We start from the raw sequence: 120217 nt of genomic DNA on the forward strand, positions 1-120217 counted from the left end.
TGGGGGCGAGGTGGATGATACCCCGGTTCTAAGGAATCTGAGAGTAGGAAACAGTTCTTTCTCTCAGTCCTTTTAGGCTGACAGGATAAAAAGCCAGGGTAACTGCTTTCATGAAGGCATGGAGAGAACAGAAGCCAGTTCTGTGTAGGGCGTTGGGGAGGGAATCAGGCGGGCAGCACAACTCTCTGCAACTCAGATGGCAGAGATGAACTCCACGCCCACAGTCTGGAGGATAACTTAGAGCAGAGAGGATGTGCAGCTCCAGTCTTGGTACTTTGGAGCAGAGTCTGGTGTCGATAATCTGTTCCATTTGGGGCATTGGTGAAGACAGTGGGGGTTTGGCGCCCTCACCTCCGGTTCAATGGCTTCAACTCAGCCACCCTCGGTGCAGATGGAGGTCTTGGTGGGTCTTTGGAATCTCTATAAAAGGGCAAAGGAAGACACACTGGGACAGCTGACACTCCCAAAGACACTTGCCTCCCCTCTAGTTTCCCAAGTCCCCCAGTGAGAGGCAGCTAAGACTGATGTCATGTTGAGGGATGACCTCCACCTTTCCAGGAACCTCGAGGTTTGGGGAGCACAAGTCATAAGTGAGGCACATGTATCCCAAGATAAATACCAGTATCAGGGTCACACCTTGTGGTGCCTCCCTGAAGGCTGCCACGTGGGATCACTAAGCCTCAGGCTCCTGTAGTCTTCAAAGTGGGCTCAGGCACCAGGAGCGATTTGTTTTGCACACTGAACAGGTCATTATCAAACCTCTCCTCACACGTGATGTGATGTCAGATTTCATTTTGGTTCCTAGACGGCTCTGGCTCTTGAGTTGGAGTCAAAGAGAAGAGAAGCCAGAACCTTCTGTCTTTAAGAGTAAAATCAGACCGGGAGCCTGCTGGGGCACTTACACCCTCTGGTGGACAAGACAGAAATGGCGTTGAGGTGGAGAAAATGGAGTTAATGAACAATGGCTTCCTTTCCTATTCTAGCCATGACAAAAGGTGAGCTGCTGGGAGAGGTCAGCATTGCTTTGGGAAGTGTTCATCTGCAAGTGTAACCATGGGCTTGAGTCTTGAGCCTTCTTTTCAGTAAACAGCCCTACACTTACCTCATTCTCTAAGAAACTTGGGCCGCTGGGTGGGTGAGTTGGGTGAATGAATGGTTGAAACCATGGATAGGTGGTGGGTGGGTGAGTGGATGGACAAATCCATGAATGGGTGGGTGGGTGAGTGGATGGATGAACAGACAGACACATACTTGGGTGGATGGGTAGATGAATGGCTACATAGAGCACAGATCTATCTGCTATGGGGAAAATCCCCAAATCCTTTCATGCTCCTAACTGGGGCCCATCCTAATGATGGTTTTGCCTCAGACCCCACTCTGAGTCCTGGAAGGCCCAGGGAAGCTGCATTTGAGGTTACATATAAAATTGTGTGTGTGTGTGTGTGTGTGTGTGTGTGTGTGTGTGTGTGTGTATGTGTTTCAAGACAGGGTTTCTCTGTATCTTTGGAGCCTGTCCTGGACTAGCTCTGTAGACCAGGCTGGCCTCGAACTCACAGAGATCCACCTGCCTCTGCCTCCCGAGTGCTGGGATTACAGGCGTGCGCCACCATCGCCCGGCCTCCCTTCCCTCCTCTTTAGGACATGGTACACAGACTCAAATGCAGGCAAACAGTTAAATACCTAAAATAAAGAAATCTAAAAGAAGATATTTTAAAAATCCAGTTTCAAAATGTGGGGAAGTCAGCTAAGCAATGGCTCAGGGACAGGGCCCAGGGAGGCAGGCAGGCTGTCCAGCCTAGCAAGAGAATAAGGAGGGTCTGTGTGTGCTAGGGAGGGAGCAGACAGGCTCCTGGAAAGCCAGGCATGTACCCAGTGGAGACAGTGGAGATACTGGAGACATTGCTCAGGGGAAAGCGGGGGATCATAGAGGCAGCTCCACTACTGACCAACTTCAAGGGGAAGAAAATAATCAAAGGTGCTCAATTCTGTGTCCTGGGGAAGCTGAGATATGCTCCTCAGCCTAGCTTTCCAGAGTGCCAGAGACCCAGGTGATTGCACTGTTGTCTCTGATGGAAGTAATTTGTGTTTCAGTGACAGGACTCATGGGTGCAGTGTGGCTGCAGGTCGGAAGGTCCTGTGCACAGTGCCAGCTGTGTTTTAATGCAGCAAACAGTTTTTGGATTAACTACACACTACTGCATGGACACAGTGTGTTAGTTACTTTAGTGGCTATGACCAAATTACTGAAGGGACTTAAGGGAGAAAAGGCTTATTTTGGCATATAGTCCGGGGATATAGCCCACCATGACAGAGAAGCATCCGGGTTAAGTTGGCAGGGGAGCAGCATGTGGGAGTGGGCCAGTCTGATGTGGCAGAGTTCCTCAGATCTTCATATCCAGGGAGCAGAGGTTGGTGGAGCTGCACTGACTTCTGTTAGCTAGGCCTAGGAAGGAGTACAGCAACCTCTTAGAACAGCGCCACCAACTGGGAACCAAGTGTTAGAACACATGAGCCTGTGAAGGACATTTCCCATTCAAACCATAAAGCAGACTGGGATTAACAAAACATACTTGTCATTTATCTGGAACCCTCCACTTAGTTCAGGACAGACCCATAAAGGGAGGGTAGATGAGGGGACTGAAAAACTGCTCTTCCAGAAGACCTGAGTTCAATTCCTCACCCCCTTGTCAGGTATCTCTCAGCTACCTGTAACTCCAGTCCAAGGGGGACCTGACATCTCTGGCCACCACAAGCACATGACTAATACGTACATACCATACCCACACAGAGACATACATACATACAAGTAATTGTAAACAGATTTTTCTTTGGGCTGCCAACTCACAAAAAACGACATGGAGACTTGTTATTAATTATGAAAGCTCTGCCTTAGTTTAGGCTTGTTCCTAACTAGTTCTTATAACTTAAATTAACCCATATCTTTTAATCCATGTTCTTTTATGTGGCTCAGTTACCTTTACTCTGTACTCCCATCCTGCTTCCTCCCCGTCTGGCTGGTGACTCTGCCTTCTTCCTCTTTGAGTCCTCTCTGTCCCCAGAAGTCCCTCCTAGCCTCTTCCTGACTGGCCATTGGCCATTCAGCTCTTTATTAAGCCAATCACAGTGACACATCTTCACACAGTGTAAAGGAATATTCCGAAACAAGTAATTAGAAATAATAAGCCGGGTGGTGGTGGTGGCCCATGACCTTAATCCCAGCACTTGGGAGGTAGAGGCAGGTAGATCTCTGTGAGTTCGAGGCCAGACTGGTCTACAGAGCAAGTTCCAGGACAGCCAGGGTTACACAGAGAAACCCTGTCTCAAAAAGAGAGAGAGAGAGAGAGAGAGAGAGAGAAGAAAAAATGAGAGAAAGGACAAAAAGTGACTAGAGGAGAGAATGAAAATACAAATCTGTATTAGTTTTTTCATTGCTTTGACAGAATACCTGACAGAAGCCACTCGTGGGTTTACTTTGTCCCACAGTTTGGGGGTACACTCCATCACAGTGGGCAAGGCAAGGTAGCAAGATCAGCTCTGCGGTGGCAGCTGAGTGTGTGGCAGCCGGTCACAGTACATCCACAGTCAGGAAGCAGGGATGAATGCTGCCACTCAGCTTGCTTTTTCCTCAAGACAGGATCTCCAGCCCAAGCTGACCTCAAACTTTCTGTGTGGCTGAACCTGAACTCTTTTAAAAGAACATTTCAGAGACTTCATGATTTTATTGGTTTTTTGTTTGTTTGTTTGTTTTTGTTTTTGTTTTTGTTTTCTTGGAGCTGAGGATCGAACCCAGGGCCTTGCGCTTGCTAGGCAAGCATTCTATCACTGAGCTAAATCCCCAACCCCGACTTCATGATTTTAAAAAAGACTTATTTTAATTATTTTAAATTATGCATGTGTGCATATGAGTGCAGGTGCTGTAGAGATTAAAAGCAGCAAATCCCCCTGGATTTGGGGTTACAGGCTGTTGTGAGCAGCACAATGTGGCTGCTAGAAACTCAGGTCCTCTGGAAGAACAGTCCATGCTGAGCCATCTCACTAAGTCCTGACTTTGAACTTCTGATCCTTCTCTTCCATGACCACTGGTGCCTTTTATTCCTAGCGAAGTTACCAGAATGCTTGCCACGCCCAGGCACAGAACAGGTGTGGTTGTTATGGTATTGCCACCAAGCTGCCCAGGAAGTAGCACTGCCCCGAGCTTCTCACACAGGCAGTGCAGACTTGTTCATTTAAACAGAATCATGAACGAAGCAAGACTGGCGATTGCGGAATGAAAGTGACCACGGTGAGGATTGATACCAGACGACAGACGCATGGAGGAGGGACCCCGCACTCATTCCATACAGAATGCAGACTCGCTTCTACCCTGCACACACCTCAAACTCTTCATCCGCAAAGCATCCACCCCACAGCATACGCCGCATCGACCCCGCACTCACCCCCACTCCATTATTCACCCGGCACAGACCACAAACTCAGCATCCACTCGCACAGAGGGCAGACCTCTCATCAAGCCTATACAAACTGTAGACCTAACATCCAGCCCACACACTTCTCAGACCCCCAGCATCCTCCTGTTGCTGCTCGCCGCCATCTTCCTTAACCTGGCTTCCAACACCGACTCCGTAGAGGCGGGCAGGAGTCGGGTGGGGTGAGGTGAGGTGAGAACAGGATTAGTAGTCCCGCGGCCACGCCCAGAACTACGAGTCCCAGAGGGCCGAGCGCGCAGAAGGGGGCGTGGCCACAGGGCCTGCGCGTCTCCTGACCTCCCACGAGCTAGATCGTCCGTCCTCTGTTAGCTTTCGGGAGTGCTAGTCTCCATCCTGGAATTCCTGACATCCATGGAGTGTTCACTGTGCGCCAAGCACCGGCCCTCAAGACTAGCAGCTGAGGGGGCGTCATCCTTACTTTTCAGAGGAGCAAACTGAGGCCCGAAGTCAGGAGCCCTGCTAAGTAATTGGTTGAAAGGGTTTTAGGTCACAAGGTGTTCTGTCCCCAGATGTGGTCTCTCAAATACCCTGATTTAAGCCAGAGTACAGCTCGCCGTACAGTGGGAGAACTGGGAGACACTATCTTAACCAAGTGCGGCTTGAACTTAAGTGTCACCAAAAGTGGCTCCAGCTGTCCCATGTCTCCTGATAGGATGCGGCGCAGATCAGAAGGAGTGTTCTTGCCAAAAAAAAGTAGTATCTCAGCTGTAACAAAAGAGTCACACAGGAGGGCAGTGGTGCCGCATGCCTTTAATCCCAGCCCTCGGGAGGCAGAGGCTGGCGGATCTCTGTGAGTTCGAGGCCAGCTTGGTCTCCAAAGCGAGTTCCAGGAAAGGCACAAAGCTACACAGAGAAACCCTTTCTCGAAAAAACAGAAACAAAAACCAAAAAAACAAAGTCACACAAGAGCCTGCCAGGAGCAACATGGTAGAGAAAGTTTGGTGGTATCTCAGTAACCACCATTCCAGCCCGTCAAACCTGAGGAGCAGAAAGATGGCACCAGAGCCTAAATCTGGAAGGAATTTAACAACTTTATAGGGCCAAATCCGGTGGGTACATACACAGAAAGATTGCCAAAGCTGCTGGTTTAATGTGCAGAAACAATGGCACAGACTCATTTGAACAGAAGAGTTCAAGGGGGCTGGGGAGATGGCTCGGTGGACACTTGCTGCTCCAGCATGAGGACCTGAATCCTGAGCCCCCTCACCACATAAAGAGCAGGCACAGAGGAGCGCTGGGGGATAGGAGTGGGCACAAATGAAGCAATCCTTGGCACGCACTCACTAGCCAAAATGGCAAGCTCCAGCTTCACTGAGAAAGTCTATCTCAAAAAAGCAAAGTGGAAGGGGCTGGAGAGATTGTAAGCCCCTTGAGCCACACAGGAGTGGCCAGGCTCCTCTCCCAGGACCTCTTAACTGCCAGCTTCCACCCACAGAACACTCTAACTGCCCTAACTGCAGAGACTGCCCCCACCCTACTGCGTAAAAAGCCCAGTCTCTGGATATGAAATCTCACCAATCTCCACCCTGGAAAGCTCCACCCTGAAGAGTTCCACCCCCTTCCCAAGAAACTCTAAATAAGCCCTGTATCCTGTTCAGTTTGCTGCTGTTTCTCACCTGAGCAGAGGCAGCCATCCTCCTGGGTTTTTCTCTCACAATAAATCTCATGTGAGGTTTGTTGTGTGGTGTGATTTTGTGGCATTCTTTGGCTCCCAGCTGCAAAGATACCTTTCCATCCAAGCTGTAATGTTTACCGAGATGGCTTTGTGATTAAGAGTACTTGTTATTCTTGCAAAGGTCCAGGGCTTGATTCCCAGCATCCACATGTTGGCTCACAATAGTCCATAGCTCCAATTACAGGGTATTTACATTGTTTTTAAACCTCCACTGGTAACCAGGCACACATGAGGCACACAGTGATACATTTACCAAAATACTCATAAAATACATCTAAAAAATTTTTTTTCAAGACAAACAGGTCTGTCTCTCTGTATGTCCCTGGTTGTCCTGGAACTTGCTCTGTAGGCCAGACTAGCCTTGAAATTCACAGAGATCTACCTGCCTCTGCCTCCCAAGTGCTGAGACTAAAGGCATGTGCTACCACCACCCAGGTCAAAATATAATTTTCAGAAACATTTGTGTGAAAAAGCAAATTCATCTAAAAAGCAGTCTTTAAGCAATTAGTTTGGATCTAAGTGACAAATAGCCCTAAAACCACCACCACCACCACAACAAAGGAAACAGGGTCCCAGAGCCTCCAGAAAGGGACAGCACTGTCAGCAGCTTGACCTCTCCCCAGAGAGGTTCACTCCATATCTGATCTCCAGAACTGTGAGAAGTGAACATCTGCTGTGGGATAATGTCTGCTCTGGCATCACCAGTTACTTCAAAGAGGATGATGGGCATCAAAGAAACTCCATATGGAGTTTGTTTTCTTTTTTTAATATTAATTTAGTATTTTTTATTATGTATAGTGTTCTGCCTGCATGTATGCCTGCAGGCCAGAAGAGGGCACCAGATCTCATTACAGATGGCTGTGAGCCACCATGTGGTTGCTGGGAATTGAACTCACGACCTCTGGAAGAGCAGCCAATGTTCTTAACCTCTGAGTCATCTCTCCAGTCCAGAGTTTGTTTTCTTTATGTCAAAGCTAGCCATGTGGGCAAAGAAAGTGCCCTTCCCTTGACTGCTGACGTATGTGTCCAAGCAGGACACAAAAGAAAGTGACTGCAGAACTTTGCCAAGACAAGGTGGGATAGTCCTTCAAAAATCCTGCTTCACAGACAAGTCTTTCAGATATGCTAGGCCTGTAGGCCCAAAATGGATGTTCCAGTGTTGCAGAGGAACTTTGGGTGACTGACCAGGGAGCCCGATGTCCATGTCATTAGGTAGCATTATATCTTTCTGGAGTCTTTGATGGAATTAAAGACTAGATAGTTACAGTTTTCTTTAGTTATAATAAAAGATAAAATAGCTACAAAACTTTAGACTCACCAAGATAAGATAGATAATTATTTTCTCTAATTTTGTCAAATGCAAATGGAGTGGATATTGTTACTATAATTCTTACTTGATAATTGTCTTTGTTTTACTATATTAAGGTTCAAACCTTCATTTTTTAAAAATATTCCCATTTATTATGTATACAGTATTCTGCCTTCATGCTAGGAAAGGGCACCAGATCTCATTATAGATGGTGTGAGCCATCGTGTGGATGCTAGGAATTGAACTCAGGACCTCTGGAAGAGCAGCCAGTGCTCTTAACCTCTGAGCCATCTCTCCAGCCCTCAAATCTTCATTTTTAATTAAACAAAAAGGGGGGAAAGCTGTGGAATAATGCTTCTGTACACTGCAAAGATTTGTCACTTGAATTTGTTCAATAAAATGCTGATTGGCCAGTAGCCAGGCAGGAAGTATAGGCAGGGCAAACAAGCTAAGAATGCTGGGAAGAGGAAGGGCAGAGTCAGGAGTTGCCAGCCAGACGCAGAGGAAGCAAGACGAGAATGCCAGACTGAGAAAAGGTGCTAATCCATGTGCCTAAACATAGATAAGAATTCTGGGTTAATTTAAGTGTAAGAGCTAGTCAGTGATAAGCCTGAGCTAATGGCCAAGCAGTTATAATACAAGCTTCCATGTGGAAATTTGGGAAATGGCTGCTGGGTATTTGGGAGTTGTTGGTGGGACAGAAACTTCGGCCTACAAACATCTAAGCCACTGAGTGCTCAGGGGCTTGGATGGCCACCGTAGGAAAGTGAGACGGGGTCACCCTCTGCTGAGGGGTGCAGATAGCAGGTGCCAGCTGCTCCTCAGGTGTCCCCTTGGCGGGGGGAGCTGGCAGTGAAGAGGGAGAATTTGAGCAGCATCTGGATATAAAAGTTCAAATGGGCTGGGCAGTGGTGGCGCACGCCTGTAATCCCAGCACTCGGGAGGCAGAGGCAGGTGAATCTCTGTGAGTTTGAGGCCAGCCTGGTCTACAAAGTGAGTCCAGGACAGGCTCCAAAGCTACAGAGAAACCCTGTCTCAAAAAACAAAACAACAACAACAAAAAAGTTCAAATGACCTTACATGAACCCCCATGTGGCTGTGTCTCACATAATTTCCCCTGGTGTTTAAGGGCATCATTTGTTGCTGCTGCAGTGATAAAAATTAAAAATGCCCTGCCCTGTGCATCACTGTACCAGCAGTACTAGGCACCTTGGCCCAGCTCTCTTGGTGCAGAGTTCAGTGCTGAGAGACATTCTGTCCCTGCTCTGCAGAGAATGGGGGCATGGGGGTGAAGGAAGGGTCTACAAGAGATGCAGGAGTTCCCTTCAGGGCCTCATGGGCTGAATTAAGATTTAGGCACTCTATCCTCAGCATAGTATCAAGTCGTTGAAAATTTGATTCGGGTTTAAAGAGCTAAACCCAGTCTGACTTAGCAAGCTTGGCTGTGTCAGCGCCTTTGCCCTGTGGATTCCTAAGGCAAGGAAGGGTTCAAATGGTTTTGGTCACCATAGCAATGGCTGTGGGGACACAAACAATTATGATAATGAAGCTACACATTTGAGCACTGGGGGATAGAGAGGGAACCGGTTCTGGGTGAGCTTTGCTGGAAAGCATCCTGCCCACACAAAGGGTCTGATGTGTGAAAAGGGTCCTGTCATGAATATGAACGAAACCCAGGGACCACAGAGCCAGGATGCTGGTGTCATAGCAACCCCGGGTCTAAAGGGCTTCTCTTCTGTATTTTCAACAGGCCCCCAAGCAGCGTGAGGCAGGGGTAGGGAGGTCAGAGGCCATGTGAAGAGAGCCCTGTCAGCCTCTTCTTTAATTCTGGTAAGTCCTGGCCCCAACATAACCAGGCATTCTGAAGATGAGGAAATCACTCAGAAGGATGGTGCTGGCTGCTGGCACGCTGATGCCAGGCACCAGTGGCATCTGGGTAGAGGGCTCCACCTAGCTCCTTCCTCCCTGTGAGCACTGCATCTCGGATGGTGAGGTATCCCGGCAGTAGGGAGCCAAGGAATACCACTAAGTCACCACCGTAAGCGCAGCGGCTTACAGTCCCGCTCCAGGGAAAGGTTTCCCCAATGTAACAACCCTCTTCCAGCAGGGGAGGGTTTCCCCAGTGAAGATGTCACAGCTCTGCTCAGGTCGGGTGAAGTGTGACAACTCTGCTCTGCTAGGGGAAGGTTTCCCCTGTGGAAATGTTAAAGTTCTGCTTCACTCAGCTCCGGCTCCGCAGAAAGCTGTAACAGCTGGGCTTCACGCAAGCGGAAGTGGGCGGGGTGGGGGCGGGAGGAGCTTTCCAGTGTGGTTTAGGATTGGTGGACTTTTTGTGCTCCGGGGGCTCAGGGATTGGTGGCATTCCATGCTCAGGGATGGGGGTGGGGGGCGCAGAGGCATTGGTATGATTTCAATCCCTGTCCCCAAATCAGGGTCGGAGTATTTTTTTCTTGGCCCTTTTCACTCCACTCCTACCTGGCTTAAAAAGCATGTTTCCATTGACTAAAGTGGGAAAACCATGAGCTCGAAGCTAACTTGAGTTACACAGGGAGACCCCGTCTCCAAAAAAGAAAGGAAGGAAAGGGAAGGGAGGAAGGGAAGGAGAGAGAAAGGGAAGGTAAGGAGAGGAAAGCAAAGTGCCCTAATGGAGACGGCTCTCAAAGCCTGAGCGTCGCCAACAGGCTTTCCGGAGAAAGCCGAAAGTTGCCGAGCGCTCACGGAGATAGACGAAGAACTGCGGGAAGGGTCAAGACGCGCGTCCCGAGAGCCCGAGCTCAGGACAGTCGCCAGGCGGAACCGCTCAGGGAGGGCGGAAGTGGGGGGCGGGACGGTGTCGTGTGGCGGAAGAGGCCCGAGGATTTCCGAAGCGAGCGGAAGCGGCGCTGCCGGGGTCGGGACTAGCCGGAGGCATGGCCGGGGCGTCCTCGGAGCCCGAGGCGGAGGCTGAGGCGCTGGCCGCGGCGCGCGAGCGGAGCCGCCTCTTCCTGAGCGGCCTGGAGCTGGTGCAGCAGGGCGCCGAGGCGCGCGTCTTCCGCGGCCGCTTCCAGGGCCGCGCGGCCGTGGTGAAGCACCGCTTCCCCAAGAGCTACCGGCACCCGGCGCTGGAGGCGCGGCTCGGCCGGCGGAGGACGGTGCAGGAGGCGCGCGCGCTGCTCCGCTGCCGCCGCGCGGGTGAGACGGACGGGACGGGACGGGGCCCCGAGGCCGGGGAGACCGGACGGGACGGGGCCCCGAGGCCGGGGAGACCGGACGGGACGGGGCCCCGAGGCCGGGGAGACCGGACGGGACGGGACCGGGCTCCGAGGTCCGGGACCGAGGACCAGACGTCAGTGTTTAAGGACTCACGGCGTCGCACGGGACACCGTTCCGTTCCGTTTGTTGTTTGGCAGCTGTCTTTGCTCAGCGCCCAGAGCCTCACTTTCCCTATTTCTGCCGTGTTCGCTTGCCGTAGTCCTCTCTCCATTTCGTAGTTTTAAGCACCGGGTGTCCTGACAGGCGCGTGTCTGGAGCCAGGCTCGCCGGATTCAGATTTTACCCGTGCTGCCTCCCGCGTGGCCCTTTAGTGAGTTGTCTTGCCTTAATTTCCTCGTCTGTAATGGGAAATCATAGTCGAGGTCGCATCTCAGGGATGTTATGACTATTAGAGAAGGCCTAGATGTTACGCTTGTATGTTGACATGGCATTCAGTAAACGTCAGACTTCATTAAATCGTTTCTTTATTGTTTGTTTTGGTTTTTTTTTTTTCCGAGACAGGTTCTCTTTGTAGCCCTGGCTGTCCTGGACCTCACTGCGTAGCCTAGGCTCAAGCTCAAAAGAGATCTGCCTGCCTCTGCTTCCCAAGTGCTGGGATGAAAGGCGTGAGCCACCACGTCTGGCTGTTTCTTTTTTCTTTAAAACACCATTTGCTCCCCCACGGAAAAGGCTTTGTCCTCTAGAGAGACTGAGGCACAAAGAGGGGAAATTTCAAAGTTCCACAGCCAATCAAGTGTCTCAGCTTTGTAGCTCAGAACTGTGGGTCTCTCACTTTTACACTTGTGCGATTTTCTCCGTAGTGGTTGTGCCCGTGTGGAGAGACCCCCAAGCAAGACCACCACAGAGCCAATATCTGATGCAAGTACAAAGGGGGTTATTAAAACAAGCAAGCCCGGGCTTGGTCCATGTCCATCACACTGGCTAGCCAGGTGAAGGAGGATAACCCTGAGCTCTTGAAGGGTTTTTAAAGGGAAAAACTGCAAGCTAGGGGGTACAAGCCTTTGCATTTCAGGGCATACTTCAGGAACATTTAGTCAAGAGAAGAACTACAGAAGACAAAATACAGTTGGAGACTCTCCCTGTACTATTGGAGACTTTGGTGGATTAAGCCTTTGTTTTAGCTATTTCTTGTCCAGCAGCCTACCCACCCTGAGGCAGGGGGGTGGGTGGGTTGCCCTGACCGGAGTCTTAGCTGGGCATCTGAGCTTGGTTCAGCTTCTATCTTAGTACTGCTAGAAATGAAGTTTTCTTTAAAATGGCGTTTGTCTTGCTCTCTCATTTGATAGGTGCCAGGAGACTGGGGAAGCTCCGCAGTGAAAAGCCAGTACTTTTCTGCCCTAGCAGAGACAATGGAGTTATAAAGTAGTGTTCATATTTTCCGTCTCACCTTCTTTTATAAGTTTTATCAGATGCAGATGGTGGCTACCATCATTGACAGGTCTCCAGTTTCTAGGAAAGAGTCCTGAACGAGGTTGACATTCAGGAGAGACTCCTGGAGTTATTGGAGCTTTTATTACCACATCACAGTAGTGGAAACTGAGACAGAGAAGCTAATGGAACCTTAATTTCACAACTAATGAAGAGGGAGCTGGGATTTGAACCCACCGTTCTGGAAAAAAGATGAGTCTGTAAGATGACATGCTACTTAGCCTCCTGCTTGTCAGGAAGAAGCTGTCAGACTGGAGGATGCTGCCCTTCTGGCTTCTTGATTCATTTGGTTTTTTGTAGCAATGAATTCTGGTCCTAAGGTGGCTTGAGAAAGGAAGGAGCAAGCTTTGACACTTGCAGACATACATACCCTGGGCTGCTCTCAGGTCATAGTCCTGCAGGGTTTGAGCAGGGCAAGCTTCTGGTTAAGATAGCATTTCCACAGCATTCCTACACCTGTTCCAGAGTAAGCAGATTTAGATGGAAAAACTGCCCCACCCCCTGCAGGTAACTCTGCCTTCCTAAAGAAGGCACTCACTGACCACGTGTGTGTTCGTTACAGGGATAGCTGCTCCGGTTGTCTTTTTCGTGGACTATGCTTCTAACTGCTTATATATGGAAGAAATTGAAGACTCGGTGACTGTTCGCGATTATATTCAGTCCACTATGGAGACTGAGAAAGACCCCCAGTGCCTCATGGGCTTGGCCAGGAGAATCGGGCAGGTTCTGGCTCGAATGCACGATGAAGACCTCATTCACGGGGACCTCACCACCTCCAACATGCTCCTGAAACGGCCTCTGGAGCAGCTGCACATTGTGCTCATCGACTTCGGCCTGAGTTTCGTTTCGGGACTGCCGGAAGATAAAGGCGTCGACCTCTATGTCCTAGAGAAGGCCTTCCTCAGCACCCACCCCCACACCGAGGCTGTGTTTGAAGCCTTTCTGAAGAGCTACGGTGCTTCCTCCAAGAAGTCCAGTCCAGTGCTGAAGAAGTTAGATGAGGTGCGCCTGAGAGGGAGAAAGCGGTCCATGGTCGGGTAGCCGTGAAGACTGTCTCACGGGGAGAACGCTGTGGACGAGGCTGGACCGCAGGCTGTGGGGTTAAGTGGCCTGTGATAGTGCTGTGCCACCGTCACAGAACTGGGTGAGTAGCCCAGGCTGGCCATGAATTCATGGCAACCTTCCTGCCTCAGCTTGCTGGGATTGGAGATTATAAACCACCATACCTGGTTTTCCACTGATTCTGTAAGAAATGAAACATCATCTATGACTATATTTTTATGTCTTTCATATTTATTTTGTGTGTGCGTGTGTGTGTGTGTGTGTGTGTGTGTGTGTGTGTGTGTGTGTGTGTAGGTCCGAGAATGACTTTTGGGAGTCAGGTCTCTGGTTCTACAATGTGGATTCTGGGGATTGAATCCAGCTAATCAGACTTGGCTCCAAAATCCTGTCCGCATTGAGCCGTCTCACTGACTCCCTAAACAATTTTTGTATCAGTGGGCCGATGGGGATGGGATGGGGTGGTGGCAGCTCCTGGAGTATATATCCTCTTGTCTGCCAGAGCAGTCAGTGCTCTTAACTGCTGAGCCATCTCTCCAGCCTCCTAAAGAAATATATATTTTTAAAAAATATTTCTTGTTACATGTGTGTATGTGTCCATGGGTATATGTGTACACCGAAGAGGGTGCCCGAACCACTGGAGCCCGGGTTACTATCTGGTGTGAGCTGTCCGATGTGGGTGCTGAGACACACACTCTGAATCACAGAGTCCTCTATCCAGCCTGTCTATAAACATTTTAGCCAATACCAATGTCCCTGTTTTCCTCAATGGGAAATTAAAGGATTACACAGTTGAGGTCTACAAAAATGTAGCTCGTGGGTTTTTTTTTTCCCCCAGAGTATCATGAAGTTGGAAAACCAACAAAAGAACATCTTCATGGACGACAGTTTATTGAGAGTGGGGGCGAGGTGGATGACACCCCGGTTCTAAGGAATCTGAGAGTAGGAAACAGTTCTTGCTCTCAGCCCTTTTAGGTTGACAGGATAAAAAGCCAGGATAGCTAGGCGGTAGTGGCACACGCCTGTAATCCCAGGCAGAGGCAAGCGGATCTCTGTGAGTTCGAGGCCAGCCTGGTCTCCAAAGTGAGTTCCAGGAAAGGCGCAAAGCTACACAGAGAAACCCTGTCTCAAAAAACCATAAAATAAATAAATAAATAAATAAAGCCAGAATAACTGCTTTCATGAAGGCATGGAGAGAACAGGAGCCAGTTCTGTGTGGGGCGTTGGTAGTTGGTACTCTCACAAGGTGAGCAGCTGCTTGGAGACGGGCTGGGGAGGCCGACACTGCTTAGGACAGTGCTCATCTGAGTCCGAGTGCCCTTCAGAAGCCAGCTTCTCCTGTGTCCCGACTAGGAGACTGCTTACACCCATATCATTTTCTCTTGTGTTTGAGACAGGGTTTCTCTGTATGTAACAGCTCTGGCTGTCCTGGAACTCACTCTGTAGACCAGGCTCACCTTGAACTCACAGAAATCTGCCTGCCTCTGCCTCCCAAATGCTAGGATTAAAGGTGTGAGCTCATTTTCTTAAGAAACTGTCCTCCCTTCCTATTCTACACTGTGCAGGGGCAGCTCCTGCAGCCCTGGAGAAGTGCTACCAAGACAAACAAACAAAAACCACATCACGACACTCCTGGCTTTGTGATGTCTGAAATACCTACACTGAACATGTCCTTAGTGCAAATGGCACACACAATTACAACACAGCTGAGATGGATGATGGGGTGGCCAGATGGGATGACTCAGTGACAGATGGAAAGATGGATGATGAGAACAGACGTGTGGTGTAATATTTTGTGACCTAACAACTAAAGCTTGCCTGAAGATCAGAGTGCAGAACTTAGCCACTAGTTAGCCATAGTGGCCAAGTGTGGCACACACTTTTAATTGTAGCACTTGGGAGGCAGAGGCAGATGGATCTATAGAGAAACCCTGTCTCAAACAAACAAAAAATCAGTCTTAATAACAGCCAGGCAGTGGTGGCACACACCTTTGATCCCAGCACTCAGGAGATAGAGACAGGAAGTGGGAGGAGACAGGAGCTCAGGGCCCCTTTCAGCCCAGGATTTCGTAGAGGTAAGAACTAGTGGCTGGCTGCTCTGCTTTTCTTTATTTTTCAGCATTTACCCTGGTATCTGGCTTCGGGTTTTTATTAACAAGATTCGTGCTATAGACATACCCTTACTTTGAAGAAATCCTCAAGTTCTACCCCAGTAATGCTTCTGCTTTGAGCCTGTTCTGAACTCTGGTAGGCGTGGAGGGGTATGTTTGTACATTAAAATACGGTGCTGGGTTGATGTCTCGGCCATAAACAGCAAGTACTGCTCTTGCAGAGAACCTTAGTTCCCAGCTCCCACATTGAGTAGCTCACGACCTCCTGTGTCCCCCAACTCCAGCGGATCTTTTGGGGGGTGGTGTTGTTCAAGATGGTTTTTCTGTGTAGCCCTGGTTGTCCTGAAACTCACTGTAGACCAGGCTGGCCTCAAACTTGCAGAGATCTGTCTGTCTCTGCCTTCTGAGTGCTAGGATTAAAGGTGTGCACCACCACTGCCTGGCTTAAAATATTAAAAAAAAAAAAAAAAAAAAAAAAAAGAAGAAGAAGAAAAAAAAATGCCTCGAAAAAACAAAACAGTGGGGAAGGCAGCTAAGCAAAGATACAGGAACAGGCACCCAAGAAGGCAGGCTGGCCAGCCTGGCAGGAGAATAAGGAGTCTGTGTGTGCTGGGGAGGGAGCAGACAGGCTCCTGGAAAATCAGACACACCCAGCTACCAGCCCTCAGTACTGGCTGCCTTGCTATGTGGAGACCTTACTCAGGAAAGCAGAAGGTAGGGAATTCCACTGGGGGGCAACTCTGCTACTGATCAACTCCAAGAGAAAGAAAAGAAAATAAAAAGGTGCTGGATTCTGTGTAGCATGAATCTTAAAAGGACTTATTAATAAGATCAAAACTGAGGCCAGTTATTGGGGTGAATGCTGGATGATCAGAGAAGCAGAACAAGCCATAGCCACCTCACCTTGCCAGTTTCTCAGCTGATCCTGTTTCCTCAGACTGGAAGCCTCTGAGTCCTCACCCAAATGAATCTCAGCTGAACTGTGCTGCTCGAAGCCTAAAAGCTTAACCAGCCAAATGCTTCTAGTTTCTGGTCCTCACACTTTATATGCCTTTCTGCTTTCTGCACCCACTCCCTGGGATTAAAGGCGTGTGTCACCATGCCTGGCTGTTTCCAATGTGGCCTTGAACTCACAGAGATCCAGAGGGATTTCTGCCTCTGGAATGCTAGGATTAAAGAGGTGAGTGCCACCATTTTCTAGCCTCTGTATCTAGTGGCTGTTCTGTTCTTTGGCCCCAGACAAGTTTACTAGGGTGCACAATATTTTTGGGAACACAATACCACCACAATTCTGTCTCTTAAGCAAGCTGAGATACTCCTCAGAGTCAGCCTAGCTTTCCAAAATGCCAGAGATCCAGGTGCAGGTCATTTCTTATTCAAACCATAACCCATATTAACAAAATGTACTTGTTTGTCTGGAACTCATGCTTATGTATTTAGTCGTCTCAAGAGGAGAGAGGGGCAAAAGCTATGAATACTTCTCTTGTTAACAGCTTTAACTGTCTAGCAAGCAGGTTAAAGTAGGAACTAGGGTTCATTTTAGCTCAGAGGTAGAGAGGATGCAGTTCATGGTGGGAAGGCACAGTAGTGAGCTCTAGGCTGTAGTTAGAGTTTTCCTGCCTGGCCCAGTCAGGACAAATCTCTCTTACCCGCCAGTCCCATAGTCGCTCAGACCCAACCAAGAAAGCACACAGAAACTTATATTGCTTACAAACTGTATGGCCATGGCAGGCTGCTTGTTATCTACCTTTTCTATCTTAAATTAACCCATTTCTGTTAGTCTATACTTTGCCACATGGCTTGTGGCTTACCAGTGTCTTTATATGTTGCTTTTCATGGCGTCGGCTGGCAGTGTCTCTCTCCAGCCTTCTACTTCCCAGAATTCTCTTCTCTCTTTTCCCACCTATACTTCCTGCCTGGCCACTGGCCAATCAGAACTTTATTTACACAGAGCGATATCCACAGCACTAGGCTTTTGTAGATGGAAGCAGAAAGATGGAGTGGCATTCAGCTTGCTTTCTCCTTCACATATAATTGGGATGGTACCACCAACATTTGGGTGGGTCTTCTAACCTTCCTAGAAATGTCCTCACACTCAGGGGTGTGTCTCCTGGTGATTCCAAATCTAGTCAAGTTGGCAGTGAACGTTGACGATCAGGAACAAAGAACAAGGGAGAGATGGACAAACAGCCATGTGATCACAGACAGCATGTAGTAGGAAAAGGCAGACCGGAGAAGAGCCAGGGACGACTGACCAGGACTGGGAGAGGGGAGGAGAGTGGAAGAAAGTGATCTGTCCAGGGCTGAATCAAGGAAAACAGCCACAGTGCTCCCCTAGTCCAGCAAGAGCAAAGAGGCCGGCCGTTGTCTCCACACAGTCAAGTCCCATCTGGCACTGGAGGAAGGGAAGTGTCCAAATAAAAACGTGCTGAAGGGCCAGTGAGATGGCTTCAGCAGATAAAGAGGCTGCCGCCAAGCCTGATGACCCGAGTCACCAGGACAGCCAGCCTGGCTGTTACACAGAGAAACTCTGTCTCAAAAGAAAAACAAACAAATAAAAAACCCACCTCAGTTCTGTTTCCATCCCCTCTGGGAATTCACCCTCCCAAGAGAAGTGCCCATAATGCCTCAAATTTCCAATCCACAGGAGCTATAAGGTGATAAATGCCTCATTGTTTTGTTTTCTTTTCTTTTTATTTTTTTGGGTCAGTGTCTTGCTCTGTAGCCCAGGGTGGTCTCAAACTTGTCCCAGTCCTCCTGCCTCAGCCTCCCCAGAGTACTAGAGTTATAGATGTGAACTACCATGTCTGGTTTTGTTTTAGTTATTCTTTCTGAAACTCACTATGCAGGACATCAAACGTACAGAGATTTGCCTGCCTCAGCCTCCTGAGTGCTAGGATTAAAAGTGTGTACCAGATATCCAGTTATCATTACTATTAATTTTTTTGTCTTGTTTTTCAAGACAGGATTTCTCTATATAGTCTTGGCTATCCTGGAACTCACTCTGTAGACCAGGATGGCCTGAAACTCGAAGATATCCGTCTGCCTCTGCCTCCCCAGTGCTAGGATTAAAGGTGTGTGTGTCACCACCACCCAGCTATTACTATGAACTTTTAATTTGACCAAGTTGCCCAAGCTAGCCTTGAACTCACTCTCCTTCTGCCTGGTCTCTGAGTAGCTGACATCACAGATGTGCACCACCACTCCATCCTTGATGCATAATTTTAAACCATTAGTTACTCAGATCATTTGTTGTATAGCAATAGATAATTTACAGGAGCTAGACACCATCTTTTTAAATTAAGTGCATTGCAAGTAAGACAGTTGTCAGGGTAATGTGGAAGCAGATGATGAGGAGGGGCTTCAGATGGAATAGGAGAAGCCTCCTGTTGGTGACACTGAACTGAGAATGGAAAGGCAGCAAGGGACCAATGGCATGCTTACAATCTCAGTAAATAGTACACACCTCATTTCCTAACCAAAAGCCTCCAGGAACTATTTTGAATAGAAACTTATAGATAATAGCATCTTTTTTTTTTTTTTTTTTTGGTTTTTCGAAACAGGGTTTCTCTGTGTAGCTTTGCACCTATCCTGGAACTCACTGTGTAGACCAGGCTGGCCTCGAACTCACGGAGATCCTCCTGCCTCTGCCTCCCGAGTGCTGGGATTAAAGGTGTGCGCCACCACCACCCAGCGATAATAGCATCTTTTTACACTTGTAGTTTTAATACATCATAATGGCCTTAAAAAGATGAGCCAAAAGAAAGCAGTATAACTTACTAATTTTATTTCAATAGATAAACAGGCACGATTACACTAGACAACAGGCTGAAGCTGCCACCCGCAGGCGGCATCCTCTAGCCCTACCCGCTGGAGCTGCAGCTACAGCCCCACCAGTCCTGCACCAGTCACTAGCAGGAGTGGCCGTGCCCAGGGTTTCAGGTACTTTTCTTAATAAAGTCTCTGAGAAGAAGCAGCGGAAGGGAGGAAGCATTTGTTCCGCCCACAACATGAGAAGGGCTATGGTCCATCATGCTGGAGCAGGCTTGGCAGCATGAGCATCATGTCCATCATAGTCCACAAGCAGAGAGCAGGTAGAAAGGGCAGCCAGTTTATAAAACCTCAAGGCCCAGCCGGTGGGCACACACCTTTAATCCCAGCACTGGGGAGGCAGAGGCAGCCGGATCTCTGTGAGTTCCAGGCCAGCCTGGTCTACAGAGTGTGTTCCAGGACAGCTGTCATACCCTACTTCCTTCAGCAAAGCTCCACCTTACAGACTGCCCAGCCTTCTGACGGAAATGTCACCACTTGGAGCATATGATCATGATTATTGTTCTTTCAGACACAACGGGTAGTAAGCACTATTTGGTGAGATGTTCCCTTGACTTACGAGAGTTGTATTTCTGGAAAACTTTATGATATTAAAACTCTACAACTGGGGGCTGGAGAGATGGCTCAGGGGTTAAGAGCACTGGCTGCTCTTCTAGAGGACCTGGATTCAATTCCCAACACCCACATGGCAGCTCATGACTGTCCGTAATTCCAACTCCAGGAGACTCAACAACCTCATACAGATATACATGCAGGCAGAACACCAATGCACATAAAATAAAAATAGATAAATCATTAAAAAAAAACAACAACTCTACAACTGGAAGTAGTGGGACACATTTGGGAAGTGTAGGCAGGAGAATCAGGAGTTCAAAGTCATCCTCAGCTACATACAGAGTTCAAGGCTAATCTGGGTTACATGTGACCTTGTCTCTAGGAGGTAGGGCGAAAGGACCCAAGCTATGCAAAACATAGTGTGTACTTCTATGCAAAGTAGTCTTAGTTCCTAGGTCCTGTCCCTGTTAATACACTTCTCAACTCCAAGACTGTCCAGCCACATGGCATACATGTAATCCTGCTCTGTGGGCTGACCTAGATCTGGACGGTATAATTCCAGCATCCCCACCATCCCTACTGTAACAGTAATAGTATTTCCTCAACAGAATTGCAAAATGCCAGCTGTGACCCAGGACTGCAGCCCCAGCTACTCAGGAAGCTGAGACAGGACATTGCAACTTCAGGCCCACCTTGAGTTCAAGGAGTAAGTAACTTGATGAGAACCTGTCTCAAAATAAAATGTAAAATGAAGACTGAGGGCACAGCTCAGTGATATATCACTGGCCAAGCACATATATGACCCTGGGTTCACTCCCCACTACTCCACGCCCAAATTTTGAAGCACCTCCAGGGAACTTCTTGGCCTTCACAGGGAAGCACTGATTGAGAGGCACAAGATCCCAGAAGCCAAACTCTTTTGTTTTGTTTTGTTTCTCTGTGTAGCCTTGGCTATCCTGGAACTCATTCTGTAGACCAGGCTGGCCTCAAACTCAGAGAGCTGCCTGCCTGCTGCGCCTTCCCAGTGCTGGGATAAAAGGGGGTGCGTTGCCACAGCCCATCTAAGCCAAACTCTTAAAGGGACATGAAGGAGCCTAGAGCAGCCTACCACCCCGGAGAAGGAGAGAAAGATGGAGATGAGGTCTGAGTGCTTGGAGGGCCTGTGCCAGCTTGTCCCCAAAGAACACTACTGAGTTGAGCCACCTCTGGATTGTAAGTGGAGGAGCAGCATGGTCTTCCCAGTGCAGGGCAGGTCATATCGTGCATAAACAGGAGAAAGGAGACCAAGGCATGACAGAGGCAAGGTTCCTTTACTGTGACTCAAGCCTGGGGAAACCAGAGGTGTCCAGTCACCTTCCTGACAAAGGAACTGCGGGCTTGATTGATTTTCTGGAGGGAGCAGGTTAAAGTTTGGCAATTGTCCATTCATTGTTCATGTTCTCTTAGGGCTGGAATGTGACTCCACTAATAGACTACTTGCCTAGCATGCATGAAACTCTGGACTTGAGCTCCAGAACTACATAGACAGGGCACAATAGCATATGCCTGTGATCCCAGCATTGGAGAGGAAGAGGCAAGAGGATCAGAAGTTCAAGGCCAACCTGAGCTACGTGAGACCCTGTCTCAAGGATAAAGAAAGAGAGATGTTCTTGTCCACAAACATCTTGGCTTGGTGCTGTGGGCTGAGTTCTCAGGAAGTGCTCTGTTGCTCTCCTAACTGTCAACTCAGCTATGGTTGAGTCCGGGCCTTCAACAAGACTGAAGGACTAGGGGTGTTTGATTTGTCAAGGGTGAAACAAAAGGAACACATACTGGCTCAGTGGACATTAGGTCAAATCTGCTCTGGATTGTTGTCTTGGATAAACATTTCCCAACTGAAGTGTAATACTAATTAGTCTTATCAATAAAAACCAGGAGTCAAATATTGGAGGAATAACCTGAAAGATCAGGGAAGCAAACGAGCAGCCACTAGTGACTTCTTACCTCTCCAGGTCCTCAGACTGAAATGGGCTGAGATCCTGTCTCCACCTGCCTTATATTCCTGTCTTCACCCCCTGAGTTCTGGGATTAAAGGTGTGAGTCACCATCACCTGGCCTCTATGGTTAACTAGTGGCTAGCTGTACCCTCTGATCTTCAGGCAAGCTTTATTTGTCAGAACACAAACAAAATATCACACAACATTCAACCTATCAACTGAGTAGAGAGTCTGGCCCAAAGGTTGAGATAGTTAAGGGGACAGATATGGTTTGAAGATGGAGTTTTTTCAGAGTTTTGTTCCATCTCAGATGCCCATCAGGTCCTGCAGCTCTAGTGAAGAGTCACCACTGTAGCAAAAGTGGCCTTTGAGTGTCTGCAAAAGTAACAGGCAACTGTTACCATAAGACACACATCAGCAGTGTCATCTGCAAGGAAGCTACTGGGAGGCTTATAATTGCTCACTTTCTGAACTCCCAAATGTGGTATTGTGTTCCCCAAAATATTGTGCACCCTAATAAATTTATCTGGGGTCAGAGGACAGACAGCCACTAGATACAGAGCCAAAAATGGTGGCTAGGAAATGGGTCAGAGCAAGCCATAGCAGAAGCTGGGTGGTGGTGGCGGCGGCGGCGCACGCCTTTAATCCCAGCACTTGGGAGGCAGAGCTAGGCCGATCTCTGTGTGTTCAAGGATGCAGCCAGCATGGAGACACACGCCTTTAATCCCAGGGAGTGACGGTAGAAAGAGAAAGATATATAAGGCATGAAGACCAGAAACTAGAAGCATTTGGCTGGTTAAGCTTTTAGCTTTAGAGCAGCACAGTTCAGCTGAGAGCCATTGGGATGAGGACACAGAAGTTTGCAGTGTGAGGAAACAAGACCAGCTGAGAAACTAGCGAGGCGAGGAAACTGTGGCTTGTTCTGCTTCTCTGATCTTCCAGCATTCACCCCAATAACTGGCCTCAGGTTTGATATCATTAATAAGACCTGTTAAGATTCCTGCTACACCCAAATTAATGTCATTTAGGTCAACTAACAAGTGTTTTTTGCCTTGAGAGCTTGTGTGCTTCCTTGGCTGATCTGGGGGCTTCAAAGGGCATTATATGGAACAAGGTTCCCCCTTGGTAACAGTCCCTTGCCTTTGCTTGTTGTTTGCACGGCCAGCTTGAGTCCCACTAATTTCAGCTTGGCTTGGTGTTGGGGATCCTGCTTTGTAAATGGCCCATGACGCTGCCCTGTGTTTTGTCAAAGCTGTTGAAAGCATCTTTCAACAGTCAGCAGTTAAGGAAGTTGAGCCTGTTTGCCTTTTGTTCCCTTGCAGCAAGCCCTAAGTGTCTCAGTCTGGCCTCCCTGCAGGATCTGCAGTTCAAAACATCACTTGGCTGACCGGCACTGCACTCTGAGATTTTCACACATTCATGCATTTGTTCGTTCATGTATTCATTCATTCATTCATTCAAGGCATAAGGATCAACCGATTCCAGTGATTGGTCGCTGTGTAACAAGCACCCCCAAGCTATCATGACTTAACGTGTTTGTTGTTTCCCTCTGGTAAATGGTTTTCTAAGCAACTCTGCTGGTCTCACTAGAGTGCCTCATGCTGCTGTATTCACCTGCTGAAGACAGGTTGGCTGAGGGCTGCCTACAGCCGGGAGAAACGACTTCTCTCTATGTCTTCTGTGCTCTGGGACTCTTCTGATAATCATGCAGCACCCTGCAAAAGAAGGTATGGGCCAAGCCTCCCTGTGCCCAGCCTCACACCCTGCCACTTTGTTAGTCAGGACAGTCATGAGGGTAGCCCTGGCTCGGGGGCATGGAGAAACAGGCTGCTTCCTGGTCACATTGAACAGTGGAATTTCCAGTCTTGCAGTGTCCCACCTGGCTTTGGACCAGACCTCCCGGGACAGAGCCCAGCAAACTGACAAACACAAAAGGTCCGCCAATGCTATTAGAAACATCAGCTAGGGCTGGAGAGATGGCTCAGTGGTTAAGAGCACTCACCGACTGCTCTTCCAAAGGTCCCGAGTTCAATTCCCAGCAACCACATGGTGGCTCACAACCATCTGTAATGAGATCTGGTGCCCTCTTCTGGCATGCAGCCAGAACAGTGTATACATAATAAATCTAGGAAAAAAAGAAAAAGAAACTTCAACTAGGGAGACACAGATAACAGGGATGTTTAAGCTGAGCATTTGAACATGGTGGCATGGGACAGTCCCAAAATTACCATGAGGAATAACTGCTTGTGAGCTGAAGCATCAAGATTGCCCTGTGGGGAGGCAGGGGGTGGGGCATCAGTACTGTCAAGACATCAGCACTGCAGAGCCATGGAGTGGAAGCTGCCCTGGCGTCAGGGCCTCTGTCTTCCACTCATGTACAGGCCATGCTACACTGGCCACCTGAGTCAGTTTCTTCCCCTGTCAAAGGCCTCAAAGGCCCCTATCTTGCCCTCCATACTGTGAGAACTTGAGGGTGATGAAAACTGAACAGGAAAAAGGGGGAGTCCTTCTTGGCAGCACCAACATAGTCGGGCACTTAGAAAGCAGATGTTCAGGTGTGGTGGCATATTCCTACAATACCAGCTCAGGAGGGGACATTGAGTTCATGGTCAAGGCCAGCCTGGGATACATAGTGAGACATGTATCAAAACAAACAGACAAAAAACCAAAACCAACCCAGCAAGTAAACAAAAACTCCATAACCAAGGTGATTGTGATGCTGTATGCCCATCATCCAGCACTTGCAGCACAGAAGGACTTCTGTAAATATGTACAGAGACTCTAAAACGAGTTTCAGGCTAGCCAAGACTACAAAGTAAGACCCTGTGTAAAAACAAAAACAAAACAATCAGACAAACAAAAACCAAGCTGAAGCCCCGAATTACCCAGCCAGGAGCTGTCTCCCTTGTGGCAACAGGACTGTGTGGATGTGGTAAGGCTGGTCCAGGACTGGAGTGACTTGTTGACAGGGATGCAAATCCTGGAGGGTTGGGACACTATGAATATACCTTGAGACTTTCCCTCCCCGCTCCCCTCCCCTCCCCACTCCTCTGCCCTCTTCCCCCCCCCCCCCCCCCCCCGCCCCTCTGCCCTCTTCCCCCCTCCCCTCCCCACTCCTCTGCCCTCTTCCCCCCTCCCCTCCCCGCCCCTCTGCCCTCTTCCCCCTCCCCTCCCCGCCCCTCTGCCCTCTTCCCTCTCCCCTCCTGCCCCTCTGCCCTCTTCCCCCTCCCCCCCCCGCCCCTCTGCCCTCTTCCCCCCTCCCCTCCCCGCCCCTCTGCCCTCTCCCCCCTCCCCTCCTGCCCCTCTGCCCTCTTCCCCCTCCCCTCCCCGCCCCTCTGCCCTCTTCCCCCTCCCCTCCCCGCTCCCCTCCCCTCCCCGCCCCTCTGCCCTCTTCCCCCCCCCCTCCCCGCTCCCCTCCCCGCTCCCCTCCCCTCCCCGCCCCTCTGCCCTCTTCCCCCTCCCCGCCCCTCTGCCCTCTTCCCCCTGCCCTCCCCTCCCCGCCCCTCTGCCCTCTTCCCCCCTCCCACCCCTCTGCCCTCTTCCCCCCCTCCCCGCCCCTCTGCCCTCTTCCCCCTGCCCTCCCCGCCCCTCTTCCCCCTCCCCTCCCCGCCCCTTTCTTTCCCTCCTGTCTGCCGGCACATTCTCTCCGGATCTCCTCTCCTCCTCCATCGGTCTCCTCTAGTGCCATCTTTCTCCACTTTCTCTCCCTGCCTCCTTTTCTGTTCCTCTCGGTTCTGCTCCGTCCCTCTCTTCCGGCCTCCTCTCGTACCCTCCCCTCCTGGCTTCATCCTCAGCCCTGGCTCTCACTTCCCTGAATCTCCTCTTTCCTCCCACGTTTCCTCACCATCTTCCTATCCTCAGTCTCCTGGCTCCTTTCTCTTCACGTGCCTACTCTGTCACCTCTCGTTCCTTCCCTCCCCTTTGCCTTCTCCCTTGCTTACCGTCACTCTCGCTAATTCCTTTTCACCACTCTTTACCCCTTCTCTTCCTCTTTTCTCAGTTCATCTGTCCCATGCTGCTCCTCGCCTCTTCCACCACCTGCCATCTGCTCCTTCCCTCCTCTCCCTCAGGGCTGCCCACCTCTCCAGCCTCTCACCTCCTTTTTCTTCCCCCTCCTAGTCTTCGCCTGTGGCCATCACCCCCCTACCTGGCCCTCCTATCCCCTTGGACATGCCCCCATCCCAAGGTCCCGCATCCACGCAGCCCAACCTGTGTAGGCCCCGCCCCAACCCACAGACCACGCCCCACCACAGCTCCGCCCCTGCAGGCCCCCGCTCTCACCGCGCCCCCACAAGGTCCCGCCCTCGTCCTGGCCCCGCCCCCGGTCTGGTCCCCGCCCTTGGGGTCACAGGGTCGACCGACCGACGCACGGCAGACGTAGCGGCACCACCAGTCACGTGGTCACGTGACGCGCTCCAACATGGCGGCGCCGTGGGGCCGGGGCGTCTCTTCCTGACAGGGCGGCGCGCACGGACGCGGCCGGTGCCGTCCCGGACGCCTGACCCCTCAGCCTCGCTCTCCTGCTCGCTCGCGCCGCCGGCTCGCGGGGCTGCCGCCCCCGCCGGCCGGGGCCATGCAGGAAAGCCAGACCAAGAGCATGTTCGTGTCCCGGGCCCTGGAGAAGATCCTAGCTGACAAGGAGGTGAAGCGGCCCCAGCACTCCCAGCTGCGTAGGGCCTGCCAGGTGGCGCTCGGTGAGTGAGCCGCCCCGGCCTGGCCCGCGCCGGCCTCCCCGCGCCGGCCGTTACCCCCCGGGTCCCCGGGCCTCCTGGCCTCTGCTTCCCCCAACCCGAATCCCATTCTCCCGGCTCCTTCCGCATCCTGCCCCCGGGGGAGCTGCTGCTGAGGTGGCCGAGACTGGCCCAAGGTCACCCAGCTACTTGGTGACAGCCGGAGCTGGTTCTCCAGCCTCCTTGCCTAGGGCCTTGCCACGACTTCTTGTCCCGTTTCCTGGTTCCTCCCCTCAACCATCTCTGGTCTTTAGAAGCCTTTGCTCTTTAAGTTTTTCCTTTACCTGAACGGTTCTGGTTGGGATTCTCCCACGTGAGCGAGCAGAGCAGGTGACAGAGCTGCCTAGTTGCTGAGGAACCCCGGAGGCTTGGTTTGAAAATGTCCCACTGGAGAACACTTGGGCTCTGAGAGCTCTTCACCTCGAAGGCATGTAGCGTGATCTGTGTTCCAGGCATTGGACAGTGTGCAAGACATCTACTCAAATTTTAGGGCGGGTCCCAAAAATAAAGGTTCTGCCCAGCAAAGATACTTGTCTGATTTGTTCAATACGGTATCCTGTGCACCCATGACAGTGCTTGGCATACAGTAGTTACTCGGTAAATATTTGCTTGTTGAATGGATCCATGGGTTATGGAAAGAGGGACGTCTCTAGCTTCTAACTAGGTAAAAGCTTGGTAGTTGACACCAACATCAGTCTCCTAGCTTTTAGGTACTTATCAAGTGCCAGTGTCCCAGGCACTGAGGACATGGCCATGAAGGAGAAATGGAGTCCTTGCTTACTCCTGTAGATCTTATATGCTGGTAGAGCAGACCAAACAATACTAATAAATACTGTTGTGAGGATAAAAGAGTAAAAAGTGATGCAGAGGATCTGAGGTCGGCTTTAGGTCGGATAGTTAGGAAAGTAGTCCTTCCTGAGAACATGACGTTAGAGCCCAGTTCTGAAAGGCAAGATGTGTCTACTATGTGGAGTTTCAAGAGGAAAAGGTTGTGTGTGTGTGTGTGTGTGTGAAGCACCAGAACATTTGACCAAATCTGTCAAATCTGTCTTCCTCCTAATTCACCACCCTAATGCCTATGCAATTCCATGTTGGGATCCTTTTTTTTTTTGAGACCGGGTTTCTCCGTGTAACAGCCTTTGCTGTCCTGAAACTCACTTTGTAGCCCAGGCTAGTCTCCAACTCACAGATATCCGCCTGCTTCTGCCTCCTGAGTGCTGGGATTAAAGGTATACACGGTCACCACCTGGTCCCCTGTTGGGATCTTTTTAAAGGGACGGTTTTCCTAACAAATTGAATAAGTAGAAAGGCAGCTTTTCTGTTACAGTCACATTTCTCCATTTGGTACAAGGAGAGAGTTTACTTGAGACCTCAGAATGGACTTATGAGCTTTGCACTTCCCTGTGGAAGGTCCAGGCCTTGTGTAGGAAGCATTTGAGAGCCCTGTAGGGCCATAAAGTATTGTTGGTAGGAGGTGCCGGCTGCCTGTGTAATCCAGAAGCAGCTAATCTTATGAAATTCGGGGTCTGTGGAAGGAATTTACTGAGGCCTAAAGTTTTAAAGCTTTTCTATTTTGAAAACCAGGGCTGAGAGTTGGGTTTTGTTTTATCAGGAATGTAGGGTAAGCATTAGAAAAGCAGCTTGAGTTAGGCATGAGCTGCAGGTCGAAACTGCCTGGACTCCATTCTTGCCATAGTTTTAATTATTATTCAAAAATTTTAACCATCAAATATCACATTGCTAGGGACCTACTGATAAAATTATCCGGTGACTATATCACTGATAGATTATTAGATATTCTTGGATCGTGGTTTTTTTTAGAAGTTTAGAGTTTTGCAACTCAGTTCGTAGAAATGCACATTTGAATTATTATACAACTGTGTGTCCATGTGTGGGCATGCATACATGCCTGTACACTACATACACACATGTATGTAAGAAATGGCCTCAACAGGAAGTAACTTGAAGGTTATGTGAAATTGGAGGGATAGCTCATTGTTACCAGGGATTAGGGAGCTCACACAGGCCTGGTTTAAGGGGAGCATCATTTAAGAGAATAGCCGTGTATATAGTTAGTGAAAAGACTTGCTTTTATTTCTGAACTCTGTAAAAACATCACAGAGTACGTGGTGTTCCTTCACTCTGTATCTCCAGGCCTTGTCTTGGGTCTAAGTAATCCCATTTAAGAAGAAAAATATGTTCAGCATGAGTGTGAGGACCAGCTCCCCAGAACACACGTACAGACAAGCCAGAAAAGTGTGGTGGCTGCCTATAGCACAAGCACTTGGGAGGCAGAGCTAGAGGGTGCTTGGGGCAAGCTGGTTAGCTAGCTAGCTGAACTGGAAAGCTCTGGTTCAGTGGGAGACACTGCCTGGTTCAGTGGAGAGTGATCAAGAAAGACATCCAACCTCAGCTTTGGGCCTCCTAGCACACAGGTGTAGACACACATGTACACATGAGTACACATGTGACTATGCATACCATGAATGTGTACCACATATATGCACAAAAAAAGGGGAAGAAATAAGGAAAAAAGGCTGAAGCGAGGAAGTGGGTAAAACGTATAATGTGTTTTATTTATTATTTATTTTTTAAAGCAGGATTTTTTTCTCTTGCTTTGTTTTTTTTCTAATGATTTATTTTTACCTTATATGCATTGATGTTTTGTTTATTTATATATCTGTGTGAGGGTGTTGGATCCCTTAGAACTGGAGTTAAAGAACAGACAGTTGCCGGCGGTGGTGGCACACACCTTTAATCCCAGCACTTGGGAGGCAGAGCCCAGTGGATCTCTGTGAGTTCAAGGCCAGCCTGGGCTACAGAGTGAGATCCAGAAAAGGTGCAGATCTACACAGAGAAACCCTGTCTCAAAAAAACAAAAACAAAAAACAAAAAAAAAAAGTTGTGAGCCACCATGTAGACTTATCTCTCTAAATATCAGTGCATAGATAGATGGTGGTGTCCTTCTAACTTTATCAGGAGAAAGAGTATTCTTCACCCAAGGACATTGTTGCTATCGCCCCTTCAATGAAGCCTGGATTTGCATTAATCTCCATTTTCAACCCTCGGTTAGGGAATTTGATTCCATACTTAAAACCTTCCTTTTATAATTGTCTTACTTAAGGCCCATCTTTCTCAATGGCGTCTCTTTATATTGTATGGAGTTTGGAAACTTGACCAAAAAAAATAAAAAATCTTAAGTGTTTTTAAATTAAATATGGAAAGATTTGTCTACAGTTTAACTAGATCATCCTAATGATCCTCTCTTCTCTGTCTCTCTCTCTCTCTGTGTGTGTGTGTGTGTGTGTGTGTGTGTGTGTGTGTGTGTGTGTGTGTGTGTGTGTATGAGATAGGGTATTTAATAATTTAATATGCAGAAAGTACTATGAAAGGGTCAAAGTGTTCTGTAATTGCTGTCATGCTCAGTCATCAATCTAAGAACAAACATATATCTCTTTTTCATATAAAACTGACTCTTTAGTTACATGTCTTTGAAAACAGTTTTATACTCTGGTAACATTTCAGTGAAGAAGAAATTGTTTTCTGTAGCTTAACTCTAAGATCTGTTTGAAAGCTATGGTCAAAAGTTTTTTTTTTTTTCCCCCGTTTTTTGAGACAGAGTTTCTCTGTGTAGCTCTGGCTGTCCTGGAACATGCTCTTTAGACCAGTCTGGCCTCACAGAGATCTGCCTACCTCTGCCTCCTGAGTGCTGGGATTAAAGATTTTCACCATCACTGTCCAGCAAACGATCGTTTCTTTCTGCAGCATTTTACTCTTTGTTGTGCTGGGAGGTGGTTTCATAGGAACACTGAGCTAGCTTTTTCTGATTCTTGATGCCTGCGTCAGCAACACTGAGTTCTGTCCTACAGATTCTGGAGTGGTGACTGTCTTGGGTACCCATGCAGTAGGAAACAAAGGAGAGTAGTTTGCCCACAATTGTAAAGTGGGTAGGCAAAGGAGGCTGCAACTCCCCTTTATCTCCTGTGGAGGATGAAGTCCAGTCTCAGGCATGCTGCTCTCTCTGCTTGATAGCAGAGTTTAGAGTCTTGTGGGTCATGGTGGCCACTGAGCTATTTGAGTGGCACACTGCCGGTGAAAGGAGGTGTGGGTGGGAGGTAGGGACATTGTAAGCACAAGCAGGGCTTTCTCCAGGTTTAGCTGTACTGGGAGAGGATGAAGAGGTGGCTCATGGGTGGGGTTTGCTGGTTTGTTGGTTGAGCTTGTTTAAATGTTATTCAGAAGAGAGACAGTTACAAGATGTATTTATAGGCCCTAGTTGTGCATGAGTAGTCAGCATTTAGGCCTAAAGAGGTTGTTCAGTTCAGAGTGTTTGTCTAGCATGTGTGAAGTCCTATTCACAGCACAAAAATCCCTCAAACAAAAATGTCTTGTCCACTGTTAGGAAGAACCTTAAGTGTGATATTTGAAAAATGTTAAAAACTTTTGCTTAAAACAACTGCTGCTTGCCCAGTATGGCACATACCTGTAGTCCTGGCATTCTGGAAGCTGAGGCAGGAAGATCATGAGTTGGAAGCCATCTGCTATCTGTTGAGATTCTGTCTCAAAAATGACACATTCGATTAGGCATTGGGATGTACATATGTAATTCCAAAACTCAAGAGCCAGACAAGAGGTTGCTGTAGTTTGGGGCCAACTTGATTTACAGAGTAAGTTCTGCACCAGCCAAGGTTCTATGGCAAAACTTTTATCTCAAAATCCAAAAATAGAGTAATTAATTGAAATACTGTCCAGAACAAAGCCTTCAATTTTAGTAAATTCTGGTGTTTGTATTAGGAATTTTGTTTGCAAGCAATACACTTAATAAAAACTGAACTGGAAGCTGGGAGGTGGTGGTGCATGCCTTTAATCCTGGTACTTGGGTGCTAGAGGAAGGCAGATCTCTGAGTTTGAGGCCAGCCTGTCTAGAGAGAGTTCCAGGACATCCAGGGCTACACAGAGAAACCTTGTCTTGAAAAAACAAAAACCAAAACAAACCAAAACCTGAACAGGCAAGACTCATGACCTTTGCAGATTTCTCTTTAAAACAAACAGCGCTTGAGAGATGGCTCAGGGGTTAAGAGAACTGGCTGCTCCTCCAGAGGTCCTGAGTTCAATTCCCAGCAACCACATGGTAGCTCATAACCATCTATAATGAGATCCAGTTCCCTCTTCTGGCATGAAGACAGAACACTGAATACATAATAAATAAATATTTAAAACAAACAAGCAAAAACAAAAAACAGATAAAAAAAAAAACCAAGCTAGGCAGTGCATGCCCTTAATCCTTGTACTCAGGAGACAGGCAGACTGTGGCCAGTCTAGTCTACAGAGTAAGTTCCAGGATAGCCAGGGCTACAAAGAGAAATCCTGTCTTGAAAAACAAACTAAACTAAAAAATGGGTTGGGGATTTAGCTCAGTGGTAGAGCACTTGAGGCCTTGGGTTCAATCCTCAAAATAAATAAATAAATAAATAAAAATAAAAAGCAAGATTAAAAAACAAAACACTAGGGACTGGATTGATGGCTCATTGGTTAAGACCACAGACTGTAAGAGGACCTGGGTTTGACCCCCAACACCTACATGGTGGCTCACAGCCATTTGTAACTCCAGTCCCAGGGGATCTGACATGCCCTCTGGCTTCTCAGCACCTTGTATGCACAGACATGCAGGCAAAACACCCATACATACAAAATAATAAAATAACTTAAAAATACAAATCTCCATTTTTAAAAATAGATTTGTTTTGTTTTTAGTGTGTTTGCATGTGCATGTGTATAAGTACCCATGAAAGTTAGAAGAGGGTACCAGCTAGATACCCTGGAAGAGGAGTTACAAGTGCCTGTCATGGGTGCTGGGAACCAGCCTCAGGTCCTCTGCAGAGGCAGAACATGCTCTTAACTACTGAGCCATCTCTCCAGCTTCCTGCTCCAGTTTCCTGCAGATTCCTCTTTGTCGAAAAGTTTTGTAGTGTTTCCAGGAGGGAGCTCACCTTACAACAGCAGCAGCTCAACATTGTGTTGTGTTGATAATTAACATGTATATCATGATTGGTGAGAAAGGCTGACCCTTTGCCTATAGTCCTATGGCCCTGAGTTAATCTAGCTTCTTGGTGCCTTGTTTCTGAGATGATGAGAAGACCTACTGACCCGGCTTAAGTGAGCTAGCACCACTAGTGCCATGAGCAGGGGCACAGACTGGAATGGGTGATGACCTATTGCTTCTCAAGCCTGTGTGGCCTAGGAAGAGGACCTGGTGCTTACTTCTGCCTCTGAGTTGGGCTGTGGAGCTCAGGACTCTGGCTGGCTGAGCAGATGAATCCAGATTCATATTGTGTACCTGTAAATCTTGGGAGGGTAAAAGCAGCGCAGGGGCAAATAGCAAGCCTGTCCTTACAGAGAAGAGCAGGCCTGTGAAACTGTGCTTCATCCCAGGAGGTGAGTCTTGAACATCACGGCGGCCCTCTGCAGGCACAAGGGACCCACCAGGAGACTGCTTGGCTTTCTTTCCAGTGAGATTATCTTAGAAAATAGTTTTATATTTGCTGATTCACTCTTAGACTCTTCCTGCCAGGCTAGTTTTGGTTACTGTGGCATTCCAGGTTTTATGGTTAGTGGGGAGAACAGGCTTTCTGTGGTGGGATGCAAGGCTTTCCCTCAGTGCTAGGGAGCCGTCTGTGCATATCTGTTGCTGGTTTTTTGTTTGTTTGTTTGTTTTTGTCTGTTATCCAGACCAGTCTGACTCTCCTTCAGAGGGATGTCTTAGGTGTCACAGCTGGGATCCATGATGCCAGAGGAGCAAAATAAACAAGGACTGTGTTCTGATGCAGCCAAAGTCACACTCTCTGGGCCATGCCAGCAAGAAGCCTGCCCTTTGAGAGCACTGGACACTGACTTGATTGGCGCTCTGAAGGAGGAGTGAGATCTGAGTGATGAATGCAGACACAAGGTGGGGTGGAGGTGTTCACTAGAGGGGCCCGCTTAAGCACAGGCTTTGTGACAGAGTGATGTGTGGCTGAGCCATACTTGGGAGTGAGGTAGGAGAGGCTGGTCAGAGCCCCATGGGTAGTCAGAAGCAGTGGGTGACACAGAAGAGTTTGAAACAGGGGGAAGGTGCTGCCACAGTCAGGCTTGTGTTCTGAAAAGGTCTCTGGCCACTGTGTTCACATCTTACAGGGAGGCAAAAGGGATTGCTTGGGATCAAGGAAGGGGCAGTTAGCCTCATGCTGGTGAGGGGTGGATGCTGGACAGCTAGGCGACTGGATAGTTGGCCTGCCTGAAAATAGAGCCCAGGGAGCCTGGTGATGAGTTGGGCAAGAGCGTAAGAACTGGAGTTGTTCAGCCAGCTCCAGATTGCTGACTCAGTGGTCTGAACTGTCAGATGGGAAGAGGGAAGGCCGTATGGTGAGGGATGGAGGTCTCCTCTGAGTTGGAGCCCAGATCTGCCTTTGGACTTTCATTAGGCAGTTTTTCATTGCTGTGGCAAATATCTTAGAGGAATAATTTAAAGGAGGAAAGATTTGGGTCATGGTTTCAGAGGTATCCAACTATTTGTGGCTAGTTTCATTGTTTTGGGTTTGAGATGAGGCTGAGCAGCGGGGTGGAAGGATGTGCTGGGTCAGAGCTGGCCACCTTGTGGCCAGGAAGGTTATAACAACAAGCACCAGGAACAAGCCGACCTTCAGAGGCACATCCCTAAGTGATCTACTCCCTCCAACCAGGTCCGCCTTTGATAGCTCACTCAGCATGAACTCACCAGTGAATTAACCTATTGATGCAGTTAGCACCCTCATGAGCTAATCACCTCTCAATGATTGACTCCACCATCTAGGAACCACATCTTTAAAACTTGGCCCTTTGCAGGACATTCTATATATCAAGCATCATCCTGTTAGACACATGAAATAGGAAGCAACTGCATAGATAAGCTTGAAATTCCTAAGAGGCTTGATCTAGAGACTGGACTCTGTGGGTGGGGCCTGGCGTGAGGACCTCCAGCTCTTCCTCCCTGGGCAGAAGAGGTGGAGTGTACAGAGGGAGCTAGAGCAGAGACAGGTGAGAAGCACAGGGCAGATGCAGAGAAAAATTCTGGGAGCATGGACTTGGTAAGTCAGGTGCTGAGGGAGGCCAGTCAGATGGGGACTGGAAGCGTGCTTGTCAGGTTGGAGACATGTGGTCACCGATGGCCTCTTGAGTTGTTTGCAGGGAGTGCTGCAGGTGAAATCCACACTGGCCTGGTCAGAAGTGAGAGTGGGAGGTGAGGAGACAAACAGGGAGTGCAGGCTGTGTTTGGGTTGCTTTCAGGGGGAGGGGCGTGTGGCCCATGGAAGGTTTTTCTTTTCTTTGATTTTGAAGCAGTCTTGCTGTTGTAGTGGTGGTTGGCCTGGTACTTGTGACAGTCTTCCTCGGCCTCCTGAATGCTGGCATTATAGGCTTGTTGGCATGCACACCTTTAGTTTTCTTTCTTTAAGGTATAGGACACTTGGAATTTTCTAAATGTTATTGAAAAGGATCCACTGAGGGAGAGGTTAAATAATACAGGAAAGGAAAAGGACGATTTACACAGAGTGCCTGCTTCTGTCTGCTGTACATTCTCGTGGGCATTGCAGATGGGCTTGCCGTAGGGTTCCTGCTCTGCTGGGGAAGCAGGTGTAAAGGACACATAGTGTGTCAAGGAAGATAAGAAGAGGAAAGCAGAGTGACATGTAAAGGGCTAGGGAGATGCAGAGCAGGGTGGTACCAGGTGGCAGTTGTTAATGATGCTCAAAGACCTCTTTAGAGTGGTGACATGTGAGCCTGGGACTGAAGGGAGCCATGGAATATAGTTGGGGGTGGAGGATGGCATCCTGGGTTATGGATGGGGAGACCAAGGGTTGACTGGGGTTAGATCATAAAGGCTTGGCAGCCATAAGGATTCTGAGCTTCCCTCATGCTGTGGGAGAGAGCTGAGCAAATGAGAGCCATTGGCTGCACTCTGTGTGAGCCACTTCCCACATGGCTTACCTCTTTGCTGCAGCAAGCAGCTTCTGGAAGGAAGAGTTCATTTCCGTTCACAGTTTGATGGACCGTGCATTGATTGTTTCAGGAGCTTGAGGCTCTGATCACATGTCTGCATTTAGGGAACAGTGAGCAGTGGCTGCTGATACTCAACTTTCTCTCTCTCTCTCTTCTCCACCCAGGACTCCAGTCTGTAGAAAGGTGCTGCCCACAGTTAAGTGGGTCCTCCTACCTCAGCCAGCCTAATATAGGCAGTCTCTCACAAGCATGCCCAGAGGCTTGTCTGCTAGGTGATTCTAGATCCCATCAAGTTGACAGTATTAACTGTCACACAGTCTAGGACAGTGCCTAGGGTTGCTGTGTGGAGAAGAGCTATGGAGTGGGAGAGAGCAAAGGGAAAAATCTGAAGTGGAAAGGCAGTTAAGTGTGGTGGTGACAGGAGCCTTATGGTGAGAAATGATCAGAGTACCTAGTGCTGAGAACATGAAGTCCCCAAGCAAGTAGGTGGGCATGGGTTCCCCCCACCTCCCCTTCCCCCCCCACAAGGGGATCAGAGGGTGGACACAGGCAGGTCCCTTTGTAGGCTTGCTAACAGGAAGTTGAGGGAGTCTCCTTGTGATACCTTCTGACTTCTCTGTGAAGGAGAGGCTGCTACACCAGCTGTGAGGAAGGATGTTATGATGCCAGTGGGAAAGACTGAGAACCAAGTGTGGTACACATGGTGCAGAAACAGGATGGGAGGAGCACACCGTTGAGTACTCAACAGTGTGCTCCTCCGGCTCTCTGTGAGGCTGGGGTGGCAACATCGTAGACCTGCTGTTCTTGGATGTCTGCTTAGGTGGAGACAGGTCACTGGAGTACGGGGTTGTGTTAGAAATTGGGCCCAGAGGTCAGAAGGCCTGGCTGCTGGGTGTCTCTCTTTCTGACAGCAGTCCTGCTGAAGGGCTCTGCCTGGAAAATGCAGGAAGAGGAGGAGGGCCGAAGTCAGTCATGGGAAGGGCTGGTAGGACAGGAGCTGCACATGACCCAGTTCCATACAGGGTCAAGATTCAAGGGTGACCAGCCATTGTAGGTGGATTTGGGATGGGGGAGCAAGAGGTTGAAAGACACTTGAAGGGGGACAGGGCTGATAAGATAGCAGAGATATGTGGCTATCCTGTTAGAAGAGATGCTCTGGGGTCTGAGGGCATTGGCCTATGATGGCCTTATTGGGCAGGGTTGGATGTGAGGGTTGTGATGTCATTGTAGGGAAGGAGAGGGTGAGCTACTGCCAGGTTTCTGGCAAATGGGGGTGTTGTTTCTGTAGGTAATGGCAGCACCAGAGAGGATCTCTGGGGAAATCTGTGACTTTCTAGCTACAGCTGCCCTAGCCCAGGCCTCTCTTCCAGTCTTTGCAACCTGCTCATTTATTGCTGCTAGCTGCTACTTTGGCAGGAGTGCAGTGCTATTAGCACATGAAGTAGTGCAGTGCAAGGGTGAGTCCCACCAGCTGCTCCTCTCCCCGTCATCCTCCCTGTCCTCCTCTTAAGTGGGTGGGGTGTGTGTCCCCTGGATTAGGTGGCCTGCTAAGAGGTCCTCACTGAGAGGACTGTGGGCTTCACATGTGTCAAACTGGCTGATGAGTGGACCTTGTTCTGCCACCCTGGGTTGCAGAGTAAACAGCACTGTTGCTAGTGCCAGGTCAGTGTGGCCAGCCGCTGTCCTGAGTCTTCTCTTCTTTCAGGGCACTGGAGATTGTGAATCCCACTGGCTTTTGGTTTAAGATAAGAGCTAAAGAAGTGACACTGGCCACCTGCTGTGTGCCTGCTCTGTCCCTGTCACATTATGGCAAGATTTCTTTCTTGGGGTTGTTCATATGTCCTCTTATAGTCTTTGGGGTCTGGGGCTGCTTCTCGTCATTTGAAGTTTTTAAGTAGGAAGTCAAGCTTCAGGAGGTTTGATGACCCACCAGGTACCACTCAGCTGACAGGTGTCCATGCCTGGCTTGGAACCTGGCTGTGTTTGAATCTCACACTAACAGGCTGTCAGTCAGGTTCTACCCCACACTTGCCCTGGTTCCTTATTCTCCCTCTTTTTGGTGAGAAAAGAGTTATGTTCTCTAAATCTACCCAGAGCTCATCTCAGCCAGAACCATGGTATGGTATATCCAAGGCCTATCTCAGTCGGAACCATGGTATATCCAGGGCCCACTTCTCAACTGGAACCATGGAATATCCAAGGCCTGTCACAGTCAGAACCATGGAATATCCAGGGCCCACCTCTCAACTGGAACCATGGAATATCCAGGGCCAATCTCTCAGCTGAAACCATAGTACATCCAGGGCCCGTCAGTCATCAGGAACCATGGTATATCCAGGGCCCATCAATCATTTGGAACCATGGTATATCCAGGGCCCATCTCTCTGCCAGAACTATGATACATCTGGGGTCCATCAATCAACTGGAACTATGGACACTAGAGCTGCTTCTTGGACATGTCCAGCCTGTGACAAAGGCTCTGGTGGCCTATTTGCTGATGCTTCTCTACCTAGATGATTTGCAAATGGGCCGAGCTCACTAACTGGCCTGTGTGATTAGCTCTTGGCTAATCTTAGCTTCTGTCCTGCCTTCCTCTTTACACTCATGGTCAGTGTAAGCTGCCCCACGGTAAGCAGGCCCAGGAACTTCCTACTTCTAGGAAGGTATTGTACTGTCTGTGCCGTGCTGTGCCTTTGTGCCCAGTAGACAGGATTTCAGAGTGGTTTTTGTTTTTGTTTTTGTTTCCAACAGAAGTAGTTTACGAAGTGCAACAATCCTTAATTTTTTCCCCCCGAGACAAGGTTTCTCTGTGTGGCTTTGCGCCTTTCCTGGAACTTGCTCTGTAGACCAGGCTGGCCTCGAACTCACAGAGATCCACCTGCCTCTGCCTCCCGAGTGCTAGGATTACAGGCATTCGCTACCACCACCCAGCTCCTAATTCTTAATACTTAAGGGTAAATTAAAAGTCTGTGATTGTGGGATTTGCATCTGAGATTTGCTTTTTGTTGTTGTTGTTGTTGTTTTGTTTTTGAGTCAGGGTTTTTGTACCTAGCCCTGGCTGTCCTGGAAGTCTCTGTGTAGACTAGGCTGGCTACAGATTCACAGAGATCCACTTACTTCTGCCTCCTGAATGCTGAGTTAAAGGTGTGCACTACCATGTCCAGCCATCTCAGATTTCTTGAACTCTCTGGTAGCAGTAGCTCATGGGAGAGGCCTCCTGTTTCCCCATGCTGATGCTGCGGACTGTGTGCCAGTGGTGCTTGCTCTGTAGGGAAGGCCATAGGCTTCCCTAGCACTCTAGGCAAACCAGAGTGTACTTTTACCTTGGTCTTGATGAGAAACGTGATTGGGAGATTCCATAGCTGGCTTGTAAGCCAGCTCCCAATTGGAAGAGCTGCCAGATTGGGAAAAGTACCTGTGTTTTTCCTTTGTGGTTTGTGTTAGTGAAAACAAAAACTACATTTATGTTTTGTTTATAGTGTGGAGATTAATTCTCTGTGCATGCTTTGAGAGCTAGGGACACATGAGCTTATGAACACAGGCTCTCTAGACTCATTTCCTGGATTTACCCCGCTCTACCTGGAAAGTTCTCTGGCTCTTGTTTCCTGATCTTTATAGAATCTGACCTTGGGTTCTGGCTTGCTTCACTTGTTGCTCATCAGCTAAGCCACATTGAACTTGAGCAGAGCCTGCTCTAATGCTGGCTGCATGTTTTTAAAAAATTGTTATTTATTCTTTGTGTCTTTCACATCATGCATCTTCATCCCATTTATTTCCTCATCCCTTCATATCTTCCCTCTGCCCTTGGAACCTCCCCCTAAAATAATATAAAATAAAATTTAATAGAAAAAAAAGGAAGAAGAAAAAAAGGAAAAATCAATCTCATCATGGAAGCTGTAGTGTGACACAGTGAGTCACACAGTAAACCCTTCTTCTGTCCATGTATCTTTACTTGCACATGTTTATTGCAGAGTCCTTGGTCTGGGTCGAGGTCTGGTTTCTGCTACACTGTTGATGCTGGGCCCTCACTGGAACTCCTCTTGATTATCCTGTTATTGCCCTGTGTTGTGGAGATCCTGCATCTTTGGGTCTGCAGGACCTGTCCCTTCCATGCTCCAGCAAATCACAGGGCTCATAACTTATAACTCTGGTTTTGGCCTGGGTAATTGCACAGTTGGTCAGCCCTCCAGCTCTCCCTTGTCCCCACCATCAGGGTGAGCTCTCCTGCATTGCCCTGGCTAATTCACAGTGGGGGCCAATTGTCCCACTTTTAAGTCCTCAGGGTTGGTTCTCCCACACCTACACCTTCAGGGCCAGCTCTACTGTATTGCCCAGGCTTGGTGTAGGAGTGCTGCAGCTGATGACACCTCTCTCCATCTTACGACCTCAGGGCCAACTCTCCCACCTGCCTCAGGCATTGATGGGCAGGGGGTAGGAGAGGGCTTCTCTCCCCTGCTCATGGCTGCCTGTGTTCTTTAAAGCTATCTTTCCCACCTACAGGTGTTTGTCTGCAGCCAGTGAAGTACTGTTTTTGAGCTTTCCCTATTCCTTGAAAGAGAAATTGTAAACAAGTAACCTCATGGCCAGAGCAAGCCAGCTTGTGCCACCACTGCCCAGATAGACTCCTCAAGTTCTTAATGTGGAGAAATTCTCTCTTCTCAGGATGTCTGAGTTTCCTCATTGAAATCATTCGTTCTCATTGGAGGGAGTTTGCTCAGGAATGAGTGGTATTCAGGACTGTGGGGAAAACATGCTAGTTCCTGCCAGTAGCACTCAACAGGCTGAGGCAGGAGGATCTTGAGTTCCCAGTTAACCTTGGCTTCATAGAAAGACCTTATCACAAACCACAACACAGCGCTGCAGGAGGTGGGAGTGCTGCTGTCATCTAGTGGGTAGAGGTATGCACAGGATGGCTCCAGAGTGTCACTGGTCCCCACCCACAGGGTCCTTCGGGTGTTAAGTGAACTCATGCCTAGTACAGTAACTCCCGTGGGCTGCAGTTGCTGCTGTGATAGGTCCTTGCTTCACTTTATAGCATGTTTGAGTGTTCTGTAGTCTCATAAATACTCTTTCCAATGGTTTCTGGATGTCTATAGCAAACCTTTCTTTTCTGTAAGTGTTGCATGCTCCTAATGTTCCTTTTCTTCTTCCACCAGATGAAATTAAAGCAGAAATAGAAAAGCAGAGGTAAGCAGCAGTGCTCCCTCCTTTTGGGAGTACAGCAAGTGGCGGCCATGGGAACCCTTTCCTTGCATGTTTACTATTATATTTAAAGGGGCAGCACACACTCTGCTAGCACAGTGCTCACATGGTGGAACCCCTGGTCTGGGCAGGTGACTGGCCCAGTGCTTGTGTACTTGGAGGGATGGTGAAGGAAGGTCAAGTTGATGCCTTTAACCTTCTCTTGAGAAGGAGATATAGAAGCCTTGTTCTGCGTGCTGAGGGGCAGCTTGCCCTGGTGCCTGCTCCTTATCTTGATGGTGGGAGCCAGCCAGTCAGAGTTTAGAAACATGGCCCTGGCGGAGGCAGCAGAGTTGATCCATGATGCCAGTGAGTCCATTTGTAATTCAGAGCTCTTGCTTTCTGCACATGACGTTCTGGGGGTTTCTTTCTCAAGTTACATGTAGTCAGCTTGTAGCCACATCACTCTGGATAGAGCTTGTGGCACTTTTAGCCAAGCGCTTACAAGCAGAATGGGAGAATAGAGTGAGGTGGAGAGAAGTGAGCTTTTTACCTTTCTTTCTTTTTTTCATTTTTCCTCTCCGCCCTTTCCTGCTTTTCCAGGCTTGGCGCTGCGGCTCCGCCAAAGGCAAACTTCATTGAAGCCGACAAGTATTTCCTTCCATTTGAGCTGGCCTGCCAGTCCAAGTCCCCCCGGGTGGTCAGCACATCCCTGGATTGCTTGCAGGTACCACATGTAAACTTGGTGCGAGGGGCCCTTCAGAGCCACAGACTCTCCCTTACCCACAGCCACACTGCTCTGGCACTGAGAATGCCCTTGGAGGTAGTGGCGCAAGAGTGTTTGAATCTTCCTTTGTGAAGATCTCATGTTGGTGGGAAGGGGTGGATCTGTGTCGTTCACTAGAATACACATTTCCTCAGAAGTATGTTATTTTGTAGGTTGATTGTGTTTGATATACAGTGCCCCCAGCCTCATTATTGATGGCATTAACATGTACTCTCAGGTGTAGAAACAGATACAGCCACACCTGATTATTTGTGGTAGTTCTGATCTACAGTCTCTATGAGCATGAACTACCCAGACCTAAGAAATGAAGGCTTGGGTTCTCCAGGTCTCCAGTTTGGGCCCCCTGATGAGTATATAACTTCATTTTCTGTGTGTTTCTACTTAAAGACACCTCTTAATATGTATCGTTGGCTCATTAACATTGACTTCACAGCCAGCAGCATTAGTAACACGCTTGAACCAAGTTTACTTAACACCTGCAGTTGTGAGGCAGCCCCAGCTTCCATGCTCTTAACTCTATCTAGGAAGCACTTTCTCACACACTAGGGGGCATTTTAAAGAGCATAAAGGACAAAACTGTGAAAGCTGTTCAGTAAAAGCATCACAGAAAAGACGCTTGAATACTGAGAAAAACCTGAAAGAAAGCACTGTGTCAATCAGCCGGGCGGTGGTGGCGCACGCCTGTAATCCCAGCACTCGGGAGGCAGAGGCAGGTGGTGAGTTCCAGGACAGCCTCCAAAGCTACAGAGAAACCCTGTCTCGAAAAACCAAAAAAAGAAAAAAGAAAGAAAGCTGTGTCACCTTGTTCCAACTCAGCTGGATTTGGGGTTTTCACTGTTGTGGGCATTTCTCCAAGTAACCACAGAAGTGCCACAGTTCTGATTTGGGGCTTTCAAATACTTTGAGTGAGGAGTGAGTCAGTGAGTCAGTGAGCGAGTGAGGAGTAAGTGAGTGAGTGAGGAGTGAGTGAGGAGTGAGTGAGTGAGGAGTGAGTGAGGAGTGAGGGAGTATATTTTAAACCAGCAGTCTGAAAATGATGAGGACTGAGCAGTTAGAGTTTCAGTGATGTCCTCCTAGATGACCTCTAACTGCTGAGGACACAGGAATGCAGAAGTGGGAAGCCTGACAATGTCATACTTAGTTCCCAAGCCATACTTTGGATGTTTATTTTTCTCTAGATAGCTCCAAGTTTCTGACCACCTCTTAAAGCTTAGAGGGAAGTTCTATCCATGAAGAAGTCTTGACTGTATTGAGTTGAACTGTGAACGGATTCTGTTAGGATTGCTTAGAGAGTGTCTTAAGAGGTCTGTGAAGGGGCTGGAGAGATGGCTCAGAGGTTAAGAGCACTGACTGCTCATCCAGGGGTCTTGAGTTCAATTCCCAGCAACCACATGGTGGCTCACAACCATCTGTAATGAGATCTGGTGCCCTCTTCTGGCCTGCAGTCATACATGCTTTATAAATTATATATATATATATATATATTTTTTTTTTTTTTTTTTTTTTTTTTTTTTGGTGTGTGTGTGTGTGAAGCTGAGGATTGAACCCAGGGCCTTCGCTTGCTAGGCAAGCGCTCTACCACTGAGCTGAATCCCCAACCCCAATAAATAAATCTTTTTTTTTTTCAACATTTTATATGCCTTATTGAAAGGTGATGGTACAACAGGTAAATACAGTGATAACTGTAGCGAACACGCACAGAAACGCATGCAGAGAACTACTGTACAAGTGATGTGCAGAAACCCCTACTGGGAAATCCATTGCTCAGTAACTGACCATTTCTAAATCCCCAACCCCAATAAATAAAAAAAAAAAAAAAAAAAAAAAAAAAAGAGGTCTGTGAAGCCTCCTCCCACAGATCCACATTTCTTGAGGAAGGATGTTGTCATTGATTGGTTCTGTCTGCCAAGGCAAAGAGCTGCAGAGTGGCAGGGCATACCACATTTTTGGCATCCTCAGTCTAATATTTACTCCATTAATCTCTTTTCTTTAATATGTATACACTTTAGAATTGATGACAGGTTTTTTTCTTCTTTTTCACAAAAGCAGTTCTTCCAAATGAAAAACCATTTCTTTCATTCCAGATCATTCTGTACAGATTGTCCTATGTGCAGCATCTAATGAGCCAAGAACTCTTCAATGGCAGACGCAGTCCTGCTTCTCTCCTAAAATAGCTGATGGCTGTGAATGTTTTCCCAGGAAATCTGACATGTTTAATTTTAGTTGTTTCCTCCCCATGACAAGATGTGGTTGGGAGCTGGTCCTGAGGCTAACACATTGGTGTCCTGAGAATGATAACTCACACCCTTCACTGGGCTATCACCCGCCCACCCACCCCTGTGTACCTCGTTTCCATCACCTTGACTAAGTTTTATAAGAACCCTCAGAGGTGTTTGTTTTAATTTTTGTTTAGAGTCAAGAAATCTGAGGCTTAGGTAATAAAGTGGCCGGCCCTGCTCAGGGTTGCCTGTCCTATAAGTAATGGGCTTGTTGGGTATTTAGGACTTCCTAATCCCACACTTAAGATCTTATATGAAAGCTAACTCTGGTCTGTTATCTGCTTTTGTGAATAGTTTTGTTGGAACACAGTTGTCTCAGCTTGGGGCTGTGGTAACTGAGTCCTACAGAACACCAGGCCCTCTCTCATAGCTCTGGAGGTGCGCTGTCTAATTTCAAGGTCCTAGCTGATTTGGTAAGGACTCTGGCTCAACTTGTAGACTGCCATGTTCTCGCTGTACCCTAGTGTGTTAGAGTACCAGCTAGCCTTTGTGGCCTTAAGTCTGTTTAGCTCCCAAAGGCCCAACCTCCTAATGGTCACTGGGTCTGGGACTTTATGGATCTGGGGACAGAACTTGTAGTTATAGCAACAGAGAGATATGTGTTTATTTGTTTATCTGAGGCTGTCTTCCCATCATTGTAGCTTCGGTGAGTAGTTGCAGTAGAGACCACCTGACTTGTATGCTCTTCTGAGTACCTGGTTTTCTGTGGAGAGATGGCTGACCTCCTTTTTTTTTTTTTTCCTCAGGACAGGGTTTCTCTGTGTAGCCTTGGCTGTCCTGGAACTCGCTCTGTAGACCAGGCTGGCCTCAAACTCAGAGATCCTCCTGGTTCTGCCTCCTTGGTGCTGGGACTAAAGTGCACCGCCATTCCTGGCAGCCTTGGTCTTAACTCTTATCCTGTGACCTGGCCTTTTCAGGGACGGCATTAGTGTCTTCCTGGAACTCTGTATGCTTGATATTAAACACCTTGACATTTGTTTCACTCCAGTTCACTGGGAGTCTTGAGGCTTAAGGTGTGTGGTTCTCCTTTTGAATGGAATTCGTTGGCGTTTAATAGGTACACTGGAGTCTCTGTGTTTAATGTACAAGGCCTAAAGTGCGCTACCCTTTTTATGACTTCAGGAAGTGGATGAGCTCCCTGGGAGACTGAATGGAAAAGGAGCTCACCCTCTGCTGCCTTGCTAAGCCTGCCTGACTGGAATTTCCTGGCAGTTGAGAAAACTCTTGTCCTGGAAACCGAAGGCCAGAATCTAGGGGTGAAGTCTGGTTTCGAGAGAAATGAAGCAGCTGAAATCACCTACACTGTGCCTTGTCATTCGAGGCAATGGGGACGAAGATGCTTTAGGGTTTGCTTTGTGATGAGCACAGTTGGCACCGAGGCTCCTCCCTGATGGAGAAGCCTGGAGACTTCCCTGCTGCAGCTTCTGTGGCACTAGGAGGCCTGCGCTCCTTTCCTTTAGCACTTGGTGGCCCACACTGCCACAGGGCAGGGTCTGTCTTGCCTAAGCTAATGTTTTTCTGGTTATATATTCATTTTTTGGGGGCTATATTTCAGTATATCTTAGCTTAAAATTAAAATTATGTATACTGTTACTAAACTTTGTTCATTATAAACATTTTTTTTTTTTTGGTTTTTCAAGACAGGGTTTCTCTGTGTAGTTTTGCGCCAAATTTCCTGAAACTCGCTTTGTAGCCCAGGCTGGCCTCGAACTCACAGAGATCCCCCTGGCTCTGCCTCCCGAGTGCTGGGATTAAAGGTGTGCACCACCACCACCCAGCCAAAAATAGAATTTTTAAGAGGTCAAGATAAAAATTAAACACAAGTCATGTGTAGAGGCAGAGAAAGGTGGAATTGTGTGAGGCAGAGGCCAGGAAGGACTACACAGTGAGACCCTTTCTGTTACAATGGGGACAGAGAGATGTCTTGGTAGTTAAGAGCTGCCTGCTCTGCCAGAGGACCCAGGTTCAATTCCCAGCACCCACATGGCAGCTCACAACTGTCTGTAGCTCCAGTTCCAGGGGATCCGATGCCCTCTTCTGGCCTCCACAGGTACCAGGCATGTACATGATGCACAGACATACATGTAGGCAAAGCATCCATACACATAAAAAATAACAATAAAATACTTTTCTTTTTTCAAGACAGGATTTCACTGTCCTGAAACTTGCTCTGTAGACCAGACTGGCCTGGAACTGACCCAGTTGCTGGGATTAAAGTCATGTGCCACCACCACCATCTAGCCAATAAATAATTTTTAAAAATTAATGCTAGTGATTTGACTCAGCTGGTAGAATGCTTGTCTACTTGCATGATATCCTGGATTTAGTCTCCAGCACAGCATAGAAGGCATGGTGATGCACACCTGTAATCCCAGCATTCAGGAGATAGAGGCCGGAGGATAGGGAGGATCAGGAGGATCAGGAGAATCGGGAGTATTGGGAGGATTGGAAGTTCAAGTTCTAGTATATATAAGTCTGTCTCAAAAGAAAAAAAAAGTTAAAAAAAATAGAATGGCATTTTCTTTAACTCCTAATGAGACCTACAGGAAATGATTGGCCTGGGTTGTCAGTTTATGTCACAGATGTTGTGTTTTATCTCTTTTTGTTGGTTGGTTTTGTGTGTGTTCATGGTAGGGCGTGCATATGTATTGGATATATGTATATGCATAGGCAGGAGATGATCCTCAGGTTGCTCTTTGGGAGCTATCTACTTGGATTTTGAGACAGGGTCTCTCACAGGCAGCTGGGGCTCAGTAGTAAGGTGAGGCTGGCCAGCCTCAGGGACCTGCCTGTCCCCACCTCCTGGCACTGGAATTACAAAGGCGTGTCAACCACTATACCTGGATTTTGCTGGGGATCAAACTCAGGTCTTCATGTAAGCATGGCAAGCACTTAATGACTGAGCTATCCCCGCCCTTAATTAAAGTTAACTATTTAATATTATTATTTTTCAGACAGGGTCTCATCTTTTCCTTCGTATGGAACTTGTTACATAGGCCAGAGATCTGAATGCCTCTGTCTTCCAGGTGCTGGGATTCAAAGCGTGCGACCATCACACCTGGCCCTATTTTGGGTTTTGACAGCCTAGCTGATCTTGCCAGCACCAAATTCATAATCTTTCTGCCTCAACTTCCCAGATGCTGGGATTATAAGCCTGTGTAACCATGTTTAACTGGAAGCCCGTTTTCTCTTTTTTGGTGCTCGGGATGGAACCCAGTCATGATTCTGAAGCAGCAAGCTGCTTTCTGGTCCCAGAGAATCTCTTTTCCAACATTGTTATTTTGGGAGTTGTAACTCATCCACTCATATCATAGTGCTCATGACAGAACTTGAATCCTAATGTCAAGAGGGAGAAGCAGTGTCAGAACTTGGCCTTTGTTTAGCCAAAGTTAGCCCCACCCTCTCAGGAGCCTGACCAGCAGCAGCAGGTCCAGGTCAGGGTGAATTCTGGCTTGTCCTCCACTCCACCTGCTTCCTTCTGGGTCTCAGAATTGGGCTTGAACATCGAGGGGGCAGGCAGTCTATTCCTTCTGTCATACCATTGTGTCCTGTGTTTCTGCTTTACGCCTCTCTCTCTTTTGAGGCAGGGTTTCTCTGTGTACCCTTGGCTGTCCTGGAACTCACTCTGTAGCCCAGGCTGGCCTCAGACTCACAGAGCTCCGCCTGCCTCTGCCTCCCGAGTGCTGGGGTTAAAGGTGTGCGCCACCACCGCCCGGCCTAAGCCACTCTTAATCTTTTTATGCTTACTAAATAAAGGTGCTTTGTAGCTAGTGGTGGAGAAAGTCACTCAGAAATGTTGCAAGCTTCTGCAGGCTTCCACCGTCCTAGTACTCTGGTGGTTGCTCTGTGGGTGACCTCAGGAGCACTTGTCTACCTGTGTAGGCAAAGGCAGGAAGCACAACTTCAAACAGAACAACAGCTCCCTGAAAGTACAGTGTGCCTTAGAAGTCTGGACCTTATGTCGGGCTGACCTTTAGAGTAACCTGGACAGTTAGAAAAAACAAAAAAACAGATTCTGAGCTTCTGCCCTGTAACTTCCAGTTCAGTAGGTCTGAGTTGAGGTCCAGGAGACTGCATTTTATGGGCTCCTCTGGATGATTCTGAATTTCAGCCAGGTATAGAGCTCACCCTGACCTTTGTCTCATGGATCTCTCTCTGTGCCAAGGTCCAGGTCAAGTATAAGGTGGCATAGGCAGGTAGCCTCTGAAAGGCAGCTCATCCACTGGGAGATGGGTAAAGTTGTCCTCAGAACAGCTGTACTTGCCTGGCTCCTGGGAGCAACTGCTGCCATAGAAGCCAGCAGTTCAAGGCCATCATCCCTCCTGTCTTATTTAGCCAGGCAGAAACCTGTAACCTTGGCTTTTTCTTTGTGCAGAAACTCATCGCATATGGGCACATCACTGGCAACGCCCCTGACAGTGGAGCTCCCGGGAAGCGGCTGATCGACAGGATTGTTGAAACCATTTGCAATTGTTTTCAGGGCCCTCAGACGGATGAAGGGGTTCAGCTACAAATAATTAAGGTGTTTCTGTTTGCATGGTCTGGGTTTGGGGATGTGGGCTTTTCATTTACCGAATGTTGGCTGGGTGATACTGGGCTGGAACGGAGGAGTGGAAGGGTTACTTAGAGCTCTGTTAGCATCATGATTCATGAGCATGCAACAGGCCCAGAGGAGTGGGACCAGGTGGGTCCCTGTAGACAGTCCCAACAGTGCTATAATCTCCTATGAACTCATTGCTTAAGATTCGCTGGGGATTCAGGGTTCCAGCCAACCCTTTGCTCTGCAGGTCTGCATTGGTACTCTAACGCCAGAACCCGCTCCTGTCTCTCGTCTCCCCAGCTCTTCCCTGTTCCATGTTTAATGTCAGGAAGGGCTTGACATGAGCTGCTACCACTAGTGTGTCAGGAAGTGGGAGGGATGGATGAAGGCATCCTTGCAGATCTTAGGTCCCAGTGTCTCAGCTGGGTGGGAAACTGGAAGCCGTCAGTGTATTGGTACTCAGGATTCCTGTGGGTGAAATCAGGGGGTTCTGTTTTGTGAGGGAAGGGTCTAGTTTTCATTTTAGTGTTTATCAACCAATATTAATATTCAGAATATTCAGGGTTTGTTTTTTGTGGGTTTTTGTTTGTTGGTTGGTTTGGTTTTTGGTTTTTTCAAGACAGGATTTCCCTGTGTAGCTTTGGATCCTGTCCTGGAACTCACTCTGTAGACCAGACTGGCCTTGAACCCACAGAGATCCACCTGGCTCTGACTCCCTAGTGCTGGGATTAAAGGCGTGCGCCGCCGCCGCCGCTGCCGCCACCGCCACCGCCACCGCCACCCAGCCTTGTTGTTGTTGTTGTTTTAATTTTAGTTTTTCAAGACAGGGTTTCTCTGTGTAGCCCTGGCCATCCTGGAACTCACTCTGTAGACCAGGCTGTCCTCAAACTCAGAGATCCATCTGCCTCTACCTCCTAAATACTAGATTTAAAGGCCACCAAGAGAGTTCCAGGAAAGGCGCAAAGCTACACAGAGAAACCCTGTCTCGAAAAACCAAAAAAAAAAAAAAAAAAAAAAAAAAGGCTGGGGGGAGGGGCTGGAGAGATGGCTCAGCAGTTAAGAGCACTGACTGCTCTTCCAAAGGTCCTGAGTTCAATTGCCTGCAACCACATGGTGCCTCACAACCATCTGTAATGAGATCTGGTGCCCTCTTCTGGCCTGCAGCCATATTTGCAGGCAGAACATTGTGTATATAATAAATAAATAAATTTAAAAAAAATTTTAACTAGCCACTAGAATACCTACTTCAACACAGTTTAATTACTTCAAATGATGTGAATTTAGGGAATTAGCAATTGCTTTTTAAATCCCAAATAATAGGAATCTGGGTACTAATTATCCACATGATTTTGCAGGACCATCTGAGAATTTAAAAAAGTCAGGCTGTGTGTGTTAGTGCACATATGTGATCTTAGCACCTGGGAGACAGAGGTAGGAGGATTGCCAAAAGTTTGAGGCCAGCCTGTATATAACAAGTTTCAAGACACCTTATCTATTCTAGAAAAGTTTGGCCAGGGGGACATGGGCATTCTGGAAGGTGACCATTTCTGCCCTATCTCAGGCTCTTCTGACTGCAGTGACTTCCCCACACATTGAAATCCACGAAGGCACTATCCTGCAGACAGTGAGGACATGCTACAATATCTACCTGGCCAGCAAAAACCTCATCAATCAAACCACCGCCAAGGCCACGCTTACCCAGATGCTGAATGTCATCTTTACCCGCATGGAAAATCAAGTGGTGAGTGACAGCTGGGCTGGCCACATGTTCTGCTGATATCAGCTCATGCGTGTACAGGGCCACTGACACTTGAAAGTTTATCCTTCCCTGAGACTTCCTATTTTAAAGCCAGAGGGCGACTTGAACATGGGTTTTCAGGTGTGGTCACCACATTCTAAGTGTGCTGTAGTCTGACTTCCTTTTAAACTTTTACTGGGCTGAGAATAGAGCGTAGTTGAAGAGCCCTTCCCTAGTATACACACGGCCCTAGGTTTAACCCCAGCACCCAGGAAAACAGCCCAAAAGTTTTATTAGCTGGTTGAAAATTTTTAAAGCAATAGTCTGCTGTAATTTTTGTTTCTTACTAAAATGCTAGAACCATTTAGATGGACTCCTTCTTTATTGTGTTTTAGTTACAGGAGGCCAGAGAATTGGAAAAACCAATCCAGTCTAAACCTCAGTCCCCTGTGATCCAGGCCACAGCAGGATCTCCTAAATTCAGCCGATTGAAGCAGAGCCAGGCCCAGAGCAAACCAACGACTCCTGAAAAAACAGAATTGCCCAATGGTGATCATGCCAGGAGCGGCCTAGGGAAATTGAGCTCAGAAAATGGAGAGGCTCACCAAGAAAGAGGCTCATCATTCTCTAGTTCAGCCGAGACTTCCAGGGGTGAGTGGGCACTTTCTGGGCTTGTGGGACACACTGGGAAGTGTGGGAAAGCCCTGGGAGCAGCTTGTCTATTCTGGGCCTTTTTTTGGCCTCCCCTTCCCCTTATTACATGGGCATGGCCAGTGAGGTCTGATGGAAGTCCTGGAATTTGTGTGCACTTGTGTATGAGCATGGATATGCATGTGTCACAGGACACCTAGAGCACTTAGACAACAACTTGTGGGAGTCAGTTCTCTCCTGAGGGTAGAACTCATGAAGTCAGGCTTTTGTTTGTTTGTTTTGGTTTTTTTTTGTTTGTTTGTTTTTGTTTTTTTTTTTTTTTTCTTTCTCAAGACAGGATTTCTCTGTGTAGTTTTGGTACCTTTCCTGGAACTCACTTTGTACACCAGACTGGCTTCCAACTCACAGAGATCCTCCTGCCTCTGCCTCCTGAGTGCTGAGATTAAAGGTGTGTGCCACCACTGCCCAGCTTTGTTTCCACTTTTAAACAAAATAATATGCCAGACTTGGTTATAATCAGACAATAAATGATTTATTAAGCATTAAAATGGTGATGACTTAGGAATAACTGCACCTCCTCTTGAGCCAATGGTCTGAACCAGATCCAAAAGTCTTTAGCTTTCAAGACCTTGTCTTTCTGGGTGGTTCTAATGCTTCTCACATTCTTTGCTCTACACCGCGTATCTGCCCTCTCTTTTCAGCTGATGTCATCTCTGCTTCAGGTCCAGGACTGATGATGCTACCACCCAGCTTAGTTTTTTAAGTTATAAAGAAAAGAGTTTTATTTTGACTAACAGTCCTGGGCCAAGGTCAGGGAGGGAAGTGTGGTTATCTGGTGATGGCCTTGTAGCTGTCTGTCATGGTGATAAAGAGCATGGTGTGTCGTCGTCCTTCCTTTTGTTAGCTTGACTCTCCTGTTCATGAATCAGGCTGCCCTGTACAAGTCAGTGCTGTGCAGATGGTGAACTGTATTGTTTGGCAGTGATGATGGTGGGGGTAGCTCTGCATGTTTGTACAGATGTGTTTTCCCTGCATTTCGTTGGTTCTGTGGGTGTGGAGCCTATGGATATAGAGCCAACTGTTGTGTTGGCACAGGGACAGTTATAGGTCCAGCCTGTACCCTTGCCAGTCTACAGTGAGAGGAATAATAGGAAGACTCAGAAAATCCTGCTGCTATTTCAGTGGAAAATCTGCAGTGAGGAAAGGGAGGTCCATGTTGATGTGGACATTTTACTGTTCTTTTTGGAAATGAAAAATAGTGAAGACTGTAGCTAATTTGAAGTACTTTCTATTTGGTTAGTTGGAAATTTTCATTTTGGATTTAGTCTCTGGGGCCAGATAGGTGACAGGAGTGAGCAGTCCTCCTTAGGAGGTGCATGGATGACTTCTCCCAGCACACTCACTCAGTGTTTATGGTGAGGGATGGAGGCTTGGGAGCTTGAGGGACTCATATCCCCACACTGGGAAGTGGGCCAACCACACCATCTCCAGAGCCTTCACTTTAGGTGCCTATTGAATCTACTTTCATGTAAAACAGTTCTCTCTGGTCTTTTTAAAAGAGCTGCTTTCTTTTTCTTCTCTTTCTCTTACCACTCTCTCCCCCCTGCCTCCTCTTCCTCCTTTCTTGGATAGAGTATTACTTTTTAGCTCTGTCTTCTCTGGCACCTATTATGTAGACCAGGCTGGCCTGGAACCCCCAGAGATCCATCTGCTACAGGAAAGCACTTGAGGGGTAGAAGCAGATGGACTGCCTTCAGTGACAGTTTTACTGTTCTTTGTTTTGAGATAGAGTCAGTCAGTCTCTCTCTTCCTCCTGAGACTGGGTCTCACTATGTAGCCCTAACTGTTCTGGAACTTGATATATGAACCAGTCTGGCCTCGCACTCACAGGGGTCAACCTACCTCTGCCTACTGAATACTGGGATTGAGTCACCATGCTTGGCCTGGATTTAGTTGGTTTTCTTTGTTGTTGTTTTGGTCTGGGTTTTTTGTTTCTTTGTCTTTGTTTTTTCAAGACAGAATTTCTCTATAACACTGCTGGCTGTCCTAGAACTCACTCTGTAGCCCAGGCTGGCCTGGAACTCACAGAGATCCACCTGCCTCTGCCTCCCTAGTGCTGGCATTAAAGGCATGCACCATCACCACCTTTGGCTTCAGGGTTTTTTGTTTTTTTCTTTTCTTTCTTTTTTTTTTTTTTTTTTTTTTTTTTTTGTTTTGTTTGTTTTTTGAGACAGGATTTCTCTGTGTAAGAGCCCTGGCTGTCCTGGCACTCAATTTGTAGACCAGGCTGGCCTCAAACTCACTGATATCTACTTGCTTCTGCCTCCCAAGTGCTGGGATTAAAGGTGTGTACTACCACCACCTAACCTGGGTTGAGGTTTTTAATAGAAGCCAGATATGCTACTTGCTGAGCAGTCATTCAGTTAACCATCATTAGCAGATGATTCAAAGCCTTATGAGCAGTCACAGTTAAACAACACACACCTGCAAGCCTGCTTATGTCAGTCATCACTCTATGGCCTCTGGTCACACTGAGCCACCTGAGCCTCTAATAACATGACTCCATGTCTCTGGGGGGTTGAATGTGAACAGGGTACTGTGAAGCAGACAGCACAGACTAGAAATGATCAGCATAATTTTATGAAGTCCTTGCATCAGTGTGTTGGAACTAAACATGTTTTTTTTTTTGTTGTTGTTGTTGTTTTTTTGAGCTGAGGATCAAACCCAGGGCCTTGGGCTTGTTAGGGAAGCGCTCTACCACTGAGCTAAATGCCTAGAGAGACTAAACAGGATCTTAGAAATACCTAGTTATGGGCTGGAGTGGAGCTCCATGGTAGAGCATTTGTTCAATATGTGAGGTCCTGGTTCAATCCTCAGTACCAGAAAGGGGAAAAGCCAGATCTGAAATATCTAGCCTTAATGTTTACAGATCATGGTGTAGATGATTATATGGCTGGTAAGTGAGCAATTTGTATTTTAATAGTTACACACTTACTTCAATATGTATTGCTACTGTATAATTAGCACCTTTTACATTGATATTTGTGGGATTCATTGTTTAAGGTAAATTGAATGTCGTTGCATATGTGATGATATAAGTGGAGCATCAATGGGACAAAGGTCATGAAGGATGCTGTAAAAACTCAAAACAGAAGTGTTGGGGATTCAGCTCAGTGGTAGAGTGTTTGCCTAGCAAGTACAAGGCCCTGGGTTCGATCCTCAGCTCCAGGAAAAAAAGCAAAACAAAACAAAACTCAAACAGAGATTTGAGGAACTATAATCCAGTTTAAATCATAGTTTTGAGGTAAAGAAATGAATTTAGAAGATTTTGGTTTTAGCTGGGTCACTTCTCGGTTTCCATTCAGGTTCTTTTTTGCTCTCCATGAAAAGGATATGATGTCAGTCAGTAATCTCACTCAGGTGGATTTGGTTATGGGTGTTCAGTGACAGTTGAAAGTGAAAATACTTAGCACTGTTCCTCAGAACCTCCAAGACCAAGCCCAGATCTGGCAGAAGTGACGGCGAACTGAGAGTCCTCACTGAGGCAAGCACTCTCCCACTCTTTGGTGTTGCTCATTCAAGATGATTGGTGGCTTTTGCTCAGGGCAGTGTTTTCTGACCTCTGATGTCACTTCCACATATCTAGTTGGACTTGTTCACTCCGTAAGCTCTTCTCTGGGACTGATTTTCTAAAAAATAAGCAATTAATAGTTAGAGATGTTGGGCCTTTTGCCACTTGGCAGAATAATTTCATCTGAAATGTAGTCAGTCCTCAAGTATCAGGTTAGAAAGCTCATGCTGAATTCTAGGCAGGCTTGACTCAGGGAGCCTAACATGGCACTCGCCAGAGCTCCATGGTCAGGAGCTTGGTGCAGGCACAGAGAAACCCATCCTTAGTTATGCCAGGATGCAGAGCAGCTCTTGCTCAAGGTTTGGGATGGGGTGGCCTGGGCTGAGCAGCTGGTCTTAGGAGGGAGAAGGGTCAGGACAGGGGTTCAGTGCTCCCGAGAGTGAAACTTGAAATCCTAGCAGATCCTTCCCTTGACTGCTGCATCTGAGGGGTCCTCTCTGCTTGCAGATTTGGTGGTGGAGGGAACACATTTGCACCTTTGCCCTCTAGAGTGGGACTCTAGAAGGCATTGCCATAATCTCCTTCTCCTTCCTTCCTTTCTCCTGGAAACACCCTGTGTGTGTTCGTGTTTGGGGTGTATACAGACACTGATGATGGAGCCCAGGAAGTGGTGAAGGACATCTTAGAGGATGTGGTCACATCTGTTGTGAAAGGTGAGTGGACAGCCCTGCCTTTCCTCATGCTTCCTCCTTCGTGGAGCCCCTCAGGAAGCATCTGGTTAAGGGTTCTCCTCAGTGAACTCAGGGAGCTCTTGGAAACTTGAGTTGCTGCTGCCTCCCAGCCTGCACTTGGCACACAGCTATGATCTGGTCACAGTAATTGGTTTTGTTCTGTCTAGGTTGAGGTGAGGGACCGTGGTCTACAGTGGAGGAGTATTAGATGCTCTACCTGGAGACAGAGGGGTCCACTCCATGTGTCTTCTGCATCAGAGCTGCTAAGATATCAAGGCAGATGTTTATGTGTGCAATCCACACAGCAGTGGGTGTTAAGGAAGTGGTGCTCATTAGGAGCCTCTAGTCCCACCTCTCATGGTGTGCTCAGTGCTGGTCAGCTTATGTGCTAGCCTTGATGCTGTTTCCTTTGTCTTTGCCCCAAACTCAGTCAGTGGCTGCATGTTGAACACTGTTCCACTGCTCTTAATTGGATAAGAAATTTTTAAAAAATAGTAGCAGGTTGCAATTGTCATTTTTTAAATGAAAGACATAGTAGAACACAAATGATTATGTAGTTGATTATGTGAGGCATGGAAATGTTCATTCTTTTTAATAAAATGTTGAGAGTTGTTTATATGTATGTGTCCACACTGGGACATGGTTTACATTCATTGCTATAGGAGTGTTGTGGCCCATGCCTATCCTCCACACTTAGGAGACTGAGGCAGGAGAACCCATAGTGAGTTCCAGGCTGGACATTGAATCCAGGGCCTGGATTCAATTACACATGCCACAGTGCCACTGAGTTACATCTCATTCTGATGTCATAGTTGGAAAGCCACATCTCTGAGCCTTCATTTTGTTAACTAGAGTGCAGCCAAGCTCTTCCAGAGAGCCCAGCACTTATTTAGCTCTGTAGCAAGGCCTTTAAAGAGCAGCAGTAGCCCATGCCATCTGTCATACAGTCCCTGTTTGCCCATCACACCTCAGCCTATCATGTAGCAACATTGGGTCAATAACATGTGAAGTAAATATATGTTTTATAAAACTGTGGCTGGCCATTGAGATCCTTTAGCAGGGAAAGGTGTATCGCCACCAAGCCTGAGGACTTAGGTGCAGTCCCTGAGACCCACATAGTGGAAGGAGAGGCTGACTCTCACAGTTGTCCTCTGCTACCCCCCCCACAATAAATAAGTAAAATTTTAAAATATTTTCTGTTTAGAAAAACATTTTGAAGCCACGTATAATGGTACACGCCTTTAATCCCAGCACTCAGGAGGCAGAGGCAGGTGGAGCTCTGATTTTGAGGCCAGCCTGGTCTACAGAGTGAGTTCCAGGACAGCTAGGGTTGTTATACAGAGAAACCCTGTCTCAAAAAACAAAAACAAGGGTTGGGGATTTAGCTCAGTGGTAGAGCGCTTGCCTAGCAAGCCCAAGGTCCTGGGTTCGATCCTCAGCTCAAAAAAAAAAAAAAAACAAAAACAAAAAAACATATTTTAAAGACTGATTATTAAGTTCTTCAATGTCCCATGCATATAAGAAGAGATATGTAACAGATTCCTCTCATATTCGTTGTTTTGCTTGGTATCAGATATGTTTTCTTTAGTTGAATGATGAAATTTGTGTAATTTCTGTTTTTTACATGATTTCCAGGAAGCTCAAATCTGTTTTTCCTTGTGACTAAGTTTTTTTGGTTTTTGGTCTTAATTCTTGTGTCACTAACCCTAACCCTTTAAGTAAAATCTTTGTTTTCATGTTTTGCTACTTCTAGTCTTTTTCAGAAGTGGAGGGGTGGGCAGGGCTATTGCATCCACAGCTTTGCAGGGGTTGTGAGTGAACCCCTTCAGGGAGTTATGCACTACTGTGGTCCTGACAGTGAGCTTGTAGATAAGAGTCAGGCAGGAAACTTAAGCACCGCTGTGTTGTGGGGGGCTAGGGGAAGAAGGGGCATGTGGTACTGAGTCTGTGAGGCATGTCTGGTTCAGGCAGCCTTCTGGGGTATGCTCACTGGGCAATGACTTTGCACTTATGTCTTAAGAAGCAGCAGAAAAACATGGTCTGACGGAGCCCGACCGAGTCCTGGGTGCCCTAGAGTGCCAGGAATACGCTGTTCAGCCAGGAGTTGATGAAAACTCACAGACCAATGGCATAGCCGACGACAGGCAGTCACTATCCTCAGCAGATAATCTGGTATGTCATTGCGTATCTCGCATCCCATATCCCATATGGACACCCTTCCATTTGCATGCTTTTAGAAGATGCAGAATAAGATCTCTGTCAGAGAAGTGGCTATGCCAATGGGCCATGCAGATGTTGGTCTCATGCTCTGTAAAGTAGAGTTACCTTTTCTAATGTTGGTTATTTACACCATTGTACTGATCTTTTTTTTTTAAGACCATGTCTCACTATATAGCTAGGCTAGCCTCACACTCACAGAGATCTGTCTACCTCTCACTCTTATATTCATATATATCCCTAATTCTGTGTGCGTGTGCGTGTGCGTGTGCGTGTGCGTGTGCGTGTGCGTGTGCGTGTGTGTGTGTGTGTGTGTGTGTGATATGCATATGTGCACATGTTCTTGCCTGTGCTTATGTGGAGGCCAGAAGTCAATGCCGAGTATCTTTCTCTGTTTTTTCCACTTTTTTTTGAGAGAAAATTTCTAGCTAAATCTAGAACTCAGTGATTGGCTAGACTGGATGGTTAGCAAGCCCAGGATCTGCCTGTCTACACCTCCCAACACCAACATTACAGACACATGCTACCACACCTGACTTTGATGTGAATGCTGCAGCTTTGAACTCAGGTTCTCATGCTTGTGTGCATGACTTCACCCACTGAGCCATATCCTCAGCCCTTCACTCTTTTTAAGGATAAATTTCTCTAAGCAGTGTCACAGGAGTTGGAAGCTCCAGGCTGTGGAATTATCCCAGAAGCAGAGTGCTTGTCCACCATGAGTTAGATTCTGGTCCAGAGTGAAATGTAACTGAATTTAAAATTTTTTTTTCAGAGCTGAGGACCGAACCCAGGGTCTTGCGCTTGCTAGGCAAGTGCTCTACCATTGAGCTAAATACCCAACCCCCTAATTTTTTTAAAGTATACACACACACACACACACACACACACACACACACACATACACATAGAGTAAGAGAGGGAATGTTTTAAACTGAACATGATAACGCGTGCTGAACATGATAACCTGTGCCTGACAGGCCCACACTTTGGAGGCTGAAGCAATGCTAAGTTCCAGGCCACCCTGGGATATATATACACACACACACATACATATGTACACATAATACATATATACAAACACATATACACACATACACATATATACACACATACATACACATGTACACACACACATATATATACACAAACACATACATACACATATATACACATACATACATACACATATATACACATACATATATACATACATACACATAGCAAGGCTGCTCCTAACAAATGATGATCTGGAAGCTTCAAGCCTTTGGTCTACTGGGAAGGCACTACTCAGGTCCTGCCCTTCCTCCCTTAGTCTTTTAAAAGCCATTTTCTCTTCTTTCATTAAAATTGAGTGACAGCATTCATTTGAATCTTTATATTCTGGCAGGAGGACATTCCCACCCTAATGGCCAGTAATAACATTATTTAAGTTTAGTTTTCTTTTTCTTTTTTTGTTTGTTTGTTTATTGTTGTTGTTTTTAAAGACAGGGTTTCTCTGTAACAACCCTGGCAGTCCTGGATTCACTCTGTGGAACTCACAGAGATCCACCCACCTCTGCCTGTGCTGGCATTAAAGGCATATGACCCCACACCCAGCTAGGTTTAGTTTATATTTGGCTTGCTTTTTTCTTTCTCTCTTTTTCTTCCTTCCTTCCTTCCTTCCTTCCTTCCTTCCTTCCTTCCTTCCTTCCTTCTCTTTCTTTCTTTCTTTCTTTCTTTCTTTCTTTCTTTCTTTCTTTCTTTTTCTTTCTCTCTTGTAGTTAGAGTTTTCCTGCCTGGCCCACAGTCAGGACAATCTCTCTTACCCACCAGTCCCACAGTCACTCAGACCCAACCAAGAAAGCACACAGAAACTTATATTGCTTACAAACTGTATGGCCATGGCAGGCTGCTTGTTAGTCTATACTTTGCCACATGGCTTGTGCTTCACCTGGCAGCGGCTGGCAGTGTCTCCTCCCAGCCTTCCTGTTCCCAGCCTTGTCCTCCTCCTTGTCCCGCCTACCCTATCCTTCCTGCCTGGCTACTGGCCAATCAGCACTTTATTTATTTTAACCAATCAGAGCAACGCATTTGACATACAGACCATCCCACAGCACTCTCTCTCTCTTTCTTTCTTTCTTTCTTTCTTTCTTTCTTTCTTTCTTTCTTTTGTTCTTTCTTTCGTTCTTTCTTTCTTTCGATTTATTTATTTATTATGTATACAGTGTTCTGCCCACATGTATTCATGCAGGCCAGAACAGGATACCAGATCTCATTTTAGATAGTTGTGAGCCACTATGTGGTTGAATTGAACTCAGGACCTCTGGAAGAGCAGTCATTGCTCTTAATCTTTGAGCCATGTCTCCAGCCCTATATTTGACATTCTTAGTGATTACTTACTCATGTTTTTTTGCCTAGTTTTCATTTGGGAGGAGGGTTCTATATTTCCTTATTCAATTCTAAGAATCTCTATGTGTAAAGGCTATATTGACCTTTGTTATATGTTGTAAATATTTGCTTAAATGTAGTTTTTTAAGTCTATTTATATGTGTATGAGTGTTTTTCCTACCTGAATGTCTGAACAGCACATGCATGGCCTGGTGCCTGGGGAGGGCAGAAGAGGGTATAGATTCCCTAGGATTAGAGTTACAGATGGTTGTGTACCTCCATGTTGGTCCTGGGAATCAAGCCCTGGTCCTCTGAAAAGCATTACGTTCTTTTAACCAATGAGCCACCTCTCTCTATCCTCTAAATGTATGTATGTATGTATGTATGTATGTATGTATGTATGTATGTACTTACTTACTTACTTATTTACTTAATTTTTGAGGCAGGATCTGATATCCCTGGCTGGTGTGGAACTTACTATGTAGCTAGCCTTGAAGTCAGAGCTCTGCCTGCCTCTGCCTCTCAATGCTGGGATTAAAGGTGTGTACTACCACACCTAGCAAAATGTAATATTTTTAAGTTGATTTTGAAATGCATGTCATTTTTCCCCAATCACTTTGCTTCAGAATTCTTTTGGTTTTTGGTTTTTGTTGTTGTTTTCCAAGACAGGGTTTCTCTGTGTAGCCTTGGCTGTCCTGGAACTGGCTCTGTAGACCAGACTAGCCTTGAACTCATAGAGATCCACGTACCTCTGCCTACCTAGTGTTGGGATTAAAGATGTGTGCCACCACCGCCTGGCTGGGTGTTTTTTGTTTGCTGAGACAGTTGTTAAACAGCTCCATCTGAACTCCGCTCACTGTGTAGCTGAGGAGGAACTTGCACTCCTGATCCTCAGCCTCCATTCCCAATGTCGGGATGACAAGTGTGTGTCTATATCTGGCTTCACACAGACTTTTTGTTTTTTGTTTTTTCAAGACAGGGTTTCTCTGTGTAGCTTTGGAGCCTGTCCTGGACTAGCTCTGTAGACCAGGCTGGCCTCGAACTCACAGGGATCCGCCTGGCTCTGCCTCCTGAGTGCTGGGATTAAAGGCGTGTGCCACCACCACTGCTGCCACCAGCTTCACACAGACTTTAAAGAATAAATGACAAAGTTTTACAGTTGCTCTGATGACACAACCATGACATCTATTTTGTGTCTCCCTCCTCTCCCCACGTCCCAGTTGAATAAATACAGGAATGTAGGTTTCTATGATGTAATTTCCTTTCTTCTTGGATTTCGCTTTGTTTCTCACTGTAGGAACCAGATGTTCAAGGACATCAAGTGACTGCTAGGTTCTCTCACATTCTACAGAAGGACGCCTTCCTGGTGTTTCGCTCCTTGTGCAAGCTGTCCATGAAACCTCTTGGCGAAGGACCCCCAGATCCAAAGTAAGCTCACAGCAACTATGGCCACCTCCTAGCCCGTGAACTGGGAGCTTGTGTTCTGCATTTTGTCTTCCCCTGGTCCTACAGTGTTGGTGTGGGATGGTTTTACAGCTTTCTAGACCCAAGCAGTTCCTGCACACCCCCACTTCCCTGCCATGCCTCCACTATCCAGAGTCTTACCCAGATTTGCTCTTGGTTTGTATGTTGAAAACAAGTGTTTTTAACTTCTGAGCCATCTCTCCAGCCCTGAAGATTTATTGATTTTATGTTATGTGTATAAGTGTTTGGCCTACATGTATGTATGTGTACCAGGTGTGTGCCTGGTGACCTTGGAAATCAGAAGACAGTGCCAGATTCCCTGGAACTGGAGGTACATATGATTGTGAGCTGCCATGTGGGTGCTGGGAATGGAACCTGAGTCTTCAAGTCTTCAAAGCAGCAAGACTCCTATGCTTAGCCACTGAGCCATCTCCCTAGGGCTCTTTTTTTTTTTTTTTTGAGACAGGGTTTCTCTGTGTAGCTTTGGAGCCTGTCCTGGATCTCCCTCTGTAGCCCAGGCTGGCCTCGAACTCACAGAGATCCGCCTGCCTCTCCCTCTCGAGTGCTGGGATTAAAGGTATGCACCACCACTGCCCAGCTTTTTTTTTTTTAAATGTGTAGCCTATGTGGCCTTGAACTTGTGATTTTCCTGTCAGCAAATCCTACTGGCTTGTGCCACCACAACTGGCCCCAGTGCTCTTTTTGTTGTTGTTTGTTTTGTTTTGTTTTTTGAGACAGGGTTTCTCTGTAGCTTTGGAGGCTGTCTTGGAACTCGCTTTGGAGACCAGGCTGGCCTTGAACTCACAGAGATCCACATGCCTCTGCCTCCCAAGTGCTGGGATTGCAGGCGTGCACCACCACCTGTTTGCTTATTTTTTGAGGCACGTCTCACCTTGTAGCCCTGACTAGCCTGAAATTTGCTATGTAGACCAGGCTAGCCTGTTAACTCATGGAGATCCAACTGCTTGTGTTATCCAAGTGCTGGGATTAAAAATGTGCACCACTGTAACTGGTGAATTTTCAGTTTCTTAACCCCCTTGCCTTGGGATAGTGGTGAGGGGTCTGTGAGACTGGGGAATCAAGAACCCCATACTGGGTACTTTCTAATTGCTGTGACAACAGTCCTGACAAGACACTGAAGAGTTATTGGCTCACAGTTTGAGGGTCCAGTTCATCACAGGAGGTGGGCGGGGCATGTGGATGCGGCATGGCAGCAGGAGCTGTAGTAGGCAGCTGGTCACTTTGCATCCACCGTCAGGAAGAAGAGAATGACGGTCTGGTGCTTGGCCCCTCCCTCCTTTCTATGCAGTCTGGGTCCCTGGCCCATGAAATGGCACCACCCATTTTTTTTTTTTTTCCACACTGGCACCACCCATTTTAAGGGCCAGTCTTCCCCTTAATTAACTTAATCTAAACCACTTGTAGTCATGCTTAGAGGTTTATCTCCTAGGCGATTCTAGATCCCGGGAAGTTGATAGTGTTATCACAGCCCTGTCTTGGTGGCAGATGGAGAGTGAAGAGTATGGAGCTGAATCTCCAGGAGAATATTGTGAAGTCATTGCATGCAGGGATCCAGCCTAGAGCTGGCTCTCCAGAATTAACTCTCACCTTGTTCTGCTTGTTATCCACTTTGTGTTGGGAACAGACAAAAAGGAGTAGGAAGGAGTTGGTCAGTCTTGTTCTCAAAGGGCCTGCAAGTTCTGAACAACCTACCTCACGCTCTCTGCCTTCATCCTATTGGCATAGAGGTCCTGTTCCTAATTCTTAAATCATTGGTCTCAGGAGGTTCTGCTTGGCTGGGCATGGTATGCATTCCTCTAATACCTGTCCTTGGGAGGCAGGAAGGTCAGGAGTTAAAGGTCATCCTTGGTCACTCAGTAGCTGGTAAAAGATCAAAGGCTTTTCAAGAAACACTGGGTCTGTGCCCAATATTTGGCAAGCAGAGGCAGGGTCACAAGTTCCAGGTCAGCTGTACACAGTGAGAACCTATCTCAAAACAAAACAAAAAGCAACCTCCTGTCTAACATCCCTTCCACTAGCACACCACCACTATCTTTGCCTTTGCAGGTCCCATGAGCTGCGTTCCAAGGTGGTTTCCCTGCAGCTGCTGCTCTCTGTGCTGCAGAACGCTGGCCCAGTCTTCAGGAGCCACGAGATGTTTGTCACTGCCATTAAGCAGTACCTGTGCGTGGCCCTGTCCAAGAATGGCGTGTCCTCAGTGCCTGATGTCTTCGAGCTCTCACTCGCTATTTTTCTTACTCTTCTCTCAAACTTCAAGATGCACTTGAAAATGCAGATAGAGGTACATCCTCCAGTTAGTGTTTTTATTTGGGGGCATTAATGCCAGATAAGATGACACATGCCTGTAATCCTAGCACTCATGAGCTAGAAGCAGAACAATCAGGAGATCAAGGACAGCTCAGGCTATGTAGTTCACTTGGGACCAGCCTGGGCTACATGACACCCTGTCTCCAAAAGCAAGCAAGTAAGCTGCTGGTGGTCTAGCCACCAAAGTAAGGTACCCTTTTTACTAGCTAGCCTCCTCGTGGACTTCTGAGTGAGTGGGAAGACCTTGTCAGAAAAGTTCTGTTCACCAGAGATTTAAGGTCATGGTCTGTGTTCTCAGATGAGATCCCACCCCCACCCCCAATGTCTCTGGGCTCAAATTGTCTGAAATAATTTGAATTAGTTGTCAGATTGAAACATTATATTGCATACATATAAATTTTTAGTATTTCTTAAATCACAACATATGTGGGCCCTGTCCTAGCCCCTCATCTCTGGGTAGAGCCCCTGCTCAGTGTCCACCAACTAGGCTGTGCTCCCATGTCCCTCAGCAAGTGTGTGCCCTGCTTTGCCCTCTGCCCAGGGCTGCCTCCCATAGTGTAAGAGCTGCCTGGCCCTAAGTTGTTGGCATGTTGAGTCCTAAATGGAGACTGCTCATTGCTCCTCCCTTGTCTTCATGCCACACAGGTCTTTTTCAAAGAGATTTTCCTGAACATTCTAGAAACATCCACAAGTTCTTTCGAGCACCGTTGGATGGTCATTCAGACCCTGACCAGGATTTGTGCAGGTACGTTCACCCGGGGACACTCAACAATTTCCAAAGCTTTTGTCTGCCAAGTGCAAATCAAGATCTTCAGTTCCTCTTTGTAGTATTTTAATGAATGATTGAGAAAATCCTTCCATTAAAGAGTCCATTCACTGGTCTGGAGTGATGGCTCAGCTGTTAAGAGCCCTTCCTGCTCTTATAGAGGACCCAAGTTTGGTTCCCAGCACCCACATCAGGTGCCTCACCACTGCCTGTAACTCCAGCTCCAGGGGATCTGACACCCTCTTCTGGCCTCTTTAGGCACTGCACTCATGTGCATAAACCTTCAAACCAACATATACACATTTTTTTCCCCTTTTGAGACAGAGTCTTACTTATGTAGCCCAGGCTGGCCTCAAACTCATAGAGATCCCCTTGCCTCTGCCTCCTTAGTGCTGGGGTTTAAAGTGTGTACCACCACACCCAGTTTACACATACTTTTAAAAAAATGAATAAAAAATATATATTTTGGGGTGGGGGTTTCAAAGACACGGTTTCTCTGTGTAGCCCTGGCTGTCTTGGAACTCACTCTGTAGACCAGGCTGGGCTTGACTTCAGACATCAGCCTGTGCTGCTTCCTGAGTGCCAGGATTAAAGGCATATGCCACTACTGCCAGCAAAATATATACTTTTTAATCTTAAAAAGGGGGTGGGGTTCATTCCCACTGACCAAGAAAGGCCCAGCCTCGCCTCTCTTGGATAACCGACTCAAGCTGCTGTGCCGGGGCTTTTGATGTTAGCACCAAGCTTTATAAATTCCAGAAACTTACTAATCATGGCAGATTGGTTTTGGTGCTTCTGCCCTCTGGGCCTGAGGTAAATTTAAATGGATCGTCTGCCATTCTAGGGCTCTGCAGATAGGCAAACACTACCTCTGAGTGACTCCTCAATCTAGCCCTTTTAGCCCCTTTTCTTATGAGGAAACTGAACTTTTACAAGGTGAAATGGAGTGCCTAGGAGCAGGTAGTACAGAAGTGGGCAGGCCTAAGAACAGTAGACTACCCTACTCCCATGCTTCTGACATGTATTTCCTGTGTAAGGTGTGAGCACCTCAGACAAACTTCTGGAGTATATTTTTAGCAAAGAAAGCATAACTAGGCTTAGTGATAGAGTTCTTGTACAGTATGCATAAAGCCTTGGGTTCAATACCCATCCTGACAGCATTGAAAAATGACAGTAAACATTAAAAAATGTATCATTTACCTTCGATCCAGATTTCTAATATGTGTATGTTATTTTCCAAGATGCCCAGTGTGTTGTGGATATTTATGTCAACTATGACTGTGACTTAAATGCTGCTAACATTTTCGAGCGTCTAGTAAATGATTTATCCAAAATCGCTCAGGGAAGAAGTGGACATGAGCTGGGGATGACGCCTCTACAGGTAAAAACACCAAGGTGCATGGTTGTCTTTGAAGTTTGCTCATTGAAATAAGCATCGGAAAGTACCATCATACAGCTGTCACTGGGTTCCTTAGGGAACAGAAGACACAGACACATGGCTTCTGTTGTCATGAAATGACATTGAAGAAGAGAGTTGTCAGCTGATAGGCTGCAGATTATAGTGCCCTCAGGGAAAGGCAGTTCTCAGTCTCTGAGTGGCATATGCAGAATCTGGCATCTGGGCTTCTTCCTGTGGGAAGGCCTGAGCCTTAGGTCCGTAGGGCCACAGGAAGGTTTGTGCCACCTAAAGTGTTGTGAGTCTAAAGTAGGAGCTTTAAGTGTAAGAAATTCTACTTCTGTAGCAGGTGTGGTGGCATAGGCCTATAATTCCAGCACTCAGGATGCTGAGGCAGGAGGTTCAGCATTTCCAAGCAGGCCTGGTCTAGATATTGAGACCCTATCTCAAAAACCAAAAACCCTATTTAAATAAAATTTAAAATAAAAATCCTTATTTATCTGTAGTGTACCTTAAAATGAAATACAGTTGTTGATATTTAGGGTATGTGTTCTATCCAGAATTATGTACTAAATTCATGTGCTAAATAATTGATTTTTTTTTGTAGATCACAGGTTAATACTTCGTTATTTAAAATATCAGATTTTATTTTACTTGATAGTATTTCATTCCACAAGCAATGAATCGAGCCAGCCAGCCTGCCTGCCTGTCTACCTGCCTTTCTTCCTTTCTTCCTTCCTTCATCACACTCTGCCTATTCCTTTGAGGTAGGGTCTCCCTGAAGCTGCAGCTCTTATTTTTTTGTCTAGGCAGGAAGCCAGCATCTCCAGCAAGCCTGTTGTCTTGCCCCTAACAAAGCCAGGGTTTCAGGCATGAGCTGGTCACCCAGCTTGTTACTGGGTACTGAAGTCCAAACTCTGGTTCTCGTGATTGCACAGCAAATACTCTTAACTACATAGGCATCTCTCCAGCCCTTCAGTTAATGGGGCTGGTAAGATAGCACAGTTGGTAAAGTGCTGCCTGGAAAGCATGAAGACCTGTGTTTGATCCCCAGACTTCATGTACAAAGCTGGTCATGATGTCATGCAGTTATAACCCCACTATGCTATGGAGGTGGAGACAGGTGGATCCCTGGAGTTTGCTGACCAGCTAGTCTAGAGCTACAGGCTAATGAGAGACCCAAAGGAGGTGAATGGCATTTCTGAGAATGATACTTGAATTGTCTTCTGGTATCCACAAGTGTGCACATATGTACATGTTCATGCATGCACACAGAGACAATTTTTAAAAGATACAGCTAACCATTTGCACTTACAAAGTCACACAGGTCATATTTGAATGCTTACAGTGATGACACTATCAGGGATGACTAGGGTTTTTGATGCACCATTAACACGTGTCTGTTGTTTATACTTCCCTGGGTTCTGTCTGTAGTAGTACTGATTGTTAGTGATTACCTGCAAGCCTCACAGGACTGCCAAGAGCCCAAGAATGCTCATTGTAAAGTGTGTTAAGACTCTGTACTTTTCACTTTGGGCCTCTAGGAGCTCAGTCTGAGGAAGAAAGGCTTAGAGTGTCTTGTGTCCATTCTCAAGTGCATGGTGGAATGGAGCAAGGATCTGTATGTGAATCCCAACCACCAGGCCACCCTGGGTGAGTGAGCAACGTGAGCGACTCCTCCCTTCAGATCCAGCTTCCCACTGTGGGATATGTTATTCTGGAATTGTGTCAAAGAGTTGTTGTGTTTCCTAAATGCCTGCAGTTACTGTAAGGCTTGTGTTTTAAATACATATGGGATGTTGGGAGTGTTCATTTATTTTCCTGCAGCTGTGAGAAGATACTCTGACAAAAGCCCTTAAGGGAGAAAGGCCTTTTGCGTTTTGTAGTACTGAAGATTGAACCTAGAGTCTCATGCCTACTAGTAAAGTGACTTACCACCAAGCTGCTCAACCAGAAGGATTTATTTTATTTCATTTATTTATTTTTAAGGATTTGTTTTTGTTTTCTATGTGTGTATGCCATATGTGTGTGGGTGACCGAGGAGGCCAGATCCCCTGAACTGGAGTGAGCTATTTGATGTGAGACTCAAACTTGGGTCCTCTGGAAGAGCAGTAAGTGCTCTTAACTGCTGAGCCATCTCTCCAGCCCTACTTAAAAAAATTATGTATATGTGTGTCTGTGTATGAGTATTGCACACAAGTTCAGGTGCCCAAGAAGCCCAGAAGAGGCATCTGACTCTGGAGCTGGAGTTTCATGAAGACATTGCAGGCTTCCCCTTGTGTGCCATGACCTGGCCCTACTGGGCCTCCATTCTTGACTCATTCCTGCCACTGCCCCGAGTCAGGCATGGGTCCAGAGAATTTTGCTGAGTCTTCCTGTTCTCTTCTGTTTGTTTGTCCATGCTTTCGTAGACTCCATATTCCTGAATTATGTAGAGTGGTGGAAGTTTGGATTTTGGTAAGGCAAGTCCTTATGTTTTTTATCAAGTGTCTTGCTTTTGCATTTTCTTTACTTGTGAATTTTAGAATTAGTTTGAGTTCTATGTTAACTGAATTTCTGTGTCATGCTGAGGAAAGTATTTAAAGTGACAGGCTTGGCACCTGTGCCCCTTTGGATGCAAACCTCTGGTAGGTCTGACAAAGAGCACCGAAGCCGGAGCTTGCTCCGTCACACTTGTTCCATCTGCTTAGTTGGCTTTATGTCCCTGCAGGTCAGGAGCGGCTCCCAGATCAGGAAATGGGAGATGGAAAAGGCCTTGACATGGCAAGACGGTGCAGTGTGACATCAGTGGAGTCCACAGTGTCCTCGGGAACCCAGACAACCATTCAGGACGATCCAGAGCAGTTTGAGGTCATCAAACAACAGAAGGAAATCATTGAGCATGGCATCGAGCTGTGAGTGTGGCTGCTGGGCTGGAGAGATAGCTCATTGGTTAAGAGCTGTTCATCGAGAGGACACAGGTTCAGTGTTCACACTTATGTGGCAGCTCACAACCATCTGTTAACTCTCATCCCAGAGGGTCTCCTGCCCTCTTCTGGCCTATGAGGAATACTACACACAGGTGGCTTTTAGACAAAAATGCAGGCAAAACCTCATACACGTAAAATAACAGTAAATAAAATCTCAAAAAGAAATTACAAAATAAAACCAACAAAAAGCACCTGGAAGAAGCCACTGTCTATTCCCTGAGCAGAAAGCTCAGGGTTCACTGTTTTCGCTTTAGCCTTGTGTAGGTTTTCTGAACCATTTGTAGTTTGTAGCATCACCATTCTTTTTTTTTAATTTATTATTTATTTTTATTATTATTATTATATTTGTGTTTTAATTTTACACATCAGCCATGGGTTCCCCTGTCCTCTCCCCTCCCGCCCCCACCTTCCCCTCATCCCCCCCTCTCCGAATCACCATTCTTAATCACACGTTTGAAACTTAAGAGCATTCTCCACATCATGGTGACACCGTCCTTGTGGTAATTGCTCAGTCTTTGTTTCTTCTAGTCTCTTATGCACTTTAGCACATCATCTTGTGTGCTATTTACCTTTGAATGAGCAAGCTCCCTTTAACAGTTGAAGCGAAGCACTCAGGCTTTGAATGGAAGTGCTAAGCCCTGTGTTCCTGCCTCACCATCCCTGGGGTGCTTTGTTTTTCCCATGGCAACTAAAATAACAGTTGTTATTGGGTTCACTGCAAAGAGAACAGTGGTGTGATAGTTGAACTTGAAAAACATAAAGTAAGCCTCACCCTCCCCTGCTTCCTGCTCTGTGCCATGAGCTGATCCTGCTTGGGCCTCCCACCCTCCCTCTCCTCATCTCCTGGCAGCACACTGGCACACATGGCCTGTTTTTTAGTCCCCTGGTCACCATGGTGAAGAGCTCTCCTTGTTCTCTTAGTGCTCTTTGTTCGTTTTAATCCCTCAGACACGGGGCACTATTTCTTCTTCAACGAGGCCTCCCATAGCCATGCTGACTAAATAAGTTCAGATTTTCCTGTCCTTATCCATCTGTGTCTTCATGTCCCTTGCCTATTTGTGTTTGTCCCTCTCCCATGCAATGACTTGGCAAAATGAACTTACCCATTAATTAGTTTTGCCTTCCTTACTAAAAAGCATAAAGTAAATGTCTAGTACCTACTTAGCAAAGGATGTGTGGGCCAGAGTGACAGTTTGTGGCTGTTATGATGGGTCTTCTGGACATCTGTGACTCATCCATGATGTCGGACTACAGCAGCACCAGCCATCACAAGTAGATGCTAGAAGAAGGGGGAGAAGGCAGAAGGAGCACACCCTTATCGAGTCAGAAGTCCCCATACTTGCTGCTGTCTCTCTAGTGGCTTGAACTTTGTGTTACTACTGTCCTGTATTTCTGATGGCTCTGTGCACAGCTCAGTGCCCAGGGTTCTGTTAAAGATGGGAGAGTGACTTGGTTAACGGGTAGCTAAGTCTGCAGTTGCAGGGGAAAAAATTAATAGCTGTTAAGATGTAGTGGTTCACTGTGGTCTCAGTACTCAGGAGGTTTAGACAGGAGGGTTTCTGTGGGGTCAAGGCCAGCCTGGGTCGCATATTGAGGACTTTGTCTCAGAAAACAAAATACAAGACCAAGTTTATTGACAGACGCCTTTAATCCTAGCAGAGGCAGAGGCAGGTGGATTTCTGTGAATTTGAAGCCAGCCTGGGCTGCAAAGTGAGATTCTGTTTTAAAAAAAAAAAAAAAAAAACTAAAACAAAACCAGAACAAGGCTGTTGAGATGGCTGAGTGGGTGAAGGTGCTTGCCATCCAGCTTGATGATAAGGTTGTAGAGGACCAAGTCCATACTTGATCACATGTGCACACATGTGAATAAGTAATTAATAAACACAAATGAAAAAACTGGTAGAATTTAGGAAAGCTGTGGGCCAGTTGCTTTATCGCTGCTAGCTTTCTCTCTGCTTCAGAGCTTGAAGTCGGCCACCTGTGTTCTGTCTCCTCTCCTCTTGATACAGCTTCAATAAGAAGCCCAAGCGGGGAATCCAGTTTCTCCAAGAGCAAGGCATGCTGGGAACAGACGTAGAGGACATTGCCCAGTTTCTGCACCAGGAGGAGCGGCTGGATTCTGTAAGTCGGGGCTTGGCACAGCATGTGACCCTGTGGGCTGATACTGCATCTCACTGGCTTATACCTCCAGCTTGGATGGCCCTGAGTACAAACTGCTTTGCATCCTGGCTCCTGTGGTCTTGTCCTCCTCTGGCACTGTATAGCATTCCTTGATGAGAACAGGCTCTGCTTTGACCCACAGTTGCTTGTTTGGGGGCCAGTGTCAGAGTCCAAAGTGGCCCTTTGGAATAACTAGAAGTTATTCTCTGGCTGAGTATGTCTCTTGCCCCTCCATCTTTAAGCCTCATGGCTCTCCTCTTCTTCCCCTCTCTCTGACAAGCTGTCCTCCATATGGAAGCAGGGGCAGTCTTTACCTGCTTCCAAGCAGTCAGCTGCTATGGGCACTTGAGGGCCTTTATGTTCCAGCCACCACCACCACCACAGCCATCACCCCATCAGTTTCTAGATGGGATTGCATCTGTGTTTTTCAGACCCAGGTGGGCGAATTTCTGGGCGATAGCACTAGGTTCAACAAAGAGGTGATGTATGCTTATGTGGACCAACTGGACTTCTGTGAAAAAGAATTCGTCTCAGCCCTGAGGACATTCCTGGAAGGCTTCCGCCTGCCTGGGGAAGCGCAGAAGATTGATCGGTTAATGGAGAAGTTTGCCGCACGATACATAGAGTGTAACCAAGGGTGAGCGGTGTGACAACTACTACTTCTTATCTTGACTTGAGGTTTGGGTTTAATCATTGCAATTCTGCTAAGACACTAATGTGTCTGTTCACTAAGAGTCAGGCTCTGCTAAGCAGGCAGAGGTCAGTAGTGGAGCCCTTGCTCAGCATGTGTGGAGCCCTGGGTTCTATTCCAGATACCAGGTTTAAAGGAAATAAAAGAACCAAAAACATAGATGGAGATGGAGTTCAGTGGAGGAGAGTGAGCAAAGCATTCATGGAGCCCTGGGCTGGGTTTGGTCCCAGTAAGGGAGGGGACACAAGTAGGAGGGGCAGGGAGGTAGGGGAGAGGAAAGAAATTTGTAGCAACCTTATTTGTGTTCCTATACTACAGACAAGGAGGTTGGGGACCAGAGAGGTTAAGTAACTTGCCTAGGAGCTCGTGGCTAGCTGGGCATGCTGACATTAAGAGGTGGAGACAAGGGAAGTGAGTGGAGGTGACCCTAAGCTCCTTTGTCTTAAAACAAAAACAAGGGCTGAGGATAGAGCTCAGTGGTAGAGCACTTGCCTTGGCTGCATAGGGCCTTAGGTTCAACATCCAGCATTGAAGGGAACAGCTCACAAAGCTAAGGTCAAGTCTTCCTTCACTTGAGAGTGGTACCTCTTCTCTAACCAACAGCTCGCAGTGTGGAACGGCAGAGGTTTGTTGATTGCATGCTGATAATAAACTATAGAAGTGGCTGTGTTGATTGAGCCTGTATGATAATGAGTATTCAGAGATGGGTAATGCCTGGGGGGCGCTCACCAACCTAAGACAGAGCGCCTGTGTGGCCTGGGCAGGCATCTCCATGACGGGTAAGGTGACCTGCTGACGTCCCACGAAACCTAAGTCAGAAGCTCATTTTTTAGTAAAAGGGGGGGACCTATAGGACCCTGGCCTCTGTTTTGGGTAACTGTTGCCTTGCTTGCTGACCTTGACCTTGATATCCTCCCTATGCTAATTCCCTGCCGGGTTCCACCCTCCTGAATGCTTAAGGGAAGTTCATTATCTGCATATTGGGCATTAACAGCTTAGATGCAAGATTGTAAAACATCAGTAGCGAACTTCTGCCCTCCAGGGTTCTCCCATTGTGCTGTAAGCCTGTATTGAAGACCTTCTCCCTCCTTCAATAAACGGCATTCAGCATTCAAAAAGAAAAAAGGTTGGCCCCAGCATGCTGGAATCTTCCTCAAGATAATAAACACACTGGCTGATTGAAGAAAAAAAGAAAAAAAAAAAAAAAGAAATGGCTGTGTAACATTATAAAACCTTACAAGTACTTGGTTTTATCTTGGGTGTTTGAATTTTTTTTATTGTTGTGTGTTTGTGTGCACAATGATGCATATGGAGGGGCACAAGTGCCAGGACTTGGGCATGGAAGGTAGAGGACAACTTTGGGACCAGTTCGCTCCTTCTGCCTTAGGTGATATCTGTCTGGGAGCTGAATTCAGTTCATCAACACAAGTACCTTTACCTGCTGAGCCATCTCGGCAGCCCTAATTGTAGCTGCTTAATAGTCAGTTGTTGTTTTTACAGGAAATGGAGAAGTTTTGATCCTAACTAGGGTGAGAAGTAGAAAGCATGATGGAATGCAGGTGACGTTGCAGAAGGAGGCAGGCACACGGGGACATGAGAACAATATATAATGACATGTTTGTATAGAGAAGCTTGGTGAGACCCACTGCTTTGTGTCCTGACCCAAACCTTAGAAAGGGGCTAAGTGTCATTAATCCCTGCTCTTATTCATCACGCTGAATGTGGCAGATCTGTGTTATGGGTAGGAAACTGAGGCTCTGAAAGATTGAGAATCCAGTCCAAAATTAGTCAACTAATAACTAGTCAAGCCAAGATGTCTGAATTGTCTTCGGCCTCATGGGCCTCCCTTCACTGTGCAGCTCTGAGTGTCTGAATGTGCTATGAGTGTGTTGTGGGAACTACTCAGTTTTGTCCCAGGCCAGTCCCATTTTCATATTAATTAGTCCTAGTCCTGCCAGTGTGTGGCCAGGAGACAGCCTGGTTGGCAGAGCAGACCTAACAGACATGACAACTTGATATGAAGATGGAGTGGTATGTTGCTAACTTTAAGAGTGTCCTCCATGAGCCTGGAGGCCCTGCTCTGTTGGTCTAGTCAGTGATCAGGCCCTATCAGTCTCCCTTTGCTGTATTCTTGGGATTTCTCTTTTCCAGTGGGGCAGTTTGTACAGACCAGTGGCTTAGTGTCCACATGGTTTTGTCTTTCTTTCCTTGCCTAAGGCAAAAATGTCAGAACTCAGGCATATGCTTTTAAACAATATGAATATTTTGCTTTGTGCTTCTGCTGTTAAGTACCACAGTAGGTAATGGAAACGGTGAATAACTAATTCCAAGTAAGAATTTATGTGGTGCTTCTGTGCCAGGGCTGATGCTCTCAAGTGGAGGCACAAGGAGCTCCTAACATGTAAAAGGTAAGGAGTCGACTATTCCAGGATGGTCTCTAGCAGACTTGGTACTTGCGAGCATCTCCTGGCATCCCGTGCTTGTTTGCCATCATTCTAGCCCACAATGCTCCTTAAGTCTTTTTAAAAAATTACTTGAAAAATTACTTGTTTGGTGATGATTCTTGGTCACTAGTATCGGAGACTGTGGGAGTCCAGCCCCTCAATAGTCCCCTCCCAGGGTCTGGGAAGAATCTATAACCAGATGATAATTATCTTTGATGGTAGGAAATTAATCTCCATACAAAAAACTCCCTAGTCCATTTATTCTTGTGAGTCAGTTTTTTCTCTACACAGCTTCTATTCTGCTCTCATGCCTAACTCCTTTCTTGCCTGATTTCTCCTACATTTTTCTGCTATCCTCTAAAGTTCTATCTTAATTCTCTCATCTTAGTTCCTCTCCCATCTCCTTTCTTATCTTGTTCTTCCCCATCTGGCTATTGTTCTCATCTTCTCTCTCGTTCCTCTAGTACTCTCTTCTAGCCCTTCAATCTAGTTCTTCCCCATCTCAGTACGTTCCTCTCCAGTTATTACTCATCTAGTTCTTCCATTCATTCCCTTTTCTCTTCTCCGTCTAGTCCTCGTCTGAAAATAAAACTGCCCTTTTATCCCTTTGATCCCTATCTCTCCAAGCTATCTGCTCCTGCCATTTCTGACAAATGTGCTCCATTGCTAGGCAACTTCCATCACAGCTAGCTGTACCTGTAAGTTGGAATCCTTTAGTTTTGAGTTCATTGTTAAGGGTGGATCTAAAACTAGAGATAAGACTTTGGAAAGGAGAGAGTTAAGCTTAATTAGCACATCTGCCAGGCCTTCTCAAATAGGTAGTCTGGACACTTAGGTCTGTTCTTAGAGAATACAGAGGTATCTCTGATAAGTTACTTTCCTCCGTCTGGGGATGGACTTAGCCGGATGCTGCCACTAACAATAATTATAGGGAGGCTTGAACTGGGGTTCTGGCTGTGCATAGCTGTCAGCACAGAAGGTTATCTAATTATTCCTAGAACTGGTTAGGTAAGGAATTAGAGATCTATAAAGTTAAGTAGGCCTATAAGAAAGGAGGGTCCGAGCTACGTGTGTCTCCTTGTAGAATTTACCTTAATTCAGGAGACTTACTATGTGGTGGTTTGGACTGTTACTCTTGTTAGTCCTTGAATGTGGCTAAGGGAGATAGATATCTGATTCCAGTGCTAAAAGGAGAAGAAATGGATGGACCTGAGGGAAGGAAGTCTTTCCTGAGGTTTATTCTCCAAATACCTCGAATGTATATGTCCAAATAGTGATCAGTCCACACTGTTAGCAATTCTTAGGAAAAAATCAATTGAAGGCACACATGATTTTCATAACAGAAGACAGCTGATATATAACAAGCCAAATAACACCAAAGGCTCCTTGGAATTTGGCTTCCTCTGAAGGAATTCCTTGATCCCTTCAGGTGGTGGCTCTGCCATAACCAGCTGAGTTTTTATAATATATTCCTGCGGCCTGTAGGACTCTCCCTGGTGGAGCAGGCCTGTTTTTGGTGGCCTGTGTCTCCACTTTCTCCCTGGCTGTCATCACTGTGGCCGTGCTTGATATCTGGGTTCTTTTCTTCCAGGCAAACCCTGTTTGCTAGTGCTGACACTGCGTATGTCCTGGCATATTCCATTATTATGCTAACTACAGACCTGCACAGCCCTCAGGTAAAATACCCTGTAATTCATGTATTGTAGCCACAGACATGGCTGAATTTGTTTGGGCATTTCAGTGTTTTAAAAATGTTTTTCTTTTTTAAATTTCAGGTAAAGAATAAAATGACAAAAGAACAATATATTAAAATGAACCGGGGCATCAATGATAGTAAAGACCTCCCAGAGGAGTATCTGTCTAGCATCTATGAAGAAATAGAAGGCAAGAAGATTGCAATGAAGGAGACAAAAGAGCACACAATTGCAACCAAATCTACCAAGCAGAGTAAGGCCTGCCTACTGCAGACTTGCCCATCAGCGCTCACTTCCATTAGAATATAATTGCATCATTTTCCCCTTCCTTTTCCTCCTTCCATCCCCTCCTGTGTCCCCCCCTCATTCCCTCAGATCATGACCTCTTTTTCTTTCATTGTTATTGTTACATATACACATATGTACAAATACATAAATACAACCTGCTGAGGCCATTTAATGTTGCTTGTAAGTATATGATTTCAGAGCTGACCCCTCAGCCCTCAAGGAGACTGGTTCTCCTCAGAGCAGGCCTTAGTTGCTTGTTGTTCTTTGTCTGGGAGTGGGGCTCAGCTCGCCTTTTAGTACACCAGAAAGCATGATTAAGTACACTGCTGGTGATAAATTTAATTAGCATATCTAGACACCTGAATAGTAATGTGATTAAATTAATTATGATGTCTGTCTCTTGCTAGATTTGTAATTAGGAACAAGAAGGACCTCACAGTGTATACCCCAAGAGTTAAATCATCCTCCCCAAAGTGCTCCACACAACTAACACATGATGGTTGTGTCAGCTGTGGCTGGAACTCTTGATTAGTGCTGGTGCTGGTGTCAAGTGTCTGCCTGAGATGCTCACGAGCAGTGCCTAGAACACGGGACCTAGAGCCTCACTCCTCCAGCCACACCGCAGCTCTGTGGCTTCAGAGCCCCGTGTGGCATTCATACCCAGACACCTAACCAGTCTGCCTCATCATCCCCATCTGTAAAATGATAATATTTGTAACAGGCTCTCAAGCTGATTGGGGGATGTGTGAGTCAATCATGTAAGGCTTTTGAGGCAGTTCCTCGCACATGACAAGCACTTTGTATGTGTTCTTCCTTCTTTGTAGACGTAGCTAGTGAGAAGCAGCGGCGACTGCTGTACAACATGGAAATGGAACAGATGGCGAAAACGGCCAAAGCTCTGATGGAGGCCGTGAGCCATGCCAAAGCTCCATTTACCAGCGCCACACACTTGGACCACGTGAGGCCAATGTTCAAGGTGAGTGTCCTAGGAAGTCAGCATGTTGCCAAGCCAATCTGCAGTTGGTCTGCTCTGAATTGGCTGGCGAGACTGCAGTGGGGGAGAATGGGAGGAGAACCAGAGTGCTTCAACGGGGAGTCCCTTCCGCAAGTGCCAGCACAGTCATGGCCTCTGCTCTGTACCATCTCGGGTTGAATCTTGGCTTGGCTGCTCTGTAGCCATGTGGCCTTGCTCAGGTCATCACTCTCCATCTTTTATTTTCTGTCAAATGGGGATGAGGACAGAACTGGTTTGGATGGTTTGATGGGGATTGAACAAATTAATAATTGTTTAAGCACATGACACTATGAAGGGACCATTTTGGTTTTGGGTTTGTTTTGAGACAGGGTTTCTTTGTGTAACATTGGCTGCCCTTTCAGAAGTAGCTGTGTAGACCAGGCTGGCCTAGAACTCAAAGATCTGCCTGCCTCTGCCTCCTGTGTGCTGGGATTAAAGACATGCACCACCACCACCACCCAGCAGGACCATTTTGTTTTTAAAATTACTTTTATTGTGTGCATGCACACTGGAGAGTGTAGGGAGAACAACCTATAGGAGTGAGTGCTTTTCTTTTACCATATGGGCAGCCCCAGGGGTCGAATTCAGGCCATGAGGCTTGGAAGCAAGTGCCCTTACACACTAATTGCTCTCACCAGCCCTAAAAAGCCAGGTTTTGTTTTGTTGTTTCTCTGTGTAGTTTTGCTGCCTGTCCTGGATCTTGTTCTGTAGACCAGGCTGACCTTGAACTCACAGAAATTCATCTGCCTCTACCTCCCGAGTGCTGGGATTAAAGGTGTGCGCCACTGCCGCCCAGCTAAAAGGCCAGTTTTTGTGTGAGCCTGCCTTATTGGCTTCAGGGTTAGTTTATCAGGTGAGATTCAGGTAAAAGAAAAGAGATAGTAGTTGGTCTCTGTTTTAAAATGTTTAGAAAAGACACATACATACATAAATAAATAATGTAATTTTTTGAATGGTGAGTGTGTATTTGTGTTTGCCCCAGCCTGCCTGTGGAGGTTGGAGCACAGCTTGCTGGTGTCAGTCTGTTTCCACCATGTGAGTCCCTGAGTTAACCTTGTGTCGTCTGCTGGGCAGAAGCTTCTTTGCTCATTGAGCGGCCTTGCAACATCCTTTTTCTCTTAACTGTTTTTGTTTCACTTTGGTAACCCCCTCCCCGAAACAGGGTTTCTCTGTGTAGCTTTGTAGTCTGTCCTAGAACTCACAGAGATCCACCTGCTCCTGCCTCCCGAGGGCTGGGATTAAAGGCATGTGCCACCACTGCCCGGCTTCACTTTTTTGATTTCAAGACAGAGCTTTACTATGTAGCCTTGACTGACCTGGAACTTGTTATGTAGACCAGTAGACCTGGCTGGCCTCTGACTCACTTGATTTTACCAGGATTAAAGGCATGTACACCAAGTCCATCTCACTTACATGTTTTATTTTACACGCCAACTTTGATTGTTAACGGCTGTGTAGAAAACTGATTCTGTGGGACTAGTGAAATGGCTCAGCGATTAAGTACATTGCCTGCTTTTGCAGATGGCCAGGGTTCCCATTCCTAGCAATCATCTATAACTCCATTTTCAAGGGAATCTGACACTATGTACTATTTAATAAATAGTTAATAAGCAACTCTTTTTTTTTTTTTTTTTTTGGTTTTTTGAGACAGGGTTTCTCTGTGTAGCTTTGCGCCTTTCCTGGAACTCGATTTGGAGACCAGGCTGGCCTTGAACTCACAGAGATCCGCCTGCCTCAGCCTCCCGAGTGCTGGGATTACAGGTGTGCGCCACCACTGTTTGGCAAGCAACTCCTTTATATTGTGAATGGAATAGGTTGAAGTCAAAGTTATAGTGAACATGGTATCTTGGCTATGCCTCTAACTGACATGATATACTCTAAGTCATTGGTTCTCAACCTGTGGGTCTTGACCCCTTTGGTGGTCAAATGACCTTTTCACATTGCTTACATGTCAGAGATCCTGCCTATCAGATATTTATTTACTTTATGATTCATAACAGTAGCAAAATTATAGTTAAGAGGTAGCAATGAAAATAATTTTATGGTTGAGGGTCAGCACAACCTGAGGAACTGTATTAAAGGGTCACTGTGTTAGAAAGGTTGAGAACCACTGTGTGAAGTGCTCTTAAAATGCTGAATTCTGGAGATTATTGAAACTTGTTTCCTTGGCAGCTGGTGTGGACGCCGCTGCTGGCAGCTTACAGCATTGGCCTGCAGAACTGTGATGACACAGAGGTGGCCTCCCTGTGTTTGGAAGGCATCAGGTGTGCAGTCCGCATTGCCTGCATCTTTGGAATGCAGGTGGGTAGAAGTGAGAGGGGTTCCATAGATGCCATGGTGTGTTTTCTCAGATTGTAAAAGCTGTGAAACTAACAGGAATTTGCAGCAAGTGTTTTAGCAAACTACTTATTCATTCCCACTGAGAAGCAACCTGTGGCTTTGTGCTAACAGTGGTTCCAGTTGGAAGAATACCGGGGTCCAAATAAAAACCAGCTCCTCAACTAGCAATGACAAAGCATTCTCTTTGTCCACATGCCACATTTCCCTGCCCCATGCTTCAGTGTTTGGTTGAGGGCAGCTGCTGGTAAAGTGTGGTGATCAGCTGCTGGTAAAGTGTGGTGATCAGCTGCTGGTAAAGTGTGGTGATCAGCTGCTGGTAGAGTGTGGTGATCAGCTGCTAGTAGAGTGTGGTGATCAGCTGCTGGTAAAGTGTGGTGATCAGCTGCTGGAAGCTCTCAGTTTTATTCCTGCGTCCCCCAGTGGCTGCTGCTTTTTCTTTCGAGCAGAGGATCGAACCCAGGGCCTTGCGCTTGCTGGGCAAACGCTCTACCACTGAGCTAAATCCCCAACCCCAAGCTGCTGCTTTTTATAACTCATTTTTACTATGATTTTCTATTGGTGAAATTATTAAGGCCGCTCCACGTAGTTAAAGGGGAGGTTTATTTTGTGGGGTAACTTACAAATGAAGGGGTAGTTTACAGGGTCTGGGAAAGGTGTGTGTGGCAGTTCTCTGGAGAACTCTGCTCCGTCTACCTCCAGGGTCCAGGGTCCAGGAACCAAGAGAGCCGGCGCATCCCCAGTCTTCAGGGTCCTCCCTTCACCCCGCCTTGTAGGCATGACAGTTACCAAAGCCTCAATAGGGGTTGGAACCTCCAGTTCAAAGCTGGAATGGCTACCCACTACATCTTCGCTCTCTCCCACCCTGCTCTGGGGAAGTGGATGGTTAAATACAACATTGGTGTGTATGTAAACCGTATTTGAATCCTGAAACACTGAACACATCAGTGCAGTCTCAGAGCTGTTGTACAGTGGCAAGGTTGGTGTGTGTTCCACACCTTGTTTCTAGGTTAGTAAGAATGCACCCTGATATTAGTTTTTTCTGAAAGCTTCAGTCTTCTGTCCCCATCCACCTTTTAGGCATTTTCTTTCGTATCAAGATGTGAGGTTCTGAAGCTGGAAGCCAGGTTCAAGGCCCACTCTGGTACTTCTCTAGCCTGGTGATATTGCCCTCCAGACTCAAAGGCACTGCTTATGTCCTCATTTATACCCATCCGACATGCTTGATGTAAATATTAGCATCTGTTTGACAGTCTTGACATCCAGAAGAGAGATGAGAACACAGGACAGATAGCATGTGATTTGTCACTGCAGAGAGCTAGTTCTCAACTGCACTTGTGCACAGGGAGCCTCCAGTGGTCCAGTAGTGGAAGCATGCCAGCATGTGATGGCTGGAGGGCTGGTGAGCCAAAAGCCTGCTGTGTGCACTTGGAAGTAGCAGAGAAGTTTGCTGTGCCAGCCTGCTATGTGAGTGGCTATACTGTGGGTGAAGTCACAGTGCTCTCTTGGGCTTCTCTTTCAGCTGGAACGAGATGCCTATGTTCAGGCCCTTGCTCGCTTCTCCCTGCTGACAGCCAGCTCCAGTATCACAGAAATGAAGCAGAAGAACATCGACACCATAAAGACACTCATCACCGTGGCTCACACTGATGGCAACTACCTTGGCAACTCTTGGCATGAGGTATGCATCCCTGCTTTTTCTCAGGGTGACTCTTGGCCTCTTAATTCTTTTTCTCTTCTGCTCAGTTCTGTTGTTGGTAAAGTTAAGCCTTCCTTTACCTCATGAGTCTGAAAGTTGTCCACAAAGACAGTTCATGTCCTCTGGACACTGATGGCAGAGAACAATCAGTAAACACATGGCATAATGACAGTCAGCAACGAGTGCAGCTTGGGGTGGTAGGGGGGTGTGATCAGGAGAGTTTTAAGGAAGTTTTCTTGGTAGGAGGCACACATTTGGTCACAGCTGAAGGAATGAGCTGGGAGAAGTATCGTTCAAGACATGAAGAACAGAATTGCAAAGACCCCAGGGCAAGACTGAGATGGCAAGATGAAGGAACAGTGTAGAAGCCAGAGAGGCTCTGTGCAGTGTCTGAGGAAAAGAGTGGACAGGGTGGGGAGCAGGAGCTAGACCCGACCACATGGGTTGAGTTTCATAGGAAATAGAGCCCTGCTTCAGCCAAGGTTTACACATACACACATACAGATGTATTTCTGAGCATGTGTGTAACCTCACTGTACCAATTCTTCTGTTGATTGGGTTTGCCTTTTTTTTAACCCATATTTTCTTGAGACAAGGTTTCCCTTTGTAGCCCTGGCTGTCCTGGAACTTGCTCTGTAGACTAGTCCAGTCTTGAACTCACAGAGATCCACCTGCCTCTGCCTCCCGAGTGCTGGGACTAAAGGCCTGAACCACCACTGCTGACTGTTTGCTTGCACTATTTTGGGGGTGGGAGGGTTTGAGACAGGGTTTCTCTTTGTCACAGCCTGTCTGGCCTGGAACTTGCTTTGTAGACCAGATTGGCCTCAAACTCACTGAGATCTACTTACCTCTGCCTCCCAAGTTCTGGGATTAAGGGCATATGCCACCATGCCCAACCTGTGTGTTTGCTTTTTAATATTAGGAAACAATGGTGTATAGCAGTATCTTTTTGTTTTTAAGATTTATTTATTTATTTACTATGTATACAGCATGTGTGACTGCAGGCCAGAAGAGAGCACCAGATCTCATTACAGACAGTTGTGAGCCACCATGTGGTTGCTGGGAATTGAACTCAGGACCTCTGGAAGAGCAATCAGTGCTCTTAACCTCTGAGCCATCTCTCCAGCCCCTTAGCAATTTTTTTGTTTGTTTGTTTGTTTTTTTTGTTTTTTGAGACAGGGTTTCTCTGTAGCTTTGGAGCCTGGCCTGGTCTAGCTTTGTAGACCAGGCTGGCCTCGAACTCACAGAGATCCACCTGCCTCTGCCTCCCAAGTGCTGGGATTACAGGCGAGTGCCACCACCACCCGGCTCCCTCGCAGTATGTTTTTAAAGCCCACAATCATAGTTGTGTAGACAGAACTCTTACTACTGCCTAGCCAGCCATTCTGACCTTGAGGGAAGCCATCCGAAGGGCCTAGGTGTTATTCTGATTGTGAAAAACTGCATGTTCCAGGAAACACAGACTGACTGAACTGAGGTGTCCTCTTTCTGGCTGTAAAGCAAGGCTTCACTTCTCACCCCTTCTTAGATTTTGAAATGCATCAGCCAGCTGGAGCTCGCTCAGCTGATAGGAACTGGGGTGAAGACTCGCTACCTGTCTGGCTCCGGGCGGGAAAGAGAAGGGAACCTGAAGGGCCACACATTGGCAGGAGAAGAATTCCTGGGTCTTGGCCTCGGTAAGATACCAGGCCCAGATGGCCAGCACAGACTGACAAGTTAACTGTGATGACGCTCTTCCTGTCACATCAGGATTGTCCTGTGTTCACCCTTCCTTCCTGTGCAGCTGAAACCATGTGTGTGAATTCCATGGGCATGCTGCTTCAGCTGCCTTGTGATTGAGTTGAGTAAAGCATCTGGTTTCCCAGCGAGCCAGGGTGCTTTCCTGTTGGGGCCCCCTGCTGTAGGGGCTTCACTGTTCTGTCTGTGTCCTTACTTGGGAGAGGCTACATCCTGACTATATTTTATCCATGTTCTTAGAGTAAACAGTTGTTCCCATCTCTGCTGTGGGTTGACGGCCTCTGGTCAGCTATGTAATGATTATATTAGTCCATATGGCAAGCATATGTGCCAGGCCACATTCTGAGAACCAGTTTATATATTTTAGCTCATTTGATCCTCATAATGATCCAGGGATGTGAGGGCTGCTACCTGCCCTTGTGTGTAGCCGAGAAAACTAAAGCACTGGGAAAGTGACACATGGCAGGGAGGTAGCTGAGGCTGCTGGGTCCAAGTACACTGGAGTGGCACAGTGCAGCCAGGACAGTTCAAGCTCTGGGGGATGGGCGGTAACAGCACCTGCTTCTTGTTTGCTCTGGGGGGTGACTGTGGTGAAACCCTGCACAGCCCACCAGTGTGCAGCAGAGGAGCCATTGTGTGTCTTGGAGCCCTTGGCTGTTCACCTGCCTGTTTCCCTGAGTGCTGGGAGATGTCTATAAGCGAGAGCCTATAGCAAGGGTGTGTGCCAAACCAAATGTTCCTGTCAGCAGTGGGGCACTCTGTTCCTAGCTGTGTTTCTCTTGTAGTCCTCTTCTCATTTATGTCCTTTGTATTTGCTTGAGGCAAAGGGTGTTTCCTGTTGTCTGCATGCTTTGCTTTTTTGAGGCAGTTTCCTGTGTCCCATGCTGGCCTCAAACTTACTGTGTAGCAGAGGCTGGCCTCAAACTTACTGTGTAGCAGAGGCTGGCCTTGAACTTCTGATCCTTATGCCTCTGCCACCTGAGAGCTAAGAATATAGGTGTGCACCACTGTGCTCAGCCTGAGTACTTCGTTCTAAATGCTGGGCTATATTGGGAGCCCTGCTGATTTTGTGCATTGTGTTTTAGGTAATTTGGTGAGTGGTGGCGTAGATAAAAGACAGATGGCCAGCTTCCAGGAGTCTGTTGGTGAAACCAGCTCACAGAGCGTGGTTGTTGCAGTGGACAGGTAATGATTTTGTTCTCCACTGACACCCCACCACCTACACCTGGCATCATTTATTAGCTTCTGGGTGTGGTGACTTCTAATCTGTTTAACTGTTAATGTTTTCTCTCTTCCTTTTCTGAGTACTTGAGAAATTTCAATTTCCTCCCTAGAATTTTTACCGGCTCTACCAGACTGGATGGAAATGCAATAGGTATGTATCTGACTTTTGTGAGAACCGTATGAGCCTCCTCTTATGATTGTGTGACTGTCACTAACCAGGCTTCCCATATGTTGCTGTCCCCGTCCTGTAGTTGACTTTGTCCGCTGGCTGTGTGCTGTGTCCATGGATGAGCTGGCTTCCCCCCACCATCCCCGGATGTTCAGCCTGCAGAAGATTGTGGAAATATCTTACTACAACATGAGCCGGATCCGGCTGCAGTGGTCTCGGATATGGCATGTCATTGGGGAGCACTTCAACAAGGTAACTGCTTGCATCTGCAGACTGCTTAGCCACAGCCGACAGAAAGCAGGCACTGCATTCATTCCAAAAGGAAGGAATTGGAAGAGTGGCCCATTTGGGAGGCTTGCCATCAATTTATTTTCCCTATGAAATCAAGGACAGCTTGATAGGGTTTATGTACTTATATTTGGATCAGAGTCATGTAGAAAGAATTAAAAGTCCAGTAGTATGAAAATACTTTCCTATCCCATACCCATGGCTGGGACTGTAGCTCAGTTGGTAGAGTGCTTGCTCACCATGCATAGAGCCCTAGGTTCAGTCCCCAGCATTGCACAAATAGCACATGGTAGTGCATGCCTTCAATCCAGCATGGAGTTGATGGTCATCCTTGGCTATACAGCAAGTTCTAGGCCAGCCTGGATATGACCCTTTCTTTTTTTTCTTTTCTTTTTTTTAAAGGTCTTTTGAGACAGAGTCTCACTGTGTAGCTCTGAATGTCCTCGAACTCACTTTGTAGACCAGGCTGGCCTTCAATTCACAGAGATCTGCCCACCTTGCCTCCCAAGTGCTGGAATTAAAGGCATGCACCACCATGTGCAGACAACCTGTGCATATTGTTGCCACTGTGTTTTAAAAATAATCCCACATTCAGAGCAGGCTAATACCACAAATGTCATTATAAGTATCTGGATAAACCTGCTGGTGCGTGGAGACATGGGAAATCCTACAGTCCCCTCTTACTGACCTATAGTAAAGCCATGCTTGCACACTGTTCAGTGTCAGAATGCCTTATACAAAGGCCCATTGCCATTCCTTTTTTCAAAACCTTGTTGGAAAAGTCATTTGTTTGTAAGTCAGCGACAAGCCAAAGACAACCAGAACAAACAACCACTCTAAAACAGATGGCTGCTGGAGTAAGCCAGGCATGGTTTCATTTCCCTACTCAAAATTCCATTCTATTCATAGGGCTGGGGATGTGACTCAGTCTCCAGTCCTGCTATGCAAGCATGAACACCTGAGTTTGAACCCTAGAACCCACATATGTGGTGAGATATTGTGTCCATTTAGCAATTTAAGCAACACACATAAAAGCTGGACTAGGCAGTACACATCTGTAACCCCACATGGTGCCAGAGACAAGCTCTTAGAGCAGAGACAAGCTCTTAGAGCTCACTGGCCAGCTGTTCTAGCCAATTGGTGGGCTCGGGATTGGTGAGCAACCTTTTCTCAAACAGTAAGGTAGAAAACAATAGAGAAAGACACCCAATGTCAACATCTCACCACATGCACTACACATGACCCCACACACAGGTATACATATACTATATACATACCAAAAATAAATAAATGCTTAAAAGGGAAGAAAGAATAATTGCATGCAAGAATGTCGTGCACACCTGTAATCCCAGCCCAGGAAAGAGGCTGGAGGCTTGCTGGTCTTTCATTGTGACACTTGACATTTGATAGATGTCAGCCAAGAAGTAACATCTCCTGTCTCAGGATGTGCCTCCCAGAGTATTTGCAGCTAGGCTGCCTGCCTTTGATGTAGAGCCCCACATCCCCAACTGTTCCACTGAACCTGCTTTTCACTTCCTGTTCCACTAGGTTGGCTGTAACCCCAATGAAGATGTGGCCATCTTTGCTGTTGATTCACTGCGGCAGCTCTCCATGAAGTTTCTGGAGAAGGGAGAGTTAGCCAACTTCCGATTTCAGAAGGATTTTCTGAGGCCGTTTGAGCACATTATGAAGAAAAATAGGTAATGCACATTATTGTGAAGACCCTTGGTCATGTTCCCTGTCGCTGTCTGAAAGTCTCTCCCACCACTAACCACATGATGGATTTCGTCCTCTCTTCTTGGTGGTAGGTTGAACAACTGGTAAAACTCCTTTAATCAACACATAGTCCAAGGGCTTGGGATTGTTTAGCCTCTGCTTAGAATGTCTGCAGTCCTGTTTCAATTCCCAGCATGCATCTCCCACATATACATACTGATATATGTACATGTGCATTTGTGTGTGTACATGTATACATCTCCAATAAGTTTGAAAAATTTATGTAACTAAAACCCAGGAATTCGGGGCTGGAGAGATGGCTCATAGGTTAGGAGCACTGATTGCTTTTCCAGAGGTCCTGAGTTCAATTCCCAGCACCCACATGGTGGTTCACAACCATCTGTAATGAGATCTGGTGCCCTCTTCTGTATACATAATAAATAAATAAATCTTTAAAAAAAAAAAAAAAAACCCAGGAATTCTGTTTTCTGTTTGAAATTGGCTAGGTAGGCATCAGCCCTTTTTTGGTGCAGGTTGCATCTCTACTCTTCGGGCTTTCTCTCTGCCTTCTCTGAATGGCTGCCATGTGGTCAGTGAACACAGGCCTATGCAGCCTGCTTCTTCCTTGCTTCTACCGGACATTCAAGTAGCACTTTCTTCTTGACCTTATGGTTCTGTGATTGCAGGATGATCACTCTAATTCCACAGTGGGGTAGGAGGAGAAGCTGAGCCTGATCGAATATGCATTACTATGTGCTGTAAAACATGATTTTCTAATATGTTAGCGGAAAGTTCTATCTCCCCACCCTCCACCTCTTGCCTAGGTCCCCAACCATCCGGGACATGGTGATCCGCTGCATCGCCCAGATGGTGAGCTCCCAGGCAGCCAACATCCGCTCAGGCTGGAAGAACATCTTTGCTGTGTTCCACCAGGCAGCCTCTGACCACGATGGGAACATTGTGGAACTGGCCTTCCAAACCACAGGCCACATCGTCTGTAAGTGTCTCCGTTCCCTCCCCTCTGACATCCTTCTTGAAGTCTAGCAGGTGACCCCCTTCTTAGCTGTCCATCTTCCTGTTACAGGGCTTCCTTGCTCTATTTCTGCTGTGTTGGGAGAACATGCTGGGCAGGGTTAGAAGCATGTTTTCATCTTCACAGCAGCCCAGCGAAGGCGATGCAGCCAGTTCTCAATCCTTGCAAGTCCCATGTCTGAATCTGCTGGCTCACTGCAATGTAGACCTAACCCCGACCTGGTCCTTCTCTCACTGCTTTGGTGGTCTTTTGTTAACACATGGGTATGGGGAGCAGCAGAAAGTCCAAGTCACCCAAGACACACTCTGAGCTGAGCTAGAACAAGGTGGAGCTCCCATCACGGCAATCAGGTCCTTTCTGCAGTCTGCCAAGTGCCAGTTTTTACCTTTCCATGCTTTCCGTTGGTGATTTCACTTTGAAAATGACCTAGAGCATGATGCTGAGTCCTGAGTGTGCAGTGATGTGTCCTGTACGGAAAGACAAGCTTGCTGTAGGCAGGCGTCGCAGTGCCGTTGGTTGTTGGTTTAGTGTTGATGCTTCAACAGTCTGACCTGATACACAAGGCGTCAAGAACACAGCCAAAACAAAGCTCAGGGTCACTGGTTGACGAGAACATGACAGGCTCACAGGAAGCTCCTCTTTCCCGTGGGAGCAGATGTTTAGTGTTCCATGCTTGTGTTGCGGACGTTGTAAACAGAGCCACAATGAGTAACCTTTGTTTCCTCCGTTTTGTCAAAGGAATTGAGGCCCAGAAAAAGTAGAGCAGCTGTGAAAAGCCTTCTCCAGAGGCCCTGCTGCATGAAGGCAGTTGTCTCTGACCTCCATTCCCAAACCCTGCTGCCTTATGTCTCCCCAGCAACCATTTTCCAGCACCACTTCCCTGCAGCCATCGACTCCTTCCAGGACGCTGTGAAGTGCTTGTCAGAGTTTGCCTGCAATGCCGCTTTCCCCGACACCAGCATGGAGGCCATCCGGCTCATCCGCTTCTGTGGGAAATATGTCTCAGAGAGGCCGCGGGTATGTCTCCCATCCTTGTTTCTGTGGGCAGGACCCTTGCTGCTGACAAAGCTGTTCCCACCAGTGTGTTAGAAAAGTGTGTCCAAGGCTTGACATAGTGGCCGTGCCTTTAACCCCAGCACTCAGGAGGCAGAGGCAGGGGAATCTCTGAGTCTGAGGCCAGCCTGATGTACAGAGTGAGATCCAGGACAGCAGGGCTACACAGAGAAACCCTGTCCTAAGGGAAAAAAAGAAGAGAAATGTCTGTCCATTTCAGACTGCTGCCATAGTGTTACTTTTCCTTATTGTGTATACATGAGCATACTGGCATTTATTTTATTCATAGTGAAGGTGGTTTTGGTTTTTTTTTTTTTTTAGAGCTGAGGATCGAACCCAGGGCCTTGTGCTTGCTGTGAAGGTGTTTTTTTTTTTTTTTTTGTTTTTTTTGTTTTTAAACAATGATAGCTGTCAGACTTATTCACTGGTGCCTTGACACTGAGCCCTCTTGCCAGTCTCCACCCCCCTTTTTGGCATTTCATTTATTTATTTATTTATTTATTTATTTATTTGTTTGTTTGTTTATTTATTTATTTGGGGGGGGGTTCGAGACAGGATTTCTCTGTAGTTTTGGAGCCTTTCCTGGACTAGCTCTGTAGATCAGGCTGGCCTTGAACTCACAGAGATCCGCCTGCCTCTGCCTCCCGAGTGCTGGGATTACAGGCGTGTGCCACCACTGCCTGGCTCGTTTTTGGCATTTTAAACACAGCATCTCAGGGCTGGATGGCTCAGCAGTCAGGAGCACTGCTGCTCTTCCAGAGGACCCAGGTTCAATTCCCATCACCCACAAGGCAGCTCACAACTATCTGTAACTCCAGTTTCAGGCAATCTGATACCCTCATACAGACATACAGGGAGGCAAAACACCAATGCACATGAAATAAAAATAGATAATTTATCAAAAAAAAAAAAAAGACATCTCACTATGTAGCTCAGTCGGGCCTTGTACTTATGATAATCCTCCTGCTTCTGCTTTCTAAGTCTATGAATATAGACATAAGCTAGATAAGCAATTTTTTCTATTTTTTGAAACAATGTCTTGCTGTGTACCCCAAGCTAATGTGGAACTTACTATGTAGCCCAGGCTGGCCTTGAATTTAAGGCAGTCCTCCTGCCTCGGCCTGCTGAGTGCTGGGATTCCAGGTACTCACATCATACTTGACTGTTGTTCATACTGAGCTTTCTTCCACAGACTACCTTCCTGGAAGGTAACAGTATGCTAGCTGTCGTGTTTAGGCAGAAAGGTCAAGAAGCTAGATATTTCTTATGAAAGAAAACAGTCAGTTTGAGGAGATGCCGTAGTGGTGAGACCATTTGCCTGCCCTTCAGAGGACCAGAGTTTGGTTCCAGGACCCACACAGTACAGCTCACGGCTGCCTGTAACTCTAGCTCTAGGGGCCAGACACCTTCTGGCCTCTGCAAGCCCATGCTCATGTGCACACTCCCACATGAATACACTTAATGTTAAAAAATAGATCTTTTCCAGGCAGTGGTGGCGCAAACCTTTAATCCCAGCATTTGGGAGGCAGAGGCAGATGCAGATGAATCTCTGAGTTTGAGGCCAGCCTGTCGCGCCCGCCTCGACCAGCAAGGATGACGCAACACCGGGATTCTTCTTAATACAGTTTAATCAGGACCCTTTGTTTAGTTGCATTGTGTCTCTCTCTCCCCGGGGCAAGCCTCTCCCAGCACCTAAGTAGGGCTGGGCTGCCAACCCCAGGCAGCCACGTGGGCACTGTCCACAGGTTCACGCATATGCCAGCAGCACACGAATCCAGCCATAGCCAAATAAGGAGCTGTTTACCATAAAGAGTGTTTGCCATCGGGAAGGCAGAGGGTAGAAGCCAGCGCCATCTTTAGGGTGCGGCTACACGCAGCTCTCTACACCAGCCTGGTCTGCAAAAGAGAGTTCCAGGACAGCCAAAGCTACACAGAAACCCTATCTCAAAAAACAAAACAAATAAATAAATAAATAAAATTTAAAAATTGAGCTTTCAGAAAAACAAGAAGTCCAGGAGTAGTGACACGTGCCTTTAATTCCAGCATGCAGGAGGCAGAGGCAAGTGTATCTCTGTTAGTTCGAGGCCACTCTGGTCTACATAGTGAGTTCCAGGACAGCCAAGGCTACATAGACCTTTTCTCAAAAACAAGAAAGAAAACAAGTCTCCCTTTTAAGAAATGACATTTTGGCCACCATGACACGCTTGAAAAATCACAATTCCACATTGTGTCTGTAGATTGGGGATGGAAGTTAGTGGCAGAGTTTTGCATGCACAGGGCCCATCCCTACCACCACCCTCTCCAATAATAGCCACCTTTTGTTTGCTTCTGAAGAAGGTGTCTGGGTTTTCTGATATGTTTCATCTTTCTGCAGGAGACTTGTAAACAACTTAAGGAACAGTTTCAAAGCATTAAAATGAGGGAAACATGCCCAGTTAGCTACAATGATCTATACAAACCTTAAGTATTCTTCACAGTCTTGAGAAGAGTCTATCTGGTAAGGTAGCTGGCCCTATAACAGCTCCTTGTGATGCAGTGACATTGAGACCCAGTGTTGCCTGGTCACTTAGATCTGCTAGGCATGGTCTGGGCATTTTCTGTGTGTTCACTCATTGCTCAAATCAAATTTCCCATTTTAAAAACTGACACACCTGAGAAAGCACAGTTTAGAATCCCCAGTGAGGGTTGGGCACAGAGCTTGGTGGTAGAGTGTGTGCTTAGTGTGCACAAGGCTCTGGGTTCCACTTGCACCACGTACACACCTGCTCCCAAAGGAAGGTCAGATCAGATGAGTCCTTATATCCTTCACTGAAGTACAGAGAGAAATTGCCTCATGTTCTGTAACCAGAGTTGATAAGACAGCTCCAACACCACTTCAGGAGTGCTTGCAGACCCCCCAGTCGAAGTGCAGCTTTGCACCAGGCTGTAGAAAGCCTGCAAGGCCCTGGCTACCTGACCCTGTGCAGCCACTTTGGTGTCAGTGCCTGTGCCCGTGAGCTTGTCAGGAAATAGCACATAGCAAGCACTGAGTAACTGGCAGCCGCTGCTGTTGAGCACTATGTCTTGCAGTAATGCTCTGGACACAGGGTATTCTGGGCACTTGGTCAGCAGCCTGTGGTCTTTAGCACAGTTCTTTTTTTTTTTTTTTTTTGTGAGTTTTTCGAGACAAAGTTTCTCTGTAGTTTTTCGCCTTTCCTGGAACTCGCTTTGGAGACCAGGCTGGCCTTGAACTCACAGAGATCCGCCTGCCTCTGCCTCGTGAGTGCTGGGATTAAAGGCGTGCACCACCACCGCCCGGCTAGCACAATTCTTAATGTAACACTCTGCCCCAGGGTTCTGGTGAGCTTCCTTACTCAGGTCTGTAGGTTCTGAGGAATAACACCTCTAGTGGGCAGGTCAGTGTCTCAGTCTCTGGTATTTCCCCCTCTATGCTGCTGAAGAGAGAATTTGAGGAACAGAGGTTGTCTGGAGCCTCAGTCTTTGTGTGGTTGCCATTCTGATCCCTACTGCTTGCTTAGGCTACATCTGAGAAAGGGTTTTCATTGCAGGTACTGCAAGAATACACAAGTGATGACATGAATGTGGCTCCTGGTGACAGAGTCTGGGTCAGAGGCTGGTTTCCCATCCTGTTTGAGCTCTCCTGCATCATTAACAGATGCAAGTTAGATGTGCGCACAAGGTAACAGATCCCCAGGGCATCACTAAAATAAGCCAGCTTCCTTCCCTCCCACATCTTGGTCTTGGTGTTTTCTTCCCTGCCTGCTCTCCTTTGCTTTTACCCCAGAGGACTCACCGTCATGTTTGAGATCATGAAGAGCTATGGCCACACCTTTGCAAAGCACTGGTGGCAGGACCTTTTCAGAATCGTGTTTAGAATTTTTGACAACATGAAACTCCCTGAGCAACAGTCAGAGGTGAGTGATAGCTACAGCATTGTTACGAGTGGGTGTGATGGGCCCGAAGCCTGCTGGCCTTAGTGGGATTGTGTGGCCAAGTAACAGGTTTGAAAACACAAGTGGACGATAGGCTGTCCCTCGTAGGCCAGTGCCAGCTAGTCCTGGGGCATCCCTTTCCAGGGAAAAGGAGAGAAGTAACTCGTGGTTTGCCCACCTAACCCTGGGCACTGTGCCTGCCAGCACTGCAGGCTCCTGGCTGCTCATCTTTGTTGTTTTGTTGTATCACCTGAGCCCTAAGGACTCAGTGAAGTGATAGGTGGGGACAACGGGGACCAGGCAATCACTCCCCAGATCATGCTGTTTTCAGAGGGTGAATGTCATCTTCCTCAGTAAACATTTGTTTACACATCTGACTATTTCTGTAGGTAGTGGTTCTGAGTGAGTGGATGTAGACAGTTTTAAGATGTTGATATTTACTAAACGATCTTCTAGCTACAGGAATAGCCATCTCACTACAGAGAGGTTGGTTTGGAAGATCCATCTTTTTCTTTTTTCCCCAGAAATCAGAGTGGATGACTACCACCTGCAATCATGCACTGTATGCTATCTGTGATGTGTTCACGCAGTTCTACGAGGCTCTGAATGAAGTGCTTCTCTCTGATGTGTTCGCACAGCTGCAGTGGTGCGTGAAACAAGGTATTCATTAAGTCAGGGGACATTCCTCTTACAGAATCTAATGAAAATTAACTTTTTGTCTGTAAAAGTAGAGATGTAATGCCAAGGGATACTGTGTACAATTTAATCCACTGGTCTCCTCCCAGGTTAGTTTATAAAGCATTTTTTTAAAGATGGATTTCATTGTTTTTGTTTTAAAAGATGAGGTGTACTTTTGTGCTTTCAAGTTTTATATGATTGTAATTTTTTTATTTTATTTATTTATTTTGGAGCTGAGGATCGAACCCTGGGCCTTGCGCTTGCTAGGCAAGCACTCTACCACTGAGATAAGTCCCCAACCCCGTAATTTTTTTATACTACAGTATTTTTAAAAGTACTTTTGGAATCAAGATCAACAGCTTCATCAGTGGACATCCTTTCGTTTGAGTAGTTATATGTTCATGTTAGTGTATATCAGTCAGACCTGGATCCTGTTTTGGCCAGGGCAAAGTTAAATTCAGTTAAGATTTTTGAAAAGTGACTCCCATTTTTAAGTAAGCAGCAAACAGCTATATTATTTTGATGGCAAAAATTGAAAATGTTGTTATTAGTGATTAAATCAGAAACATGATTTTTCTGTATCTCAGCCATTTCTGGTTTGTGAGCCAGTTAATTAAAGTAACAAAACTCTGATCTTTCTCCGCCCCTACTAACAAAACTGACTGAATCACTGTGTTTCTTTAAAAATATGCATTTTAAAATTTTTTTAATTTCATGTGCATGGGTGTTCTACCTGCATGTATGTCTGTGCACCATGTGTGTGCCGGATGTCCATGAAGGCCGGAAGAGGAATCCCCTGGGTAGGAGTTACAGTAGCTGTGAGCAATCATATGAGTGCTGGGAATTGAACCCAGATCCTCTGGAAGAGCAGCCAGTGCTCTTAACCTCTGAGCTCTCTCTCCAGCCCCAATTTGTGTCTCTTCACAAATTGTGACTTTAGCTGTAATATATGACCCTCTATAGCCTGGTTTCATCAAAGCCTACAGACCTCCAGCTACATTCCTCACCTCACAATAGCAGATACAGACCATGGATCCATCAGACCTGGATCCCATTTGGTTTGGTCAGGACAGCAGTTAAAGTTTAATGGCAGATGCTGTTGGATTTGCAGATAATGAACAGTTGGCGCGATCAGGCACTAATTGCTTAGAGAACCTCGTCATATCCAACGGAGAGAAGTTTAGCCATGCTGTTTGGGACGAAACCTGCAATTGCATGTTGGACATTTTCAAAACCACCATTCCACATGTGTAAGTGCTAAGGCGGTTACTTTGTTCATGTGTTCAGGGGACATCGTTGGGCTCCCGGGTGCAACTTATACTGACCTTTGCCTCGTTTCCTGTTCCCTTAAGTTTGCTGACATGGAGACCTGCGGGAATGGAAGAAGAGTCATCAGATAAACATTTGGTAGGCTCCTTTATTCTCTCCTCATAACTTAATAAGATTAGTCAGCCTAGGCTAACAAGGTCACTCAATGGTAAGGGCCCTTGCTGCCAAGACTAATGGCCTGAGTTCAGTGCCCTAGACCCACATGGTCCTCTGACCCCCACAGGCACACCTCGGCACACACGACCCCTTTCTATCCCACCCCAACACATAAAATAAGCAAGTAAAATATAATTTAAAACACCAGTCTGTTATTTGATATTTTGTTTGTGTTCTGACAAAAAAAAAAAAAAAAAAAAATTGCCTGGAAATCAGAGAAGCAGAGCAGCCAGCCACTAGAGAGACTTCTTACCTCTACGAAATCTCAGACCAAATTTGGGATCCTTTCTCTATGAATCCTCAGACTGAATGGGCTCTAGAGATCCTGTCTCTATTTGCCTTATGTTCCTGTCTCCACCTCCCTAGTGCTGAGATTAAAGGCGTGGAGCCTTCCATGTGCTGGGATCAAATCTCTCTAAGCAAACTTTATTTGTCATAACAGAAAATATACAACACCAGTCAGCCTATATGGTTTGTAGTTTCCTTATGGGAGTGAAAAAGTTCACAAGATCTACTATTGACATACCTGCCTGGTGTGATAGTGCATACCTTTGATCCCTGTGCTCAGGCAGAAGCAGGCAGGTCTCTCTGAGTTCCACACCTACCGGGGATAGATACATAGTGTGCCCCCTCTGCCTCATCCCCCCAAGAACTAACTAGGCCTTTATCGTTTCCTACAAAGTACAAGAAAGTGTGCTCCTAAACAAGGCTCCTTCTGCAGTGAAAGTCACCATATGCATTTCTTGTCCTTGTGTCCGCACACGCCATGGACTTGCACTCAGGTGAAATGAAGATAGCTGGGCACAAAGCCTTGTGAGCGTGTCTCTGTGTCTTTTGAGAATGGTCTTCTCAGGAGCTGCACATTACTCAGGTCTGTTCTCTCCGGGACCAGCTCTCTGCGGAGTTCCTTGAACAGCTCCTTGTTTACTGCTGTCCTGAATTTACAGGGTCCTGCTCACCAAAGACAGGATCATCTTACTTTTGTATGAAGTCGCATAATTTTGATTTTTAAAAAATTGTCATTATGTGTACATTCGTGTATGTGAGTATGGATTTGTGCATGTGAGTACAGTGCCCCTGGAGGCCAGAAAAGGGAATTGGATCCCTTGGAACTGGAGTTACAGAGAGTTGTGATGCCACCTGACCTGGGTACTGGGGACCAAACTGGTCCTTTGGAAGAACAGTTAGTGCTCTTAACCTAAAAGTTCTAATTTAAATCTCTCTTTAAAATCCTTTGTTTTGAGCTGGGTGGTAGTGGTGGCAGTGGCAGTGCACGCCTTTAACCCCAGAACTTAGGAGACAGAAGCAGGCGGATCTCTATGAGTTCCAGGCCAGCTTGGTCTACAGAGCGAGTTCTAGGATAGCCAGGGCTACACAGAAGAAATCCTGTTTCAAAAAAACAAAAACCAACAAACAAACAAATTCTTTGTTTTACTACTTCAGGAAGATGTGTGAATCTGAGAATTATTCATTTGCATTCCCAAATAACACTAAGAACATTAGGTTTTTAAAGGATTTGGGCCTTAAACATGAAGATGGATGGAGTCAAAATTTATTCTATTTTTATTTTGGGATTTTTTTTTAAAGTGAGTGTGTGTGTGTGTGTGTGTGTGTGTGTGTGTGTGTGTGTGTGTGTCAAAGACTACTTAGAGCAGTGCGTCACAGCTTCATCATGTGGATTACTCCAGGGATTGAACATTAGACATAATGGCAAGTGCTTTTACCTGCTGAGCCATCTCACTGTCCCAGGAGTTTATTCAGTTTAAAGTAAAGCCTGGTATTTAAACATTTGCTGGGTTTGCTGGTATGGTGGTGCTCACCTTCAATCCCAGCATTCAGGAGGCAGAGGCAGCTGGATCTCTGTGAGTTCAAACCCAGCCTGGTCTATAGAGTGATGTCCAGGGCTATATAGTAGACCGGGTCTACATAAGGGGACCTTGTCTCCAAAAACCTAAAATAAATATAAACATTTTCTTCTTTTTTAATTCTGCTTTCCCTCCTCTCTCTCTCTCTCAAAAAATTAGTGTGGTGTGTGTGTGTGTGTGTGTGTAACAGAGGGGGAGAGAGAGATAAAGAGAGAGAGAGGGAGGGAGGGAGAGAGAACATGGAGTACATATCTGCTGTGGTATACATGTGGAGATGAAAAAGAAACTTTGCAGGACTCAGTCCTTTGCTTCCATCACATGGGTCTTGGGGATCATATTCGGGTCATGAGGTTCAGCAACAAGCATTTTTACCTGCTGGGCCATCTTGTTGGCCCCTCATTTTTTAATTTTGTCTTTAAATATTCATTTTACTATCAGTAGTTACAACATTGCTGGTTTATTTTGGAACTTGACCTAATTAAAAATCTGTCACACTCATCATTATAATGTGTAGAGAAATGTCTTGAGTTTAAATAGGAGAATGTGAAATTTTAACTAAATTTAGCATGAGCCATTGGTGTTAAAAAGTCAAGTCTGGCTGGGCGGTGGTGGCACACGCCTTTAATCCCCGCACTCGGGAGGCAGAGGCAGGCGGATCTCTGTGAGTTCGAGGCCAGCCTGGTCTACAGAGCAAGATCCAGGACAGGCACCAAAGCTACACAGAGAAACCCTGTCTCGAAAAACCAAAAAAAAAAAAAAAAAAAAAAAAGAGTCACGTCTGTGCTGGACACCAAAAAGAAGCAAACATTGTCATTTTTTTTTTTTTCTGGTTTACATCAGGATGTGGACTTGGACCGCCAGTCTTTAAGTAGCATGGACAGGAATGCCTCTGAGAGAGGGCAGAGCCAGTTCTCCAACCCCACAGACGACAGTTGGAAGGGCGCACCACATGCAAGTAAGACCTCTTTTGTTCTGGGTGTGTTTCCATGTATTTATTTTAACTGGACAACACATTTATATAATTCAGATATTTGGAAAGCACAGATGTGCCAACAGGAGACTGCTCTCCTGTGCCATGGTGTTGCCAGGCTTGATCAAGCCTCTCTGAAGTCATTTTATCCACATGCCTGCAAATACATGCACATACACATTCAGACATGTACCTGCACACATGTGTTCTCCTCTCCTCCTTATGCCAGTTACAGGACAGTATACGGTACTCCCTTTCCACTTAATGCCTCATTCACTATCAATACACAGTTTTTACATTCTTTGATACTGTTGTCTGTTACCCCAATATATAGATGCATTTTTGTTGAAGTAGATGTTAATAATGGATACTTATTGTTTTGTTTTTACTTCATTTGTGACTGTTACCCTTGTGTACTGTTCTGCATGACATACTTTAACACACGTCATTAGAAAATTCCTAGAAATGAACTAACAGTGGGGTTAGATGGTAAGAAGAGCATTTGGTGTTTTGATTGATGTTTCCAGATTGCCATCTGTTAAGGTTGCTCCTGGTTGCATGATCTTTGGGAATACCTCAATAAAATTCTATGTCTCTGGAATTATTTTCTGCTTAATTATGATTGACTGGAGCCTTTTTTCATGTCTGTGAGAGCCTGCTCTGCGTCTGTCACATCCTTCTGGGACTGTGCGTGTTCTGCAAATCAATTCCAGTTACTCCTCTGGTTTGTCTCTTAATTTTGTTCATGTAGTGTTTTGCTCTTTTGTTTTGAAAAGTAGCTCTAGGAACTAGAGTGTGGGCCTGGAGAGATGGCTCAGTGGTTAAGAGCACACTAACTGCTCTTCCAGAGGACCCAGGTTCAATTCCCAGCACCCACATGGCAGTTAACAACTGTCTGTAACTCCAAGATCTGACACCCTCATACGGACATACATGCAGGCAAAACACCGATGCACATAAAAATAAGTTTAAAAAAAAAAAAAAAAAGAGGGCCAGGCGGTGGTAGCACATGCTTTTAATCCCAGCACTTGGGAGGCAGAGGCAGGAAGATCTCTGTGAATTCAAGGCCAGCGTGGGCTACAGAGCAAGATCCAGGAGAGGCACAAAGCTACACAGAGAAACCCTGTCTCAAAAACAAACAAACAAACAAAAAAATAAATAAATAATAAAATAAAATCTTAAAAATAAATAAATGAATGAATGAACTGGAATGTGGACTGGAGAGATGGCTCAGTGAGCACTGGCTATTCTTGTAGAGGACATAGGTTCTGTTCCCAGCACCTACATGGTGGCTCACAACTGTCTATAACTGTAGTACTATGGGATCCAGTTCCCTCTTCTGGTGTGCAGACTTACTTGTAGACATAACACCCACACATAAAATAAATAAATCTTAAAAGAAACAAAAACCTGAAATGTGCTATTGGGCATGGTAACACATGCCTTTAATCCTAGCAGGTGGATCTCTGGGTTTGAAGCTCCTATTCTGATCTCCATAGACAGCTCCAGGCCATCCATGGCTACACCATAGGACCCTGTTTATGTGCCAGGCACTGTCCTGTTCTGTGTGTGAATTCGTTGGTCCTCTCCTGGCCTTTGAAGAATGCTGCTTTGCATTTGAATGACAAGTGCTCTAACTTATCAGTATGTAGTAGACAGGGCCAGGCATGCTTTGGACACTTCAAACTGTTCTGTTCCATCTGAAGCGGTGTCCCCATCATCTGTCTCCAGAGCAGTCCCACCCACTTCTCCACATGTCAGGCTCTGAAGTAAATGCTGACTGAACTTCTGAAACAGCACAGTAGGACAAAAAGTCACCTTGAAATCCACTCAAAAGGCTCCCGGGACTGAGGCCCTGTCTTGTAGTAACTGCCCACAGCCAGGGGAGAAGAGTCTGACTTGTCATCTCCTCTAGAGCATCTCATTAGGTAGATGGGGTCAAGTATAAATTCCTCTCAATAGGGGACTCACTCGGCAACAAGATGTCTGTGTTTGGGACCAGGCCTCTGCTATGCCTCCAGTCAGCAGTTAAATTCTTTCTCCTGCTTTTCCAACTCAACCTCCCTTCTGAGCCCAAAATGTTTGCACAGTTCCATTTCTGTTTGTTTTGTGAACCACTATCTAACTTTAGTCCAGCTGGTCTAAAACTTGTAGTCCTTGGGACACCTGCTTCAGCCTCCAGGATATGGCCACCATACCTGGCTATACAGTTTTGTTTTGTTTGTTTGTTTGTTTGTTTGTTTGTTTGTTTTTAAGATTTATTTATGTATAGTGTTCTGCCTGCATGCATGCCTGCATGCCAGAAGAGGGCATAAGATGGTTGTAAGCCACCACGTGGTTGCTGGGAATTGAACTTAGGACCTGTGGAAGACTAGTCAATGCTCTTAACCTCTGAGTCATCTCTCCAGCCCCTAGTTTGGTTTTTTATTAATACCAGCTACAACTTCACTGTATTTTTGTTTGTTTGAGACAAGTTCTCTGAAGCTTGCTTTAGAGCTCCGCCTGCCTCTGCCTCCTGAGTGCTGGAATTAAAGTTGTATGCCACCGTACCTAACTGACTTTGTATTTCTTAAAAATTAAAGTTCAATTAGGGGGCTGGAGAGATGGCTCAGCAGTTAAAAGCACTGACTGTTCTTATAGAGGACCTGAATTTGGTTCTAGTTCTACATGGAGGTTCATAACCTTCTGTAACTCCAGCTCCAGGGGATCTGATGCCCTCTTCTGGCCTCCTTGGGTACCAGGAATGCACATGGAACACAGACGTCTGTGCAGGCAAAACATTCATATACATTAAAAAACAAAAAAGCAACAACAATAACAAAAAAACTATTTTAGGTGTTTCTGGAGACTTAACCCAGGATTTCACGTGCTAGGGAAACATTCTACTCCTGAGCTTAGCCCCTCAAAAGTTGGAACATTCTGCATAGAGGATTGGTACACGGTTGTAGACTTTTACACCACGTTTAAAAAGACAGATGTTTCCTTCCTTCTCTCACCATGGCTCTATGAACTTTCCAGCACTCTGGTCTCTCATGCACTGGGAGAGAATCATTTTACCACAGTGGACCATGAACCGGACAACACTTGTGAGATGTGAGCCAAAGAGCTGGAGACACAGGGTGGATGGAGTCGGTCTCAGTGGCAGATATGAACTTGTAGCTATGAACAGGGAAGAGTCAAAATAAAGAACTGTGACCAGTCAAAGGTTCACCACTTCACAGGGTAAAAGAGCATCTCCTCACACCCAAGCCCAGGGGTGGGGATCACATCTAGAACCTTGTGGCTGCAAGTGCCCTCAAGACAGGAGAAGTAGGAGATGCAGAAAGCCACACCACTTCCAAGATGGAAGAAAAGTGGCCCAGAAAGTACGGACTTAGAAGAGCTCTCCCGTCTCGTAAACTGAGCTGTGCCTGCTCACAGAGGCTCACTAGCATTGGCAGCCTGCCCACCTGCCATGAGGGCGCAGTCCACAGCTGTGATGTAGGAGAGCTGTGGCTGACCATGAGACTTGATGGAGGTCACAGGATCCGCATAATCAATTCTCTCAACTTCAAATCTTTGTTCAATTTCTTTTCTTCCTTTCCTTTCCAATTTTCCTGAATTTCCCTCCTTTACCTCTTTCCTTTTTTTCTTCTTTTGTTATTTCATAACCACATTTTTGGAGAGACATTTCTTGGCATTTTGCTTAAACTAGCAACCCAACCCTGATGGTTCCTCTCTCTACCCTATCATGACAGCAGATATCAATCACTTTTAGGCCTTACCTATTTTCTCCAGTACTGTGGGAGTGGGGGACAGGGTTTTCATTCATTGACATGCCACAGCACCAAGAAGTGTGCTGGGCACACAGGAGGAGCTCAGTAAAGAGTGCTGAGTCATTGTCAGGGTTAATCTTTATCATCTAATGTAGATCAGAAACTGTTGGCCAGCCTCCTCATCAAGTGTGTGGTTCAGCTGGAGCTGATACAGACCATTGACAACATTGTCTTCTACCCTGCGACCAGCAAAAAGGAGGATGCGGAGCACATGGTTGCTGCCCAGGTAACTACCCCAGGGCCTGGGCTGGGGCACTCTTGTTCATGGGAGGCTGTGAGTAGCAGCAGCATGTTGGAGCCAGCACAGATAGGCAGTCCCCAGCCCATCATGCATATCTCTGTCCAACCTCACATTTAGAAACATTGTGCTGGTCACTGGCAATTGAACACGATGAAACAACATATACCACAGGCAGAAGAACATTGAAAGTGAAAGGTCTTTATTCTTCTGCGAGCTGGCTTATCACCGTAGCACTGCTCAGATGCCACCCCTCCCTTGGTGCTAGGGAAAGTGTTATCTCAGGGACATCAATAACTGAGGAAGCTGTGTGATGACATATGTCTGAGATTCCAGCACTCAGTAGGCTAAGGCCAGAGAATTGTCATGAGTTCAAGGCCTGCCTGGGATACACAGTAAGTTTGAGGCTAGCCTGAACTGCATGAGATCTTGTCTCAAAAATCATAAAGAAAAACAAGCCATAGATAAAGACAAGCAAACAAACAATAAAATGTGAAAGGAACAATATGTATATAAAAACCCTGAAGCCAGTGAGATGGCTCAGTGAGTGAAGGCATTTGCCACCAAGCCTGACAACCTGAGTTTGAGCCCAGGACCTACACAGTAAAAGGAGGGCAGCAACTCCCCTCCGACTTCTAGGCACACACTGTGGCACCCATGCACACAGATGCATAGACAGCTTTCCCTTTAAAAAGCGCATCTTTGTATTGTATGAGAGGCTCGCTGCATGCAAAGGATTCTAGAAACAAAACTGAGTGTTCACCGTCCCAGTAGTAACCTTATGCTGCATTGGAGACTTTGCTGGCTCAAGGCTAGTATGCTGTGAGTGAGGGGCTGCAGTCAGCCAGCAACCTGTAACCAGGCAGAGCCTCAGCCCTGTCACCATCTAAGAGGATCAGCACTGCTGAATTTAACACATCTGCATGTTCAATCTGTCCTTCTCATTTTTTTTAAGTAAGCAGTTCAGTCCTTTGTTTTTACAAAGGCATGCAGACACTGTCATTTGAGAATGTTTTGAGCCCTGTGAAAAACAGTACCGTGGTCATCAGCAATCTCCATCATCCCGCCTTCCTGACTCTGCAAATTGTTCATTGTCTTTCTGTCTCTGGATTTGCCTGTTCAGAGCATCTCATATAGAGTACAGAGTGTGAACTTTGGGGTGTGATTCTTTAATTTAGCAGAATGCTTTGAGTTCATGTGTATCACACAGCATAGCAGTATTTCTTTTACATATGGCCAGATAACAGTCTGCTGTGGCCACTCACAGCACAGTTGCTCCTCTACCTGTTGTGACTAATGCTGGGTGTCTGGGTGTGGAAGGGCTTGCCTGTAACCCCACACTCCAGAGGCTAAGGCAGGCCGCTGCACAGCAGCGTTCCTACTCACTAAAAAGAAGATGTCTCTAACAGTACAGTCCTACCATCTGATTTGGTAAGCACTTCACTTTAAAATCTCTGTGTAGCCTTGGCTGTCCTAGAACTTGCTCTGTCACAGAAATCTACTTGCCTCTGCCTCCTGAGTGCTGGGATCAAAGGAGTGTGCCATCCCCACCTGGCTTGTTTGTTTTATTGAAATAGCCTCTCATGTCTCCCAAGACTAGCATTGATCTTGCTTCCTAGCCCAGGCTGGCCTGTGTTCCCAGCCCCCTGCCTTTACATCCCCAGTGCTAGGGTTACAGGTGAACGCCGCCATACTTAGCTATAGAATTATTTTTTAAGAGTTTTTGTGAGTTTTGTTTTGTTTTAATTTTATATGTATGAGTGTTTTGCCTGCGTGTGTATCTGTGCACAAAGTGCCTGCTGCCCAAGGAGACCAGAAGAGGTTCTCAGATCCCATGGAACTGGAGTTAACAGCCACTTGTGAGCTTCCATGTGAGTGCTAGCAATCAGCCAGTGCTGAACCCACTTTCCAGCTGTTTTAAGAGGTTTATATAAGTGACCAGGTGTGGTGGTGCACACCTCTAATCCCAGCGCTCTGGAGGCAGAGACAGGTGGATCTGTGTGAATTTAAGACTGGCCTGGTCTACAAAGTAAGTTCTAGGACAGCCAGGGCTATGTAAAAGAGACCCTGTCTCAAAAGAAAAGAATGCTTCACATAAGGTTTACTCTTAGATTTTCAAACGTGTTTTAGTCCTTTCTTGTTTACTGTCTAAGGTGGGAACCCAGTTTTTGTCTCTGTGTGTAATGGTCACACGTCCTCAGCACTATCTTATGGCAGTCTTTTCTTTCCCCAGTAAATTTTCCAGGCCCTTGTGTCAGAAGTCACTTTGCCATCAATATAAGGGTTATTTCTTGTGTCTCCATGCTGTTTAATTCATCGGCATCTACCTGTGTACCAGCACCACACTAACCAGATTACTATAGCTTTTTAGTGTGTTTTTTTTGGAAGCTGGGAATGTCAGCCCTCCAATCTTGTATGTTTTCAAGATTTCTCTGCCAATCAGGAGTTTAGAATCAGCTTTTTAAATTAGGGCCTCACTGTACAGCTCACACTGGCCTGGAACTCACTGTGTAGCCCAGGCTAGTCCTGATCATCCTGTCACAGGTATGCCAGCATGTCTGGTGTCAGCTGGGATTTTGATAAAGACTGCTCCAGTTTAGATCAACTCAGAAAGTTTTATGATCTTCCCTCCTCAGCCTCTTAGGAGGATGGCTAATTCTTAGAAATTTCCAGAAATATAAAATCTCCCAACATGTCAGGTTTTAGGCTGCATATGCACTAACAGTTTGGAGCACTGTACACATGCTTAGCCAGTCTTTCCCTTGGGACTGAAGGCTATCTCTGGGCTTGAGTGATCATCTGATCATCTGACTGAGCTCAGAGAACCATGGGTTTAGTGCTTCTCTCCCTGGCTTTGTTATACTTGGGACTCCGGCCTTCTGTCACACTGGTCACACTTGAAAAGAGAAAAACAGTGCTGTAGCGCAGTGCTGAAAGCCCACCCCATGCTTATGCAGCAGATAGTACTGACAACATGGAAACTTGGGCCCCCAAACCCGCCGCCGTCACACAACAACTCAGGGTGTAGCCAGAGACAGACTCTGAGTGGAAACACTCCAAGGATGGTTCTACTTGACTGAGAGTTGAACTGCCCTGTCAGTCTGCCATCACATTGCCTCAGTCCCCACTAAACTCTTCACTCAGCCATCTTGTCTCTCCCTCCAGCAAGACACACTAGATGCAGATATCCACATCGAGACGGAGAATCAGGGCATGTATAAGTTCATGTCTTCCCAGCACCTCTTTAAGCTGTTGGACTGCCTGCAAGAGTCCCATTCATTCTCCAAGGCCTTCAACTCCAACTATGAGCAGCGAACTGTCCTCTGGAGAGCAGGTAAGGCACACAGACAGGCTTGGGACAGGCTACACCAGCCGCCATCCTGAAAGGCCAAGCCTTGGGAGAGTTCTGGTATTTTAATATTTTTTTAATTTATTTTTTGTTTGTTTTTGTGTATGAGTGTTTTGCCTGCATATATGTCACATGCCTGGTGTCCAAGGTTAGAAGAGGGCACTGCATCCTCTCGGAATGAAGTTATAGACAGTTGTGAGCCTCCGTGTGGGTGCTGGGTACTAAAGTTGAGTACTCTGGAAGAGCAGCCAGTGCTCTTAACCACTGAGCATCTTGCCAACCTATGTGATAATATTTTTATGATATTTTTTGTGTTATATATATTTTTCTCCAAGGGTAGAGAGTGTTGGAATCTTAGAATTTAAAACTTTGCAGAAACACACTATAAACTTTTGTTAACATCCCTTAACCTTCTCCCCAGATACCTTGTTTTGTTGAAACAAAATTGTTTTTGCTATCAGCCTTGGCTAACCTAAAACTTGCTAGTAGCTCAGGCTAGTCTGAAACACAGTCCCCCTGTCTCAGCTTCCTGATTACTGAGATTACAGGTATGTGCCACTATGCCTGACTCTGAGTTCTTTGTTTGGTTTGCTTTGTATGGGTTTTGTTTTTGTTTTGGTGTTTGGTTTTTGGTTTTCTTTTTGGTTTTATGATACAGAGTTTCTCTGTATAGCCCTGGGTATCCTGGAACTCACACTATGTGGAACCTCAGAGATCTGTTTGCCTCTACCTTGAGTACTGGGATTAAAGGGAATTCTTTCTCTCTCTCTCTCTCTCTCTCTCTCTCTCTCTCTCTCTCTCTCTCTCTTCTTGATTTTTAGGTTTTTTGTTTTTTTTTTTTTTTTTTTTTTTTTTTTTTTTTTTTTTTTTTCAAGACAGTGTTTCTCTCTGTAGCTTTGGAGCCTGTCCTGGAACTCACTCTGTAGACCAGGCTGGCCTGGAACTCACAGAGATCCGCCTACCTCTACCTCACGAGTGCTGGGATTAAAGGTGTACGCCACCACCACCCAGCGGGAATTCTTCCTTAAAATTTAAAAATTATTGTGGTCTTGAAAAAAAAATTATTGTGGTGCATGACACAAAGATGTGCACATACCATAGCCTGTGTGTTATGTGGGTCAGGAAACAAATTTGTGGAGGCAACTCAGGTCTCCAATAAGTGCCTTTACCCGTTGGGCCCTCTTGCCAGCCTGAGTGTTAAAATTCTTGAGAGCTGTTGGATCTGAGATGAGAGTAACAGCTTTACCAAGGTAAATGGAAGAAACACTGCATCTGCACGGGTCACCTGGAGAGTCTTGAACACCACCATCCGCCTCACATTTTCTTGATGTTACAGAGGACTGTCTCCTGTGGCAGATCAGTGCTGTCCAGACTGGTAACATGCACTATTGACCTGATTGCCTTATCTCTAGGCTTCAAGGGCAAGTCTAAACCCAATCTTCTCAAACAAGAAACCAGCAGCCTGGCCTGTTGTTTAAGAATCCTGTTTAGAATGTATGTTGATGAGGACCGCAGGGATTCCTGGGGCGAAATACAGCAGCGACTTTTAACGTAAGATTGTTTTCCCATTCATTTCGCATCATAATTCTGTGAATTGAAAAGAATAGGAGAGCCAGGTGTGGTGGCATGCATTTTTATCCTGGACTTGGGAGGCAGAAGTAAGTGGCTCTCTCTGAGTTGCAGGCCGGCCAGAGTTAAGAGATACACCTGCTCAGCAACACTCCATGAAAATCCTGAAATCCTAAGCAGAGTAGACAGGGCTATTCTTTTGCATCCCGACCCTCCCTGGAGCTGTAAAAAGTGTTCTGACCTCTGAGTGCTAAGACTGAGGGAGTCCTGGCTCTAGCTGGCATCCAGGGTGTGTAGGTTCAAGACAGTATATCTCTGTGTAGCTTTGGAGCCTGTCCTGGAACTCACTCTGTAGACCAGGCTGGCCTGGAACTCACAGAGATCCGCCTGGCTCTGCCTCCCGAGTGCTGGGATTAAAGGTGTACACCACCACCACCCTCCTGGGAGGAAGTCCAAGGAGTCGCTGTCAGCCCTAAGCATCCTGTCACTCCTTTCCAGGAAGATACTAGGCCAGTTTCTACCCACTTCCTGGGCATCACCAAAAGGCTGGTGAACCTCATATTTTGTATTTCTCTTTGATGCTGGGGTGTGAATTTGGCCTTGCACAGGTAAGTGCATGCTCTATCACTGAGCTGTACCTCAGGCCCTCCAAGCCTCCTTTTACTCTTCTGAACTATGTAGTATCCCAGCATGACCCCTCAGTAAGGCGGCAGTCTGCAGCACAGCTAGTAGCAGCACACAGGAACATCGTTCTGTGGATCTTAACTGTCAAACTGGTGTATCAATTTTCAATATATTGAGTTAGTGTATTCCAGATAGCCATTTGGGAAGGAGGGGTGAGTACATAGTGCAGTGGTAGAGTACTTGCCTACCATGCATGACACCATAGGTTCATTTCCTAGCATTGCATGGACATACACACACACACACACACACACACACACACACACACACACACGAGAGGAAGGGGGAGAAATTAGCTATAAAATATTGTCATGTGTCCTTTAAAATGATGGAATTCTTTTCTCTTTTTTTTAATTTTATTTTATAATTTAATTTAATTTTACATATCAGCCATGGATTCCCCTGTCCTCCCCCCTCCCACCCCCCCTTCTTTTTTATTGTAATAATTTTATGCCCTTTCCAGTTGTCTGACAGTGAGAATATTATAATAGACTTTTGTTTGGTCTTTTGAGATAGGATCTCATGTAGCCCAGGCTGCCTCAAACTGACATGTAGCCAAGGATGACCCTGAACATCCTAGTCTGCTGCCTCTGCCTCCTAAGTGTTGGGATTGAAAATGTGTGCCACTACACCCAGCACTAATAAATCGTGACTGAAAGGAGAATTGCTTAGTTAAAGGAGATACAATGGTTCTTCCCCACACTTCCTTGGGACAGAGTCTCCCTATAGACCACTAAGGCTGGTCTTGAACTCATAATTTCCTGCCTCACTCTCTCTATACCCAGGTCTGTTTTTGTTTTGTTTTGTATTGTTTTGTTTTGCTTTGCTTTGTTTTTGAGACAGGGTTTCTCTGTGTAGTTTTGGTGCCTGTCCTGGATCTCACTCTGTAGACCAGGCTGGCCTCACTCGAACTCACAGAGATCCACCTGCCTCTGCCTTCCGAGTGCCGGGATTAAAGGAGTGCGCCACCACCTGGTCCAAGTCATTTCTTAAATCAAGCCTAAAGCATAGGCTCCTAGCTTCTGTCAGGGTTGCCACTTAACATTTAAGTCTAGAGCAGTTTCCCGTGGTTACAGGGTAAGGCAGGGGGAGACAGTTAATAACCGTAAAGAAGTATTCTTGTGCTTCGTGTGCTACAGACTGACCAAGCTTCACACTAGTCATTGCCAGAGCTGTCATATGACAGAAGAAATGAAGACCTGGTGGTCTGCCCGGGCTGGCACAGCCAGTGTAGGTATTCAGTAGGGCATTGAAGGAATCTGGCTCTTCGCTAGATGGGAAGTGCCAGCTACTGTCTTGACATGCCTGTCTCTTAATTCTAGGGTTTGCAGCGAAGCACTTGCCTATTTCACCACTGTGAACTCTGAAAGCCATCGGGAAGCATGGACGAACCTCCTGCTGTTACTTCTAACCAAAACCCTCAAAATAAATGATGAAAAGGTACAGTGAACTCTAATGTCTCCATCAGGTTCTGGTCGGGGTAGATGCTTTTCCTCCAGTGGAGATGACTGTTGGAGACAGTTCATTGGGAAAGTGGGTGCCTTCAGATAACAGGGCTTTTCCCAAGAGCCCCAGCTGAGAAGGGATGAAGTGTGGACCATGTGTGTGGCTGTTGGGGATAGTGCTAATGGTCTCAGTACAAGAAGACAGGCTTGAGATTGTGAGTGGTGATGTAGACTCCAAGCCCCCTTTATGGAGTGAAAGAAGCCTGTTGGGGACAGCAAGACTATTATTATAACTAAAAGAAACTCAATACCACTAAAATGGGGGTGGGAGGGCGTTGTGGATGTTTTGTGATAGGGCCTCATGTAGCCCAGGCTAGCCTAGGACTCCCTGTAAGCTGCAGATTACCTGGTCCTTCTGCCTCTACTTCTGCAATTCTGTAGGATTCACTTCTTTGCTTTGTGTGGTGCTGGCGATTGAACCCAAGGCTTCATGCATGCTAAGCAAGAACTCTATTAACTAAGTCACACCCAGGTCTTGTTTTTATGAGACAGAGTCTTGCTATGTAGCCCAGACTGGCCCAGAACCTGCAGTCTTCCTGTCTTAGTCATATACCACATCATACAACTAAAATAAATTTTAGCTATAGCAATTTTTTTTTGTTTTTGTTTTTGTTTTTCGAGACTGGGTTTCTCTGTGTAGTCTTGGTGCCTGTCCTGGAACTCACTCTATAGCCCAGGCTGGCCTCGAACTCACAGAGATCCGCCTGCCTCTGCCTCCCGAGTGCCCCACCACCGCCCGCACAAATTTTAATAATAAGAAAAAGCAGCAGCAGTGTTGTAGATTGAGATAAATACCTTTGGAAAACTGGTGCCAAAACAAATGTTCCCTGTCTGACTTGGCTCTCTGCTTTCTCTGCTGCAAGTTCAAAGCACACGCATCGGTGTACTACCCCTACTTGTGTGAGATCGTGCAGTTTGACCTGATCCCTGAGCTCCGAGCAGTTCTTCGGAAGTTCTTCCTGCGGATAGGCCTGGTATATAAGATATGGATTCCAGAAGAGCCATCACAAGTGCCAGCAACATTGTCATCGATGTGGTAGCACTGGCCCCCACGGTCACTGCTGTGGTTCTGCAGAGTATCCGTTATGCCATCCTGACTGGCAAACAAGGAGCCACCCATACTGTTGGAGTTCAGACCTGGATAGCAGTGACCTGTACACTGGCCTCATCACAGTCCCCAGTGTCGGCTCCTGGTGTCTCGTTAAACCATTGCACACCGGTAACACAGTGGTGGGGGTCAGTTTGCCATCTGTCATTCCATTTTGCTGACTGAACTGTCAAATCTGTTGTAAAACCATAATTTCCTCGCAGAGCTAAAAACTGGCAATAAATATTTTGTCAGAGGAAGTCACTCTCCTTGGAAGTAATGAACACCGCTGTATAGATTCGTGTTTATTAGAGAATATGTTAATAAAATTCCTTGTAACGGCTAACTGCCACCTAAGTACACTGGGTGTTTTGTTGTTTGAATGTATTAGAGAAGTTTGAATGTTTGTGTCAGTTTGGGGTCAGCCTAGTTAGATTAAAAAGGTAGGAAAAGAGGGTTATTTCTTATGCTTTGTTATTGTCTGAGTGATCTCTAAAGTATTTTACAAAGTTATATTATTGAAGATTTGATTAAAGGCAGACTGTAGTAGACTTAAAGAGCTTGTAAGGTTTGAAGAAAATGTAGTGCCTCATGGCTCCCTGTTTTAGTAATGTGGGGAGACAAAGTCTGTAGAAAAAAATAATTTAATGAAGGTGTTAGCCTTCTTTGAAGTGTTTGTGGGTGGGTGTTCTGTTAAATTTCCAGAATGCATTGCGCATCTCTCTGAAATCTCTAATCTGAACTAGTAATGAAAAGGAAATAGCTGACCCAGAGTTTATCTTTGAGTAAGCCTTTTTAGTTTTTCCCTCAGCAGAGTGAGTGTGAAAGGGACTATCAGAGCTGGGGACAGTAACTTAGTGTAATAAGGGTCACTCCACTGCCCGTCAGCCATGTCTTGAGTGGAACTAGAGCTACTGTGGGCCAGCACAGCTGGGCTGTGACAGCGGCCAGGGGTGGCACTTAGAGCTTCTGTTAGCTTGAGCCAGGAGCGGGCATCTTTGGCAAGATTAGATTCTGGGGTCCTTACATTGGTAATGGTGCCATGCCTAGATCCGCAGTAGAGTGAATTCTGAGTGCTCCCAACACCCACAGCAGCCACGCTAGAGGAAGCTTAATCGATTTGGAGCCCATGAGAAAGAGAACGCACGATTCCTTGTCTGCCCTCACCCACTGTTCACCTGGAGCAGCACTGGAGCTAAGCCGTGTCATGAAATGCAGTGGAAACCTTCAGACTTCTACCTGCATCGAGTCTACAGATTGGGGTTGTATTATGTCAACTCTGGTGCCTTAGAATAGTCATGCCTTGGGAGTAGTCTGTGGAATTGGACCCTTTTTCTTTCTAGAGAGGGAGTCCTGGTGCTTTTGCTGGTTTTTTTCCTTGTTTTTGACAGCCTTGCCACATGTTTGGTTTGTTCAGCAGAACTTGTATTTGTACTTTTTTTCCCCAAAAAAAGTATTATAATTTTTCTACCAAAGAATAAAAAGCAGGTTGAGATTATTACCAGCACACATCAGTTAAGAGGGCTGTGTACCTCGAAGGACGGGACTGTGGGAGAATGTTAGTGTAAGTGGAAAGTGTGAGCACATTTGACTGATGTGTCTTGGAGTCTGTTACATCTTTTGCTGCACTATAAACCTGCGCCCGAGGTGTTCTGCCTGCTGGTCCCTGTAGTATTTGTATCACACATGTAATCAGGGAACATGCATGCATGTTCAGTGGGTGCATCCTGCCTAAACTGTGTCCCTGACTGGTGGCTTTGCTTCCCTTGTCATGTGACATTCTACCCATCTACATTAGTCCTGCCTCCTCTGTCATTTTTCTCCTTACGTGGTAGGGAGTGTGTCAGTACATTTTCTTACTTGCTGAGTTTTTCAGGCTTGAATTTCTTTATAATTTTGTTTTATAAAAAGATTGTCTCTGAATGATGCATTTGAATTGTACAGCAATAGATCTTTTAAAAACGGTGTAAAACCATTCAGGGTAATTTCTCTTGTCAATGGGCAGTGGTGTCCCTGACCTCCAGAAACAAGCCATTCACTATAAATTTGTTGTGGTGTACAGGTCTAGCCTTTCTCATGGCAATGTGGCTTGAGCCAATTGACACCAGTGCAGAGTGAGAACCCTGTATCCTCACAGGCAGATGCTGGCTGGTGCGGCACAGAGGAGGAGGGGAGCATCTTCCAAGGCTTTATTTCTGCATCAGAATGCTTTAAGTGTTGGTCACATGTGCCGGACTCTCTAAAGAAGTTTCTGTTCGGGTTGGGGATTTAGCTCAGTGGTAGAGCGCTTGCCTGGAAAGCACAAGGCCCTGGGTTCGATCTTTAGCTTAAAAAAAAAAGTTTCTGTTCCCAAGCTGCTGTTCCGAGCAGTTCTGTTGTCTGTTAAGGAAATCACCAGCTTTGGCATCTGAGCAACAAACAGAGAGTGGGTGTGAAGTCTGATGTGCACCTTCAGAGTCAGACACACCTTCCATCATCGTGTACAACTAAACCAGACATTAGGAAAATTGTATAGTAATATCTAGAAATACAATACTTTCCTCCAACAGGTGACTTTTGTACAAAATTCAGAAAAAATGTAAAGACACCACCCTCAAAAAAAACCACTCATTTGTTGTTGTTGTTCTTTTGTGATCATGGCTGTCTATTTAGTTGTCTTCTAGTTATTAAAAGAACATGCTGACACATGCAGGTGTGGCCGCCCCACTCAGCTGTTTGTTGCTACAATGCTAGTGGGTCCTTCTGAATGCTGTGGTAAGGGAGACACAGCTAACGCTCACATGAAACCTGGAGTGTACTGCCAGCAGCTTTGTGGTTTGAGAAAAACAAAAACACCAAAGCTGAGCATTGTAAAGAATGAATCCATCTGAAAACCCCTGCTCTCAGAAAATAACACTCATCAAGTGTGTGGTTTTTCTCAGTGTTCTAATTTTTTAAAAAATGTTATCTTGCATATTTGCATCAAACATTTCTTTATGTGCTAAATGTATGTCTTTCCTCTTTAAAAATACCTAAAAGTTAGTTGTTAGCTACTTTGATTTCATCTACACACAATGATTAAGTGCATTTAATATTGATAATTTAATGAAAAGCATTCCTTGCCCAATGGATGTAAACACTTTTGGAAGAATAAAGCAGAATTATATAATATGAAATGCTATGTAAAGTTTTCTATGTAAAAATATTATGTATAATACTGTTAAATACCCCATGCTTTGATCAGGTGGAAAATCAATAAAGTTTTAAAAAGTAAAGCTGCTCCCAATCTCATAATTTATATTCTGTCAAACCATGTAGGTCGGGCTAGTTTGAATTTGTTGCCAGGGCAGCTGTAAACTTGTAGTTCCCAGTTGATAGTGGTGCTTGTTCCAGGCAGAGAAGATTGCTTAGGTGAAAGTGTTTGATCTGCAAGCCTGGTGACTGTCTGACCCCTAGGGCCCCCATCAAGGTGGAGACAGAGACCCCACTCCATAAAGGTTCCTCTGGTCTCCACACTTGGTGCTCCACACACCCACACAGTAATAAAATAAAAATTAAAGTAGAAGGCAAGAAATATGCATAACAGCAGTCCTGGTCAAGGTGTCTCACCAATCACTGACCAGTCAGTGTCTCCGCTCCACTTTCTTGCAAGGTATTCAGTAAAGTGTGTAGTGGGGTCCCCGGGGCTGGTCCAGGCTTCAGGCCTTTTCTTTCCTAACATGAGACTCCTGGAAAACTGACTCCTTGGGGCCTGTTGTGTGGGTAGTCGGACAGACACAGGGTGTCTTCCTCAGGCTTATTGCACAGCGGTTGTGAGTTCGAGTGCAACAGCCATGCCATGCCCAGGAGACAGCACCCTGCAACACTCCCCTTCTTCCGTTCTTCCATGAGCCCTCGAGGGTTGAAGGGAGATGGTACTACTAATACTGATGACCCTTTTGATGGTGAGGTTGAGCTCCAGAGGAAAGGCAAGACAGACGCTCTGTCACTGAGCTATATTCCAATCTTTTTTTTAAGAGGATTTCATTTACCCCAGGCTGGCCTTGAATTTGATGTGTATCAGCAGATGGCCTTGAACTTCTGATTCTCCTGCCCCCACATATCCAGTGCTGGCATTGTGATGGGTGCACTGCACTGGTTTTTATGCTGTTCTGGGGATCAAACCCAAGATTTCATGCATGCTAGCCAAATACTCTTACTAATGAGCTATAAAAACAACAGCTTCAAAGGGAGAATTCTCTGGGTAGTGGTGTCACACACCTTTAATCCCAGCACTTGGGAGGCAAAGACAGGCAGATCTCTGAGTTTGATGCCAGCCTGATCTACAGTGAGTTCCGGGACAGCCCAGGCTACACAGAGAAACCCTGTCTCAAAGGAAAAACAAAACAAAACAGACAAACAAACAAAAAACCCAAGAACAAAAACAAACCAAAAGCCAAATCAAACCAAAGAAAGGAAGAATTCTCAGGCTCCTCCAAGCTGCACATCAACACGTGGCACCATGGGAGGACTGGCCCGTGGCTGTCATTGTTTCCACCTCAACCTTCCACCTATACTGCAAAGCTCTGTGTGTGTGTGTGTGTGTGTGTGTGTGTGTGTGTGTGTGTGTGTGTGTGATCCTCTTCCTTTTATCTCACACTCTCTAGAAGTGGCTAATCAAGTGGTCTCCACAGACCCATGACACTTCAGGAAGACCTCAAAGGGACCACTCTGCATGAGCTAACCTACTTGGCTTGTGGACAGAGGGCCTGTGAGCAGGGAGAAACTAGAACAGGGCTGGAATGAAGCCTTCTAAGGAGGGGGCTGGCCTCAGGAAGCACCACCTGTGGCAATGAGGATTTGGGAATGATGGTGTTGGGGGAGGTTTCATGAAAAACATGGGTGGGCCTGAGGTGTCGTATGCAGCTCAACAGAGTACATGCTTAGCATGCATTGAGATCCTGTGTTTACTCTTTTTTTTTTTTAAGCTGAGGATCGAACCCAGGGCCTTGCACTTGCTAGGCAAGCGCTCTACCACTGAGCTAAATCCCCAACCCCTGTGTTTACTCTTGAACACTACAAAAACCAAAAATGACCATGCCTGCATGCCTGGTGGTGAATGTCTGCAGTCTCAGCTGCTCCATTTATTTGGTTGGCTGGTTGTGCCAGGGTCTTAGTGTAACCCAGGCTGGCCTTGAACTCACAGCAATACCTCTTCCTGTCTTTCAATTGCTGGAAGTGCAGGGGCACACCATCAGACCTGGTTTTATGGAGCGCGGCGAATGAAACCCAGGGGTTAGTGTGTGCTAGACAAGCAACTGAGCTGCATCTGCAGCAGCTGAAAGCTTACTTCAGAAAAATTTGTTTTGATTTGTTTTTCGAGACAGGGTTTCTCTGTGTAGCTCTGGCTGTCCCCCTGAACTCACTCTATACTAGGTTAGCCTGAAACTCAGAGATTCCCTTGCCTCTGCCTCCTGAGTGTCTGTTAAAAAGCCTGTAGTGCCATGCCTGGCTCTCAAACAAATTTGTTTGGTTTTGTTTTTTAAAGATTTATTTATTATGTATACAGTGTTCTGCCTACATGTATGACTGCATGCCAAAAGAGGGCACCAGATCTCATTACAGATGGTTGTGAGCCACCATGTGGTTGCTGGGAATTGAACTCGGGTCCTCTGGAAGAGCAGCCAGTGCTCTTAACCTCTGAGCCATCTCTCCAGCCCTCAAACAATTTTTTTAAATGACACTCTTATGTACATGCAAATGAGTATGCTACAGCACACGTGGAGCTGACAGGACATCTTGTAAGACTGAGTTCTATTCTTCAATCATGTGAATCCTAGGGACCAAATTCTGGTTGTCAGGTTTAGTGCTGTAGTGGTATTTGCTCCACCCATGACCTTGGGCTATAGGCCCAAAGGAGGCCTGACATTGTAGTGACCTCTTATAAGGGAAGGGAGAAGGGTCACATGCCCCTTCTCCCTGCTTCTGCCTGTGAGGTGGGTTCACTCCAGGTCAGATCAGAGGACGACTTCAGCTGTCTACTCTGTTCTGTATTCGCGAGTGTATTTCCTCAATTTATATCTTAATAAATTCTGTTACTCATTTAATAGACTCACGTGGATTGATCTTAATATGGTGGCAAGTGCCATTAGCCACTGAGCCATCTAAGAAGCCCCACATAATTTTTCATTTTTAAATTAGGGAACAGAAAAGTTAAGCTCGGGCCTTGCCATTAGCCACTGAGCCATCTAAGAAGCCCCACCTAATTTTTCATTTTTAAATTAGGGAACAGAAAAGTTAAGCTCAGGCCTGTAGCCCCAGTAGGATGGAGCAGTAAAGGATCAGGAGTTGAAGGCCAGGCAGTCCACATAGGCCAATCAAGACAACTGACCCCAAAAGCCCAAAATAAGCCAGGCATGGTGGCATAGGCCTATAATCCCAGTTTTTAGGCCACCGTAGGCTGCAGAGTCATTGTCTCTAAACTAAAACCAAAGCAAATGAAGAAGCAGCAGCAGACGATACAAACACCACATCATTGTTTTCCAGCCAGCTCACATCCTGTGCTGGACTCAGTGATGTTTCTGCCACATGGACTGTACTCAATAAGAATTAAAGGTCCCTCTTTGTTGTTAAAAGATTTATTTGATGTAAATGGGTGTTTTGCCTGAATGCATTTGGGCATCACATGAGTGCAGTGCCTATAGCGGCCAGAAGAGGGCGTTGGACCCATGGAACTGGAGTTACGGACAGTTGTGAGCCACTGAGTGGTGCTGGGATCTGAACCAGTCTTCTTCAAAAGCAGCAACAGCTCTTCACTGCCAAGCTCTCTCTCTAGCCCTCTGCCTCTATTTAAAACAAAGACCCCAATGGGATGCTTCTTCATTTTAGCGATGGCCACCCTCGCCTCAGTTGGGCTTTAAATGTGAGATGGAGCCGAAAGACAGGTTCTCAGCAAGCATAAGCAGATATGCCCTTCATAATGCAAATAAAGGTGACTTTCCCACGGAGCGTCTTTTCAGGATGATTTTCCACACTTTACAAATTGTTTTGTTAGTATTTGGAAACAAAGGCAACAGTATGCTCGGTTATTGCCTTTGTTTACAACACAGTTGTTAGCACTTGTAGCCAACACTAAGCATAGGTAGTGGTGCTTGTTAGGGTTCACTGTGCGCCCCCAGATCAGCCTTGCTAAGGCATCCACTTGCAGGGTTCTTCCATTGCTCCACAGAGAAATGGTGTGTGCCGGGAGGAGCTTCTCTCAAACACACCTGATCATCTTGGCTCAGCTTGCAAGCTGTCTACCAAGGCTGCAGAGATACCGACTGATGATAGATGCAGAACATCAGCCTGCATTCGGGGTGTGTGTGTGTGTGTGTGTGTGTGTGTGTGTGTGTGGTGTGTTTGTATGTGTAGTATGTGTGTATGTGTATGTGCGGTGTGTATGTGTATTGTATGTATGCGGTGTGTGTATGTGTGTGTTGTGTGTGGTATGTGTGTGTGATATTGAGAATGAGCATCAAATTGTAAGAAACCTTAAGAGTCTTTTTATCACACACTGTAAATCTTGTCTTCATGAAATTCAAGGAATTCAAATCTTTATTTCCTTTGTTTTCCTTCATTCCGTTTTTTTGTTTGTTTTTGTTTTGTTTTGTTTTTTTGAAACAGGATTTCTCTGTTTAGTCCTGGCTGTTCTGGAACTCAATCTATAGACCAACCTGACTTCAATTAGAATTAAAGGTGTGTACCACCATGCCCAGCTCTTCAGGTCTTTTTTTTTTTTTTTTTTTGAGACAGGGTTTCTCTATGTAGCTTTGAGCCTGTCCTGGAACTCACTCTGTAGACCAGGCTGGCCTTGAACTCACAGAGATCCGCCTGTCTCTGTCTCCTGAGTGCTGGGATTAAAGGCGTGCGCCACCACCACCTGGTTCTTCAGGTCCTTTTGAAACTAGCCAATCAAGAAAGATTATGAGGTCAGCCTCCAGCTGGTGAGGAAAAGAGACAGTTACCACCTGCACAGAATGAAAAGTGCGGCACACTCACTGCCCGCCCCACTCTGCCCCATGCTTGCTTCTTCGTGAGCAACATGCTCTCGAATCCAGAGTCTAGAGCAGCAGTTCCCAACCTGGGGGCCAAATGGCCCTTTCACAGGGCTTACCAAAGACCATTAGAAAACAGCTATTTCCATTACAATTCATAACAGTAGCAAAATTATAGTTATGAAGTAGCATCGAAAATAGTTTTATGGTTAGGGTCACAACATAAGGAACTGTATTAAGGCAGACAGAGACCCATTGGTCTAGACTGTAGAGTCCAGATCAAAGTAAAGGTTTGCCTTGAGACATTTCAACTGGAGTGGCAGTCTCTTACTTTTGGACCTTGAATTTATATTCCTAACAAAACCCAGGGCCTTGCTTAGGCCGGCAATGCTCTGAGTTATATCTCCAGGCCTTCAAAAATGAAAGACAGGCAAATTATTAGCTTTCTACTTCCCAGGACTAGAAGAAAATGGTTTTAGAGAAGCAGATTAGTATGATTAAGATAATTGATTACAGGCTGGTAGTGTAGCTCAGTGGTAGAATGTTCACCTAGCATGAAGGAGACATCATGTTCAATCTCCAGCGAAGATCATCTGTACTAATGCCGCAACAATAAATGCACTGTATTTCTACATGGCATTTTACCTCTTCCTACATGAATACCCAACATGGGGGCCAGAGAGATGGCTCAGTGGTTAAAAGCACTGGCTGCTCTTCCAGTTCCCAGCTTCCACAGGGTGGCTCACAACCATCCTTAATCTCCAGTTCCAAGGAAACAAACACCTTCTTCTGGCCTCCTTAGGTGCTGCATGCACATGGTGCCCAGAAAATGAAAATAAAAAACCTTAAAATAAATACCCAACACATCTTCATTGAGCATCTCGGATGTGCTAGGTACTGGGGTCACAGCTATAAACAACAGCAGTAAGCCCTAAGCTCTGTCAATCATAAGAGCCCTGGGGCTGATGGCTAATATTAATTGCAGAGACTTAAAATAAATGCCAGACAGAAAGCATAATGGGGGCTGTTTCTGAGGGTAATGACACCTGCTGCCAAGACTGAGGACCTGGGTTTAATCCCTGGAACCTGCAAGTTGGACAGAACTCACTCCCACTGGTTGTACTCTGCCCTTCACACATGCACTCCCTACATACACAAATGTTTAAACCCCATTTTAACTCAGAATGATGTCATTGTTGGTTTTAAATGCAGCTCTTGTTACAGTGGGAGAAAGGTCACGAGGCACAACAAAACCCAGTATCAGAGCTTATTGGGGGGGGGGGGCAGGAGAGAGTGATCAGGCCTGTGAAAGATGTGCAGACAGATAGTGAGGGAGGAGGAGAGAGCAGGAGAGGGGAGGAGTCTGTGACTGGCTTTTTGGTTTTTCCAGACAGGGTTTCTCTGTGTAGCTTTGCACCTTTCCTGGAACTCACTCTGTAGCCCAGACTGGCCTCGAGCTCACAGAGATCTGCCTGCCTCTGCCTCCCCAAGTGCTGGGATTAAAGGCGTGCGCCACCTGGCTAAAATTCTTTCGTTTTTTTGGAGACAGAATTTCTCTACGTAACAGCCGTGGCTGTCCTGGAACTCACTCTACAGGCCAGGCTGGCCTTGAACTCACAGAGATCAGTCTGCCTCTGCCTCCCAAGTGCTGGAATTAAAGGCGTGCACCACCACCGCCGCCGCCTGACGTGACTGGCATTTTAAGGATTTCCCTGCACGTGCGTAGGTGGGCTTATGGAGCTACTCCACGTATGTGCTGATTGTGTGACTGCCCTGCTGCATTTGCATAATCACACAGTGCACAGATGTTGTAGGACGATGTATGACTCCTTGCTTAGCTATTGAACTGCGCATGTGTGCAGTCATATAGCTGGAGGAGTGGCAGAATCCTAACAATAATGAAATCAAGTCTGCTAGATAAGAGACTGAATTCTCAGCTGGGCGGTGGTGGCACACACCTTTCATCCCAGCACTTTGGGAGGCAGAGGCAGGCAGATCTCTGTGAGTTTGGGGCCAGCCTGGTCAATAGAGAAGTTCCAGAACAGCCAGCACTACACAGGGTAACCCTGTCTGGAAAAACAAAAACAAAAAAGATACAGAATGCCCAGTTTAATAGGAACCTTACATAAACAACGCATACTTCTTTAGGGTAACTGTTCTCAGGTGGTATCTATTATAAAAATAAGAGTTTGTTCCCTGAAATTCATGTCAAGTTGGGCAGCCTGTCTTTTACTGGCTAAATGGTGTGCTGTTAAGGTGAACTGGCCAATTTCAGAGAGTGGTAAAGCATCCCTGGGGAGCTGTCGTTGTTCTGCAATCAAATGCAAAGAGAACCAGCCATCATGGGATCTAGAAGAGAGGCCATGCAGAGGAAGGTGCAAGTATCAATGCTGTGAAGTAAGCTTGGAGCTGGGAGGAACAGAGAAAGCGAGCTGAGGTGGCTGCTGAGGCCCCCTCATTTGGCCCTGTTAGTAACATTTCACTAGTCGAAGTCTAGCTTAAGCAGACTTCCCAGCCTTCACTCTTCTCCACAGGGCTTGCCAGGCCGACGGTCACCCAGCTCTCTCCTGACTTTTGAAAAGGTAAATGTTCCCTGTTCATCCCAGTTATCTTCAAGTTGCGACCGGTTACATCATCTGGAAAAAAAAATATTTTGAGAGTCTCACTCACTAGCTCTGACTGTCCTCAAATTCATTAAGTAAACCATATTGGGTTCAAATATATGGTGATTCTCCTGCCTGTGCCAAGTGATAAGCATGTGCTATCATGTCCAGCTTCTGAAATCCTTATGGGCTTCTAAAAATCTCGCGTGCGTACGTGCGTGTGTGCGTGTGTGTGTGTACACGCGCGCTATGTTCCTCAATTCCTTTCTACCTTAGTTTTGAGGCAGGATCTCTCATGGAAACAGCAGCTCACTGATTAGCTAGATTGGCTGTCCATTTACCCCCAGGGATCTTCCCTTATCTGCCTTCCCAGATTCAGGATTACAATCAGGCAGCCCCAGGCTGGCTTTTATGTGGCTGCTGGGGATTCGAACTCATGCCTTCTTAATTGCTCAGCTATCCCTTAACCAAACCGAGCTATCCCT

At 46.5% G+C, this 120217-nt stretch overlaps 2 protein-coding genes and 2 long non-coding RNA genes across 6 annotated transcripts; 2 read left to right on the top strand and 2 right to left on the bottom strand.

Moving 5' to 3' along the window:
* Window positions 1–9881: 9881 nt before the first annotated feature.
* Window positions 9882–13426, top strand: LOC118581143 (EKC/KEOPS complex subunit Tp53rk). The gene is made up of 2 exons (XM_036183099.1): window positions 9882–10642; window positions 12714–13426. Exons 1-2 carry the CDS (start codon window positions 10381–10383, stop codon window positions 13190–13192), a joined length of 741 nt encoding a protein of 246 aa, XP_036038992.1. The 5' UTR covers window positions 9882–10380; the 3' UTR covers window positions 13193–13426.
* Window positions 13427–21840: 8414 nt separating this feature from the next.
* LOC118582650 lies at window positions 21841–23715 on the bottom strand. Its single transcript, XR_004944784.1, has 3 exons — window positions 23686–23715; window positions 23298–23398; window positions 21841–22058 (listed from the first exon to the last, which is right to left on the bottom strand). It is a non-coding gene; the product is annotated as an uncharacterized LOC118582650 (long non-coding RNA).
* Window positions 23716–23778: 63 nt separating this feature from the next.
* LOC118582651 lies at window positions 23779–25856 on the bottom strand. Of its 2 annotated transcripts, none has more exons than XR_004944785.1 (3): window positions 25780–25856; window positions 24569–24663; window positions 23779–23808 (listed from the first exon to the last, which is right to left on the bottom strand). It is a non-coding gene; the product is annotated as an uncharacterized LOC118582651 (long non-coding RNA). The 2 variants fall into 2 exon arrangements; XR_004944786.1 differs by lacking the exon at window positions 25780–25856 and adding an exon at window positions 25625–25753.
* Window positions 25857–26056: 200 nt separating this feature from the next.
* Arfgef2 (ADP ribosylation factor guanine nucleotide exchange factor 2) lies at window positions 26057–112389 on the top strand. Of its 2 annotated transcripts, none has more exons than XM_036183380.1 (39): window positions 26057–26377; window positions 40582–40612; window positions 41210–41333; window positions 48048–48194; window positions 49774–49953; window positions 50346–50601; window positions 54817–54885; window positions 56924–57075; window positions 60785–60915; window positions 63019–63253; window positions 63925–64024; window positions 65287–65426; window positions 66986–67094; window positions 68152–68335; window positions 70420–70531; window positions 71002–71207; window positions 75297–75381; window positions 75481–75652; window positions 76512–76663; window positions 78875–79003; window positions 80562–80720; window positions 82267–82414; window positions 83561–83660; window positions 83810–83850; window positions 83951–84120; window positions 85705–85856; window positions 86697–86869; window positions 87762–87922; window positions 91507–91637; window positions 91743–91872; window positions 92415–92550; window positions 93680–93818; window positions 93921–93975; window positions 96759–96873; window positions 100799–100929; window positions 104107–104275; window positions 105703–105841; window positions 107866–107983; window positions 108912–112389. In XM_036183380.1, exons 1-39 carry the CDS (start codon window positions 26257–26259, stop codon window positions 109086–109088), a joined length of 5379 nt encoding a protein of 1792 aa, XP_036039273.1. In that variant the 5' UTR covers window positions 26057–26256; the 3' UTR covers window positions 109089–112389. The 2 variants fall into 2 exon arrangements, with proteins under 2 accessions (XP_036039273.1, XP_036039274.1); XM_036183381.1 differs by having other exon boundaries at window positions 56927–57075.
* Window positions 112390–120217: the final 7828 nt, after the last annotated feature.

Source organism: Onychomys torridus, chromosome 4 (assembly GCF_903995425.1).
Source record: "Onychomys torridus chromosome 4, mOncTor1.1, whole genome shotgun sequence".
NCBI lineage: Eukaryota > Metazoa > Chordata > Mammalia > Rodentia > Cricetidae > Onychomys > Onychomys torridus.

Excerpts from the sequence above, each read along its gene's own strand:
- LOC118581143 (XM_036183099.1), top strand. The coding sequence starts at position 10,381 with ATGGCCGGGGCGTCCTCGGAGCCCGAGGCGGAGGCTGAGGCGCTGGCC. Across the intron at positions 10,643-12,713 it reads GCTCCGCTGCCGCCGCGCGG|GGATAGCTGCTCCGGTTGTC; the intron begins GTGAGACGGACG and ends TGTTCGTTACAG.
- Arfgef2 (XM_036183380.1), top strand. The coding sequence starts at position 26,257 with ATGCAGGAAAGCCAGACCAAGAGCATGTTCGTGTCCCGGGCCCTGGAG. Across the intron at positions 65,427-66,985 it reads TGGGGATGACGCCTCTACAG|GAGCTCAGTCTGAGGAAGAA; the intron begins GTAAAAACACCA and ends TTGGGCCTCTAG. Across the intron at positions 68,336-70,419 it reads ATTGAGCATGGCATCGAGCT|CTTCAATAAGAAGCCCAAGC; the intron begins GTGAGTGTGGCT and ends CTCTTGATACAG.